This window comes from Musa acuminata, chromosome BXJ1-8 (genome assembly GCF_036884655.1).
Source record: "Musa acuminata AAA Group cultivar baxijiao chromosome BXJ1-8, Cavendish_Baxijiao_AAA, whole genome shotgun sequence".
In the NCBI taxonomy this organism is placed as follows: Eukaryota; Viridiplantae; Streptophyta; class Magnoliopsida; order Zingiberales; family Musaceae; genus Musa; species Musa acuminata.
In genome coordinates this window covers 9,909,785-10,049,976 of record NC_088334.1, presented here as the reverse complement: position 1 = coordinate 10,049,976, position 140,192 = coordinate 9,909,785, and the positions used below count along the sequence as shown (strand labels likewise).

Below are 140,192 nucleotides of genomic sequence, written 5' to 3'. Positions count from 1 at the left end.
GCTATGAGAATACAATTGTCGTGAAGGATATGCAATCATTTTGACCATGTCGACTTAAGAAAGTGATGATATATCATTATTTTCAAACTTGTGATGATGATGCCAAGAGATTGGGTTGTCGTCAACTTAAACGAACAAAGGTGTGAATGCCATTTGATTTTGTAATGAGATATAGCTAATACTATATGTCGTCCCCTAAACGTCCCCTAAACGACTCGCTTGACAATGACAGAGCTAAACTCATGAAAATTGTTAATCTCTACATTATTTATTGGTGTTTTTTTTTCTTTTTTCTGACGAGAGGGATTTGATTATTTATAGGTAAGAGAACATCATCTTATGATGTTTTAACTCTTATTCGAAAATACTCAATAGGCTTCTACAATGCAATGCTACCCATCTCGCCTAAAGCTAACGATGCATTCATGCAACCCACCACCCTCCTGTCTTGTAAGAAAGACAACAGTTAACTCCTTTGGGCACAATCAATCGTGTTCACCCCGATCGACATCCTGCCGAATTCTAACGAAATCTACAAGATTATAGATAACCCTCGATATGGTTCAGATCATAGATAACCCTTTCCTTGTGGCTCCATAGGTTTAGTTTAGTGATGATCATGGTGTTTGCCAACTGCCGAAGTCACCATAGAGATGGTGTCACGTCATTGGTCTTTTACTTATGTTGGGCTTTATATATATTGATTTTATTCTTTCGATTGAGGCATCAACGACATGAGACCACCAAATTCGATCTATAATTTAGTCGGAGAAAACATCTGTGTTAATGGTGGCGAGCGCAACTGATCATACATCATCGAGGCAAAGCATCACATTATTATATGGAAAGACTTATGTATATTATATATCAATGAAATATATGAACGTAGGAATGTTAGAAAGATGGTGTAGAAGCAAAGAATGATTGATTATCCTTGCAAAATGGTACATACCTAATGATATACTGGAAGTTGATAATGGTGGGAATGGTCGGATCAAGTCAGGTCATCATGTGTAATAGATGGTGATGAGAGATATGATGTCCGAATCAACTCGATTTAAGTTAAACCCAAGTGCATAAAAAGTCCTCTAATGTGACTGATGGGGTTGGAGGCTCGCTTGATGCTCGATTTGTATGAAGATCAAAATTGGATGGGTTTCACTACATGGCCTCTTTGATACTTAAGTTAATTTATAAATGAAAAGTAAAAATAATAATTTGTATTAGGCTAATGTCAACGTGGCTCAATTGTTAACTAGGGCCTTGTCCTTCTCGTGTTGACTATATTGTTATATGTCGAGTCATGATTAGGTAAATATTTTTTTCTATTATTTGTCTCTCCCTAAGATATACTTTGAAAGTTCTCTCGAAGAGGTTCGAAAGTGTGGCCATATGTTGGCTCAACATATGGGTAACTAGTGTATCGAGTGATCACTGTTGATGCTTGACCTGAAGAGAATACATCGGACAACCTTCGATGCTTTACCTGAGGATTACACATCAGATAACTTTTGAAGTTTTGCCTGAAGAAGGCACATCAAGCAACCTCCTATGTCTTGCCAGAGAAGGATACATCAAGCATATTTTGGTACTTAGCCTGAGAAGGACATATCAAGAATATTTTAATGCTTAGCCCAAGAATATTTTAATGCTTAGCTCGAGAATAACATATAGGGTGCATTTGGATACTTAGCTCGAGAAGAATAGATCAAACGCATTTGAATGCTTAGCCCAAGGAGGGTACATCAGGTTCACTTTGATGCTTAGCCTCAAAAGAATGTATCGACAATAGAGCAGATGATATCACCCAAACCACTTCGATAGGTTATATTGAGTAGACAAGAGATGACACTACTCGAACTATTAGTACTGTTAAGAAACTTAAGTTGGGAGGTAGAGTATCTTGGTTGATTAGTCTATCTATCCGCTTCGGATGATGAAGGGTGGATGTGCCTAACTAGTTGATCACTATCTTTTAGTACCTGAGTTTAAAAGCTTCTAGTGTAACTCCATCCAAGCTTCTACTAGTAATTCTTGGTGTCATCATCATTAGACTCTCATACCACGTCTTCAATTCCCCATTGATGATCTCTATGATGCTAACTACCTAGGGTAGGGGTGTCATGTAGGTCTCCATCTTGGTATTGCTAGTTACAAGTGTTATGCTAACCAATCATATGAGTGATGATATGTGTAATACATTGAATAATTTTTATTGTTATTATTATGATAGAATTTTCTCACTTTATATTGGATGATGAATATATTATGATATCCTTAAATTTGTGCAATGAGAATTGGATCATAATGAAATCATGATAATGAAACCAATTCATCTTTAAACATAAACCTTGAATATTTCCAGTCATAGGTTATTCAAGACGGACATTGAGATAATTGGATAGACCAATGTGTTATATACCCATTCATATAATGGAGATAGCTGATCTCATAGTTATTTATGTGGGGATACTAGGAATATAGTGTAGGTGCTTATTAGAGAATGAGTTCACTCAATGATCTACTTACGGAATATTGGATAGTTAATAATACTTCATCGTCAGATAGCGATTCCATAATCCTAATTGTGTATTTAGTCATTAGACTTAAGACATCAAGGATGCATTGTTTGAGTACTTCATTTTTTAATACCAAACCTATTGATCTGAAAGTTCCGGATCTAGTATAGACGGTCATTAGGAATGATAGCCAACCTTACGAAGGCAATTGGGTGTTAATAGAGAATCATCCACTCTTGGTATTATGAGAGAAATATCTCATATGTTCTCACTCTTATGGATATGGTCAGAAGTATAATAAATTATTCTTTTATACCTTAGTCAATGTGGGGTGAAGCTCTTGGGATAGTTATGTATATCTTAAATAAGATTTCTAGTAAATCAGTTCCATCGATTCCATTTGTATTATAGAATGATTAAAATTTTAATTTGAGAAATCTACATATTTAGGATTATCCTATAAAGATAAGTCTTCAATCTACATGAAAGAAAATTAGATCCAATAACTATTTTTATATATTTTATTAGTTATCTAAAAAAAATTAAAGAGTTATAAATTATATTGTCCTAATCATAGTACATGAATAGTATAATATAGTAATGTAAGGTTCTTAGAAAATGATAAAATTAGTACGAGTAAAAAAACTTTAAAGATGTTAATGTGACTGCTAATGATCTTATAAAACAATCATAACTTGTAGTTTTGAAAAGATTTCAAAGGGTAAGATATGTAATTTTTTATGATTATGTGATATATCTACATGAATCAAATTATGATATAAGAATAAAAAATGACCCTTTATCATTTTTATAAGTCATAGAAAATAATGATTCTGATGATATGATACAATAAAAGAATAGTTGAAATTGATGGACTAGAATGGTGTTTGGAAACTTATTAAATTATCTAATAAATATAAACTAGTAAGTTGCAAATGGGTCTTGAAAATAAAATGTGATGGGTCTTGAAAATAAAATGTAATGCAAGGGATAATATCGAATGATAAAGTTATATTTCTGACCAAAGGTTTTCCTCGTAAAGAAGTCATCGATTACATTAAGATATTTTCTTTAGTTTTTAAAAAGGACTCATTAAGGATCATTATAACATTAGTAGCTTATTATAATTGTAAGCTTCACTATATAATATGAAAATAATATTTCTTAATCGGGATCCAAATGAGAAAATCTACATTAAACAACTTAAAGGATTTGTAGAAAATGGAAAGAAAAAATTGGGTTTGTAAACTTAGAAAATATATTTATGATCTTAAATAAGCTTCCAAACAATAATATACAAAGTTTTATAATACTATTACTTTCTTCATATTTAAAAAAAAACTATTGATATATATATATATATATATATATATATATATATATATATATATATATATATATATATATGAAAGTCAATAGGAGTAAGTTTGTTATATCAGTCTTATATATAGATAATATTTTGCTTGGTAATAGTAATTTTGGTTTATTATATGAAACTAAGATGTTTCACACTAAAAATTTTTAATATCGTTGATATGAATGAGATAGCTTATATTATTACTATTAAGATATTCAAGTATAGATTTTAATGATTGCTAAGACTACATAAGAAAGGATATATTGATCAAATCTTTGAGATATTTGATATATAGTCAAAACCAGTGTAAAAAAATGACATAAAAATGAATCAAATGAAGGATATTTTTCTACACGTGTAGTTGGAAGTCGATTATATACTTAAGCTTATACAAAATCATATATCAGTTTTGCAGTAAGAATGATAGATAGATACCAAAACAACCCAAGAATGTAACATTAAAAAGATATAAAGAAAATAATGAGATATATATAGAGAACGAAAGACTATAATGCTCAATAAAAAAGATCAAATCAACTTGAAGTAATGGGATATTTAGATATTGATTTTATAAATTACCATGACAGTAGGAAGTCCACTTTATAATTCTTATTCATGTTAGTTGGAGGGATAATTTCTTGAAAAAAGTACAAAGCAATTGCTTGTTGCATCATTAATAATGAAAGCTGAATTTATAATATGCTTTGATATTATAAATCAAGCTTTATAATTTTAAAATTTTATCTTAAGACTCGGTATGGTTAACTCAATTATCAAGTCGTTAAAGTTATTTTGTGATAACATTGAAATAGTTTTCTTTTCTATAATGTTAAGTACTCTAGTAGTTTTGAGTATATTAAAATAAAGCATATAGTGATTAGAGAGAGAGTCCAGATATAATAATTATTAATTGAGAACCTAAACGTTACTTTGATGATTGTTGATCTATTTGCTAAAGTTTTACAATCTAAAATATTTAAAAAGAATATTCTTGTTGAATCTCATATTTTGATGATGAAACCAATTGATAATTGTGTTTATATTTTAATTTATATTTTAAGTGACGCAGGATGCTTCAATCAGGATGAGATAGTTAAAGCAGGAAAAATCATATTAGGCCGGAAGAACATGTTAGAAGATTGGACGTCGGGTCGGTGGATCGGTGGATCGGTCGACGTATCGATAGAAGGCTTTGAGCCGTGGATTCGAGCATCGAGCCAAGAAGAGCGGGTATTGCGCCAAGGATATTAGAGTTGCAGAGTCAACCGACCGATTGGGCAATAGGCCATAGGAGAGGACGATGCACCGAAGAATCAAACAAAGTGTCGAGGGACTAATGACATGCAAGACAACTTGATTAATGCTTAGTATTAATTGTCTAGATCGAAATTTGTTTTACATGTGCAGGATTAACTATGATGGCAGTAAGACATGCAACAGGAGTTGTGCCAGAGTCAAGACCATGATCACGTTGGGGGTTTGAGAGTTCGACGGAAGTCTGGACGGTCGTTAGAGGTTCTACGGGAACAAATCCGAGAAGTCCAAGAGCTTGCCAAAGAAGCTCGTCGGAACTCGCCAAGTGGATCGTTGCAAGTCCAGAAGTTTACCGGAAGTCGGTCGGAGCATCGCTGAGGGTTCATCGGATGTTCGCCGGAAGTTCACCGGAAGCTCGACGGAAGAAGCGATTGACACACCAGAGCAAGTTGTAGTATTAATGTCTTAAATATCGTAGTTAGCATGTAGATTAAGTTAGGAATGAGAGATGATCTCATTAATTTAATCTGGGGGTAATTGGGCCCTTGAAAGACCCAAATTGGGCCGAATGGATCAGCCCATTCGGACCCAAAATTCCTAGCCGACGGTGGCACCGCCTGAGCTCGGTCTCCAAGCAGTGTTTGGCGGTAGTACCCCCCAGTTCTGGCGATAGTACCGCCAAGACCTTGGAAATCCGGGAGATGACATTTTTGAGTTCCAAATTTGAACCGGTTGGGGCCTATATAAACCCCATCCTTTCTTATATGAAAGGGCACTGAAAGCTTGCATTTATTCTGAGAATTTAAGAGCTTAAAAGTGTTGTAAAAGGTTAGAAGTTCTTCTCCCTCTTTCCTTCTAAGTTTTGATCATTCAAGAGAGGAGTGAAAATCTATAAGGGTTGTCTCCTAAGCCCGTCAAAAGGAGTAAAGCTGTAAAAGGGTGGTTGGCCTTCGCCTATTGAAGGAAGGCCTCTAGTGGACGTAGGTGACCTCATCAAAGGAGGAAGCCAAAAGTGGATGTAGGTCAAGATTGACCGAACCACTCTAAATCTCGGTTTGCATTTACATTCTGCTATTTATCTTAACTGCAAACTGCCTACGTTGCTTTACATCATCTATACTTTTGTTTGCTCTCAAGTTAAAGTTCTTTCCGAAACGGTTTTCATACGAAAGTCTTTTTAACCGACGAAACTTTTCCGCTGCACTAATTCACACCCCCCCCCCCCCTCTCTCTTAGTGCTCTTGATCCAAACAATTGGTATCAGAGCCTCTTATTTCTCAGTTGGATTAACACCCAAGAGAAATAGCTCTTTTCGGCAACCAAGAGGGTCACTCTCTCATTTGTCCTCCCTTCTTCAATGGGATGGATTACACTTATTAGAAAACTCGAATGAGAGTTTTCTTGCTTTCATTGAATCTTAATTTATGGCACATAGTCGAAAACAGATTTGAAATGCCTTCTCTTCCAATGAACCATTGGAATGATTTGGAGAAGAAGATATTTTCTCTAAATACAAAGGCTATGAATACCTTGTTTTGCACCTTAGATAAAAATGAATTCAATCGGGTTTTTTTACGTGAAATGGCTTTTGACATATGGCACATTCTTGAAATCACACACGAAGGCACTTCTAGAGTTAAAGATTCGAAAATCAACTTTTTAATGCATGATTTTGAGCTTTTTCGAATGAAGCCAAATGAAACCATTGTTAACATGTACACCTGTTTTACGGATGTCGTCAATGGTTTAAGATCTCTTGGCAAATGTTTTTCGGATTTTGAACTCGTAAATAAGATTTTACGTTTTCTTAATAAAACTTATGACTCTAAAGTAAAGGTCATACAAGAGGTCAATGATATAAACCATTTTCCACTCGAAGAACTAATGAGGTCTTTAATGACCTACGAAATGAACAATGTGGCAAAAAGGGAACTCAAGAACAACCTTCCAAAGAACAAGAAGGATTTGGGATATAGAACATTTGAAGACCACTCAAGCATAAGCTCAAGTGATACTGAACATGAATAACTCACTAAGAAATTTAAAAAGTTAATGAAACAAAAATTAAAGAATAAAAAGAATGAAACTACTTGCTTTGAACGCAAGAAGAAAAACATAAATTGGGACGAATCGAGCTCCTCCGAAGATGAGGAGAAAATCAACAAAGGCGAGATGGCTAACTACGCCTTAACGGCATTCGACGATAAGGTAATCGAAATCCCCTTAATTTACTTTGAAATTACTTAATACTTTCCGTGATGCATTTTTTTTTAATTTAGTTTAGAATTAATTTTTCCTGAAAATTGCATGTTTAAAAATGAAAATACAAAAATTAGGATCATGCTAGTAATTTCGAAAATGATAATAAAAATTACATGTTTAATAATAAAATGATTTTGGTTGAAAATGCCTTATGCTCAATAAAACCATGATTGATGAATATAATTTATGTTTAATGATTTCTTTGGCTTGTATGCCTTATCATAATGAATGTTTGTATCATGCTTGATGATTTTTATGCATGAGGACTTGAAGTAATAATTTGAAATCTTATGTCATGGAATTGTGTTACACTTTTTGATCTTGATGATTTTTTATCTTTCCATTTTAAACGTTGATGCATGGTTTTAACATAAGAACAAATATTTGAGCATGCTAATATAAAATCTATTACACAAATTGAAACTAAAGAAATTTAGATATCTTTAAGAATCATTCAACATTATATTCAATGAAACCAAGCTTGATGTCTTAATGAAAACGTAATGATGATTTGAAAGCATGCTTAACGAGTTTATATTTCGAACATATGCATGATAGTTTTTGCGATCTTTGAAAGTTCTTTTTGTTTGGTGTTAATAAATGATGCATGGATTTGAAAGAAAAGAACATGCTTATATAAAATCAATCACTTAAAATATATCACATAAAAAGGAAAATATATTATTGGATTTAAAATCATGAATCTAGTTATGTTATGAATATTGTGAACCTTGAAATTGATTTTGATGGTTTGAATTTAATGGGTTTTATCGAAATCACGATCTTGATTTCTCGAGATTTATAACTTGAAATCTTTAATGAATCAAGATTTCTTACTCTTTATTCTCTTGCATTTTGAGAAAATTTTCAATATGAATCATAAGAGTTCTTATGCATGAATTAAAATCTTTTTCTCCCACGTTTCCTTTTACGATTTACTAAAGAGAATATCTTTTTCAAAATTCATGACTTAAAATTTTATTTGAATATCTTTTATTATTTGATCTCCTAAGATCTCTCTTTGAATATTTAAAGAGGAGAATTTTTTAGATGAATCATGATTTTGATGATTGAAGATTTGATATGCATGAATTGAGATCTTGCTCTCCTACTATTCATTTTGCTATTCACTAAAAAGAAGACTAATTCTAATAAATCATGATATGTTATTTGACATCTTTTAAGGTTTATGATTTGAATTTTATTATATAAAATTCCTTGTATTCATGAAGTAATATCTCATCACCAAGTTCTTCTTGATATTCTTCATGTGATGATATGAATGCATGCAATACTTATGCTTTTTATAATGATGTATGTGATGTATTGCATATACTGTATCATTAATGCTCTAAATGATAAATGTTTGGTATCATGATCAAAATGTTGATAAATACTTAAAAAGTTTAATATTTTTAGTATCATGTATGATATGCTCATAATGATGAATGATTTATTTTTCGGTATCCTACATGAAAAATGAAATGTAAGGTTTTGAAATTGTGCATGTTCTAATTTAAAAATATAATGATGCACAAATAAGAACAATTACTTACCTTTGTCATAATTTGAAAATTGATATAATGGGTCTTCCCTTCTTTTTGACAATGACAAAGGGGGAGCAAGAATTTCTAGTCTGCACATCACGAAAAGAGGCAAACTTGCTAGCTTGCTAATATAAAAAAGGAAGCAAGAAGTGCTATCTTGCAAATCTCAAGAGAAGCAATGTTTGCCAAGTTACACATTTCAAAAAGAGGCAAAATAGTCCATCTTGCACATCTCAAAAGTTATAAAATTTTGTTAACTTTTTTATGTGTAAAAGTTGATAGCTTGCATACTATAAATTTGTATACCAATAGTGCTATCTTGCCTATATCAAAATGCAAAATATACTAGAAAGTAAAAATTTGCTAGCTAGCACAATTCAAGAAGAAAGCAAAAATTGCACTTCTTAAAAGAGAAGAAATTGCTATCTTGAACATCATCAAGAATTACTTGCTTGAAATCTCAAGAAGATACAAAAATATGCTATCTTGCACATCGCAAAGAAAAGCAAATATGCCAACTTGCATATCTTTAAATTTGCTAGCTTGCATAATGTAGAACTCCCTATCTTGAACACTATAAAGAAGTGTTATCTTACCTATCTCAAGAAGCAAAAATGCTAAACTTGCACATCTAGCAAAACTTATATTTCAAGAAGCAAGAGTTGCTTTCTTGAATATCTCAAAATTGCTAGCTTGTATGTTTTAAAATATTGAAATTTTTTTTTTGTTAGCTTGTATTTTGATGATAGCAAACTTGTATGATAGTAAAAATGGATATTATGTTTTTCATGCAATGAGTTGAACCTATAACACAAACACTTGATTGTAGATGACAAAGGGGGAGAAGTATGTTGATGACATGCATGATTTGATTATGACATGTTGCTTGGATTTTTTAATCCAAGAGTTTCTATCAATAAACCATATTGATAGGGAGAGTTTGTTTAAACTCTGGGAGTTAAGTTTAACTCCGTCATCAATTGGTTGTCATCGTAAAAAAGGGAAAGATTATTGAATCTCGTATTTTGATGATGAAACTAATTGATAATTATGTTTATATTTTAATCTGTGTTTTAAGTGATGCATGATGCTTCAATCAGGATAAAATAATTAAAGTAGGAAAAATCATGTTGTGCCGGAGGAACATGTCAGAAGATTGGATGTCGAGCTGGTGGATTGGTCGACGTATCAATAGAAGGCTTCGGGCCATGGATTCGGGCATCGGGCCAAGAAAAGCGGGTATTGTGCCAAGGATATCGGAGTTGCAGAGTCAATTGGCCGATTAGGCAATAGACCGTAGGAGAGGACGATGAGTCGAAGAATCAGACGAAGCGTCGAGGGACCAATAACATGCTGGACAACTTGATTAATGCTTAGTATTAATTGTCTAAATCGAAGTTTGTTTTACATATGCAAGATTAACTATGATGGTAGTAAGACATATAGTAGGAGTTACGTCGGAGTCAAGACCATGATCACATTGGGGGTTCGAGAGTTCGACGGAAGTCCAGACGGTCGTCGGAGGTTCTACGGGAACAAATCCAAGAAGTCCATGAGATTTCCAGAGAAGCTCATCGGAACTCACTAAGTGGATTGTCGCAAGTCCAACAGTTTACCGGAAATCCGCCGGAGCATAGCTGAGGGTTTGTCGGAAGTTCGTCGGAATAAGCGATTGATGCACCGGAGCAAGTTGCAGTATTAATATCTTAAATATCGTAGTTAGCATATAGATTAAGTTAGGAATGGGAGGTGATCTCATTAACTTAATCAGGGGGTAATTGGGCCCTTGATAGATCAAAATTGGGCCGAATGGATCAGCCCATTCGGACCCAGAATTCTTGGCCGACGGTGGCACCATCTAGGAGCTCAATCTCCTAGGAATGTCAGGTAGTGGTACCGCCCCTGTCAGGCTATGGTACCGCCTGAGCTCGGTCTCCGAGCGAAGCCAGGCGATGGTACCACCCCTATCAGGCGATGGTACCGCTTGAGCTCGGTCTCCGAGCAGTATCAGGCGGTAGTACCACCCAATTCTGGTGGTAGTACCGCTAAGACCCCGAAAATCTGGGAGATGATATTTTTGAGCTCTAAATTCGAACTAGTTGGGGCCTATATAAACCCCACCCTTTCCTACATGAAAGGGCACCGAAAGCTTGCATTTATTCTGAGAATTTGAGAGCTTGAAAGTTTTGTAAAAGGCTATAAGTTCTTCTCCCTCTTTCCTTCTAAGGTTTGATCATTCAAGAGATGAGTGAAAATCTGTAAGGGTTATCTCCTAAGCCCGTTAAAAGGAGTAAAGCTGTAAAAGGGTGGTTGGCCTTCGCCTATTGAAGGAAGGCCTTTAGTGGACGTCGGTGATCTCGTCGGAGGAGGAAGCCAAAAGTGGATGTAGGTCAAGATTGATCGAACCACTCTAAATCTCGGTTTGCATTTACATTCTGCTCTTTATCTTAACTACAAACAGCCTCTGTTGCTTTACATCATCTATACTTCTGTTTGCTCTCAAGTTAAAGTTCTTTCCGAAATGATTTTCATACGAAAGTCTTTTTAACCGAAAAAAGTTTTTCGCTGCACTAATTCACCCCCCACCCCACCCCCCCCTCTTAGTGCTTTTGATCCCAACAATTCTTAGAATAAAGCTTATGAATAAGTTATAAATTATATGACGATACATATTTAAATGAATATTATTATTAATATTTTATTTTTAAATTAAAGTTATTTATTTTTACTATCCTGTTTATATTTATATTTATATTATAGTTGAATGTAATGACAATATTATCTTAACAATATAAATTATATGGGCCATTATAGACTATATTAGAAAAAATTATGAATGTTATGATAAGGGACGATGACATTAATGACATAAAAGGGACTTTGTATAGTTAGTTGGATTTAATGAAGCATTATTGTGTATATTAAACTTATTGACTTATTTTAAAATTAATAGCCATGTATAATATATTTTTTAAAATTTTTAAAATCTGATTAAGTAAAATTATTTTTAAAATAAACTTATTTTATTTATTTTAATTTTAAATTTCTTTTATATCCTACCAATTAATATGCTAAGTTGAAGAATGTTAGATTATGAGGTCCTATTTAATTAAGTAAGATGTATCATAAACCTGATTAGATTTTGATTATGGTTATTAAATAATAAAAAGAAAGTCCATGGTAAGATTCCTTAGGAGATTAAATTGATGGGAGAGATTCTCATACTTCTTTATTCTAGACCCCTTTGCTCTTATATATCGATAGACATGACCTCTCATGGATTATATACAAAACGAGATTTATTCTCAATCTCCATCAATCCTTATTATATTGTTTATAGTAGTTTTGTGAATGATAAAAAGTAGAAAGATGGTAAGTCTAGTTCTTTTTATAGATCGGTATCGTTATAATTTTTGAATCCGATGATGATACATTTGCATATCATGTAAATATTTTTTGAATGATATGTAAACCTAATCTCGATCTATTGTTATTTGATTTTTATTATGATATTAACTTTTTTTACATAATAATAACATGATTATAGTTTTTATACTTTAAAAAAATACATTATCGCTTAATTTGAGGTGAAGATGCCAAGAAATCCTCGTCGAGCAACGAGACTCCGTCGTTGCCCGATCTAGCCCATGTTGGACGATGGAAACCCATCATCGATCTATTGTAGGGTGTCAAGATGCCCATGTCTAAGTGGTGGAACAAGTTGAGGCATGAAACGTTGCAATTGCAAGCTTGTGGAGTACTCCTTGGCCATGCTTTGTCTCTCATCGATGGATGGCAGGTTATGTGGATTAGGCATCTCTCTACCTACGATATGGGTCAAACACCCCGAGTCCCCAACACCTTTGTGAATGGCTAGTTGGTGATGCGAGCCCAACACGTGGCTTGCGTATAAGTAGTTGATGATGTGGGTCAGACATAAGCACATAGTGCTTCACTTTCTAAAGCTCAATTGATGCAGATGGTCTTTGATGATGTTGTCGTGTTGTATCTCATCGAGATCTGGAATACCATGACTCGTAAGCTCTTGTGGTTGTATTGCAATGTTGAGATGCTGATGCTCTTTATCGGCATTATCATTCCAAATCACACCTGCATCTTTTTTATGCGTGTTGTTGTCTGTCCGGAGCATGTCGAAGTTTTGATGCATCTTGTTGACTCCATCGAGTTCATTTACTACAAGGCTGTCGAAGTGCCCATATCGAGTGACAAAGATTGGTTCAGTCAATTTGGCATGGTGTTGCCGAGATGCTCATGCTTATTTCGGGCGATAGAGGTTAGGTCTCAACTAATTTAGTATTGTGTCACATAGATGTCCACTTCGAGAGAAGGTTGGGTCTTGATCGATATGGCATACCGTTGGGAAGGTGCCACTTTCTTGAATGGTCAAGCTACTACTATATGTGAAAGATTTTTTAGATCTCTTGTTTGTTAAGGATTATCTGCGAGGGACACAATAGACACTTCAGATGCATCACATGTTAGATACACTTATGTTCACAAAGGATGTATTGGATGCTTTAGACGTTTAGAATGCTTTTGTTTGCAAATGACTCATCATACATTGGAGACACTGATGTTTATAAATGACATGTTGGAAGTCAATATACTTTCATCATCAAAAGATGCATCATGAGTTAGAGATGCTTATGCCCGTGAAGGATACTTAGATATTAGCATACTTTTATTTGTGAGTGATGCATCAAATACTTTTGTCCATGAAAGAGGCATCAAATGTTTTGGATGCTTTTGTTCGTAAAGGATAGATCATGTGTCGAAGATACTTATATCCACAAAGAACACATTGGATGTTGACATGTTTTCATTTTCAAAGAACATATCAGACACTTTGGATGTTTTTGTTCATGAAAAATGCATTACACGTGGAAGATTCTTATGTCCATAAAAGAAGTATTGAGCGTTGGGACAATGATATTCATGAATGACGCATCAAATGTTTTGAATGTTTTTGTTTACAAAAGATGCATCGTGTGTCGAAGATGTTTGTGTCCACAAAGGACACATCAAACATTGTGATGCTTTTGCTTATGAAAGATGCATCAAAGTATTGTGGGTCAGGGAGGAGTGTCGTCGCTAGAGCACTTATTGAGCAAATCGATGGGATGATGTTCTTGTGACACGAGCTCTTATTTAGCGCTTAAATGATGTCAGAGATGTCAACAATATCATGATCAATCCGGTTTCATTTAAGCCCAAATGTGTTAAAAATTCCTTGACGGTGATCTCAATGATGTGGTCAAAATATTACTTGATAGTCAACTTACATAAATATCAAAGTCATGTGAGTTATCCAACGTGGTTCCTCTAATACTCAAGTTAATTTTATAATAAAAAAATAAAAATTTTAAATAAATATTAATTGATCTCGTGGCTTAATAAAATATTTATAATGGATTTAATTAGAATGGATATTTTACTATATGAACAAAAATATATTTTTGATATTTAACTAGAAAGAATATTATGTGGCATGACCTCGATTTCGTGAGTCTATCATTTTTTTTAATCTGATGGCTGGCTAAGCATGTCCATGGATTCACGTGGGACTTCAAAGCCAGGAAAAGAAAGCAGACCCCCCTGGCTTTGAAAGAGACAAGACCTGAGGGAGTGACCCGACCGCCTTTCACGTCAGCCCCACAGCACGAAGAAGAAAGCGATTCGGTGCTCATTCCATAAGCTCACCGCTGTCCTCCGAGACCCCATAAACCTAATAATACGAAGACCGGCATGACTAGACCCGAAGATATGCGGCCTATTGGAGAGAGGAGGCGAGGACGAGAGGGTGAAGACAATTCATTGAGTCAATGATGAGCACGAAAGGGCTGTTGGGACAGCTCGGCTTGACATTAAGTAAAGTCGCGGAACAAGGACACCCACAGACAATGATGCAACGTTGAAGTCGTGGAGGGGATAAGCCAGCGCCAGCGCCAACGCTTCTCTTGCCTTGTGTGCCTCTCTATAAAGTGATAATAGCAACGTATTTATATAAGAATTGAGTGATTACGTCCAATTATGCAGCATGTCGGTGTCTGAACTACTTGAAGTAAGGTTACATCCAAGAAATTGGATAAATCGACACAAATTAACATATAAACGAAAAGAGTTGCAATATACATACACAGTTCCGTGTTTGGTCGGTCATAAATGTGTTTTTGTCAACACAAAGTCTTCGTCTTCTGGTTTTATAGTAGCTAAATATTTTTTTGTTCTCTAGTAAATATGACTTGTTTGTTCATCGTATGATTTTTTCTGATCGCGTTCATTGATGAGGCTAATTTCTCTCGCTAATTCTACACGTTTGTCAGTTCCATCAAGTCGATTTCTGAGGTATCTTTGTCTTGGCCACATTTACGCATAAAGTTGGACTCCATCACCGCGAGAAATCAGAAGAAACACTGACCACCATCACGATCATGATCGACCAGAGATTACACACGAAGGAGGACACCACCATCTCGTGATCTTGGATGTATGGAGATGGAGTCAGAGATGGATCGAGGACTTGAATCAAGGAACAGGAGCAGAGAGAAATAAGGATAAACAACAAGGTGCATGATCGAAGGAAGCAAAGTGCACGGACTTTTCGAAACAAGTACGTAGGAGCGCCGACGACTTCGACAGCCGCCTCAGTAGTCGGTGGTGGGGAGCTGCTCGTGGGAGTGGCTGATGAAGAAGAACTCGTAGACGATCCCGGCGAGGCCGCCGCCGATGAGTGGACCGAGCCAGTAGATCCACTGGTGGGTCCAGGACCAGCTGACGAGGGCCGGGCCGAAGGACACGGCGGGGTTCATGGAGGCGCCGCTGAAGGGCCCGCCCACGAGGATGTTGGCGCCCACGATGAAGCCGATGGCGATGGGGGCGATGGTGCCGAGGCTGCCCTTCTTGGGGTCCACGGCGGTGGCGTAGACGGTGTACACGAGGCCGAAGGTCATGACGATCTCCAGCACCAGCGCCTCCCACGCGCTCACCCCGGACAGCCCGAAGGTGCCGGTCTCGAGCCCGCCGGTGGAGAAGCGGAGCAGGAGGCAGGCCACGGTGGAGCCCAGCAGCTGCGCGATCCAGTAGAGGATGCCCCGCAGCAGCGTGATGTTCCCGCCCACGAACGCTCCGAAGGTCACCGCCGGGTTCACGTGCCCGCCGGAGATGTTAGCCCCCACCGACACCGCCACGAACAAGGCGAAGCCGTGCGCCAGCGCCGCCGCGATCAGTCCCGCGGGCGTCGCCGCCCCGTCGCTCGTCAACTTGTCTGCACCCACACGAACGATCATCAGGGGTCCGGCAAAGACCACGCAGGATAAGCGACAGAAAGACACAAAGAGAAGAACGTACTGTAGGCCATGCCGGAGCCTTGGCCGGCGAAGACGAAGATGAGGGTGCATATAAACTCAGCGAGCGCGGCCTTGAGTGCACTCGGGTGAGTTGCCTCCTCCGGACGTCCAATGGCGATCTGAGAGAACGGCATCGTTACTCCTCTGCTGTCTGAACCCTCTCAAAGGAGCACTTGTTCCGCTTCGATTATGGTGTGGAGAAGGATGAAAGCTTCCCGCCCTATATATACTGCCAAGAAGCGACAACGATGACCGGGATAGCCGGTAGCCGGTAAGCACATGCCCAACCAAAACCATTCATGACAATATTATATTAATTCATTCCTCTTTCGAGAGGCGCAATGGATAAGATCCACGTGATCCGGTCCACCCCAGTTTTGTATTCAGTACAGCTCAGATTCGTCCGCCGCGGAGCTACGCTAGCGCCACGTGTCGGGTCGGTCCGGACACCGGAGCCGTCCAACGTGGATTAGGAAAGGACCACACGCGCACTGATGTGACTGGTTCCCTCCGTCTCGGGGATCAGCTGTTCCGCGTGCCGGTGCTTTCACCCGCGGAGCAGCGAAACGTTGGGTGGAAAGAGTGTTTCCTGTTCGGTGATGTGTTCCGCTTCCGGGAAGAGTCGACGTCGATGACGGGATTAGAGCTAAGCATACGATCTTAAACTATGGGGATAACCTTATCCCCCAAATGAACGGTGGACCGTAGTGGAACTTAAATTTTCTTTTGGGGTCACCCTCTCTCGAAATAAATAATCCTATCAATTTTATTTGGGTATAAATTTTGTTTTCCTCAAGTAAGCTGTCCACTTCTAATGGTGGCACAAACAAGGAATAGACAGACGCCACAGGCGATTAATATAAACGACGTGACGTGGCCGCCAAATGCCTTACCAACTCTTTCATCATTTTTTTTAGATTTAAAGAAAGTTATATGAAAAGACGGAGTATGGATAAACGAGAAGTGACATCACTCTATTTAATGCTTTGAACCATTTGGATGAGGATGGCTGTCTCATAGAGGGAGGGATCTTTGCAATTAATTTCAGGAACTCATTTTGCAGCTTGAGATCGCTTTGGTGCTCTCACAAATGTCAATTTGTTACCGTTCAATTATTTAGACCGACACCTTTGTTCTCTTGTTGTCGTGTTGTATGTCTCGCATGCAACGTTTTGGCGAGCATGAAGTGAAATGGTACGTATGATTATGATTACCGAGTATTTTAGCTTTTTATGAGGATTTTATGTACTTTAATCATAATTAACACATGCGGCTAGCAATAATCCGGTTCACTATCAACGACCAAGTCAATTATCTATCTCCTTACATCAAGCTGCAGAAATTGATGGCATTTCCTCTCAAACAAATGTGAATGATTAGTGGCTGACACCATCCATTTTATGAAACGATGGAGTCAAATTCTAGAAGACAACCAATGTGCTCTCTCTGCAAATGGTACAACAAATATAAGTGTACCTGCCCTCATCATTCGGCAAGCAAACAAAAGTCCAGCCTTGACAACAACTCCCATGGCTAACTTGTGGGGAGCCCTATACATGGAAGGAATCATTTGTCCCAGAGAAGATGGCCGTGGACATGTGCCAAAGCACATGCCACCCTGTCTGTCCCATAGTGCGTGGATGCAGACGCTCTACCTGAGACGAGTTGTTTACCATGGTGGTTCTAATCCTCTCACTAGATAGATAGATGGATAGATAGATAGGGAGACAGAGGTGATGGTGATTCACGAGATATCCAAAGGTAATCGGAACAACCATGATGTGTGCGTCGGAGCGACTGATTCTTAAATGGCAGACCTGTCCTCACAATCGAGTCTCGTGCAATATTGTCTTGACGGATTACACATGCTGAGATCCGAGTGGGAGTCTATGGACTCACCAAAGCAGGCAAGTCACGTCCCAACATCTGCTTCACGGACGGGTCGCGGCGTTATGACAGCCGGTGATGCCAATCGATGGACTCCCGTCCTTCTCCTGCCAGCAGTAGCAGCGATGGACGAGTCATATTTGCTGCTTGGATAGGAAAGAGCACACGTGATGTGCGGCTCAGGCGCCGATCTAATAATCATCGGTCTCATCCGTCTCCCCGCGGCAGAGCTGGGGGACACGTGACCAGGCTGGCACGTTCACTGGTCAGCAGTGCTGGTCCCGTTGTGGGTCCCTTAGCCACATGGGGTTGCCAATTTATGTGCGCGACGACGGAGGCCTTCAAAGCTGGGAATGAATACAAACGCAGGCGTGTCCCCAAACAATGAAGCCTGTAATCGAATTTTGACTCCTTCCCTTTTGCTTCCGCCGCTGCCCATAAAGATGACTCATCTTAACTGTGATTGTCCTTTTTGTCTCAATAGTCCTTCTTTTTTTAGTAAATATCATACGAATATAATTAAAAATATATATTCACTCTAATTTATACTTTATACATGACAGTTCAATCAAAGTTTAACCCACTATAAAAAGCCTATCGGATTATAAAAATCAAGATTAGTGACTACTCACACCTTTGTTAACTACTAAGTGTCGAAAGAAATATCAAGAAATCATCTGACATAGATTTTCATAAAAATCAATCGCGAAACACACATCTAAGTCCACCTCAACTCCCGAACAAATGTTCAAGTCTCTTTTCCAACTATATCATACTTCTTACACACGTTGTCTTATTTTTTCTAATAAATATCACACGTATATAATTACATAGAAAATATTTGCTCTAATATGTTTTTGATATGTGACATTTCAATCAAAGTTTAATCCATTATAAAAAGTTTATTGGATCATAGAAATCGAGGTCAATAACTATTCATACCTTTATCAACTACTCTCTTGATCATCGAAAGAATCATATTAGAAATTCCATTTGATCTCGATCTTCAATCAATCGCAAAGTATACATCTGAGTTCACCTCGACTCCTGAGTGAGTGTTCAAGTTTCTCTTACGATCATATCAAACTTTTTGTACACATGGTCCGAATCAAATTGATATTTTACTCTAACATATATTATATATTTATTAAATTTATGATTCGATCTACAAACCCATCAATAGGAGGAGTGATGTGAATTTTAAGATTGTATTATAGGGGAGATATATCCCTCACCTATCACCACACTCGATGGGCAATGTTGTAAATATAGATTATATCACGTCTCCTCTGTTAAGCTTTTGGTTGTAATGGTATTGATAACAAATTTAATAATGACAAATATTTTGATTAGATTACCATAAATCTCAAAAAATTTGAAGTTTTCTGGAACACATGACCATGATAAATAATTTACATCTCATCACCATTAGTCATAGCTTAAGGCATTATGAGAGAGTCCAAAATTACTTGCAAGCTTTAATTGGAGAGCTAGGATTGTTGCCAACATCGGCTTGTACCCTAAAGCTCAAAAAGTTAGATAATGGGCCCTTTAGCAATTTATTATAAGCTCATATATTATTACGAAGGTATCAGGTAGCTTGATCGATAAAAACTTTGACGTACTAGCATAAAGTCATAAGTTCAAATCTCATTTTCATCACTGGGCAACATTTTGACGCAGACAAATGGGTATAAAAATGAATTTGCACCACAACATAATAAAGAACACTCATATATTCCAGAGAAAATCTAACCTTTATGTGAGTCATGTGAAATTATTATGGGAAGAGATGGAATGCCAGTTTCACCATCTTGTGCACATGGTGTACAACACCCTTCCACATGGAATAATGCACTACGGATACAGTCTCACAGCCTAAGCAACAGATACAACAAAAGGCATCATGTCTATCAAGATAGAGAAGCAGCTTATATTACGGCCCCGAACTGATCGCAAAAGAGCTACAACAAACTAATTCACCATAGAAATTAGTCGCCGGGAGAGCTTACTTGATACATCGACAGATAACCTTTTATTCCTCAGCATCTGATGACTGAAGGAAGACGTACAAACACAGAAGAATATGTACACCGATCTGCGGTGCCAACCTTTCCCTTGTTCCAAACCTTATCGTCCAGAGCAGAGGTGAGTTCATCTCTGAGATGTTCTCCGACCATGAATCACCATCATCGAGTTGACACCCTCAGACTGTTACACATGTGGACGGACCATCTCTTGTTTGTCTGGTATTGTAAGAGCTGCAGCCTGGACACTTGTGAGCCAGGACATGATATCGGACACTAGACTTCTTTCCACAGTCATTGCAGAGTATTGGGACCTAATTAAGAACCAATCTTGTCAAACCATAAACCTAAATGATATCATTGCTACACTAATATAGGGCTTACCATCTTGTTATGATATATTTCCGGCATTGGTATGGAAGCAACCTGAACATGTTTGAGCGACAGAATTTAGCATATGAAAAAAAAAATTAAAAGCAGCCAATAAATCAGCAATTGTTTTCAGAAAATTATAGGATACCTCTTGGTCAAGCTTCTTCCAGACACTGGACATATCACAAACTGATCTTGAGCAGACAGGGCAGGAGTACCTACAGCACAGCAGAGCATTCAAATCGATTATATGAAAGCTTCTATGTTTGCTGAAGCTAATGACCTTTTCTGATCACTTACTGGGAATGCTGCCTCATCTCCTTCACACACTCCAAATGTATCGTGTGACCGCAAGGCAGAACGCTGATATCCTTCGTCGAGTCAAACAGGTACTAGCCAAATGGAACAATGATATCAGATCACGAACAAATCAGTATTGCAGTTCAAATTTATTTGATTGATCAAACATGTCTACCTCGAAGCAAACTGGACAGTTGTGGTGCATTGCTCTTTCAACACACCGATGTGAATCCATCAGCGAGTTACTATAACAACAACCTGAAACATTCATCCCAGGTGTAAAAATAACTTCAATTTACTCGATCAAGAAATAGGCATCAGCAATACCAAACCACAGAGGAAAAAAAAAAAAGTGTACCACATCGATCACAGTGGAAAAAATTCTCCTCACCCCCGGTTCTGTACATTTAAACAAGTGAACAGATGTAAGAAAACCGAGTCTCATACTAAAACAAAGTAGGTGACATCAAACATCATTCAACAAATCTAACCTGCAGATGCCACATCCATCACAGTGATACTGCTTCTTAGAGACCTGGCACAAAAAGGGCAAATCTCTTAAGCAGCAAGAGAGACAAAATTTGCCGCAAAGTTAAGATGAGATAGAGAATATGCTGTCTACATTTATTTCCTACACAGACCGCACTACAATTTTCCCAAAGGCCATACTGAGACTCCAAGACTTACATTGTCATCAAAGAACTTGCACTTAGCACAGAAGTATTTTCCCATGCAACCCCCGCACTCTGTGCAATATTGTTGGACCTGATAGAGCTCCAATTCAGTAACTGATCACATCAGAATTATATTGAGAAATAAACTATGAGATTAAAGTGGTTCAGATTTTGAACTCACATCTTGCTCTGTGTTGCACAGAGAGCATATAACCTGAGAAATCCAGCAAACCCAAGAAAAATAACAATCAGTGATGAATATTAAGCAATGAGAAAATGATGAATATTAGGGAAAACAAAAAAGAAAAACTATTGTAAATAAAGTTGAGAGGGACATAAAAGGATGTGGGGAGTCTACAAAAGTATCAACCTTATCCACAAACAACCACAAGCCAACAATATCCACATTTCATCATCACAGGTAATCTCCAACATTCAAATTATTTCAGCATTAACTATTATAATTCTCATCTAAGCTAAACAAAGAGTAGAATTGAATCATAAAATCTACACAAAAAACCAAAACATCTGTGAAATGAAAACAAAAGCCAATTCCTCTCTCATCCACGAAGTAACATCACACAAACGAAAATTTTCAGAAAGGAAATGAGATATCAAAGAGGTGAAAAAAGAAGAGGATAACCAGAAACAAACTATCAACAGACCGATTAGAGTTCCAACCTTTTGTACTTGATGGCGAGGAATCTCATGCCGATCACGCAGGTCGACCTTAAGCAAATTCTGCACAAAAACCATCAAAACTGAGACTTTTATTTGGGTCGTTCCTAATAAAATCTCGTAATACCCCGAAAGAGCATCGGTCAGGAAATCAAGAAGGCTCACTTTGGCGTCATTGTGGCAATGCCGGCAATCAAACACCTCGCCGCAGCACGGCGCCCTAATCTTGCATCTCCTCCTGTAGTGCGAGCAGCTGTTCCACCAAACAATGACATTGCAGCCACAAATCAGAACCTGGCATTACCTGTTCAGAACCAAGAAGAGGGATCGGGACGAAAGAAACCCACCCGTACTGCCCGGCTCCCAATTCCATCTTTTCCGCGATTGCTCAAAGATTGCTATCCTTACTTGCGTCACAACCTGAAACAAACAAAAAGAGAAAGGACTCAGAAACGGAAGCAGAAGAAACGAGATTCGACCCACGAAACAGATCCGAGATCGCAAATTTCGTTTACAGCTCCCTCTTTTCGGTCACCTATTAATCCACGCCCATCAATTGACGATAGAGAGAAACGAGCAAGGGAGGTTCTATTATGATCATTTCGGGGGAAAGGAGAAGGTAAAGAAAGCAAAGACAGAATCGAGGTAGGGAACAATTACCAGTCCGGTGCAATGAAGCTATACTATCGGGGAGGAACTAAGAAAGGGAAGAGAACAGAGCTGTTGACATTGATTTCGGAGGTGGCACGATATATAAACGCTACATAGAAAAGATACATATCTGTGGGCGGGTGGGCGCGTGGGTCGTGGTGAGATTCGAGGAGCGAGAGGATAATGACGGGGGAGGCAGAGCCACGTTGGTTACGTGCAGGCGGATGTAGCGAAGGCGGCCGCCACCCCGTGTCCCGTAGCAGCAATCATGGCCTGGTTCGGACGAAAGGATTGAACCCCCAAAAGCATATCTAAAAGGATCAAACGAGTCGGTAATTATCTTTTATTAGAAATTATCTAAAATTTTTATTACATCAATAGACGTACAATAATACACGAATTAATTTAAATATCTTTAAAAAAATTATTTTAGAATATACGCGCAACAAAGTCAAATTAGGGGCTTTGAAAGGGGCAGGTGATGGGGTAGTGGGGACATAGAGAGAGAGAGAGAGATGGAAGATGCCTCCTCATCCCAAGTTGCGGGGGCCACCAACATTCCACAGATTAGTAACATCGTCAGCACCTTATTCCCAAACTCCCGATTGTGATCCGTCGAGGATGACGTCGGTCGAAGCGGTTGCTTCGCATAGATGCCTTGGACGGCTTCCGAGACTGAATGATCGCATGTCGACTTGATTTTTCTACTATTAACGTAGATCCGACCCGTTAAGTCGACGAGCCTGTGCGCAACAGGTGCTCGTGACTGACGGATGGATCTCCAGCACCCAAGTGTGCGTCACGATCAGTGCAATTTCGTCAGAAATCGTGTCCACCATCATCCTATCTTCGTGGGCCAAGTGAGGCCCAACTATCCGTCTTCTACGGATTGGGCCGCGAACAGCTTTGTTCTCGTGACCCCTAAACCGGTCGGCCGAAGTATGCCCAATCGCCCTCCTCGGCTAATTCTCACGCATCACAAAGCAACGTACTCACGAAGACGCTGTTCACTTATCGGCGAGTCCAAAGAATAAGCTTCCTCAAACGTTGGATGTACAAGTGACACAAAGATAGAGAGAGAGAGAGAGAGAGAGAGAGAGAGAGAGTAGGTACGAGGTCTTTGGCTTTGGAAGATGCGTTCAGACCCCACTTGTCCATTCTAATACATCACATGCCATCCGACACTAATGAACTCATCTTCAGATCCAAGTGGTAGAGAACAATTAAGTTCAACAAAGCTACCTGCTCCTCCTTACTTCCACTCCAAGACATCTATCCCAGTGATTTAGGATCTCACCACAAGTTATATTTCTGATGAACGAGTGAGATATATGTATGTATGGATTTTAAACACTGTGATGTCATAACATGCATGTCTTTGGCACAAAAACACCCACCGGCTTAATGTCCAAGACAGAGAGCAACAACTGTGGCCACTATACGCCTCTTCTGGCTCTCTTGGAAGGGAAGCATCGAGGTTGGATAATTAGGAGAGGGAAGAACGCATGTGATCATGCAAGAGAGGTGGTGATCGGTACCCATCAACTTAGGAACTGGTCTTATAATAAAGAGGGGAGAGGTGAGAGGTGTCATTGACTTCGCTGCTCAGGTTGATGCCAACAAAGAGGAACAACATCTTTACTAACGAAACCAGCAAACATCTCACCTATTTAGAATGCAATCTCTCTATGATATTACAATTATCAACCCAAACCTACATAGTTTCCAATAATAACATCGGGTTCAGGAAAATACATGGCACATCGATCATCCGAGCACGTCGATCGCACACCGCAAAGTGCAGCGGCATGACGCTACAAACTGGATCTCACCCCAGATATAATAGCATGCTTGCTCCCTTAATTACAGTAAGGTAGTAAGAGTTTAGTATCTTCCACATTGGGCGATGTCTGCCAACAACCAGTACAGGAGAGTCTCTGTCATTAAATATCGCTTAGGTGGGGATCGAGTGAGATCACTGGTTGCAAGTTGAGAGGAGAGGAGAGAGAGGGATCCATCAACTGATGTCTTTGCTGGCAAAATAATGTTACTGAAACTTTCATGCCTCACACAAAGAACAAAACATTAATCTGCTTAGCTTTGCTCATCACCTCCGCCTCACAGTAGGAACATGCATCACACATCTAACCAGCTATATAAATTATGTGTCCGTCATCGTTACCAACAAACCGTCCAGTTGTTTGAAGCCATGAATCCTGTGGCAAGCTATTCTAAAGTCATGGAGTCCTCCTTCCCGATCCAATCATGGAAGAGAGAGACGTGGGTGTGTGTGTGTGTGTTCGAGTGCAGTTGAGGGGCAAGTAATACTAACCAACACCTTATGGTGCTTTTCTTTATGCGTGGCTTCCATAAAGATAGTTTAAATCTCTGCTAGAAATCAAGAGTCAACTACTAATTCTAAGTGATATTTGAGACTGTGATATACTTTTGAGAGTGCTAATTGGTCCTTTAGTTGATCAACCACTGCAAGCAATCCAACAGCTGCAGGAACCACCTGCTACCAGTCCCCGTCATCGTTAGCTCTGTTGGCTTCGAGAGGCGTGCATCGCCCATTGTATTTGCTCTGTTTACCTCAGATATATTAGATGGCTGGAAACTAAAACAAGGTAAGCTTTTAGCTAAACAAGCCCAATTGGAACTCAGCTGCGAGCAAGCAAAGGGAGGAGGAGCGTAGTTTCCGTGTGAGCGTAGGTTCTTCACAGAGGGCATCGTCAGGTACTCCCCATCATCTCCTTTGTTGTTCTCGTTTCCTCCTCACGTTGTTACTGACCTCCACCCCATGACTTTTATGGTGCATGCCAACCTTTTGCGAGTCTCGATGTCACCCATCCTTGGGTCCTGTGACAGTTTGTGTGGCCAACTCCTTCCTCCACAAAACATAGCTAAGTGAGAAGGAGAGCAAACAAGCTCCAGGATTAGGCATTTTGGTTGGTGTTGTGCAGTCCGTCCCCTCTGTCCTTTGCTATTGTTCCTCTCTTCACTCCACACCTCTCCTGTGTCCACCTAATTTTCCCTATGTTTAGTGCTGAAGGCCATGTATGTGAGCAAGTGAGGCCAAGTCATGGTTATCCTCTCACAATAATAGCAAGGGGCGGCATTTGACTCCCATCTGTGGATGTATAAATATATACATAAAGACAGGTCTTGCAATAAGCCTTCTTATTGTTTTAGCACCTCCACTCACTCTCTCTAGTTTCCTCCACCTCTTCCTCTCGTTCTAAGGGAGATGGAAACTCCGGAGGAAGCCATGGCTTATTCCAACAGCAGCGACAGCGCATCCAATGATGAATTCGTTCATGCAGTAGTTAAAGGCAAGCGCACCAAGCGCCAGAGGACACAGCCGCCGCCTGTGCTGTCCATGGCTGTCGCCGACTCGCTATCGGCCTCCTCGGCCGAGGCCGCCTCCGGGACCGTCACCGAGGAGGAGGAGGACATGGCCAACTGCCTCATCCTTCTTGCCCAGGGCCGAACGTTGGACGCCGGGCCCAATCTAGAAGAGCAGAAGGGCGATGCCGGCGGTGTTGTCGCCGGCGGCAGCGGGTCCGAGAGGTTTACCAGCCGAAGACTCGCGGAGGGGGCCACGACGACCAACGGCAAGGCTGGAATTTACGTGTATGAGTGCAAGACATGCAATAAATGCTTCCCGTCGTTCCAGGCGCTCGGCGGACATCGGACCAGCCACAGGAAGACCAAGCTAGCCGCCGGGACGACCGCGGAGGAGAAGAAGCTGGCGGCCGGCGACGATATCCTTCAAATCAGTATGAATTCCTTCTCAAAGCCGATCGCGGGCAGTGGGCAGACGAACACGAAGCCGAAGGTCCACGAGTGCTCGATATGCGGATCAGAGTTCAGCTCCGGTCAGGCGCTCGGAGGCCACATGAGGCGGCACAAGCCGCTGGGCGCCGCAGACAGCCAAGAAGCCAAGAAGGACAAGAGCTTTCTTTCGTTGGATCTGAACCTCCCCGCTCCCGCAGACGACGGGCTCCAGAGGCCGCCTTCGCCGACGCTCTCATTGGCCAGCAAGCGCCCGCTCATCTTCCGGGCGTCGGCATCGGCCTTGGTGGTCGACTGCCATTACTAACGCCACCGCGTTGACCAACGAAAGGCAAAATATGTCCATTATCACAATTCTTTCTTTACTTTTGACTGATTACAATTTGGGTTGTTGTGGCTTCTGTGAACAATTCATCCTTGTTTCTTCACGACTTCATACCGATTAATGGTTCTCTGAATTCTTTTCTTTGATGTACATGGCACTAATTAAGAAGAGATATGCTTGACATCTGTGGATTGAGAGACGGATGACATTGCGGTGACGTAAAGGTGAACAGTCTCTTGTTTTCTTCTCTCCCTTTCGAAGAGTCGCTGAGTAGTTCACCCTACCTTGAGCTTGTCTCGTTTGTAAGACAATTAATCCCTGTCGAGAGATGCCGAGGGCAGACGTGAGTTAGATAACCAGTGAGGCCAGGCCAATGTGTCACACACTGCTTTCGTTCCAGGAAAGTCCAAGAACTGCACCCAGGAGCTGAGTTGATCAAGCCAGAAATGAATGAGATGTGTCTTCCAGGTTTAGATGGTGAGGGGGAGGAGGTGTTTGACAATGGAACATGCTCGGTTGGGCTGCTGCCGTTTATAATCCATCTACACCTATGATCGACAGCTATAATAGTGTGCACTGCCCTCTAGTTTATCTCAAAAGGTCCTTCGAGTGGTGGCACCAAAAGTGCAGCTAAGCAACCAGTTGTGGCGGCGTAAAGCTTTTGTGTGCTTCGCACTCTCACCAAAGGCGAACACTAATCTATTAGGTTTTCTTGGCAGATACGGAACAGCTGCGAGTGCAACCGTTGGAAATCGTTGGGCGCTATATGTTGCCCTTTGCGTTTACTTTTAGTGACGGCAATAAAGAAACGAAAATAAATATGCGTATGCTTAATAAACGCAAATAAATTTCTTGGATAGAATATCTCATATATTTATATAGGAAAACTTTGCATTCATAATAGCATAAAAGTCTGAATTCGCTTCTAATTCTACATCAAATAGACGATTAAAATTTATTCCAAAATTAAAAATCATAAATGCGTTAAGAGTAGACAAAGAGAACCCAGTTTTCATCCAACTCGAAACCCAAGAAAGATAAAACGTTTTGACTTTGACTTAACGGGGCCCACCCTAAAAAGAGTGGGATACCCTCCAAAAATTGGCGTATGCTGCTTAAGGTGGCGAGCACACGGTATTCTTTAGTAAAAGGCGAAAGAATAGTTCGCTTTGTGCTCACCACGCAGCTGCGTGAGTTGCGTCTGGAAGAAGCCCATGTTATAGACACACCATTGGCCCGTGCACCAGCTTGGTTAATCGATATGGGACTAAAGCTCCGAGCCGGCCTCACTTATCCCACTTCCCTCTTCTTCCCCAACCTACTAATCATTTGAGCATCGAATCACAATCTCATGCGTTGAGTATAAATTTCTGTATTCGTTCCGCTTTGTTGCTCTGTTATTTGCCGATGATGAGATTAAATCGTCAGGATTAGAAGTTCCCTTCGCCGTATGACTCTCAAAGTTTGCCCATTGTGTATTCGTACAACGTAGCAAGTCACTGTTGGTGGTTTTACCTAATTTCAATGTCATAACCCCATTCGATACGCTCTCTCCGACGCACATTGGATGGGGTTGGTGGCTGAATGGTTCACTGTCACGATTTGGTCTTGTTGGTGTTCAAAGAGTTCCGAAACGAACCAATTGGCCACTTAATCTGACTAAACATAAGAGAGTACAAAAAGATTGACATTGACTTATTGGGGCTCAAATCTTAACCGAAAAGGAACCCTTCAAAAATTAGCGTACACTGCTTTATGTGGCAAGCACACGGTATTCTTTAGTAAAAGGCGAAAGAATAGCTCACTCTGTGCTCACCACGAAGCTGCGTAACTGTTCCTGGCCTGAAGCCCATGTTTATATACAACCATTGAGCCTTCCACCTGCTTGCTTAAGCGATGTGGGACTACAGCCCAAAGCGGTCCCAACCGACTTATCTCATGCATTATTGCTCGAATATCAATTTCGCCTTTCCTGTTTGGTTTTCTTCTGTTCACTCCGCTTTATTGCTCCGTTATGCTTTTGTTGCCAATGAATCAATGCACGAAGTCATTGGAGATCTTTCTACTCCGAATACTCGTGTCACTCATGATCATACTGAATCGAAAGGATTACAGGTTTTTCTACAGTTTAGTGTCTACTTCTGCAACACAGCAAGTCACTGTTGGTGGTCATTTTTATAATAAGTTCTCTCCAATTCAGACTGGCTGCGGGTTGTCGTCAACTTAGACGAACAAAGGTGTGAATGTCATTTGATTTTGTAATGAGATATAGCTAATACTATATGTCGTCCCCTAAACGACTCGCTTCAGACAATGACAGAGCTAAACTCATGAAAATTGTTGATCTCTACATTATTTATTAGTGTTTTTTTTCTTTTTTCTGACGAGAGGGATTTGGTTATTTATAGGTATGAGAACATCATCTTATCATGATTTAACTCTTATTCGAAAATACTCAATAGGCTTCTACAATGCAATGCTACCCATCTCGCCTAAAGCTAACGATGCATTCATGCAACCCACCACCCTCCTGTCTTGTAAGAAAGACAACAGTTAACTCCTTTGGGCACAATCAATCATGTTCACGCCGATCGACATCCTGCTGAATTCTAACGAAATCTACAAGATTATAGATAACCCTCGATGTGGCTCAGATCATAGATAACACTTTCCTTGTGGCTCCATAGGTTTAGTTAAATGATCATGGTGTTTGCCAACTGCCGAAGTCATCGTAGAGATGGTGTCACGTCATTGGTCTTTTACTTATGTTGGGCTTTATAGATTTTATTCTTTCGATCGAGGCATTCAACGACATGAGACCGCCAAATTGGATCTATAATTTAGTCAGAGAAAACTTCTGTGTTAATGGTGGCGAGCGCAACTGATCATACATCATCGAGGCAAAGAATCACGTTATTATATGGAAAGACATATGTATATTATATATCAATGAAATATATGAACGTAGGAATGTTAGAAAGATGGTGTAGAAGCAAAGAATGATTGATTATCCTTGCAAAATGGTACGTACCTAATGATATATTGGAAGTTGAAAATGGTGGGAATGGTTGGATCAAGTCAGGTCATCATGTGTAATAGATGGTGATGAGAGATATGATGTCCTAATCAACCCGATTTGATTCAAACCCAAGTACATAAAAAGTACTCTAACTTGACTGATGGAGCTTGGAGGCTCGCTTATTATTTGTATGAAGACCAAAATTGGATGGGTTTCATGGCCTCTTTGATACTTAAGTTAATTTATAAATAAAAAATAAAAATAATAATTTGTATTAAGCTAATGTTCACGTGGCTCAATTGTTAACTAGGGCCTTGTCCTTCTCGTGTTAACTATATTGTTATATGTCGAGCCATGATTAGGTAAGTATTTTTTTCTATTATTTGTCTCTCCCTAAGACTTACTTTGAAAGTTCTCTCGAAGAGGTTCGGAAGTGTTGCCATATGTTGGCTCAACATATGGGTAACTAGTGTATCGAGTGACCAATGTTGATGCTTGACCTGAAGAGAATGCATCGAGCAACCTTCGATGCTTTACCTGAGAATGACACATCAGACAACTTTTGAAGCTTTGCCTGAAAAAGGCACATCAAGCAACCTCTTATGTCTTGCTAGAGAAGGATATATCAAGCATATTTTGGTGCTTAGCCTAAGAAGAGTATATCAAGAATATTTTAATGCTTAGCCCGAGAATAATATATCGGGTGCATTTGGATACTTAGCTCGAGAAGAATAGATCAAACGCATTTGAATGCTTAGCCTGAGGGTACATCAAGTTCACTTTGATGCTTAGCCTCAAAAGAATATACTGGGCAATAGAGGAGATGATATCACCCAAACCACTTTGATAGGTTATATTGAGTAGTCAAGAGATGACACTACTCGAACTATTAATACTATTAAGAAACTTATGTTGGGAGGTAGAGTATCTTGGTTGATTAGTCTATCTATTCGCTTCGGATGATGAAGGGTGGATGTGCCTTATTAGTTGATCACTATCTTTTAGTACCTGAGTTTAAAAGTTTCTAGTGTAACTCTATCCAAGTTTCTACTAGTAATTCTTGGTGTCATCATCATTAGACTCTCATACCACATCTTCAATTCCCCATTGACGATCTATGTGATGCCAACTACCTAGGGTAGGGGTGTCATGTAGGTCTCCATCTTGGTATTACTAGTTACAAGTGTCATGCTAGCCAATCATATGAGTGATGATACCTGTAATATACTGAATAATTTTTGTTGTTATTATTATTATAGAATTTTTTCACTTTATATTGGATGATGAATATATTATGATGTCCTTAGATCTGTGCAATGAGAATTGGATCATAATGAGATCATGATAATGAAACCAATTCGTCTTTAAACATAAACCTTAAATATTTCCGGTCATAAGTTACTCGAGAGGGATATCAAGATAACTAAATAGACCGATGTATTATATACCCATTCATATGATGGAGATAGTTGGTCTCATAGCTACTTGTATGGGGATACTAGGAATATAGTGCAGATGCTTATTAGAGAATTAGTTCACTAAATGATCTACTTACGGAATATTAGATAGTTAATAATACTTCATCGTCAGATATTGATTCTGTAATCCTAATTGTGTATTTAGTCCTTAGACTTCAGACGCCAAGGATGTGTTGTTTGAGTACTTCATTTTTTGATACCAAACCTATAGATCTGGAAGTTCCGGATCTAGTACAAACGGTCATTATGAATGATAGCCAACCTTACAAAGGTAATTGGGTGTCAATAGAGAATCATCAACTCTCGATATCATGAGAGAAATATCTCATATGTTCTCACTCTTATGGACATGGTCATAAGTATAATAAATTATTATTCTATACCTTAGTCAATATGGGGTGAAGCGCTTTGGATAGTTATGTATATCTTAAATAAGATTTCTAGTAAATCAATTCTATCGATTCTATTTATATTATAAAATGATTAAAAATTTAATTTGAGAAATCTACATATTTAGGATTATCCTACAAAGATAAATCTTCAATTCACATGAAAGAAAATTAAATCCAATAACTATTTTTATGTATTTTATTAGTTATCTAAAAAAAATTAAAGAGTTATAAATTATATTGTCCTAATCATAGTACATGAATAGTAGAATATAGTAATATAAAGATTCTTAGAAAATGATAAAATTAGTGCGAGTAAAAAATTTTTAAAAATTAATTTTGATATAGAGGATATACTTGATACTCCTTTATCATTTTTTATTCGAGATGTTATTGTTTCTCAAATCACTGAATGAAATATTGAGTGTGAATAATAAAATAATATTAATAAATTCACACATGATGTTGATGTCACTACTAATGATCTTATAAAACAATCACAACTTGTAGTTTTGAAAAGATTTCAAAGGGGAAGATATGTAATTTTTTATGATTATGTGATGTATCTACGTGAATCAAATTATGATATAGGAATAAAAAATGATTCTAATATAATGATTCTGAAAGATGATATGATACAATAAAAAAAGAGTTGAAATTGATGGGTGTTTGGAAACTTATTAAATTATCTAATAAATATAAACTAGTAAGTTGCAAATGGGTCTTGAAAATAAAATGTGATGGGTCTTGAAAATAAAATATGACTTAAGAGATAATATCGAATGATAAAGTTATATTTCTGACCAAAGGTTTTTAAGTCATCAATTACATTGAGATATTTTCTTTAGTTTTCAAAAAGGACTCATTAAGGATCGTTATAACATTAGTAGCTTATTATAATTATAAGTTTCACTATATAATATGAAAATAATATTTCTTAATCGGGATCCAAATGAGATAATCTAAATTAAACAACTTAAAGGATTCATAGAAAATGGAAAGAAAAATTAGGTTTGTAAATTTAGAAAATGTATTTATGATCTTAAATAAGCTTCCAAACAATAATATACAAAGTTTTATAATACTATTACTTTTTTCATATTTAAAAAATACTATTGATATATATATATATATATATGAAAGTCAATAGGAGTAAGTTTATTATATCAGTCTTATATGTAGATAATATTTTGCTTGGTAATAGGAATTTTAGTTTATTACATAAAAATAAGATGTTTCACATTAGAAATTTTTAATATCATTGATATGAATGAGATAGCTTATATTATTGCTATTAAGATATTCAAGTATAGATTTTAATGATTATATAAGAAAGGATATATTGATCAAATCTTTGATATATTTGATATACAATCAAAACCAATGTAAAAAAATTGACATAAAAATGAATCAAATGAAGGATATTTTTTTGCACATGCAGTTGGAAGTTGATTATATACTCAAGCTTGTATAAAATCATATATCAGTTTTGTAGTGAAAATGATGGGTAGATACCAAAACAACCTAAGACTATAACATTGAAAAGAAGAGTTGAAATTGATGGATTAGAATGGTGTTTGGAAACTTATTAAATTATCTAATAAATATAAACTAGTAAGTTACAAATGGGTCTTGAAAATAAAATGTGATGGGACTTGAAAATAAAATATGACTTAAAGGATAATATCGAATGATAAAGTTATATTTCTGACCAAAGGTTTTTCTCAAAAAGAAGTTATCGATTATATTGAGATATTTTCTTTAGTTTTTAAAAGAGACTTATTGAGGATCGTTATAACATTAGTAGCTTATTATAATTATAAGTTTCACTATATAATATGAAAATAATATTTCTTAATCGAGATCCAAATGAGAAAATCTATATTAAATAACTTAAAGGATTAGTAGAAAATGGAAAGAAAAATTGGGTTTGCAAACTTAGAAAATATATTTATGGTCTTAAATAAGCTTCCAAACAATAATATACAAAGTTTTATAACACTATTACTTTCTTCATATTTTAAAAAATACTATTGATATATATATATATATATATATATATATATATATATATATATATATATATATATATATATATATATATATGAAAGTCAATAGGAGTAAGTTTATTATATCAATCTTATATGTGGATAATATTTTGCTTGGTAATAGTAATTTTTAATATCGTTGATATGAATGAGATAGCTTATATTATTATTATTAAGATATTCAAGTATAGATTTTAATGATTATTAGGACTGTATAAGAAAAATATAAGATATTTGATATACAGTCAAAACTAGTGTACAAAAAATGACATGAAAATAAATCAAATGAAAGATATTTTTCTACATGTGCAGTTGAAAGTCGATTATATACTCAAGCTTGTACAAAATCATATATCAGTTTTGCAGTAAGAATGATTGGTAGATACCAAAACAATCCAAGAATGTAACATTGAAAAGATATGAAGAAAATGATGAAATATATATAGAGAACGAAAGACTATAATGCTTAATAAAGAAGATCAAATCAACTTAAAGTAATAGGATATTTAGATATTGATTTTATAAATTATCATGACAGTAGGAAGTCCACTTCATAATTTTTATTAATGTTAGTTGGAGGGGTAATTTTTTGAAAAAAATATAAAGTAATTCTTTATTGCATCATCAATAATGAAAGCTGAATTTATAATATGCTTTGATGTTATAAATCAAACTTTATAGTTTTAAAATTTTATCTTAAGACTCGGTGTGGTTGACTCAATTATTAGGTCGCTAAAGATATTTTATGATAACATTGTAATAGTTTTCTTTTCTATAATGTTAAGTACTATAGTAGTTCTGAGCATATCAAAATAAAATATTTGGTGATTAGAGAAAGAATCCAGATAAAATAATTATTAATTGAGAACCTAAACTCTACTTTGATGATTGTTGATACATTTGCTAAAGTTTTACAATCTAAAATATTTAAAAAGCATATTCTTAGAATAAAGCTTATGAATAAGTTATAAATTATATGACGATACATATTTAAATGAATATTATTATTAATATTTTATTTTTAAATTAAAGTTATTTATTTTTACTATCCTGTTTATATTTATATTTATGCATATTATAGTTGAATGTAATGACAAGATTGTCTTAACAATATAAATTATAGGGGTCATTATAAACTATATTAGAAAAAATTATCAATGTTGTGATACATAAAAGGGACTATGACATTAATGACATAAAAGGGACTTTGTATAGTTAGTTGGATTTAATGAAGCATTATTGTTTATACTGAACTTGTTGACTTGTTTTAAAATTAATAGCCATGTATAATATATTTTTTAAAATTTTTAAAATCTGACTAAGTAAAATTATTTTTAAAATAAACTTTTATTTTATTTATTTTAATTTTAAATTTTTTTTATATCTTACCAATTAATGTGCTAAGTTGTAGAATGTTAGATTATGAGGTACTATTTAATTAGGTTAGATATATCATAAATCTGATTAGATTATGATTATGATTATTAAATAATAAAAAGGAAGTCCATGATAGGATTCCTCATGAGATTAAATTGATGGAAGAGACTCTCATACTTCTTTATTCTAGATCCTTTGCTCTTATATATGGATAGACATGACCTCTTATAGATTACATACAATACGAGATTTATTCTCAATCTCCATCAATTCTTATTATATCGCTTATAGTGATTTTTTGAATGGTAAAAAGTAGGAAGATAGTAAGTCTAGTTCTTTTTGTAGATCGGTATCGTTATAACTTTTGAATCCGATGATGATGCATTTGCATATCATATAAATATTTTTTGAATGATATGTAAACCTAATCTCGATCTATTGTTATTTAATTTTTATTCTGATATTAATTTTTTTTACATAATAATAACATGGTTATAGTTTTTATACTTAAAAAAAACACATTATCGCTTAATTTGAGGTGAAGATGCCAAGAAATCCTCGTCGAGCAACGAGACTCCATCGTTGCCCGATCTAGCCCATGTTGGACGATGGAAACCCATCATCGATCTGTTGTAGGGTGTCAAGATGCCCATGTCTAAGTGGTGGAACAAGTTGAGGCATGAAACGTTGCAATTGCAAGCTTGTGGAGTACTCCTTGGCCATGCTTCGTCTCTCATCGATGGATGACAGGTTATGTGGATCAGACATCTCTCTACCTACGATATGGGTCAAACACCCCGAGTCCCCAACACCTTTGTGAATGGCTAGTTGGTGATGCGAGCCCAACACGTGGCTTGCGTATAAGTAGTTGATGATGTGGGTCAGACATAACCACATAGTGCTTCACTTTCTAAAGCTCAATTGATGCAGATGGTCTTTGATGATGTTGTCGTGTTGTATCTCATCGAGATCTGGAATACCATGACTCGTAAGCTCTTGTGGTTGTATTGCAACGTTGAGATGCTGATGCTCTTTATCGGCATTATCATTCCAAATCACCCCTACATCTTTTTTATGCGTGCTGTTGTCTATCCAGAACATGTCGAAGTGTTGATGCATCTTGTTGACTCCATCGAGTTCATTTACTACAAGGCTGTCGAAGTGCCCACATCGAGTGTCAAAGATTGGTTCAGTCAATTTGGCATGGTGTTGCCGAGATGCTCATGCTCATTTCGGGCGATAGAGGTTAGGTCTCAACTAATTTAGTATAGTGTCACATAGATGTCCACTTCGAGAGAAGGTTGAGTCTTGATCGATATGGCATACTGTTGGGAAGGTGCCACTTTCTTGAATGGTCAAGCTACTACTGTATGTGAAAGATTTTTTAGATCTCTTGTGTGTCAAGCATTTTCTGTGAGGGACACAATAGACACTTCAGATGTGTCACATGTTAGATATACTTATGTTTACAAAGGATGTATTAGATGTTAGGATGTTTTTTTGACCATGAAGGACACATTAGAAGTTTAGAATGCTTTTGTTTGCAAAGGACTCATCGTGCATGGGAGACACTGATGTTTATAAATGACATGTTGGAAGTCAATATACTTTCATCATCAAAAGATGCATCATGTGTTAGAGATGCTTATGCCCGCAAAGGATACTTAGATATTAGCATGCTTTTATTTGTAAGTGATGCATCAAATACTTTTGTCCATGAAAGAAGCATCAAATGTTTTGGATGCTTTTGTTCGTAAAGGATAGATCATGTGTCGAATATACTTATACCCACGAAGAACACATTGGATGTTGACATATTTTCATTTGCAAAGGACATATCAAACACTTTGGATATTTTTGTTCATGAAAAATATATTATGCTAAGGTGTATCAGGAACTGTCATCTCATGTTGGATCCCATATGACCTATAATAATCATTAAATAATCCTGTATACTCACCACCATTATATGATCTTATGTATTTCAATTGTCTTTCTGTCTCCCTTTCAACCCTAGCATAAGACTCTTTGAAGACATTAATAATTTGATCTTTGTTCTTCAAAGCATAGGCCTAAACTTTCCTGGAAAAATCATATATAAAAGTGACAAAATAAAGTGCACCACTTATACCAAGAACATCAACAGATCCACCAGGAGTTTTTGTCCTCCAAGGACAACATACATATGTATAAACATGGTCTAAGACATGCATTTTTCTAGACAAAGCAGAACTAGCAAATGAAACTCTATGTTGTTTACCTGTCAAACAATCAATACAAGGGTTCAGATGTATACCTCTGAAGTATGGTAATACCTCTCTCTTAGAAAGAGCTTTCAACCCCTTCTCGCTCATGTGTCCCAGTCGCCTATACCACAACTCCATGCTGAAGTCTTTTTCTATAGCATTTAACTGCTCACAATAAGCTTTAGCCTGCAACCTGTATAAAATAGGACATTTCTTTCCATTAACTATCACAAGAGAACCCTTACTGAGCTTCCATTGCCCTCTGTGAAATCTGCTATCATAGTCTTCATCATCTAGCTTTCCAACTGAAATTAAATTCAGCCTCAAGTCAACCACATGCCTCACATCCTTAAGTACCAACTTGCAGCCAAGGTTGGTCTTTAAATGGATATCACCCATGCCTATGATGTCTATTGTGTCATAGTTGCCCATCTTGACAACATCAAAATTTCCAGACCTGTATGTAGCAAAAAACTCTCTTCGTGGTGTAGCATGATAAGAAACACCTGTGTCAATCACCCACTCAAGATCCTGACACACACAAGAAAAAATATCATCAGAATGAGACAAAATCAAATAATCACCACCCTACACTATAGCTGTGATATTATCTTTTGACCCTATAGACTCTACTTATTTTCCCTTTTTCTTGCTCTTCTTAGGTTGCTTACATTGGTTCTTGAAATGTCCTTTCTCACCACAGTTATAGTAAACAATATCTTTTCTTGATCTTGACTTGCTCCTACTCATGCGTGAACTGCTTCTAGACTTTGACATTAATCTGTTCTCTGAGATAAGTGCCTGTGAATCATTCTGAGATGTTGCTGAACTCTTTCTTCTCAACTCCTCATTCAACAAACTGCTTGTTACTTGACTCATTGTAACAATACCATCTGGCGCAGAATTACTAAGGGAAACCACTAGTGTCTCCTATTTTTTTGGTAATAAACTAAGAAGTAACATCTGATCGATATGGCATACTGTTGGGAAGGTGCCACTTTCTTGAATGGTCAAGCTACTACTATATGTGAAAGATTTTTTAGATCTGTTGTGTCAAGGATTATCTGTGAGGGACACAACAGACACTTCAGATGCATCACATGTTAGATATATGCGTCACATGTTATATATACTTATCATATTAGATACACTTATGTTCACAAAGGATGCATTGGATGCTAGGATGCTTTTTTATCATGAAAGATATGTTAGACGCTTAGAATGCTTTTGTTTGCAAAGGACTCATCGTGCATCGGAGACACTGATGTTTAAAAACGACATGTTAGAAGTCAATATGCTTTTATCATCAAAAATCATATGTTAGAGATACTATGCCCGTGAAGGATACTTAGATATTAGCATACTTTTATTTGTGAGTGATTATGCTTCATAAACACAAATAAATTTCTTGGATAGAATATCTCATATATTTATATAGGAAAACTTTGCATTCATAATCGCATAAAAGTCAATTGAATTCGCTTCTAATTCTACATCAAATAGACGATTACAATTTATTCCAAAATTAAAAATCGTAAATGCGTTAAGAGTAGACAAAGAGAACCCAGTTTTCATCCAACTCGAAACCCAAGGAGGATAAAACGTTTTGACTTTGACTTAACAGGGCCCGCCCTAAAAAGAGTGGGATACCCTCCAAAAATTGGCGTATGCTGCTTAAGGTGGCGAGCACACGGTATTCTTTAGTAAAAGGCGAAAGAATAGTTCGCTTTGTGCTCACCACGCAGCTGCGTGAGTTGCGTCTGGAAGAAGCCCATGTTATAGACACACCAATGGCCCGTGCACCAGCTTGGTTAAGCGATATGGGACTAAAGCTCCGAGCCGGCCTCACTTTTCCCACTTCCCTCTTCTTCCCCAACCTACTAATCATTTGAGAATCGAATCACAATCTCATGCGTTGAGTATAAATTTCTGTATTCGTTCCGCTTTGTTGCTCTGTTATTTGCCGATGATGAGATTAAATCGTCAGGATTAGAAGTTCTCTTCGCCGTATGACTCTCAAAGTTTGCCCATTGTGTATTCGTACAACGTAGCAAGTCACTGTTGGTGGTTTTACCTAATTTCAATGTCATAACCCCATTCGATACGCTCTCTCGGACGCACATTGGATGGGGTTGGTGGCTGAATGGTTCACTGTCACGATTTGGTCTTGTTGGTGTTCAAAGTGTTTCGAAAGGAACCAATTAGCCACTTAATCTGACTAAACATAAGAAAGTACAAAAAGATTGACATTGACTTATTGGGGCTCGAATTTCAACTGAAAAGGACCCCTTCAAAAATTAGCGTACACTGCTTTATGTGGCGAGCACACGGTATTCTTTAGTAAAAGGCGAAAGAATAGTTCGCTTTGTTCTCACCACGCAGCTGCGTGATTGTTCCCGGCCTGAAGCCCATGTTTATATACAACCATTGAGCCTTCCACCTGCTTGCTTAAGCGATGTGGGACTACAGCCCCAAGCGGTCCCACTTTTCCTTCTCCCTCGTCTTCCTCAACCGATTATCTAATGCATTATTGCTCGAATATCAATTTCACCTTTCCTGTTTGGTTTTCTTCTGTTCACTCCGCTTTATTGCTCCGTTATGCTTTTGTTGCCAATGAATCAATGCACGAAGTCATTGGAGATCTTTCTACTCCGAATACTCGTGTCACTCATGATCATACTGAATCGAAAGGATTACAAGTTTTTCTACAGTTTAGTGTCTACTTCTCTCCAATTCAGAATTGCTGTGGGTTGGAGAGCGAAGGCTTCGAAGTCGCAAATTGGTCGTGGTTTCTGTCTATTAGAGTGCACGATCAAGAGGTAGAAAAGCACAAGGCTTGAGCTACAAATCTACAAGAAACAACAAAAACCTGTGAGAAGTATCATTCTGGATGCGATCCACTCCTGATCAGGTACCCGCGTATCTGCTATTAGATTGGAACTTCTGAACAATGACAGTGCTGTTAATGCATCAAAGCACTTGTAGTCACGTTCTTGGAGTAATCTGATCATGCAATGTGTTCTTGTCTTCTTTGAAAAGCACAGCCCAGAAAGTGTCACTTAACTCGTCACGAGCCCTACTGGCTGCTGCAGTAGCACCTCTCCACCACGCTTCATCGCTATGAAACTATGTCAGACGCACAGGCTTTTGCCCGCAGTGCGGTAAGCAGCGGCGGGAGCTGTTTCCGTCCCTCCTACGGCCGCGCTCGACGGTACACCGAGCGACTGAACCCAATCGCTCGCACACTGTTTGTTCGTCGATCACGGAGCCTTCCCTTCGTCATCATCAATCACAATTGAATCACTCCCTCCCATGTGCCTCCCTCTCATCATTATCCCATTACAGGAGTCAATCACTGGTCCTCTCGGGATTCACGCACGCCCCCATGCCAACGAAAAAGCTCATGAGAGCGACGGCACGTCCGTGCGCACCATAAAATGTACTCGAATCATGCGCGAGAATTTGTTCCCCAATTGATCCGAGTCATGTAGTCCGCATTCACCCACGCGAGACCATTATCGGGTACCGACATCCGCTTTTGATCCAAATTGGATCCTTATGTTTGAATCGTTTGCTCTCTCTCCTTTATGTCAAATCGAAGTGGTGGTTGCATTGACTCCGTCGGACGTCAAGTTTGGGATGACCTATTGAAGTAACGAGGGTCGCTTCGTGTCCCGATTCAAGTTCTGGCGTAGATCGTACCGTAAGTCGGCCAAACTTGCCAGGTGGGCCACGGTTGGACGGACAATACTTTAATATAAGATTCGACATGAGATCAACGGTTGTTTATCCGAATCTTAATGGATCATCCAACGTGTCGTCGTCGCTCGTTGGAGGTTGGACAACCGAATGGCTCCAACGAGCGTTGGGGCTCCCGAGGCCTTTTGCTTCGTCCCCCCCCGCTCCCCATGAGCAATCAATGCTCCGCTGCTCCAACGCAACCGCTTTCTTTCTCGTTCGCCCTCTCCGCGAACGCCACCAAGCTTGGCTGGGAACGCAGGGCAGGAGCAACGCCTCATCATCTCGCTTTATTGCTCGCCTTCACAGTCCCTATCCATACGCATTTCAAAATCCCACATTTATCGAGTCCCTTTCTCCACTACCGTTGAGAGTGATAGGAAGCAAGTGATGGAGGAGCGAGCGAGGAAGTACGGCGGCCTTGCCAGTCCGGAGAGCGCCCGCGATTGGGCGGAGCCGCCATCACCGCCGCCGCCGCCGCTGCCCCAGGGGAGGAAGATCCCCGTGGTGTATTACCTCTGTCGGAACCGCCACCTCGAGCACCCTCATTTCATCGAAGTCCCCCTCTCTTCCCCCGACGGGCTGTACCTGAGAGGTCGGCTGTACTAATCAAACCCAATCCAGTGGAAAAGTTTTGATTTATCGTGATCATCATTGCGCTGAATGGGGTTACATCCTGTCTTGTTCTGCAGATGTGATCGATCGGCTCAACGTGTTGAGAGGAAAGGGAATGCCCGCCATGTATTCGTGGTCTTGCAAGAGGTAGTTGGGTGGTAAAAATCGTTTCTTTTTTTGCTTCAGTTTATAATAATGTCTACGGGGATGATGATTCAGGAGCTACAAGAATGGATTCGTGTGGCATGACCTCGCCGAGGATGATCTCGTGCTCCCGGCTAATGGCAACGAGTACGTTCTCAAGGGCTCCGAGCTCTTAGATCAGTCTCCTTCAGGTACCTAAAAACGTAGTATCATTTTTCCCAACATGAAACTTGTTTCGGAATTGTACTTGTAATAGAAAGCCAAGGAAGTGTAATCACAAATGTTGTCTCGTATTTCTGCTCATCTAGATCGGATTCATCAAAACAATGGCAACAGCAGGTTGCTGAACTTGAAGCCCCAGCAGCAAGAGAACCCCGCGATTTCAAGAACTCAAGAAGCCACCGGTTCTTCCTCCTCTTCCCCTGCCTCGTCTGCAATCGAACAGCCAAAGCCACCGCCGTCACCGCCTTCCCCTCGCGACGATGAGCATTCCCCTTTGCTTCATTGTCCAGGTCTCGGACCCCCAAGGCCTCCAGCATGGGAGAAGAGTTTGGTGGGTCCAACAGAGTCCCGAGCTTATAAGTCCGTCAATGCTGCAGATGCTTCGACTCAGACGGATGACGATGGAGAGATGAATGCCCGTGGAGGTCGTGCCATCTTCACCCGAGGAATTTCAACTGATGACAGCTCGGTGGATCTTGAATTCGATAAGAGGCTGCGGAGCCATGACCAGCGATCCAAAGAGCGCTTAGAGACTGGTGGGGATGCAATTTCACCGGCACCAACTTCGTGGAGCAATTCATCCTCTAGTGGGAAGATGGAGACCTTGGAATCTTTAATTAGAGCTGATACTAGTAAGATAAAGAGCTTTCGGATGCATAAGGAGGAGGAGGAGGAAGAGGAGGCCCTCTTTCATGCAAAGCCAAAGTTAAGGCCAACAAATGTGTTGATGCAATTAATTACATGTGGATCAATCTCTGTGAAGGATCACCACAGCTTTGGTCTGGTGCCGACCTACAGGCCGAGACTCTCCCATGTAAATTTATCTTCGCCAATGTTTGGTGGATCCATGATGCTTGGAGAGATTGACTACCTGTCGGAGCATCCGAGGCTAATGGGATCGAGAGTAGAAAACAAGGAATATTTCAGTGGGAGCTTGATTGAGCTGAAGAAGCACAAGAATATAGTAAGAGAAATGATGCTGCCCACTCTAAAACGCTCTTCTTCATACAATGCGGATAGGTACTTCTGGGCTTTTTCTTGTGTCCAAATGCATATTTAAGTTTAACTGCCATATTTATTTATTTTTATTATTATAGGTATTATTCAAGGAGAAGTTTAATGTTACATCTTAGTCCACTCTGAATTAGATAACTAGAGAATCTTGGTCGATCTAAATCTTGGTCGATTTAGATGGTAGTATTGATTACTCCTTGAGCAAGTTTTAAACTGTTTTTTTTTTTCTGACATGAGCTGTGTTGGTTATCAAAATGAAGAAAGAAAAATTACTTACATCCATTTGAAATCATCTAATCTTTGTGTCCACAGTGGCAAATGTCAATTGTGTTATGAGATTGTTTTTTTTTTATAATGAACAACGCCCTTGGATTTTGATATTTGAAGCTTGTAGTGGGCAAGTGATAAGCTGAAAAGTGATGATCTTGATGATGTCCAAATCAGCTCGATTTGATTTTGGATCGCATGTGTAAGAAATATGATGTGATCAAAAGGGAGGCTCGGATACTCACTCGCAGGGCTAAGGTAGACTTTGGTGCGTGCTCCATAGCTAACTTGTACGAAGACCAAGGTCGTAGAGGTTTCTTAATTACTTCCCTTTGAAGTTCAAATCAATAACTAATGAGGGTGGGGTAAATTTAGCAAATAGTAACGAACTCGAATTCTATGGCCTGATAGACTTTTAATAGTATTACTTGGGGAATATTCTAAAGCATAGGTAGAATATTCCTTAATCATTTGTCTTTTGTCTTTCTCCTATTGATTAGGCTACCACATCTAGAGCTCATTATTGGTGTAAATATTTCTCATATCATTTGTACTTCGAGAACTCTCTTTAAGAGATCCCATATCATTTGTCTACCACATGTCAAACCCTTATAATTGTCTCTGATTGATCTAGTTGCATCGGACATCGGCCAACCTAGTCATGTTGAACATGATCGACCTAAACACCTCGAGCATCAGCCAACCTAGCCATCTCGGGCACTGGCCAACCTAGTTGCCTCAAGCGTTCGACCGAGTTGGCCACCTCGGGTGTTGACTAATCTAGCCATCTCGAGCATCAATCGACCAAGGCACCTATCAACCTGGTTGCCTTGGGCACTCGCCGAGTTATGCACCTTGATCATTTGGTCGAAATTGTCAGTGTTTTGGGCCATGTTGGTCATACTGTCATCATAGGGAGCACTTTGGACCATTTTGGTTTGTGTTATTATCATAGTGGAGCGCTTCGAGCCATTTCGGTTACATTGACATCATAGAGGAGTGCTTCAAGCCGTGTTGGTCACGTTGTCATTGTAGGGAGTACTTCAGGTCATTTTGGTTGCACTGTTATCATAGAGGAGCGCTTTGAATCGTGTTAGCCATGCTGTCATCGTATGGAGCATTTCATACTATTTTGGTTGCACTGTCATCACAGGAGAGTGCTTTAGATCGTGTCGATTGTGCTATTGTCATATAGTAGTGCTTTAGGCCATATCAGTTGTGCTGTCATCACAGGGAGCACTTTAGGCCATTTCGGTCGTGCTATCATCGTAGAGGAGCGCTTGGGCCATGTTGGCCACAGTGTAATCATAGAGAGTGCTTCGGGTCATTTCGACTAAGTTGTCATTTTAGGGAGTGCTTTGGGTTGTGTCAGTCATGTTGTTTTTGTATATGAGCACTTCAGGTCGTGTCAATCGTGTTGCTTTCATAGAGGAGCAATTTGGGTTGTGTTGATCATATTATTGTCATAGGAGCACTTCAGGCCATTTTAGTTGTGCTGTCATTGTAGGGGAGTGCTTCGGGTTGTGTTGATTGAGCTATCGTCATACAGAATGCTTCGAGCCATGTTATCATCATAAGTAGCACTTTGGGTCATTTCGGCCACGTTGTGGGTGAGGGGTGGGAGGACCCTTGTTAGAGCGACCATTGAGTGGGTTAACTAAATGATGTTCTTATGGCATGAGCCCTTCTTCTAACACCAAATTAATGGTAGTGATGTTGGTGATGTCCAAATTAGCCCGACTCGATTTCGGTCGCGTGCGCAAAAAGTCTAATGCAGTCAAAAGGGAGACTTGGACTCTGGCTCGGGGGCTAAGGTGGTCTCGGGTGTGTGCACACTCCTAATCTATATGAAGACCGGGGTTGGGTGGGTTTCTTGACTGTCCTTTCGATATTCAAGTTAGTAATCAATGAGGTGAAGTAAATTTAGTAAACAATTTCTATGGCCTGATCCGTTTTACCTGAAAAATATTCTGAGATATAAGCAAAATATTCCCTTAGTATTTGTCTCTTAATCTCCTCATGTTGACTAGGTTACCACATGTCAAGCACTTATTGGTGCGAGTATTTCCATTATCATCTAAATGTAGGGTATTTACTGCATACTATAAATTTTCTTGACTTGATGAACTAAAATCATTATAAGTTGAGTCCAAAGAAGCAAATGCTGTCAGTAATATGGCAGGATAAGCTGGGATTTGACAAGAAGTCATATTCTTATATGAATACGGTTGAAAATTTTTACTTGTGTATTTGATTCTTATTCTTACATTCTTATCCAAGTGTTTAGTCTCCGTAGTAGCTTGCACTGTGCTTCTTATTCTTTCGATGATGCTGCTAAATTAGCGCTTCATATATATAACTCGATAATTCAAAGGAATTGCAAGACACCAGACTCAGAGCAGGGCACAGCTAAGCTAATGAATTCATCACCCTCGAAGTGTCTCCCTCGTACGATTAACAAGCAGCCTAAAAGTGAAGCAAGTATGTCATCTATCTCAGATGGCTCGAGGAAATCTTCTGCTGGACTAGATTGCAGGGAAGTATCTCAAAGTGAAAACCAAAGGATCACCTTGTCAGTCAATGAATCATCCACTGGTGTAGAATCTACAAAAGAAAGAAAGGAGAAGGTGATCATGATCGAGGAAAGTTATGTTTCTCCTTGCCCTTAATCAACCATTATTGTGATCGAGTGCTGCTTCTTCACTTGATAGATTGTACTTGCTTCTTGCAGACTTACATCGGGAGCTCGTGTAACCATTCAGTCCAGAGCCCCATGTTATGATAGCGAGGAGGGTTCTGATTCTTGAGTAGAGCTTTACAAGTTCAGTCCATCTTTGTCGAACTGTTGAGTGGTGAGCATGAAAGGTTGATATGTGATTTGCAATGGTCTCATTCAGGTTATGTTATTATGTTTCGAATTCGATTCCGATTCCGCAAATCTAGCTTTTTCTGCAATGGTCTCACTTGTGAAACACCGGAGGTTGCATTTCATCTGCTCTGTGTCTTCAGCAAACTTTCACTTCCATCATTTGTCTAGGTTTTTTGTATGCCCATAGGAAGCTCTGGTTGCATGAGCATCATCAACAATCGAAAAAGCTAGATCTTTACTTCGGTCAACCGGCTTACAAATTGTTGCCGATGGAAATTGGCCACCAACTTCACTGATTACATGATAGCAGTATCAGAAAATTCTGTCGCCTTCCTCTGGAGTGCCATTTTGAAGAACTGTTGGTGAGCCCTGAACAAGCTCTCTATTGGCAAGCAATACGTGAACCTTGATAAAGGGAGAGGAGCAATAGAGAGAGTCAGGAGCTACTGAATCGGGAGAGAGTGTGGATCCTGAGAAGAATGATCGAGTGGTGTTGTGGGAGACTCGTTTGACGAGATCGACAATATACTCTAGTGATGTATAGTTGTCGGAGAAGGGCGCACAGCAGGAGACTCAAGATTTTGAAACGGAAAGATAGACTCCATAAAAAGAACATGATGTGATATAAAGACTTTTTAAGTTTGGAGTTCGTAACAATCAAAAGCGTTATGTTCAAGAGAATATCTAATAAAAATGTAAGGTTTAGATCATGATGTTAGCTTATGCGAGGCATAAGGACGTAGCCATGGATAACACAAACATTCAAATATTTTTAGTTTTTGAAGGTTTGAAGATTTGTGAAACAATTTTTCAAATGGTGACTGGTATTGAAGGACTGGAGTGAGTATACGATTGATGAGGTAGACGACAGTTTGAAAAGCCACAGACCAAAAGATGATTGGCATAGAAGCTTGATGGAGTGTGAGGTCGATTTCAACTATATATCGATGTTTGCGTTCAGCAAAACTAACTAGTTGAGGAGTATGTGAGGGCGGTTTAAGATGTTGTATACTACAAGCTAAAAGATAGGGTGTGAGGGATTGATTTTCACTGTCTCAATAAACTGTTTTGATTGTAGACTGAAAAAAGTTCTCGACTAATCGTCTAAAGTTGAAAAAAATTATTGAAAACAGTTCTTGACTAACCATCTAAAGTTGAAAAAAATTATTGAAACTTTAAATTTATGATGGAGAGGGTATAGCCATATATACTTTGATAAAGTAGTATACGAAAATGACATAAAATCTAAACTTATCAAAAGAAGTAATTAGGGCAAGACCATAAACATTAGTATAAATAATTTCAAAAGGTCTAGAGCATGATATGGAGGAGATTCCAAAAAAACTCTATGACTTTTATTGCTTAAACAAGTATCACAATCATATACAATGCTACTGTTTTAAATAGTAGGAAAAGAAAAATGGGAAAATAATTTTTACTGGATAGAGGATGAGGGATGATCAAGACGACGATGCCACACATCAATTGGAGCTGCAACGGAAGAGTATGCAATGGGCGGTCACTCGTAAATATTGTCCTTACTCTGGCCTCGGACCAAAGATGCCCCCGTGCTCAATTCCTTGACAAGAAATGAGTTAGGAAAGAATTCAATAGAGGTATTATTTTAGTTACAAAATTGAGAAACGAAAATGAGATTACGTTTGATGTCAGCACACAAAACATCGTGTAAATGTTGTGTTATGTGAACTAAGCGATGTGCAACCAGTATGGGTAATGAAAATTCCTTTACCATCACTAATGATGATATCTTCATTGTTGTCATAGTTGTTGTAGATGGACAAGTTTTGAAAATCAGAGGTGATGTGATGAGAGGCGTCAGAGTCTACAATCCAATTAGATTGGTGAGTAGTTGGAGTAGTCATGAGATTCGCCTGACGCCATCGTGAATGAGCAGGTCGAGACCGACAGACCTTCGCAGAATGTCCAACTTTGTCACACAGTTGGCAGATGACTCTTTGTTGGCTAGTGAGATTAGGACTCCAGGGCTGATGATTATGAAAGTTTCCATCTTGATAGTGATGATTGAAGTGTTGATGATGTGGATGAAGGGGGTTTGGTTTGTGACCCATAGAGTCAGGAGGCAACATAACCAAACCTTTGTGCTGCTGCTGCCAGTTCTTTGTACGAGAGTGATTTACTATAGTGGTTTGCAACTTGTACCATGCTTCTGCAGCAGTCGTACATGAAGATATCAGTGGAGCAACGGACCCAGCGACGGAAGCTTGAATAGCTTGAAGGATAAGGCGATCTTGACGTAACCATAATTTATGGTTTGGATTTGGTACTGGACTTGGTTCTCTTGGGATATTAACCATTGCAGATGGACATTATTGGAGAGAGCCATCAACGTAACCTAGGAGATCATATCCAAATAGAAGATTAGAAAGTTGTGCCCGCCAAGATGCATAGTTTCCGCTTTTGGATAATTTGAATGGAATGAGTGCTGCTACATTGATAGTGATAAGATCTGTAGATTGAAAAGTGCTATGGTTCCCTACAGGGATAACAACTGGGATATCAGAGGTAGACGATGAAGACATTTGAAGATACGTATACGAGCGAGTAGTCAGCTGTAGGTTCGCTGCATTTGGAGGCTAAGTTGCTACAATTTTGTAGATCAGGACTGCGATACGGTTTGCAATGCTGAAGAGAGATATAGCAATGCTCAAGAGAGCTGCAGCAATGCTGATCTCCAATGTTCTATGCTACCGAGATTGGGGCGGCTGATGAAGATAACAGCTTTGGTGTTGTTCACAGGCTGTCACTGTTAGAGAGAAAAACTCCGAGGTAGCAGTTCGAAGTCGCCGGATTGAGTAGATCTGGTACTATGCGGTGATGGCTGCAGATCTGGGAGCAATGTGAGAGATCGACAGCATCAAGATGTGTCCGATGGCCAACTGCAGAGTCAGGGAGAAGAACGGCTCCGTGGACGTCGCCCCACACACGTCCACCGCCTATCTCGATCCCTACTGCTGGGATACGAGGTTATCTGCTGAGGTAGAGAACGCTCGGAGCAGTGAGGAAGAAGAGGAAGCTATGGTGGCGCAAGAAGAGGAATCGATGAGTTGCCTTGTCCGGGAAGCAGTGGCGGTGGTGGAGCAGGGGAACCAGCGGTGGAAGCGTCGCTGCGGTGGAAGAAGACAGTGTGGCCAGCGCCTTTGTTTCCGAGGCGGACGACACGTACGACGCCCGCGAAGTCCGGCGTCGTGAGCAGCGAGTTGCCTTGCTGCGACAGCTGCTGTGACGATGAACTGCAGCGATGAACTGTCCTCCGTTGAGTCGGAACGTTAGCTCGGTGTGGGCGGCGTTGGCGGATAGCAGGCAGAGAGGATTTTCCTCAACTGCTCAGAGATTTCCTCGTGCAGTTGAGGAAATCTTATCTGCTATTTCCTCTCCTTGCACGAATACAGCTCTGAGCTTAATAATATTACAATATATTGAAGCTGTGATCCAACCATGGCCAATTCTGCACCCTGTCACTCACTGTTGGCCACCCAATCATGCCCTTTTGCGTGATCAATGACCATGTTTGGTTGCCTCCCAATTACTAATAAGCATTAAGGAGCCTGATACAGAACAGGAGTATGCATTCGTTGACTCGAAGTAGTCATATATGTGAGTGCAAAGGAGATAAACAACCAAATTGTTATCTGTGCGTGCGAGAACGGAAACAATCATTCATCATTCGATCAATACTTTATGCCTGCTCTGTTTTTGATTGCAATATAGGAAACCTTTTTGTCCCTAAGCCTCGTTCTCAGCAGACTCTACTCGCTAGGCTGGCGAGACTCGACATTGACCCATGGAATTTGGTGGGTCTTCTTCCTCCACCATCCGATGGACTCGAACCCGATCGAATGCTATTATTGGGTCAAGCGAGTTGGGAGTAGTTCATGCACCATGTCACGGACCACCACCAACCGCTACCGAGTTGCTTCAGCGGCAAGACTGGCGATGAAGCAGCATCACATCAGCCATGGTGGTCAAGGAAAGCACAAGTGATCCACCATGTGCCTTGCTGCTTTTGCTGGCTAATAATAACACCCTCTCTCCGGCTTGCAGCTCCAGTCCATGCTTCCTTTGCTTTAGCCCGGGATACTTGGACCAAGATCGGGTTTGTTCTCCCTACTCACACCTTCCCCCATGGCTTATAGCTATCGAAAAGGACCATCCTCTGTTTTCTTTTAGCTTATCCTATCTTCTTTTTGTATGCTTTTAAGTAGATGGATCGCTTGTTTAAGTCTCGGTCACGTGAGACTCTTTATATGCATGGATCCTCCTATTCCCACACCAGTATCCTGCGAGGAACCCCATTCTTTCAATATGCCTACTGAGGTCCCAATAGATTCGAGTAGGGAGTGTGTGGCCCGAGGCGGAAGGACCCTTAAAACAAGGGCGTCACCGGAAACCGCCGCTTAGCTTTATGTTGTATGGGCAAAGGAACTGTAGCTGAAGTTGACCCCCCTTTGCATTGCATCCACTAACCTCACTGCTTCTTGCGTTGCGGTATCGACGAGGTTAGGGCAGAGAGGGAGGATGGGAAACGGTGGAATCTACCACCATGTGGTTTAGGCCTTGGGATGTGGGTAAATGCACTGGTAACTTCGAACATGGGGTGTGAGCTCAACATGGATGACTATGGAGAGTTTGGACATCAGGTATTCTATTTTATCTCTCTTCTCTCGCATTGGCCCTTGTAATTGTGGGTAATATCAGTGTGTAGCACGTGCAGTGCATGTGAAGCCACAGACCAATCAGCCTGTTCTTATCAGTAGACAAACATAATAAAGACAGTGTGTAGTTACTATGAGTGTTTACTCTGTATGCATCGTAAGAAGGAAGTCAGAGTTCATGGAGTCCTAAGGCTATAGGCCAAACCTTATTCTGTACAATATGATCTATCTGTATGGGACACATCATGACCCACTTTGACCAGAAAAGGACACACCCACGCGAACATGACCGGCCTCTAAAAAGTATAGCGACACGCTTCACCGTCACAAGCACTGCATATTTATTAGGCTTTGGAGCTTCGAACGAGGGAGCTCAGAGACTATCCCAACAAGCCATCTAAGCCACAGCCACAAGAAAGGGAGAGTAGAGCTCAGCACTGTCTCGCTGTGGAAGAGACAATAGCAAAAACCGGAAGGAGCAAGATCGAAGAATCATATCAGTAACTCTCACAAGTTACGTTTTGTTCGTGTCGTTACTGTGTTTATCTTTCTTTATCTATCCCACACGAAACACTGCCGTTGAGATGCTCCGTGTCTTCCGAAACGACACTCGCCACCGGGGGGAGAGAGAGAGAGAGCATCCCGTTTCAACACACCGCGCGAATCCATATAACTTGTTTAGGGAGTGCAACAGTAGCCACCTGCACAACAGCTCCTCCCACCAAGGCACGTCGTCACTTTGCCGCTGCCCCGCGCGTCATGCGATCCGACGTCGCAAGCAACCCAGTGCGCCGGACTCGCGTCCCACCCTTCCGAATAATTGAACTCGGTGGATCGTACCCAAATGAAAAAGGCTTTGAGGTGCTCAGGGAATAGAGATTTAAAAGAGGGGAAGCGGAGGGAGGGAGAGCAAACAAAGAGGGGATACCCAATGCAAAACAAGAAGTGAGAGAGCACCGGGGGAGGAGAGCGAGTTGGGATTTGAAGCCGAGGAGGGGCTTTGATGATGCCGAGGTCGAGGTCGAGGTCGAGGCAGGCTGGCCACCCTCCATCATTCCCATGCCACAACTGCCTCCTCCTCCCTCTCTTCCGCTTCTGTTTCCTCCTGCCGCTGCTATTCTTACTGCCGTCTTTCTCCTCCTCTTCGCTAGCTTCTGCCAGCCAAGAAGTCACTGCGCTCTACCGGTGGATCAACTCCTCTTCCTCCTCCCCCTTATCCAGAGCGCTCTCTGACTGGAACCCGGCGCACGCGACGCCGTGCAAGTGGAGCCACATCACCTGCAACGCCGCCGGCTTCGTGTCCACCATCACCATCCAATCCGTTCCCCTGACCGTCCCCCTCCCCGTCGGGCTGTGCAGCGCCCTACCCTCCCTCACCACCCTCGTCGTCTCCGATGCCAACCTCACCGGTCCCATCCCGACCGACTTCGCCGCCTGCTCCCTCCTCACCCTCCTCGACCTCAGCTCCAACTCCCTCTCCGGTGCCATACCCCCCGCCCTCTCCCGCCTCCCATACCTCGCCTCCCTCATAATCAACTCAAACCAGCTCTCCGGCCCCATCCCGGAGGAGCTCAGCGCCGCCGCCAGCCTCCGCCACCTCATCATCTTCGACAACCGTCTCTCCGGCCCCATCCCGGACTCCCTCGGAGACCTCTCCCTCCTCGAGACCCTCCGTGCCGGCGGCAATCGCGACCTCTCCGGATCCATACCCGACTCCCTCTCCCGCTGCGCCAACCTATCTGTCCTCGGCCTTGCCGATACTAAGATATCCGGCCCCATTCCGGCGTCGCTTGGCCGGCTGTCCAATCTCCAAACGTTGTCCATCTACACCACCATGCTGTCCGGGTCGATCCCGCCGGAGCTCGGCAACTGCTCGTCGCTCGTCAACCTCTACCTCTACGAGAATTCGCTTTCCGGTCCGCTGCCACCGTCGCTCGGGCGGCTGCCGAAGCTCGAGAGGCTTCTCCTGTGGCAGAATGTGCTCTCCGGCCCCATCCCGGACGAGTTCGGTGGCCTTTCTTCCCTCCGATCCATGGACCTCTCCATCAACTCCATCTCCGGCGCCATCCCGCCATCTTTGGGCGCGCTCTCGAACCTCCAAGATCTCATGCTAAGTGACAACAACATCTCCGGATCCTTACCACCTTCTCTTGCCAACCTCACGTCGCTCTTCCAGCTCCAGATAGACACTAACCAGATCTCCGGCCTCATCCCCGCGGAGTTCGCGGCGCTCAAGTCGCTTGCCGTCCTCTTCGCGTGGCAGAACCTGCTCGAAGGCGCTATACCTCTCTCCCTCGCCTCGCTGTCGAACCTCCAGGCGCTCGACCTTTCCCACAACCACCTCACTGGCCCCATGCCCCCCGGCCTCTTCCTCCTTCCCAACCTCACCAAGCTCTTGCTGCTCTCCAACGACATCTCCGGCCCGATACCCGCCGAGATTGGCAAGTGCACTTCCCTCATTCGACTCCGCCTCGCCAACAACCGCATTGCCGGCCCCATCCCGGTCGAGATCGGCGGGCTTAAGAGCCTCGACTTCCTCGACCTCTCCGCCAACCGGCTCACCGGCCCTGTTCCTGTTTCCATCGGCAACTGCTCCCAGCTCCAAATGGTCAACCTCAGTAACAACACGCTCTCCGGTGCCGTACCCGATTCCTTATCTTGGATCACCAGACTGGAGGTACTCGATCTGTCGCTCAACCAGCTTACGGGGCCGATCCCCGGTAGCTTTGGCAAGTTGGCTTCCATAAACAAGCTGGTGCTTAGTGGGAATTCACTCACCGGCCCGATACCACCTTCGCTTGGCCGGTGCTCGAACCTCGAATTGCTTGACCTTAGTAGCAACCAACTCACTGGCGGGATCCCCGTTGACCTCTGCCTCATCGAGGGGCTCGACATTGCTCTAAATCTCAGCAGGAATGCACTCACCGGACCGATCCCGGAGAAGATCTCTATCCTCAGTAAACTATCGGTTCTCGACGTATCGTACAACCTGCTCGACGGTAGTCTCGCACCTCTTTCTGAACTAGAAAACCTGGTCACACTAAACGTCTCCAACAACAACTTCACCGGCTACCTCCCCGACACCAAGCTCTTTCGCCAGCTCTCGGCCTCCGATCTTGCCGGCAACCAGGGGCTCTGCACCCACGGTGGAGACGTGTGCTTCGTCACCTTGGACGCCAACGGGCGGCCAATCATGACGGCAGAGGCGGAGAGCAGAAGAGTGCACAGGTTGAAGTTAGCCATAGCACTGCTGATCACTTCGACGGTCGCGATGCTTCTCGGGTTGATCGCAACTATAAGGGCGAAAAGAATGGCAGCAGGGAATGGCAGCGAAGACGATGACTCCGAGATGGGCAGCGGGATGTCTTGGCCATGGCAGTTCACTCCCTTCCAGAAGCTGAGCTTTTCGGTGGACCAGGTTGTGCGTAGCCTGGTGGATGCCAACGTTATCGGGAAAGGCTGCTCCGGAGTGGTCTACCGCGTCCAAATGGATAACGGGGAAGCCATCGCCGTGAAGAAGCTATGGCCAACGAGTGCATCGGCCGGGAAAATGGCGGCCAAAGAGGACTGCAACAGCAGCAGAGTCAGAGACTCGTTCTCGGCTGAGGTGCGGACGCTCGGTTCCATCCGGCACAAGAACATCGTGAGGTTCCTCGGGTGCTGCTGGAACAAGAACACCCGGCTGCTGATGTACGATTACATGGCCAACGGCAGCCTGGGGGGGCTGCTCCACGAGCGCACCGGGTTCTCACTGGAGTGGGACTTGCGGTATCAGATCGTCCTGGGGGCCGCCGAGGGTCTTGCCTACCTCCACCATGATTGTGTTCCGCCGATAGTTCACAGAGATATCAAGGCCAACAACATTCTCATCGGCCTCGACTTCGAGGCCTACCTGGCCGACTTCGGGCTTGCGAAGCTCGTGGAGGACGGGGATCTTGCTCGGTCCTCGAACACCGTCGCGGGTTCCTACGGCTACATTGCTCCTGGTTGGTATCTGTTTCGAATTTTGCTGTCTCGTTGCTGCAGGGAATACCTACCAATGCCTGATTGCGGTGAATCGTTTGCAGAGTATGGATACATGATGAAGATCACGGAGAAGAGCGACGTATACAGCTACGGCGTGGTGATGCTGGAAGTGCTAACTGGGAAGCAGCCGATCGACCCCACGATCCCCGAGGGGCTGCATGTGGTGGACTGGGTGCAGCGGCAGAGGGGGAGCCTGGAGGTGCTCGATCCGAGCCTCAAAGGTCGGCCGGAGACGGACGTGCAGGAGATGCTGCAGGTGCTCGGCGTGGCACTCCTGTGCGTGAGCGCCACTCCGGACGAGCGGCCGACCATGAAGGACGTGGCCGCAATGCTCAAAGAGATCCGCCATGAAAGGGAGGAGTATGCGAAGGTGGATTTCCTCCTCAAGAAGGCAGAACCAAGTGCGGCAGTTGATGCTACGACGTCGGCGTCAAGCAGTGCGTTGGGTGTGCCAATAGGATCATAGTGCAAGTAACAAGTCCGGCTTATCTGCTTCCAGCATCCGCTCTTCCACCAAGTCCAAATCACCTTCGGCCTATCCTTCCTAACAACAATTTGTACCTCTTCGTTCTGCTCCTTTTTCTTTTTTACCTTTGTAATTTGCTCTACTTCTTTTGTTATGCTCTTCTACTAAGCATTGCCTTGCATCTGCAAGACACGATGTGAAGAAGAGCTCCTTGATTGAGCTACAGAGGTGACTACCAAACCAACAAAGAAGGGCTCGACGAATAAATATGATTATAAATTTTACTGTCATTTATTTACCGGTCTCTATCCTTCCCCTGAGTCCTTGTTTCACTTCAGAACGCAAAAGAAACAATGCAGTCTTCCAACACCATGCCGGCCGGAACAGCATTGTGGCGATGCTACCGCTGAAGCTCCCGGCCGTCGGCTGACAATTTACAGAATGCCATCAACATTAGCTAGCTATGATTCTGCTTTTAAGTAGAGAGCGGCTTAAATATGAATTATTCCTCTAGAAACATAAAAGGCCAGCCAAGGAAGTATACCCAAACAGCATATGCCACTCTGGGCGAGTTTCGTTGCTTATGAAAGCAGCCGACCAAGTGAAAATGTAAAATAATTTTGCAAGGCAACCAATTTAATGGACATGCTCGTTATATAATTTGGGCCTTGAAGCTACCCAGCACCAGCAGCATCAGCATCCACTGAGTCTATGACTAGTAGTTATCAGAACAATTAACCACAAGGTTCATGATTGGCTATCTATCCTTGTGATACAGTACTCAATAAAAAAAAACTGCAGCTCATCCAATGAAGAAAACTTGGACCATTGTCTTCATGTTTTTGTCCCTTCACGAGGTCTTTGTTAAGCTTCCCCTAAACAACTCTAGATGCTCTACAACAATACAATATTGTATAATTTATCACAAGACATATAGAGTTCTCATAAAACAAGCCTGAAATTAAGCACTGCCCTCAGACCACATCAATTAATATAAAGATCTTAGATCAGACGATACAACCTCATGGCTAAACCAACAATGCAAGAGAGAAAAAACAGGGCACACATAACAATATAATCACTACTTCAAAGTATGGAGACTTAAGTGGATGGAGCCAAAATGCTTAGTTTCTGGATTTTCTTAAATGTATGTCGGTTTCGATTAATGCTGCACTTTAGTTTAGCTTTCAATGACAGCAAAAGGACCCACATACAAAGGGTTTGTCCTAAGCATCAGATAACAATACCAATTGAAAGAACAGTTGTAGGACAGTGGGAAATAGCATGGTAAGCTTTACAAAATTATGACCTAATAACCACAACCACAATAGATAGTTTCATCACAGTAAATAACAGCATCACAACCCACGAGTCGGAGCCATATAGTATTCTAATCATCTCCTTGACTTTATTCCTCATAAACATAACAGAAGGGCACGCTCAAAGGACGGACTATACCTCCTATGTTTCGAGCACTTGGAATATGTCGGTTCGGGTAACCATTCCTGGTTTAAGAAAATTCAAATTACTTAATTAGAATCAGGTACGTCATTGAAAATCTCAAAGAAAATTACATGTTACTTCTCTTAATTTGAAGCTCTTACCTACAACTTTCTGTTCCTCATTTACGATCGGTATCCTGTGGATCTTCTTCTTAAGCATTAAAGCCGCAGCATCTGCACAATTATGAACGTAGGAAACATTTTGATCCAAATCTGACCATAGAAATGCATGCAAAGAACCATGCTTGGTAAAGAAGGTTACCCAAAACTGTCTTCTCAGGCGATAGCATGATTGCCGGAGAAGACATGACTTCACCAACTTTGGATTTCAACTGCTTAAACAATAATTGGAAGTTAGCACAAAATATAGCTGAGAAGAGTCTGAGGAGAATGAAAAAACAAAATCATGTTAATATCCTCACCACCAGTAAGCTATACATTCAAGTTGGCACCCGCTGTCACCCGCTCCGGTAATGAACAAGTATCAAATATGCTCACAACAAAATTTTATCCTAAAAATTGAGTATCCGATGACTATTTAGAACAAATAAATGCTTCTTCATACAGAGTCATATATGAATGATGACTGAACCAAGGTTACCAATGCTGCAGTTCTCTGGACAAACTTGTTCAAGCCATGTAATCCTAGAAACATTATTATCAACGTCCAGGGAAATATCTTCAGACAAGTGTGGAGATAAGATGTTGATGGCAAGAAAGTTATATGAACCATATAGAATAATTTTTTCCTTTCTTTCTGCTCAAAAAACATGACATCAATCCTACATTTTCAAGAAGAGAAGTTATGAGTTCCTCGTTGTAAGTCTCAGATGCTCAGTCTCAGTCTTAAATGCCTTCCCCAACCAAATGAAGTTCAATTAAGTACAAGAAATTAACTATGCTCGACAAACGTGATTGATCCTCAAATTTATGAGTTAAATGTTAGCTTCTTGGAATGCCTTGGTGTAAGGGATATGAACGTCAGACTGTCTTTCCATGGATGAGAAACGATCTCCAATGGTGACAATTGTTGACTCCTCCTAGGGTTAGCCAGAACATGATAGGATTGAGGCAGATCAATTTCACTCGATTAGCACAAAGCAAACCCTATTTTTGGACTATAGAAAGAAAAAAGGGCGGGATAAGAACAGGGAAGAAACAAACCCCATTGGATGCTCTGGCTTTGTCCTTTTTGGAGACGACACCGATGCACCTCAGGTCATCATCGACGACAGGAAGACCGGACACGACCTCGAACTTGTGGTTGATTTCTTCCAGCGTCTGCTCCGGCCTCGCCGTCCGGATCTCTGTCGACATCACCGTCCCCAATTTAGCCGACGGCTTCGTCTGCGTCGACACCAAAGGAAAACAAGTCGAAGGAAGTCATCGACATCAACCAAACGAAGAAACGAGGAGGAGAGAAGAAAGAAAAACAGAGACCTTATGGCTGATGATCTGGGTCTCCAGGTAGGCGCGGAGATCGTCGTAGTTGATGAGGGACATATTATCCGGCCACTCCCCGGAGATGATGCCCTCGGGATTCTCGCCGAGGTCCGGGCGGATGTCGTCCGCGAAGGATGCGGAGGCTGAGAGAAATCGATCGTTCCTGGATAGAACAGAGGAGGAGGAGGAGCGGAAAAGAGGCTTCCAAGAAGTACTTGTGGTTAAAGCGGAGGAGGAGAAGAGAGATCTGAGGGAGGGTTTGAGGGGGACGCGGAGGAAGAGGGTTCCCTGGGAAGGGATGCTGCAAGCCATGATCGACCTCCGAACTACCCAAGGGAAGAGGCAGGACGCTTCTACTAAGGGGACGTGATTTAGATCGATGCACCCGTGATCGCAGGAAAGCAACGGTTCAGGTGAACAGGTGGCGTGTGCGCTGGCCGGTCGAGATCGTCGGAAGCACTTCCGAGTAAGCAGCAGTGGCAACCGCGAACGACGACGAGCCTCGTCCGCCAATTACACGTCGCCATCGCGTGATGAGGAGATGGGCCGCAGTCTCCGTCCCTCACCTGCGCCCGTGGCCCGTTTATGTGGGCCAGAAAGGTGTTTGGGTTTGCATCGAGCTAAAGATTTAGATGAGTCAATACGTGTTAGTTTGGGTTAAGCAGATCGACCTAATTAATTCAATTGCCAAATGGATCATGTTGGATCGAACCGGTTGGACTAATCGAGCCAAATTAGCCGAAACCAAACCATAGGCTTTTGTCAGGTTCATACGTAGCATCATAATTTGGGTTAGCACTCAGAAGGATATGAAGTATGAAAGCCATGGATCAGCTGATGATCCATTGCACCCAGCAGCTGCTCTGACTCAAATTGTATTTCCAGCTCTGAAACTACCGGTGGAAGATGCTCATCATGTTAGTCATACGAACTGTGTTCTTGTGAGCAAATGGATCCGTATGGCTCGCCTTGCCCACAAGACTCGCGACACGATGTGAAAGATTGAACGCAGGAGGCAGTAGTAGAAGCACTCTCTAAGGAGTGACCTTCTCAAAAGCTCTACCTTTGACCCTGGGATAAGATCGACTGTGTGCACAAGATTACCAGCAAAAACGTGAGAACTTGTTCCATTTCCAGCAATCATGCTTTCCTTTTGGTCGTGGAAGATGGTTTCGTAAGGACAAACCTGAATCTTTGGCAGCTTTTTTTGATATCTTTTCTGCGTACATTTTTCTCAAAGGAAGAAAGATGGAAGAAAAGCTGGTCACCCTCCAAAAGTAGCTAATCCGATCATGTTACTGGTTATCTTCGAAGCATTCGTTACTCCAAATCTAACCAAAGCTCGTGCGCTTTTGTAATGTTTTCCGTATATGTTAGGTCGATCTAATCCTCTACGTGCCTAAATGGAGTGAGTGAACTCTCTCTGTTCTCAAATTAGGTGACTCTCTCCCACACACTTTCTTTTCTTTTAGGATCCCACTGATCTCTTGCTTGTTGGTGGACTCGTTCAGGCGTAAGCATCCTGTATGTCGCATTCCAATCTTCGTGTTTCATTCCCACATGAAGCTACGACTCATGACAACCAGTGTGAATCAACATTAAATTAAGAGAGAGAGAGAGAGAGAGAGAGAGAGAGAGAGAGAGAGCTAAACAGCGCTATGCAATTAAATGCAGACTTACACATTCTTCTTCTTCTTCTTCTTTTAAGAAAGTCTACAGTCCCATCGATCATACACAGTGCTGTCACTGATGCTGTAGCATACAGGAGAAGGAAGAGATGACAGGATAAGACGGACGGTTTGATGTCGCTAGCAGCACGGTTTAGGTAGCATGGCATCGGAAAGGTTTTCCGTACCATGTGGTGCTCAAAAACAGAGAAAGAGACTCGGCAGTGACCGTCAGATTCTCTGAACAAAGTCTACTAAATCTACAGACTTCCCATGAGCGAAAAGGAAAGGATGAAGAAAGGAGGAGGTCACCAGCTCTGGGGCGTCAATCCAGCCTTAATGCTCGCTACTTGCCATGTGAGCATGCATCCATCTAATTCTTTCTGTGGGCTCCAAGCTTTCGGTGGGCATCATTGCATAGACTAGAGTAGGCTTCACCGAACACCTTCTACTCCAATCTTCCCTCTTCAATTGGCTCCCCGGTAATCAAGCTCGGCCCCGTCATTAATGGCGGGAGTCGGTCAGAACTACAACTAAAACCTTTTGACTTGGGGTTGGAGCAATAACTCAATCTGAAACAAAGCTCGACGAACCAATTACTACTGCTTGTGCCATCTCTTCATCGATGTTTGGTGCGACGTTGATTTTTGTGTGCCATCGTGAACCGAAGCGATCATCACAGCACTGACAGTAGCTCCACCTGCTTATCGAACAAGCAAAGGTTCATCAACTTCCTTTTCATTGTCGCCATGCTCCCCTTTCATTTGCTCGTGTGTCCCCATAAAGGACTACTGGGGTTCCATCAGGATGCCGCAAGAACAAGTTACAGAACTTGACGTTCTCAGATCTCTCACCCATCAGAAGACATGGACGCAAGAATTATTTGAGGCGCCGATCCGAGTCATGGGTCTGTGCAGATTGTGTTGTTTCTTTCACGGATTCACATGCTTCCTGCGACTTACAGTCTTACAATGCACTCGAGAATGCTTGCGCCGAGTTGTCACAAACAAATCATTGCTCAATGACGTCGACACAAATTGAGGTACATGAGTCCTGGAACTATCGGGTAATAAGTAATAAAAACGATGTAGATCGAGCTGTTTTCGCTTTTTACTGTTGACGGAGTCTCGAGACAGACGTTGATATGTTCCGGGAAGAGAACGGTCGACATCGAATTGAATGACCGACACTCCACGTCTGAGACGCGACTCACAAGCAGATGGGATGGTGATCGAGTTGATCCAAGGCGACACCATGACGGTGGAGCGTTGCATGGTTCCGGCCACCGCACCTACGGGCAAAAAGCCCCTTTATTTCCCCCACTTTGGTTGATCATTTAAAAGTATAATTCGAGACGTTAAATAACGGAAGCGAGGAAAAGTATAACGGAGTCGGTCAGATTCGCACGTGACCAACCGACACCGCTCGCACATGTCGCGTGCGGACGCCACCCCGTCGGTGCCCTTCCTGACGATTCCGTTAGCGGCAGTTAGAATAGTTCGTGCTGGTAATTACCGAACCATTGTGACTGTGGTTAAGTTAGGAGTGGCGGTGATGGCAAGTAGCGGAACGCCCGACTTCTCTATAAGACGGCGGTTCCTCTGCTCTCTTAATAGTCTTCCTCTCTCTTCTCTTCCCTCGCCCGTCTTCTTTCCCCGACTAGATCTAGGAGATTCTAACAGAGGAATGGCGGTGGGATCAATGCGGTGTTCCCTATTGCTAGTTCTTGGGCATTTGGTGATCATTGCCGGAGGCATGGGGTGGTTCGGAGGCGACACCGTGTCCGCTTCGAGGTAGATTCCCTTCTTGTCTTCCTTCATTTGCTGGAAGAGCTTCTTGTTCCAAGTAATCTCACGATATTTGTGCTCTGAGAGGAATCAAATCGAGAAGTTCTGGTTTTGGCTTTATTAGAAGGTTTAATGATAGGATTTTAGGCGAAACGAAAGCAACGTACATGGAACAGAGGATTTCCCACGGCCCTTTCCAGCATGAATTCCACGTTCTTTACTTTCTCGAGGAAATTGGGAGGTGTTGCCACCAGTACAGGGCAAAAGAAAAGAAAGAGCAGAGAAGATACTTCACCTTCCAGAAAAGAGATTCTGATATAATGATCTAGAAGAGTAAAATCCCGTAGCGATTCATCTCCGATTAATCATGTCGCTATTAATTGTTGTAATGGGATCAGGCAAAGCTTCAAGATTCGCCTTTCTCCATTCATCCTCCACATTCTTTTCTGCAGTAACTAAGATCGACTGTAGCTAAATATAAAGCTTTAATGTACCACCTTTTCCTCTTCTAGAATTGGAGCAGCGGCGACGGCCGTGGCGAGAAAGAGCTCGAGAGCGAAGGCGGCTAACGAGTCATTCCTTGCGGCCAGGAGGTCAGTACTGGAATCAACATCACCTTCATCTTGTTTCAATTAAACTGGACCGTCGATGTCGCCGGAGAAGAGATCTGGACCGCCATTGTCGCTAGAGGTGGTGTCATTCGTAAAGCCAAAACCGTTTGAATCCCTTGATCAAATCCCCTGTTTTCGCTTTCTTTGGGAGGAAAGTTAGGACATCAATTTATCGAGAACAAAAAGTCGCAGCGAAGTCGAATCTACCCTCCTCCAAGATCTCGATCCACCACCAGAACTCAGAATTCTTTTGGTCCATTTCTTGGAATCCACAACGCAATTTCTATATCCGTCGTTCTCATTCTCGTTAGAATTCGGAACGACGGACACCATCCCGAGCGGTTTAATTCTTTGTTTTCTCCCAAATCGGACGCATTACTTTTGTCGATCGTATAGAAACATCAACTTAATCATTTGGATTCATTTTCTTGAACAGTACCGCTGGGCGAGAAGCGGGGGTGGGCGCCGTAGACGATCCAGAACTGGTCGCATCCGAAGTGGACATGTAAGTCCTCTCGTTTCCACCTTCCTTCGAATTCACTCTTTTTCCCAGTAATTTACAAGTTTAGCCATGATTATGATTAATCGGACTTTCTTTATTCCGTATTGAATCTCGAGCCGAAACTCTCTTGAAATTTAGGTCACATTTTTTCCACGTTAAGTAATCCACATTTATTATTATTATTATTATTATTATTATTATTATTATTATTATTATTTTTACTATTAAATAAAAAGATACAATAATTAAAATAAATAAATAAATAAATAAATCCAGGTTTTGGGGTTTGTACGGGCCATTAAATGGAAGGCTAATATGGACATCTGTTATGTCGACTACCAGATACTAGTCCCATTTCTAGTTCGCCAATCGCCAATCTAAGTGTTACCGCACCTCCCCAGTTGGTTAACCTCTTGCCCGTACCTCGACCATGTGGTGGTACCATGGATGGATCCCGTCACCCCCACACAACCTTGTCAGCGGAACATGGCCTGCTTCCCGCACTCTCCCCCGAGCGAGAAGTAATGTTGCAGTTAACCCCCCCTACGGCCTCCCATCCATCAACACCCCCTCTGTATTCACCATGGATGAACACTAGCATTAAGAAATCAAAATCATGATTTTGTTGGGACAGGATGATACGCAACAGCACGTCCCGTCGGGCCCTCGGATACTTGTCGTGCGGAACCGGGAACCCCATCGACGACTGCTGGCGCTGCGACCCCGAGTGGCACCGCCACCGCAAGCGGCTGGCCGACTGCGGTATCGGGTTCGGCCGCAACGCGATCGGCGGCCGCGACGGCCGCTTCTATGTGGTGACCGACCCCGGGGACGACGACCCCGTCAACCCACGCCACGGCACACTCCGCTACGCGGTTATCCAGGAGGAGCCCCTCTGGATCGTGTTCAAGCGCAGCATGGTCATCACCCTCAAGCAGGAGCTCATCATGAACAGCTTCAAGACCATCGACGGCCGCGGCGTCGACGTCCACATCGCTAACGGCGCCTGCATCACCATCCAGTTCGTCACCAACATCATCATCCACGGCCTTCACATCCACGACTGCAAGCCCACCGGGAACGCCATGGTCCGCAGCTCCCCCTCCCACTATGGTTGGAGGACGATGGCCGACGGGGACGCGGTGTCCATGTTTGGGGCGAGCCATGTCTGGGTCGACCACAACTCTCTGTCCAACTGCGCCGACGGCCTCGTCGATGCAATTATGGGATCCACCGCCATCACCATCTCCAACAATTACTTCACCCACCACAACGAGGTACCCTCCTCGATCCCTCCCTTTTGTATTCGCAAAATGCAAAGCTGCTCCGGGGGTGGTTCTAATTTCAGCCAACTCTGTTCGCCTGATGCAGGTGATGCTTTTGGGCCACAGTGACTCTTATGTCAGGGACAAGGCCATGCAAGTTACCATCGCCTACAACCACTTCGGCGAAGGTCTCATTCAAAGAATGCCAAGGTAAAACCTTCTTAGCCAAGACATACCTTTCAGCTTTACCCACAAGTCTGCAAGTTTTACTAGAGTTCCCAAGTTAATTACAGGTGCAGGCATGGCTACTTCCATGTGGTGAACAACGACTACACCCACTGGGAGATGTACGCCATCGGTGGAAGTGCCGACCCGACCATCAACAGCCAAGGCAATAGATACCTTGCCCCCGTCGACCAGTCTGCCAAGGAGGTAGACAACATCGATGTCTTACACTCCTCGAGTCGATCCGTATGTTACATGGGTTTCTTGCGTTGAACAGGTCACCAAGAGGGTGGACACGGATGAAAGTGAGTGGAAGGGTTGGAATTGGAGATCAGAGGGTGACCTGTTGCTGAACGGTGCCTACTTCACCCCCTCCGGAGCTGGAGCCTCTGCGAGTTATGCCAAGGCCTCCAGCCTGGGAGCCAAGTCCTCGTCCATGGTCGGCTCCATCACTTCTGATGCGGGCGCTCTAAACTGCCGCAGGGGCTCCCATTGCTGATGCAATACCTTTGATGATGATGATGATGATGATTTAAGGTTTCTATTTCAAAACAGAGGATAAAGAAACCCGTCATATTAGAGCTGCACCAAACCCTTCACCCATTCTCAACCTCCCCTGCTTCCGCTATAACATAGTCCGTGGATCAGGTGGCAGCGTTGCTGATTGTTTTGTTTTCTTCTTCCTTTCTTCCTTTTTTATTTGTTTTCCCCCACTGCAACTCCTTTGTCTCTATAGTGCATTTTACTTACTACGCAATATCATGCACTACTAATTTGTCATCTTTTAATATCTATGGTTAGCTCCGGTAGCTTGTTGTAATAGATACTAGAAATATTGATGATGTCTCGATCAATCTGATTGGTTCGAACTCGCGTTAGCAAAAAAATCAGTAGAATTGAAAAGATCTCACAGAAGAAGTGTTAATGAGCTACCATGGGTGATGAATGCATACTGAAGAGAATATTTATTATTGACATGCCACATGTTCATATGTACATTTTAATTTATAATTTCAGTAGAAGAAGTTGGGGATCGAAGATGGTTGAAAGAGCCAACTCGGTGCAGTCTGTACTCGACTCGAAACATGAGGAATGACGGCCTTAGTGTTCGACTTAAATCCACCCGATGCACAGAGCCAAGAGTTTACTCGGATCATCCTCTAGAATTACTCCACCAAGAACAAGAAATTAACCTACAAAAATGGAAGGTCTTTGTCTGCAGGACTGACTTCTTTCTCCTCTTTCATGTTTATCGCATTAGTTAAAAAGCTCGAAAGCTCGAGTCAACTCAACCACCACCTCCTATGGTTAAATTCTTTATTTGCTTGCAAATGTACGTCAAAGATCCTTTTTCTAACCGCATGTCGATAGAAACTTCATGCATTCCATTGCCAGTTAGATAACTGATGATACAACACAGGTGTAGCATGAAGATTAATGAGGAATTTTCTGTTTTTAGTGAGCATATATAATTTTATCCTTTTAGGTGAGCTCTAAAAGATATGTATGATAGGAGAGGATAATTTTAGTACTTATGAGGCATTAGTTTTCATTCTCAATACAAGAACTGAGGTTTTACAACTCTCATTTTACAGCCAAATTGTTAAGTCAAAATTTGATTATCTGAATTGAATACTGACTTGAAACCAATTGAGTTTTCTAAAATTATTAAGTTAGAATTTGATTGTAAGAATTGAATGCTGATTTAGAGCTAATCTAGTCTCAAATCAATTTTAGTTGATACTGTACTTGTCCGACTTCAATAATATCGAACACAGTAAAAATTATGTCGAAGGCATCCTCAAAAAAATCCCATCGATATTTAAGTTAATTTTTAAAATTAAATAGTTCAATTTATGCTTTGAGTCGTATTGGAAGTAATATAAAGGGATATACTCGGGGAACCATTTGATATGAGGCTCTTAATACTGTTACTCCCATGATTAACATTGATAATAGAGAGGGTTTCACACTTCTTCCGAGCTTAATCATGATTATGATACATTAAATTTGGTATATAATAATATTTAATTAATTTAGTTTAGTACTAAGATATCAATCATGTTCCGTCTCTATTACATTGGTCATGTACTTACCACATGATGTTAATGTATCGATCATATTACGTTAAGATATCATTCATAAGTATCTATATATCGATCATATGATATTGAGATATTAATCGACTTGATATTAAACATGTTAAAATATGGGTCATAAATTACTAAAATATCGACGGTATTTTTATCCCTACATCAAGTGCTTGTCTTAATCAGGAAATCCATGCGGCCTCGAGTGATGATCAGCTCGTAAATGGCCGGTTGATGTACACCGTTCATCTCGTCTTTCTTTAGTGCAGGGCTACGCGTGATTCGTAGTCCCCTGCACCTGCACGACAACTTTCCAAGGCGTTGACGCTGGAGTCAAAGTCTTTCCCTCTTCTTCTTCGTCTTCTTCTTCTACGTTCACGAGTTCCACGAGATTGCGAGCGAAGAACCATCAAGATTCCATGGAAATTTTGGTCGAGTTAAATTCTTTGTGGGAAGTGCCGATCTACATATATCATTGCTTGCCACAATTACCCGTCCGACTAATTTTACTTCGCCCGCGGAATGTGTTGAGCATGAATCTTCCTTCTCCTTCGGCACGAGAATAAAGGGCCAATAGTACTGAGATACAAGTGTGAATCCACAAGACTTCCTCTTTCCCTCTGTGGACCGTTTTCTTACTGCCGGTAGGTGTTGAAATGGATCTGAAACTTCCCCCTCATCGCCTCTGCAGCTCTGCGCTGCTCGTGCATTTAAGACAGGGTTCTCCACCTCCTCCAGCCGCACCCACAGCGGCCAGACACCACTGAGATCGGGGAGGAAGAGAGATCGAGGAAATGGAGAAGGCGATCGAGAGGCAGCGCGTCCTCCTCCACCACCTGCAACCCTCGCCCCCCCTCCGTTCTCCTATCCTCTCGGTATCCTCTCTTAACTTCTGATTTTGGCTAGCCTTCGGAAAGTTAGGGTTTCGTTGGTCTCGAGTTTTCTTGCAATGTTAGATCTTGGTTTCAGCGTAGAGTAGATTGGTTCGATACCTACGTCAGAGATTTCCCTTACTAATTCTTTCTTGCTTGTTTTCGTCATCTTCGCAGGCTGAGGTTTGCGCTGCCGGTGATAGCGCAAAATACCAGAGGAGTTCTTGCTTCGGTGACGATGTGGTTATCGTGGCGTAAGGCTTCCTACTCTCTGGATTTCGCTTTGGTTATGCCCTAAAAATCCCTCTTTTTCTCTGTTTTGCTCAAGGGGCAATGTGAATTTGTGTTGTCCTTGTTGGATAAAGAAGAATCTTTCATGGGTCATTCATCATAATACACGAGAAAGGTTAATTAGAAACTGCATCATGATTGACAAAAAGTCTCATCTTTTTTACTGATCACCTTTGCATATTTTCTTTTACCACCTAGTGTTTTGAACCCAATGTAGTCTGAAGATTCCTTTGTGTGTGTGAGCGCGCGCGCATGCTTCCCTTTAACGTCTTCTGAAACAAAGTTCAAGCATGGGCTTTAATGTGTGCCTTAAGATGCCCTGTTATTCTTCCAGTATGTTCATGCCTTTATGATGGTAACAACAACACAATTTAGTCAAGCTGACTTTTCATTAATGTTTACTCTTACAAAAGTTTTTTCTGTGACCTCAATTTCTGAGAGAGGTAACGTGTGTGAATCATAGTAAGAAATCCAATATTATTTTGATATGCAACAAGGTGAAGATATTTGACTCAAATAATTCTACTATACATCTGGGAAAATTTGGAAGCTAAATGTCCATAGCAGACTATTATAAATCACTGGCTCGGTGGTTCAATGTTGGCGTATCCCTATACCGATCAATTGATCCAGATCTGGGTTGATAGAATTTTCTATACCATGATGTGCAGCAAACATAATATCTGTATAGGGAGAGAAGACTCAACCTTGTTCTACATCATTTGGCTCTTCATCACAATTTTTTCAATTATCTTGCTTATTCCTTTTTTTTTGTATTTTTCATGCAAGATAGTGCTTGCCGAACTGCTATTTGCAAGTCCAAAAGAGGGGGCTTCAAGGATACACACCCGGAGGACCTGCTAGCACCTGTTCTTAAGGTCTGATGCATTGTTTTTTTCCCTGCCATGCTAATTGCTGATGTGAAATGACTTAGTTAAAATAGAAAATGCTTCATTTAGATGTCATTGAAAGCATTGCTTTTAGTTAGATATGAATTTTCTTGATGAGAGTTCCACATTTTGTACTCTAGGCATTGTTGGATAAGACTCAACTAAACCCAAGCGAAGTTGGTGATATTGTTGTTGGCACTGTACTGGCACCAGGATCTCAAAGGGCAATTGAGTGCAGGATGGCAGCATTTTATGCTGGATTTCCTGGTTGTTTGATTTCCATGGGCTTTACATTTGTCATGGCTTCACCAAATTTTCCTGTCTTACAATATTCTTTCCTGAAAAGCAGATACCGTCCCACTCAGAACTGTGAACAGGCAATGTTCGTCTGGCCTTCAGGCTGTTGCTGATGTTGCTGCTGCTATAAAAGCCGGTTTTTATGATATCGGTAAGTCTTCCTGTGGTTTTCACGATTCTGAAAATTTCTGGATGATCTTTTAGTTTTATTGACTCTTTATTACTTATGCAGGCATTGGTGCAGGGTTGGAATCAATGACCGTAAATTCAGTTGGTCTGAATGGGCCTGTTAACCCCAAAGTATAACTTGCACTAAATTGCAATTGCTTCTTGTATTTATGTTCTAGCAGCACTTCAAAAAAATAGACTTTGTGAAGATCCTTTTGCATCAAACATCTACTTCATATGCTTCAGGTGGAGATGTTTCCACAAGCCCGAGACTGCCTACTTCCAATGGGCATTACATCAGAGAATGTTGCAGACCGTTATGGCATAACAAGGCAGGAGCAAGATTATGCTGCTGTGAGTTTTGTGGCTATTGTTTTACTATCCATCTAAGAGATTCCATATGTCAAGTTTTGTTCTTATAATTTTGTTCTATGTTTAGGTTGAATCTCATAGGCGGGCAGCTGCAGCAACTGCTGCTGGGAAATTTAAAGAGGAAATCATTCCTGTAGTTACAAAGGTACCCAAAACCGAATATATTTCTGTTATAAGTAGTTTAACACCATATGGAAAAAAAAAGGAATAAGAAGTCGAGAATAAAAAAGATTTTGCAGGAAAAAGGGCCAATTATTCAAATGGATTTTGCTGAAACATAGGATGCCACGATAGCATTTGACCTTTAACATGAATAATAGGGAAAAATAATTGTACATGTTATAGAAACAATGAAGTACTGAATTTGTCACGTCTATTTCAGGTTCCATAACCATTTTCTCCTTATGTTATCACTAGTCTTAATTTTGATTCCACATTATTTCCTTCGGAAGATCGTAGACCCAAAAACTGGAGAGCACAAGCGAGTAACAATTTCTGTAGATGACGGAATTCGTCTGGATACATCGATGTCAGTCCTTGCAAAACTTAAACCAGCATTCAAGAAGGATGGAAGCACTACTGCTGGTATTATTAGCATATATTCCGTGTATACTGTTTCCTTAACCTACTCTTTCCCTGTGCATATTAAAATTGATGCATATGTGCAGGCAATGCTAGTCAAGTGAGTGATGGTGCCGGAGCAGTCCTTCTCATGAGAAGGGATGTAGCAATGCAAAAGGGGCTCCCAATACTGGGTGTATTTAGGTTTGTTCTTTGATACTGCATGCAGTGTCACCATGTGCTAAATTTTTTGTTTGTCCGAGTTATTAAATTGCCATAGAAAAATTTAGTCCCCGACCATATATAGTTCAATATATAGATGTTCTGTTTATGTGTGTGTGATCTAGTGAGGGTGTTGTCTAATATTGATTCTGTTTCTGTTTGATTCCATAATTTTCCATTACCAAATATTGATCATATAGCAACCTTATAAGGAACATAATGGTTGGCCTGTTTCAAATATTGTAACAGATCACATGGTACTTTAAGAATCAATTGTTTCCTTAGCATCAGTTGATTTCATGTAAAATCGAAATTTTCATTGTAAGTTAAATTCTTGTTGTATCTAGCTTATCATTTTGACATTTAACTCGGTACACTAATTCAAGTGATTCAACCTTTTAATAAGCGATGGAATTTGTGTAAGCAGGAGTTTTGCAGCAGTTGGAGTGGAACCTGGTGTAATGGGCATTGGTCCTGCTGTTGCAATTCCTGCTGCAGTGAGGGCTGCTGGCCTTCAGCCTGATGACATCGACATCTTTGAAATAAATGAGGTAATAGTCTAGGGCTTAAATCTAAACGCATTGTAAAAATTTACGAGGCAAAAAACTCTTTTTTTTTTTTTCTAGGCTTTTGCTTCTCAATTTGTGTATTGCTGCAAAAAACTGGAGTTGGATCCTGAGAAAGTAAATGTCAATGGAGGTGCTATTGCTCTCGGACATCCCTTGGGTGCTACAGGTACTTAATGCATATATGCCCACATCATTAGCGATGCTCTTAACTCCTTTTTCTTTCATGGAGATTGAACGCATCTTTTCTCTACTTTCTTGTCCCATGTTGAAGGTGCCCGATGTGTGAGCACACTTCTAAATGAGATGAAACGAAGAGGCAAGGATTGCCGGTTTGGAGTCATTTCAATGTGCATAGGTGAGGCTAACACATTGTACCTATGCCCCTAATCTCTTTGTGCTCCTAAAGCAATGTATCTAATTCCTTCATAAACCATGGCAGGTTCTGGTATGGGAGCTGCAGCTGTGTTTGAGCGTGGAGACGTCGTGGATCAGCTCACCAATGCCAGGCAGGTCGAGGCCAACAGTTTCTTGTCCAAGGATGCTATGTAGCCATTTATAAACAGTATCATTAGCAATCCTAGTTCTACATAAGTGCGTTCGGGTTGTACTTTAAATTTAGCTGCATATTTTTGTGATTAGGTCATCTATAGTTTACCTTATCACTTCACTTATTGCCTTTGGGAACAAGTGACGTTTGGATAAAGATGATTTGATGCAATGTTGCAGTATTGCATTTTTATAAATTTGATGTATCTGCCCTCTTGTGAGTAATGATACATGTGATAATATAATATTTATTATTATTATGTTATTTTTTTATTTTATATTGATTGATGAATATATATATTGTGATATCTTTGTATCTATACAATAAGAATTAGATTATCATAATATTATAATAATAAGATTAATTTATTTTTAAATACATATCATAAATATTCTTAATCATAAGTTACTTGACATCGAGATAATCGGACAGATCGATGTGTTATATACTTGTCCATATGTTAAAGGTAGTTAGTCTCATAGTTTTTCATGTGGGAACACTAGGGATATAAGACATGTGTTCATTAGAGAATAAGTTCATTAAATTATCCACTTTTGTGATGCTAGATGGTTAATGATATCTTATTATCAAACAACGATTCTGTAGTCTCAATTGTATATCTGGTCCTTAGACTTGAGATACCAAGAATGCTTTGTTTAAGTACTCCGTTCTTTGATATTGAACTTATAGGTCTAGAGGTTTCGGATCTAGTATAAATAGTTATTATGAATAACAGTTAACAACAATTGAGTGTCAATAGAGGATCATCCACTCTCAATATCATGAGAGAAATATCTCGTATATTCTCACTTAAGCAAATCCCTTGCTATGGTCAATCGAATCATGATGAATATAATAAGCATGAGACTTGGATTGAGAAATGAACTTTTTAGGAGAATCCGATTAAGAGTGAGACTCGAATATATTTCGTATGGGTTTGATAGCACCATATCTAGTATATGATCTATAAGATATTAGATAGATGAGAGACTATAGATATACGATAACTGAGGGTAGATAAGTCCAATGGATTAGATCTCTCTATGTCATCTAGGGACTATAACGTAGTGGCCTAATACATCCATAGTAAATGAGTTTAGTAAATTATTATGGGAATAATAATTCATTGATTTAGATGAAGTTCTAACAAGTATAACTAGAGGGTCACACACATATGGTGTACAACTCGATGTGTAAAGGATTAGATATGAGATATCCAATAAGTCATTATTTTATTGGATCTATTAGGTGAGACCCAATAGAGCTTAGAATTGTTATTAGATGAGGATCCAATATCCATTAAACTAGGATAATTTGATAGAGATCTAATACTCTATATATAGGAGTTGGGGCTTAAAGAGATTATAGGTTAGACCCCTATTATAGCCACCTCTTTCATCTCCTCCCTACCCCTTCCTCTAGGCAACTATCCCCTATTTAGTACGAGAGGATAGTAAGAGGGATCAATTCCTCTTTAGTTGTTGTGTTGTAGTGCTTCGCGAATGCGAGGAAAGAATGTTATGTGAGAGGAGGTACGTCATCGCTACATCTATTTTGTGGATCACTGCTAAAGAGGAGTTTGTGAGAGCTCCTTCATCCATAGATTGAAATCTATATATTTGAAGATATACAATCTCCCATATGTGAGAATATCTCAACTATTTTATGTAGTTACACGGTTTTATCGCTTTTGAGTTTTACGCTCTCGATATTTGTACGATGATTCGATAAAATTGATTTAGGAAATCAGTTTTTGTTTTTACTTTTCACTACGCATATGATGCTCGCTACGATTTCTCAACATTTTAGTCAACCATTATTTAGATGCTTGAAACCCCAAGAGGCTAAGAGGGTGCTCATCGAGGTACATGAGGTTATTTGCGGGGAACATATTGGTGAACGGACTCTCACATTCAAAGTACTTCGGCAAGGGTTCTACTAGCCAATACTATATAATGATGTAATTGCTTATGCCTAAAGATGCCCCAAGTGGTAGAGGTTTGCATAGATAAAACATCAACTAGCAGTTTCTTTAACATTGATCGATTACATATAATCCTTTGCCCAATGGGGAATGGACATCCTTGAGCCTTTTTTGCCAACCTTGAGCCAACGGAGGTTCCTTATTATTGAAGTTGACTATTTTACAAAATAGGTAGAGGTCGAGCCATTAGTGTGAATCATCAAGAAGCAAGTTGCAAGCTAAAGAAAGAAAGTTTCATTGTCTTAAAAAGGATTGTATCGACTACGTTGAGCTTTTACATCCCAAAATGAGACCCCGACTTACCAAGATAATAGACTAATCGAACAAACAATCTCAAAGATACCACAAATAGAAGAAATAAGTAGGGTAGACAAACTTGGCGACTTAGACCACCATATTATGAGGTAGTAGGCTAGGCATCGTGATGAGGTGGCAAGTTAGGACTATCGTTAAAAGACATTTCGAGCACTATCAGGATGTGCTGATCCTTAGGGTTATTTGTGAACAGATTCTCCTCGAGCTCCATTTCAAGATATCTCGTCTTGAAATAGGATAAGGCGATATGATACCCGTATTAATATGAGACTACCCTCAAGCTCCCCAAGCCCCTCTTGGACCAGGCAAAGGTCTTATAGTTGATAATCCTCTCTTCCCAATATCTTGATATCATATATTGCTCAGTCTCTAATGCCTCCTTTAGGCCCCAAACCTGGTCAGTGATGCTCATGACTTGCTCATGACCTATGACAATTTACTTGATGAGCTCCAAGTTATAGGCCCTCATCAAATCCAACTCTCAAGTAAGTCCCAACAACTTATTCTTCATGTTTCGATTGCTGCTCCAAACCCCTCTCAACTACTGTAATCAGTAAGGTATCGCTCAACCTTATTTAGCTTCCTCGCCAACTTGACTTCTCGAGTCTTTGTCTCGATAAGGAATGCAAGGTCTCCTCTCTTTTTCAGCCGTCCATTTTTTCTTCTTGAAGATTATCGATTATGAAGGATTACTGATAGAATTAGACGTCCTATACGCGATCAATGAGAGTCGTGACATAATGATGATGCTGCAAACCAAAGATAATGAGATAAACAATGAGAAAATAAATTACTAACCACAGCTTAATTTATCATTTATTTATTATGGTAATACATATCGATCAAGACCTCTCAAAAACAATGATAAATATGTTTTATGACCCCTAAGCATAATGACGCTCCGGTAATACTGTTTTGCAGTTGTGCTATCACCTCATATTATCTACCTCTTTTATAAATCATCTCATTTGACCAGTGGTGCATTCGGAGCCGGATTCGGTGGTCTTATTCATTGCTATGCGTTCTCAAGCGCATCAGTCATCTGACGAGGATCACCACCGATAGCAAGCAAGTCTTGTGATATCCATCTCTCTACTATGCTGATGGAACGATGTTATCCCAACCTATAAGCATTTCTTTCTGAGATCACCGGCCAGAAAGACATATGTATGCTGCTCGCTGCATGGTATCAGAGAGAGTGTGCTTCATCATGCTACATATAACAAACTACAATTCGTACGGAGAGCAGCATTATTAGTTGGTGGCGTGTCATTGTCTTCGGATATTCTCATAGATTCACCACGGGAGCCGAAAGGGATGCGAGCTCCAACTTATATAATTGGCACACACCACATTTGATCGTCTTGTGTAACCTTTTAGTTCTTTCTTCGATGATTCTGATGAGGATAGTAATTACGATAAGACTCAGCTGACGTCAGCCGATGCCTCATGCCTCGATCGACGTGACTGCACTCGGTCAATCGAACCGGAACACCAGTCGAGGCGCATTAACGCCTACTCAGGGGCGGTTCTTCACGCCACGCCAGCGCCCATGTTAGACGTTATCAGCCTGCCTCCTGCAGGCGGGCACATCAAACAGCAGTAAGCTTCCCTATAAATACCCTCTCATTCATTAGAAAGGGGGGGAGAGGACACTTCTTCACTAAAAAATCCTTCCACATCATCTAACTTGATCGTCGGAGGGGTCGGGCCGAGCTTCCGACCCGACCTGTGTGCAGGTACAAGGGCGAGGATGCATCTCCCCAGCGCCGCGGAAAAGCCTCACTCCCCACGCAACGTCCCGCCCGGACCATCATAACCGGCCACCCCAGCTGTCCCGAGGAACGCTGCGTAAGATCCCTGCGCATTTGGACCCGAACCAAGTCGCGTCAGCCTCGAGGCCACGGCATAAAGTTGTTTACACCAACATTTTGGCACTAGAAGGAGGGCCCGGAATGTCGGGTGATAACCCGAGCGGCTCAGATGAGCCCATGGCTGAGAGGTCACACCCGACCGAAGCCTCGGGGGAACATCCCTCGCACGGAGACCATCGTGACGAACACCTCGCCATGACCTCCGAACGATATTGGCGAATATTCAACGACCCGGGCTTATCGCCGCCCGACGGCGCCCCAGCCGAATCAACGCCCGTGTCACCCGAGGCCTTTCAGGACCTCGCCTGTCAAGTCCAAGCTCTGATGGAAATGGTGCAAACCATTATCCCGCTTGTTTCTCATCCGGCGCACCCGCCCATGATCGAACCACTACGACAACGCAAGGCGCCCGTTCGGGCCCACATGACACTACCGGAGCCCCCCATTTCTCCTCGGGTCCGACCGGCCCCACTCGGGGATCTAGTGATGGCAAACCCGAGCGGTCGCCCGAAACTCGAGGCACTCTCTTCGGACTCCCTACGGGCCCAGTTGCGCTTCGTCAGCCAGCGACTCGACGAAGTGCAGGAAGAGGTTCGCAGGTTCAAGGGAGAGCTTAGGGAGGACCCACACCAAGGGTCTCCCTTCTCACCAGAGATACGGGATCTGACAGTCCCCCCGGACTTCCAGCTCCCCTCTCTGGACGCTTACCATGGTTCCACTGACCTAGCGGACCATATAGCTGCTTTTCGTGCCCAAATGGCGCTATACGGAACCTTTGATGCCCTGATGTGCAGAGCGTTTCCTACCACTCTAAGAGGGCCAGCCCACGCGTGGTATGGCGGCTTGAAGACCGGAACGATCACTTCTTTCGGCCAGCTCGCCAATGACTTCGAGCTCCACTTCGTAGCCTATGCACGACCAAAGCCCTCTGCGGCACTGCTCCTCGGACTCAAACAAAGGGAGGATGAACCCCTCTCACATTTTGTGGATCGCTTTGCCACGCAAATTCGGGGCTTGCCGGACACTCACCCCTCTCTGTTAGTGCAGGCGTTTGTGACAGGCTTGCAACCTTCCAGATTCCTCTGGTCCCTCGCGAAGCGACCTCTCACTACGGTGCCAGAGATGCTCCAGCGGGCTAACCGGTACATCGCAGTCGAGGCCTGGGCGACCATGAGGAGAAGGGACGACCTCCGACCGCGGGCTCCATAAGAGAGGCCAAGCACCCGCGGTGGCTACCCGATGTAGTCCTCATGAAAAGAAATCTAAACCCTGCCTCAGTCTCTTCTGAGCGAAGGTTCAGTATCTACCTGACCCCCTCTCGGCTCGCGGTTGGCCCCAACTTAAACCCCTATGACTTTACATGGCTCGACCGTAGACTACTTAAGTCTACCTCAGCGCGGCCTACCCGCCTAAGCCGTGTCCCTCGGTCGCTGCCCGCCTATGTCGTTATACTCGACCGCATGGTGCCCGAAACCACGCCTGCGCGGTCTGCCCGCGTGCGTCGTGCTACTCGGCCGCATGACCCTCAAGACCACGCCTGCGCGGTCTGCCTGCCTGCGTCGTGATCCTCGGCCGCATGATGCCCGAGACCACACCTGCGCAGCCTGCCCGCCTGCGTCGTGCTCCTCGGCCCCATGCTCCCCGAGACACACCTGCGTGGCCAGCCCGCCTGCGTCGTGCTCCTTGGCTCCATGTTCCCGAGACACACCTGCGCGGCCAGCCCGCCTGCGTCGTGCTCCTCGGCTCCATGCTTTCCGAGATCATGCCTACGCGGCCAGCACGCCTGTGTCGAGCTCCTCGGCCATAGTCGGCCCGAGTCCACCTCAGCGCGGTCTGCCCGCCTGAGCCGTGTCTCTCGGCCGCAGCCTGCCTGCGCCGAGCTCCTCGGCCACAGACCGCCGAGTCTACCTCAGCGCGGCATGCCTGCCCGAGCCGTTTCCCTCGGCCGCAGCCTGCTTGCACCGAGCCCCTCGGCCACAGACCGTCGAGTCCACCTCAGCGCGGCATGCCCGCCTGAGCCGTGTCCCTCGGCCGCAGCCTGCCTGCGCTGAGCTCCTCGGCCACAGACCGCAGAGTCTACCTCAGCGCGGCCTGCCCGCCTGAGCCGTGTCCCTCGGCCGCAGCCTGCCTGCGCCGAGCCCCTCGGCCACAGACTGTCGAGTCCACCTCAGCGCGGCCTGCCCGCCTGAGCAGTGTCCCTCGACCGCAGCCTGCCTGCGCCGAGCTCCTCGGCCACAAACCGCCGAGTCCACCTCAGCGCGGCCTGCCCGCCTGAGCCGTGTCCCTCGATCGCAACCTGCCTGCGCCGAGCTTCTCGGCCATGCACTACCGAGCCCCCCTCAGAGCGGCCTGCCCGCCTGAGCTGTGTCCCTCGGCCGCAACCTACCTGCGCCAAGCTTCTCGGACATGCACTGCCGAGCCCCCTTCAAAGCGGCTTGCCCGTCTGAGCGGTGTCCCTCGGCCACAGCTTGCCTGCGCTGAGCCCCTTAGCCATATACTGCAGAGCCCCCTCAGAGCGGCCTGCCCGCCTGAGCGGTGTCCCTTGGCCGCAACTTGCATGCGCTGAGCCCCTCGACCATATACTACCGAGCCCCCCTTAGAGCGGCCTACCCGCCTGAGCGGTGTCCCTCGGCCGCAACCTGCCTGCGCCGAGCTTCTCGGCCATGCACTGCCGGGCCCCCCTTAGAGCGGCCTGCCCGCCTGAGCGGTGTCCCTCGGCCGCAACCTGCCTACGCTGAGCTTCTCGGCCATACACTGCTGAGCCCCCCTCAGAGCGGCCTACCCGCCTGAGCGGTGTCCCTCGACCGCAACCTGCCTGCGCCGAGCTTCTCGGCCATACACTGCCGAGCCCCCCTCAGAGCGGCCTGCCCGCATGAGCGATGTCCCTCGGCCGCAGCTTGCCTGCGCCGAGCCCCTCGGCCATATATTGCCGAGCCCCTCTCATAGCGGCCTGCCCGCCTAAGCGGTTTCCCTCCTCCGCAGCTTGCCTACGCCAAGCCCCTCGGCCATATACTACCGAGCCCCCCTCAGAGCGGCATACCTGCCTGAGCGGTTTCCCTCGGTCGCAGCTTGCCTGCGCCGAGCTTCTCGGCCATACACTGCCGAGTCCACCTCAGCGCGGCTTGCCCGCCTGAGTTATGTCTCTCGACCCGAGCCACTTCGCTTGGCCATGCACTGCCCGAGTCCACCTCAGCGTGGCCTACCCGCCTGAGTTGTGTCCCTCGGCCCCATGCTTTCACGGACACACTTGCGTGGCCTGCCCGCCTGCGTCGTGCTTCTCGGCCGAATGATGCCAGAGACCATACCTGCGCGGCCAGCCCGCATGCGTCGTGCTCCTCGGCCGCATGATGCCCGAGACCACACCTGCGCGGCCTGCCCGCCTACGTCGTGCTCCTCGACCCCATGCTCCCCGAGACACACCTGCGCGGCCAGCCCGCCTGCGTCGTGCTCGTTGGCTCCATGCTTTCCGAGATCATGCCTATGCGGCCAGCCCGCCTGCGCCGAGCTCCTCGGCCATAGTTGGCCCGAGTCCACCTCAGCGCGATCTGCCCGCCTGAGCCGTGTCCCTCGGCCGCAGCCTGCCTGAGCCGTGTCCCTTGGCCGCAGCCTGCCTGCGCCGAGCTCCTCGGCCATAGATCGCCGAGTCTACCTCAGCACGGCCTGCCCGCCTGAGCCGTGTCCCTCGGCCACAGACCGTCGAGTCCACCTCAACGCGGCCTGCCCGCCTAAGTCGTGTCCCTTGGCCGCAGCCTGATTGCGCCGAGCTCCTCGACCATAGACCGTCGAGTCTACCTCAGCGCGGCCTGCCCGCCTGAGCCGTGTCCCTCGAGCGCAGCCTGCCTGCGCTGAGCCCCTCGGCCATAGACCGCCGAGTCCACCTCAGCGCGGCATGCCCGCCTAAGCCGTGTCCCTCGGCCGTAGCCTGCCTGCGCCGAGCTCCTCGACCACAGGCTGCCGAGTCCACCTCAACATGGCCGGCCCGCCTGAGCCGTGTCCCTCGGCCGTAGCCTGCCTGCATCGAGCTCCTCGGCCACAATCTGCCTGCGCCGAGTTTCTCGGCCATGCACTGCCGAGCCCCCTTTAGAGCGGCCTACCCGCTTGAGCGGTGTCCCTCGGCCGCAACCTGCCTGTGCCGAGCTTCTCGGCCATGCATTGCCGAGCCCCCCTCATAGCGGCATGCCCGCCTGAGCGATGTCCCTCGGTCGCAGCTTGCCTGCGCCGAGCCCCTCGGCCATATACTGCCGAGCCCCTCTCATAGTGGCCTGCCCGCCTGAGCGGTGTCCCTCGGTCGCAGCTTGCCTGCTCCGAGCCCCTCAGCCATATACTACCGATCCCCCCTCAGAGCTGCCTACCCGCCTGAGCGGTGTCCCTCGACCGTAGCCTGCCTGCGCCGAGCTTCTCGGCCATACACTGCTAAGTCCACCTCAGCGCGGCCTGCCCGCCTGAGTTATGTCTCTCGACCTGAGCCACTTCCCTTGGCCATGCACTGCCCGAGTCCACCTCAGCGCGGCCTACCCGCCTGAGTTGTGTCCCTCGGCCCCATGCTTTCCGGGACACACCTGCGCGGCCTGCCCGCCTGCGTCGTGCTCCTCGACCGCATGATGCCCGAGACCACACCTGCGCGCCCAGCCCGCCTGCGTCGTGCTCTTCGGCCGCATGATGCCCGAGACCACACCTGCGTGGCCTGCCCGCCTGCGTCGTGCTCCTCAACCCCATGCTCCCCGAGATACACCTGCGCGGTCAGCCCGCCTGCGTCGTGCTCCTCGGCTCCATGCTCCCCGAGACACACCTGTGCGGCCAGCCCGCCTGCGTCGTGCTCCTCGGCTCCATGCCTCCCGAGACACACCTGCGTGGCCTGCCCGCCTGCGTCGTGCTCCTCGACCCCATGCTCCCCGAGACACACCTGCGCGGCTAGCCCGCCTGTGTCGTGCTCCTCGGCACCTCGGCACTTCGAACCCATGCTCCCCGAGACACGCCTACGCGATTAGCCCGCCTATGTCGTGCTCCTCGGCACCTCGGCCCTGGCCCCGAGACACACCTGCGCGGCCAACCCGCCTGCATCGTGCTCCGAGACACACCTGCGCGGCCAACCCGCCTGCATCGTGCTCCGAGACACACCTGCCGAGCTTCCGACCTGACCTGTGTGTAGGTACAAGGGCGAGGATGCATCTCCCCAGCACCGCGGAAAAGTCTCACTCCCCATGTAACGTCCCGCCCCGACCATCGTAACTGGCCACCCCAGCTGTCCCGAGGAACGCCGCGCAAAATCGTTGCGCATTCGGACCCGAACCAAGCCGCGTTGACCCCGAGGCCACGGCATAAAGTTGTTTACACCAACAACAGATTCCTTTGTCGGGAAGAAGTGGATACGTATGTTTTGCCAAGTTGTAGTTGGTGCCATGCTCTGCTGTATTACTTTTATAAGTATAAAATTATAATTATATTATTATCATATAATTATATATATATATATATATATATATATATATATATATATACGTCCAATCAACGTATTTTTATGAGGAAAATTGATGTTCTTCAATCGAAACTCTCTACTTGATGACAGGTGTGTATATGCAAAGGCAACGATCCACTAGATGACGGATGTGTACATGTGGCGAGGAACAGAAACGAGAAGGCTAGAGAGAAGAGCACTTGCAGTCCGGTCGATCACCATATCCCGATCGAAGAGCAAGCTCAAAACTGAGGGACGAACGGAACACTACTGCTGTTGCCAACGGAGATCATCGGACCTTACGAACGTGCCGTGGAATCCATACGGTACCCTCAACGGTAACCTCACCGTCGCCTCCAAGTCCATGCTCCGCCCGTTCACGATCAGAAGCTGCGACATGCCTCGACTCTCATCGTGCACGAATTCCACCACGAACCCCTCGTCTTCCTCCCCGCTTCCGTCGGCGCGGAGGGGAACAAACATCGGCTCGCCACCGAACCGGTCATCCCCGTAGTCAAACCGCCTGACCTCCCCGGTTTCCAGGTCCACCTTCGCCACCCCGCCGCACCTGGGCCACGGCTCCGCGATCGCCAGATACGCAAACCGAGTCTTCCTGCCGAGACGAGCCCGGTTAATCTGACCTGCCTCCAGGTTCAGCCCGGGTGCAATCTCCCTCCGGCTCGATTCCTCCGTCTCCAAGTCGAGCCGGATCTCCGATAGCACCGTCCGGATGGGCGCCGCCGCGTCCTCCACATCGGAGAATATGGCATCGGGCGGTGACATGCACGACCCGATGATCACCACCGTCCGCCCCTTCCCTTCGCGGCACGTCTCCTCCCACGCGTTCCACAGGTGGAAGCAGAAGCAGCCGGGCACGTCGATCCATCGGATCCTGGATTCGTCGGAGTCGTACCTAGGCAGCACCCCGAACCGGGGGGTCTTGCTGCGGTCGCACCGCACGGGCGAGCCGCCATGCAACATCCTTGAGAGCTCGAAGACCACTTGTTGGTCGGGGATGATGGCGTAGTTCTCGGTGATGGCAAAGTCGTGGATCATGGTGGGCTGGCGGAGGGTGATGGCGACGTCGGCTGACTTCTTCCCTGTCATCGGGTGCACGTAAAAGTACTTCAAGTAGGGCTTGCAGATCACGTCATAGCTCAGCGCGAACAGCTCGCCGCTCACCGGATCGATCTTCGGATGCGCTATCATCGAAGTAACCTGCTGCCCAGCGAAGCCATGCCGTCCCACCGTCTCGAGATCTCCGTCGGCGGTGACGCGCACGTGGTACGGGAGGTCATCTTCTGACATGGCCAAAAGACGGCCGCCGAAGTACACAAGTCCGGCATTCGCCACGCCCGTGCCATTCGCGGGATTTATGATCCCGGCCGCGGTTCGAAGGTAGAATAAAGCAAGTCGAGCGATTCCCGAGTGACCGTGAAGCTCGCCGATAGCCTTGGGGAACAGGGTCCGGCCGAGAGCTGCCTCCTGCAAGAGGCGGCTCGTGCGGGTGTACCGGCAAGAATAGGAAGCATCTGCAGGGCCAGAGAGCGAGACGGCATGGATCATGCCGTCGCCGTCAAAGAGGTGGTGCCCGCCAGCTGGTGGAAACATCGGGTTGGCACCATTGCGCACGTAAACGCCGAACAGCGCTGGCGGAATGCGACCGGTGACTTCCAGCCCGTGGACCGGCGGCGACTCAGGAACGGGCGTGAAGTTGCCAGAGATCTGCACGGCTGGGTCGACAGAGCGAGGGAGAGGACGTTTACCCTCCAACCCTGCAACGATACCGCTCTCCACGGCGTCGAGAATGGAAGCTAGCACTTTCTGTACAGGGTTCAGTGGAGGGGCACTACTAACTAGTGGCTGAGATAGCGGTGTGCGGAAACGAGGGATGAGGAGGTCCCTTCTAGAGGGAGAAACGAGGGGTTTCTGAGGAGGAGCACTCTCGGTGTGCGGAAAGTGGAGCGAGGGACTGACGCGAAGGGAGGCCTGAGCCATAGCTACTGCTTCTGTGCGGATGAACCCTAGGGGTTAGGGCTTTAAAACCTCTCCAGGTTTATGGTTCTTGCGATGACGACATAGCAGATGGGGTGGATACTACGGGATGCCGTACATAAAAATGGCCAACGAAAATCGAGGATGTGGTGGGGTCAAGAGCCGAGTGACTCACACAACTGCCTCCGTTTGGGGGGTTTCGGTGTATTGCATTATTCCGAACGTGGCAACACAGTTCGCCTTTCGAGCATGCATAAACGGACCTCCGACTTGCATGATATACATAGACGAACACGTGGAACGACCACGATCGGTTACAGTTGGTCCGAAGGAAAGGCTGCCATGAGACGGGGCTACCACCTGCAGGTTGAGCCAGGCGGGACGAACTGCTCGGGCTATCGAAGTGCACGTGCCATCCGAGTCGGTACTACGGTTTAAAAGGAGGAAGCGCGGATCAGCTGCATCCCCGGAGCAGCGTACTCAACCTCGGAGTCCCAGATCGACTGTGCACATGCCACGTTAGGCATCTGTCGCGGCGGGCCCGCGTCGCCCGCGAGCGGCAGATTGCCACGTGGATTTCTTAGTTCGCACACCGTTGGACGAGAGGAGCATCTAACCCGCGCTCGTACACAGGTTTCACGTCGGCGGCGTTGGGGAGTGGGTCCCGTCAGCGCATCCACCCAGCGGAGTCTTCGGTCGCCTTTCGACAATAAAGGCCCGGAGTCTTCGGTCGTCGGTGGTTTGACCGCCCTGACGTAGGCGCACGTCGATTGGCCTCTATTCGGGACCCACACCACTCTAGTCGACGTGGCCGTATAAAAGACAAAGATGCAACAAAGCGGTAGAACAGTGAAAAGGTTGTTAGTAAGATTCTTTTGTGACTGGTGACGGAGACTGCATCCACTCATACGGTCAATACTGCCCATTCTTCGCGCTCGTTCGTTGCATCCACCTCACATGTACTACTGTCTTCCTCCCCCCGGTCTAATCTTGTCGTCGACTGCAAATTTCCAGGGCGATTCGGCAAGATGACAATTCTAATGGTACACGTCCGGAGGAAACATGGTAAGCTTGCGGATAAGAACTAATCATTTTTTACAGGAACCTAATCGACAGAAGGGGTGGATAGATCGAAGCTGTTCATTAAACGGATAGATCATAACTGGAGCCAAATCGGGTTCGTCGCATTCCATTGTTCCGAAACAAAAACCAGCAGTATGTGAGGAATGCTTCAAGAACAGCAGCACACCAGTAAGCCCGAAACGTCCAAGTAATCCATTGTAAATGAGGTCACTCGCAGTAGCAGTGAGATTGACAGTAAGGAATGCTTTGAAAACAGCACAATGAGTGCAAGCAATCCAGAGCAAGTGATGACACTCATAGTAGCAGTGAGATAAGTATGGGCTTTCGTCCTCCTTGCGTCCGCTTGGTGGTGCAGCGTTCTCGAAACGGCACACGACAGTTCACCTTCCACCATCGGATGTGGTATCGACTAACTACCCAAGTTGATGATCGAGTATTTGACCAAATGTTTTAGGGGATAAGCATTCGGATCTACAGATTTGAAACCATTTTAAGCTCCTTTTAAAAGAGCCGACGCGGTGGAACAGCAATCTACATGCAAGCCAGCTGAAATCCATCGATCACCGATGGTTTCGCGCGGTGGTCCCACGAAATCTGGACTTCCCATTGGTCCGCTAAGTGCGCTGAACGCCGGACAAAGTTTGCATGCAATGCGTCGAACACGTGCAACCACAAGCGTCGATCACGGTGTTGGCCGAGGCAGTGGGTCACACGCTACGAAGCTACGTGGGTAGATCCGAGAAGGGCGGGACCCGTCGAGTACGCGGCGACGCGGAGTCCACGTGGGGTGGAGGGAGTATTGGCCCGCGGAGACGGGCTCTGCTGCACCCCTCTCCACGCGACGCATCCAACTGCTGGAGCCAAACACCTCTGTCCTCATCGGGACCCATCTTATTCCACTAATAGTCGACGCAAAAAGTCGATTGTTCTGAACGACACCAAACAGCGGATCAGGGATGGCGAGTGAGTCCACGTGACCGGGGGCCGAGAGCGCGTGCCTGCGTTGCACCACAGCGTGGTTTCTGAGTTGGATTATCCCACCACGAGTACAGCATCGACTCTAGATATGATCCAAACTTCATAAATCTAATTTGGTAAGATTTAATATCTTTTTTTATATAAATTATTAATTTTATGAAGATATTTTAGGAATAATGCAACTTAAAGTTTTTCTTGGGAATTTCAGGTGTTTATAGGAAAATATATTTTTAATACATAATTTTTATAATAATGTTATATATAATATGGTTTATATAAATTTCAAAGATACATTTTGATTGTTTGGGCCTAAGAAAACGTATGTTACTGAATATATGATCTACCAAAATCGTGACTTAGATCGCCACATTATACGAAGTGCTAAAACCCTAAAAGGCCCAAAACGAGCATCGTTGTGTGGATGCATAGACTTCATGGTCTTGAGGAATTAATTGGGACTTGATCGGGTTCTTCATTAATTGAATCATGGCAAATGTATTAGAAATCTTGAATCTGAAGTATTAATTCGACGATCAAAGCTAGTGCATTAACCTAATCAAAGAGTTGAGGTTCTCAAAGTTTTTGGATCCCCATCCTCATCCATCCGGATGGTAGAATGTGAGTAAAATCTAGATCAATCAGATTTGGTGTAAGAATGTTTGCCCGGTGGCTAAGGGATATTCGGATGCTTGTTTGATGATCGATCTATATAAAAATCAAGATTGAGAGGATTTTTCATCATGATCATTATGACGCTCAAGTCAATGACCGAATAAAATTATTTTATAGGGAATTAATCAAAAGACATATAAAAAAATATGTTAGAAATTAGGTACTAGAGTTGCTATTATTCTTGAGATTAGTAGTGCTATGGAGCAAGCGACCCGACAAAGTAAGCAACCAATGAGACATGACAGCCTTATGAGAGTAAGAATCGGTGACGATAGAAATTGATAGAAGGGAAGAGAAAACAAGGGTTAGGGTTATTATATATTGGCAATCTTGTGATTTAGAGAATATCGTAGGGTACCTTGAAAATAAAAAAAATTCATTAACATTATGTAAATACTAAAATACTAATATTATCCTAAGATAATATCAATATTTAAGTATTTATAATGTAGCATCCAAGTCAAATAATTTTATTTTAAATCTTATTAAACATCAATTTATATTTGAAATATGGATCGCGCCTCATAGCACATTTCAGATGTAGTAAAGACTCGATCACCAAAATAACAATCATGATTGGGAATCTCAAAGAGATGAGGGGTATTCTTTGATCATCTAATTAAATGTACCGGAATGAGCAACAATGAAGTCCAAAATAATAGGATCCGTTTGAAAACAAAGACTAAACTATTAGCTTAGCACAAACCCAATCACGAAGTATGAGATTTTGATACCACACTACCAGCTTAGCACAAACCTCCAAGCACATTACATTTGGTTTCCTAGGGAATCATGTCACAGGATAGGTGAATCAAATCCTTTTACGTGTCATTCCCCAAATCCATGCAACTATTCCAAGACAGTGCAACGTAGCATCAACACCATGCCCTCGAAACATTAGGGCACACATAACAATGGAGGACTGCTGCCCTAAACATCTGTCCTCCTCATGCGTGGAGCAAGATGCTCCACGAGAGGAAGAGGAAGCTCTGGTGAAACCCCACGAAGCCTTGTAGAAACCGGTGCAAGCAGCTTTCCAATGTGCTTTACTCTTAAGCGTATCAGTATCATATACTCACTTACCATGTGATGATGCACTTTGGAAACTGGTTTTAGACTAATCGAAAGCACCGCAAGAAAGGGAACTCAGTAGAGCGTAAGCCATGAAGTCATCCTCATTCATATGTCAGTATGTCACTATAATTTTTATCATCTCGATCTATATATTAAGAAGACGAAGTACGTTAACTTTATCGAGCATGATTAGTGGCCATCTAATTTAACTCGATCATCATTTATATTGGATTATTTATAATCACATGGACCCATCAAACTTCGTGTGGGAGCAACTAATCCATTTAGAATCGATCAGAAAAGGTTCTCGATGAGTTAGCATAACCTAACCTCTCACAGAGATCTTGTGCACGGGTCCTCTCTAATCATCAACGACGATCAAGAACTATATCTCAGCACCATTGTAATCTCCTTTGTTCTACTACTAGGCCTCTTTTGAAGAGGGAGAAACTATTTTTGCTACTACATTGCGATGATCAAAGAAGATGATCGAGATTGGATGCTAAATCTTGTATGCTGTCCTTGCTACAAGCATACATCACATTCCTAGGAAGCCACAAAAATGAGTCGCGTGCGTATGTTTTGCCGGAAAAGTTGTGTCATCGAGCTTTGGTGAGCTGATAAACGCTTAAACAAAGGCATTAAGATACGTGGCCATGGCGCTCTTCCTCCATTTGTCTAGCGCAGAACTAATGCACATCGACGAACGGTGGTGGTGACCAATATTCTCATGCTCATTTCGAGGCAGATGGAGTGAGAACTTAGTTAAGGGCGGCGAGTTCTTCGTCTCCTCATGACATGCCTGAAAAGAAGAGCTGCTCACGAAACCTCGAGGTTTCGTGCACATGCCTTCACCATTAATGAAAGAATTCCTACTCCATCATTCCCAACCGAAGCTGGCAGGCACTACGCGAGCGATCCAAATTGCTTTGTGAATCGGCCACCGCTTAAATTAACTTTGGAATAGAGAGAGGTTTTCTTTTATTTTCTTCGAAGAAAATTGTGGATAATTGCGCATCCAACCGGAGTTAATATTGTGTGTGGTGAGGAAGCGCCGACTACATCCAGGGCGGATGACCAATGAGGCCGTGTGGGTCCCGTCCGCCGTCAGATTTCCCCAGTGGGATCCACACCGCATCCCCGGATCTAATTGATATGGTTCGGGCGTTGACCGCCCGGGGGAGGAAGCGTAGACTGTAGCAGATCATTGCATCAGAGCCATTCGCGTCGAGATGATGACGACGACGACGACGATGAGGGACAAAGCTGTACCATTATCCTCGCTATCGGGCAATAATAATGATCTCGACCACCGCTTGACTAAACGACGCCAAGAAGCAATTTTGGCCAACAAGCAAGGCATGAAAAGTGTATTTGTGGCTCTCGGGCGGAACACTGCGGATGAGGCGAAGAACACTGTCGATCGACATTAATGCAGCATGAAATCACAACGATAACCCCTATCGATCTCACCAATGATGGATCAGACAGCTACTGCTTCCCAATGAGTGCTCGAAATGGATCCTCCGTCAAGACTCGAGTGTGGTGCTGTACAGTGGATAAACATTAAAAAAGGAGGAAGGGGGGTGGGGGGGTCGATCCCACCATTTCTGTACACCGACAAATCACTTCATTCGATTCTCATTAACAGAATAGAAGAAAGAAAACTTGCATCTTGCTGGGAACCTCGTCTTGGATATTGAAGAGATCAGCATGCTGCAGGGTCATCATTTGAGAACCTCCCCTATTTAAACCCCTCGCCATCATCCCACCCTTCCCCACTTCAGCACGTCTCCATTGCCTCATTCTCTTCTAATTCCCACTCACTATCACCTTCGCTATCCGAAATCCCATTGGTACTCCGACGACTATTCCAATCACAACTTCCAAACCTTCTCCAGCTCTGTCCTGTTTCCTGTAAACAGCCAAGAATGGCCGGCATGACCGATCGAGTACAGTGCTTTCCCCCAAGATGTGTGTGGGTGAACGGTCCGATCATCGTCGGAGCTGGCCCGTCCGGCTTAGCCGTCGCAGCGTGCCTGAAGGAGCACGGCGTGCCCTTCGTCGTCCTCGAGCGGTCCGACTGCATTGCCTCCCTCTGGCAAAAGCGTACCTACGACCGCTTGAAGCTCCACCTCCCCAAGCAGTTCTGCCAGCTTCCCAAGTTCCCCTTCCCCGATGATTTCCCCGAGTATCCTACCAAGAAGCAGTTCATAGATTACTTGGAGTCGTACGCTCAGCACTTCCAGATCCGCCCGCGGTTCAACCAGTCCGTGCAGTCGGCGAGGTTCGATGAAACGTGCGGATTGTGGATGGTGAGGACTGTAGGGTCCGGCACCGCGGCAGCAAGCCGGAGCCACGAGGTAGAGTACATTAGCAGGTGGCTGGTGGTGGCGACCGGAGAGAATGCAGAGAAGGTAGTCCCCGAGCTGGTGGGCCTGGGGGAGTTCGGCGGCGACGTGATGCATGTCTGCGACTACAAGTCTGGCGAGGCCTACCGCGGGAAGCGCGCGTTGGTGGTCGGCTGTGGCAACTCCGGCATGGAGATCTGCCTCGATCTCTGCGACTACGGTGCCTTCCCGGCTATGGTGGTCCGCGATTCGGTAAGTGGCCATTGTCGTACGACCCCAAACATATACCTAGCGTGGATCGAGCTTGTTCATGAAACGTGATTACAGGTTCATGTTCTGCCGCGGGAGGTTCTCGGGAAATCGACATTCGAGTTGGCCGCTCTCCTGATGAATTGGCTGCCGCTGTGGCTGGTGGACAAGACTTTGCTGGTGTTGGCGCGGCTTGTGCTGGGCAACGTAGAGAAGTACGGCCTGAGGAGGCCTTCAACCGGTCCTGTGGAGCTCAAGAACACAGAGGGGAGGACCCCTGTTCTGGACGTAGGAGCTCTTGGTAAGATAAGATCCGGTGACATCAAAGTGGTCCCCGGAATCAGGAGGTTCTCCCCGGGAAAAGTCGAGCTTGTCGACGGCCGAATCCTCCACATTGACTCCGTCATCTTGGCGACGGGATACCGCAGCAACGTCCCTCAGTGGCTTCAGGTACTAGCAAAGATTCTCTTCTCTTTCAATTCGACAGTGAGTGCACGAACATGACGACACACCTCGATGTCAGCTTGAGAAGAAGAATGGGAGATTGACCTGCATTTCTTTGTTTGGGTTTGCAGGGATGTGATTTCTTCTCCAAAGATGGGTTTCCCAAGACGCCATTCCCAAACGGGTGGAAAGGACAGTGTGGACTCTACACTGTCGGTTTCACGAGGAGAGGCCTCTCTGGCGTTTCCTCGGATGCAGTGAGGATAGCCGACGACATCGGCAGTATGTGGAAAGAGGAACTGAAGTTGGCGAGGAGACCCATCGCCTGCCATGGGAGATGCATCTCGCAGATCTAATATGTGACTCGGATTGTAGACCAGTGTAAAATAGATCGGCAAGAGTGCACAGAGCTCATGTTTTGGATTAGAAACGAGCCTAATGAACAGAGAACAGTTGATGATGATCATGAGGCTTTTCTCACGTTGACACCATTGCATATCACTAAACCTCCCTCTCTCTTCTCCCTCAAACTCAAGGACAAACAAGACCAGCTGTGTGTAATCTTTACAGAACAGTAATGGCTAGATGCTTGTGCATGTAAGCTTGGCTTGAAGGATGATAACATGATATATGAGGACGACATCCTATAAATTCTTGTGTAGTTGGAGATATTATCATACGAATGAATCATTCTATTAAATGCAATCCGAATGTCTCCATCCATATATTTGTCTTCTCTTGTTTTTTCTTCTATAGTTCTCTTCTTCCTTCTTTCCTTTGAATGTGTTTACGCTATTGGAGATTTGACTGAATGGCCAAACATTCAAGGCTTAGGAAGAGATCCTTTATAAACTCAGCATCTACTTCAATGCTACAGCTAAGGTAGAGGTCCACTGTGATTAGACTCATCCGAGAACCACTTGGCCTTCCTTTGAACTATGTATATATTAAGCTGAAATCATAAGATTTCCTTTGGTCAAAAAGACAACATAGTGTTTTTTAAGATAAATTAACTGAGATGATAATCATATTTTGCTAAGGATTAACAAGCTCAAGTCATATATATATACATATATATATAGTTTCACCCGTAATCTAGATGTTTAACCTTTTGGATTTAATTGGTCTTATCTTTTTTATATATTAACTCTAATGAATTTGATTTAGGCTCATCGTTCTTAATTATCGATATAATATCTGAACTAGGTGGATAAAAAGAAATGAGCTAGTTAAATTATGATTTTACTAAACGAAGTTGAATCATACCGTAACGAATAGATAAAAAGGAGTGAAACATCTCGTAATATTAGAAAGATATAGACTAAGTTTGAATCTTTAAAAATAATGAAAGAGATGAGCTCAGAGGATGTGCTCATTTTGCTAGGGATTGAAATAGAATATTAAGTATAAATTTTTAGGTTGAATTATTGTTTGATTTGATATATATTAACTATGTTTTTATCACTACTAGATTTCTGATCATATCAAATACCAATCTACAAGTTTTTTCATGTATATATTGCAAAGTTTGGAAATATTATATATGGCTAATACCAATATATCCCATAAAAAAAATATTATTTACTATTTAAAATCAACAAAAACACCTAAGAAATATAAAAAACATCCGAAACAGACTTGAATTTTTTTGGCCATCATATTGAAGTTTCTATAGGATATTATAATATCAAGTACAATTTCAAGTTCTCTACTATGATAGTCAAACAACGTTCAACTAACAGCGATTTAGAATTGGGAATAGAATTATATCAAACATGTATAAAAATCACTTACGTTTGAGGGAGATAAATGCAATTTTGCCTGAATTAATAAGGTGATTGTTCAAATAAAAATAGAAGCACAAGAAACGCTCCGTTTGGGCCTATGTTGGACCGATTTGTTCCTTGTTATCGCTTTACTAGCCTTTTTCCTCCAAATATATGTTATATTTGAAGAAGTTGTTATAAAAGCTTAATGATTTTTCAATCGTGTGTTCAAATCATGCATATATATGTATATATCGAGAATTAGAATAGGTAAAGAATGTAAAATTATCATATCATATTTATCTTATTATGATATTCAATATTATCTTTTGATTCTGCTAATTAAGCTTTCCAATAACAAGCCGACGAGAGGAGCAAAGCTGACGACTCGCACAAGAGTTGCCATTTATTATGAGCTGAGCCTGCCCTTACGAGCTACTGCAGAAGACACTCACGTTTCCTTCTCACTGTCGTGCATCTGACGCACTCCGAAGTCGTTGATGGTCATGTGAGCCTTTGTGGCTTGGGTGACCGGCGGCCAGCAGCGGTACTGGGGATACTGCTTGCCGGCCTTGCAGCACTCGGCGCCGTTCTTTTGGTAGCATTTGCCATGACTTCTCGATCCAAATGAACAAAGGTTTCACTTAAAATTCGAAGTCATCGTGGAACAAATATGCAGTCGAAGCTAACATCAATTCTCAGCGGGGAATCACCTTTCAAAGTCAATGGTGGGTTGCCTTGCCATGACTTCTGAGCTCAAATGAACAAGGTTTTGACTTAGAATTCTAAGTCACTGTAGAAAAATTATGTAGTAGCTGCTAACACCAATTCTGAAGGCGGGGGGGAATGAGATGTCGAAGTCGATGATGGGTTTCTTTGCCATGACAAGTTTTTGACTTAGAATTCTAAGTCACTGTGGAAAAAAAAAAAAACATGTAGTAGCTGCTAATACCAATTCTAAGGGGGCAATGAGATGTCAAAGTGGGTCAATTTTCATGACTTTTCTGCTCAAACGTAAAAAGATTTTTTGGCTGAGAATTGCAAGTCGTTGTCGAAAAAATATATAGTAGTTGCTATACAGGGATCAACTATATATAAATATATATATATATATAATCATAGTTATTGATGTTAGACCCTATTTTATTTTTATTTTTTTAATTTTACTTTACGTCTTATACAGGGATCAACTATACAGGGATCACGTCAGGAAACTCACTCGATATTGGTTTTAATATATATCGACTCTCGGAAGACTACTCTAAAGGTAATTTGAACTATAATAGGATCATATCAAATTAGTTATGTTTATCTTATTCTCACAAGAAATTACTTGAATAAGAGAGGAAATAAATGTCCTACTAGCAAGAACATAGTAGGATGGATATATCATCGAAATAGATTAAGTTGCTCGAGCCAACACTGTGTACATGTCTTCCACATCGCTCCTGCGATGTACCGCCGAGTGCCAGAAGACTACTACTGTTCAAGGTTGAATGATTGGGGAGATGTGGGGACGACGACGCATCTGTTTGCGTGAAGTGCGCCCACTCGCTGCCCATGGAGAGAACAACGATGGCTCCATAAATGTAGCAGGAAGCACTGTACTCGACGACAATGGCTGCGATAGAGATAGATGCTCATCGGATCTTTGCAAGTTGTGGAGGCGATGCTACGTAGAGGTTGCATACGTCTACTGTTCTCCTCCTGTTTCGTCCACTAAGAATGCATGCAATAAAAATTTAGATGGATTTACTGTTGTCTTTCGACTAGTGATGTGACTGGGGCAGATAGATTATAATGAAGAAAAAGAATGATTGGTGTGGGGAGGAGTCTCCAGATCCAACTGCTGAGAAGAGGAGTGAGTGTTGGCATGCCATCTCATGTACTTGCAATTGGAACAGCAGTTCAAGAAAAGAAAGAAGAGGAAGAAAACACTAAGCTTTTTTGTGCCTTCTGGCCGTTTTAACTCTGATCACAACTCACAGCTGAAACAAGCTGGATGATAGTGATCGCCAATCATAGGCGACTGGGCTTCAACAATGAGTCAGAATTGCTTTAGGCTTCTGCTTCTCGCAATGGCTTTTGAACACAGCTTTCACTGCCTGCACAAAGTGAAAGTAAGGAGAATGGAGAAGAAGAAGAAGAAGAAGAAGAAGAAGAAGAAGAAGAAGATGCCGTCTCCATCAAGTCTAATCCTTTATATATAGTCTCCCTCCAATAAGATTCACCTTTAGAAGAAATATTTACAAGCATCAGTACTACATGCATGTACCTCATATAATTTCTTGTTCAGAATCCAAAGCGTTGTTTACTAGAAGAAATACCATCACAAGTGATAGATTGGTAGGTTTTATATCTTTGTTATCAAAAGAGTAAAGAGTAATGCCCACAGTAGCTGGAAATTCTCAATGCTGCATATCAATAGACTGTAGCAACTGAAGAATGGTGTAGGTAGCTATTCACCCCTCACTAGGAGAATCAAAATAAACTATATAGTGTGGCATATGCTATGCACATGAGCAAGAGGTGTACTCTCTCTCTCTCTCTCTCTCTCTCTCAAAAAGACAGAAACATTGTTTGATGAGCAATTAAAATTATTGATGATGACAAAAATCTAATACAAGTCAGTACATAAGTAAGATAAACTGTGAAATTGATGTTAAAATATGGTATTAGTGGTGTAAGAAGAGTATAAGAAGATCTAAGAAACAGATCCATATAATGGATCTTGAATAGTTAAAATATTATGATTTATCATTGTTATTGTTGTAATCACATTAGGATGTAATTATTGGGTTACAGTCAAATTTGCTTCTTTTATGGTGTAAAATAATGACAAAAGAAACAGCAGCACTAATTACAAACTTATTTTTTTTTTATGATTCAATTGTATAGAATAAAATAAATAACCAATCACAAGACTTGCTTGGATAGCTGTGCCTGCACCATAATCCATGCTACCTTTAGCATAAACTACTGTGTGATCCTTTGCACTCTCTCACCTCATCTTAGAGATCCAAATCGTTGGATCTACTTGGCTCCTCTAAAATATGAGCACTGTCCATGATATTTAATCTCAAGGTACATGAATAGTGCCAATCTGTGACTCCTCCCCGAGGTTAGCTGGTGGATGCACCAACCCCATTGCCTCACCTTTCACCACCCAACTCCACTGGAAGCAAGAGGAAGCCATGGTGATGCTGATGCTGATGCCTTGGATTCATTTTCTTTCTTATCCTGACTTGATGGGTGAAGAGGGAAGAACAGACAAATCAGATTTGTTCTTTGTTCTTCCACTTAAAGCTCAGTAGATCCCTTAGAATCAATGGATAGCTAAAGATGGAAGAACAATTAAATCAGATTATTTCCGCCTCCAAATTTACTGATTTCCTAAATGAGAGATTTTCTTTTTTCTCCTTGAGGGATATTAGGGAGTTCAATGTGTGGTAATAAAAACCAGAAAAATTATGAGCTACTCTGTCACTAATCACACAAACTAAATAAACAAGAGAAAATGATTCACTAAAATAAATGAACAAATGAGCACAAAGTTGACATTTTTTTTTGTCTTTCTCCCTAAAATCAACGAAAGCGTGGAGGAGAGTACTCTAATGGAGGAAAGAGTTCGCTAAGGGGGAAGGATTTTGCTTTAACGAGAGGGTGGGCGGTGGCGCCCTGGTGTTGCTCCGCAGCTCCCGGGCAGCTTTCTGGCGGCGCAACTCCAGGATCCGGCGGTGGGAGTTGGAGTGGATGGCGGCGGAAAACGTGGGGCTGCTCGCCGGCCGGTACTCCGGCACGAGGCGACCGGACTTGTACCTGACGCCGCACGCGTTGCACAGCGTCTTCGGCCCCTCCGGCCCCGCCCGCCACTGCGGCGTCTCTTCCGCCCCGCAGTGCCCGCAGCAGCGCCTCTCCACCGCCGTCGCTCTCCTCGCTGCGGTTATGCAGGCCGGCTCCGGGGAGAGGCCGGCCAGCACCCTCCGCCGCCGCCTCCGTCCCTTGCTCCTCGGTCTGACCGGCGCGGAGAAGGAAGCCGCGGCCGACAGGACCGAAACAGGGCTCGGCCGCTCCCCCACCGCGCCCGCAGCGGCGCCGCTGCTGCTGCTGCTGCGCGACTGGGACGGCATGGGTATCTCGAACGACGTCTCCAGCGCCGGGAACGCGTCCTTGTTCGCGAGCCACTCGAGCTCCTCTTCCTCCTCCTCTCCTCCGCCTTCCCCTTCCGCCGGCAGCCCCTACAAAATCCCCCCCACCCCCACCCCGAGCCCCACAAACCACAAGAAAAATCAGATTTTGTTCATTCCCCGAAGACAAAAATCGGATTTTGACGAGGATGGAGCAGAACCGGGAGGCCATCGACGGACGGCTCGAAGAAGTCGTGGAGGAGGAGCGCCTGGTGCTGCAACTCCCCCGCTCCGGCGGCAGGCACGGACGTCGCGGCGGCGAGGGACGGGTGGTACGCGTTGGAGGTGAAGTCGAGGAGGAGTAGCTCGTCGGCGAAGCAGGCCTCCCCAGCGGCCGCCGCCGCCGCCTCTTCCAATGTCTCCACCATCGCTTTCTCCGAGAGCGCCAGACCAGTTGTCTTCGTTTGCTACCACTCAGCAACAGCGGAGACAAACGAGAGGATAAAGCGGAGGACGATTTATTCTAATTTTCCTCTCTTATTATTTTCGGGTTTGCTTTAACCCTTCTTCACCTCCCTTCCTTTCCCTTCTCTGCTTTCTCTCGCCCTTCTCACCAACCCCCCACCCCCCCAATCATTCTTCGGCTCCGTTTTGGGCCACTTCGTAGTTTTCGCCTCTAATTGTTTTACCATAGTAAACGTTCCCAAGGCACCCTATTATCGGTTACAATCGACGCCCGCTCTCAACACTACAAACTGTTACATCTAATCCGAATCCGATATATCATACCATATGCGTTCGATAGGTTGCCGAAATCATTATAAGATTATGCGAGGCAAGAAATAGTGAATATTTACTCTTATAAATCTGCTACATTGTATACATCTGTATTCACCATATTTAAATTGAAATGATGAGAATGTAAATAATAATATTAAAAAAATATATAGGAAAATGGATCTTGACAGACATCTGTATCAACCACGCAGATGCATAGACTGGATCGACAATAAGTCTTCTGTCAATGGATGTACGAACGGTGAGGACACATTGAAGTCTTTCTTTATTCTGAACATTACAGACACAAACTTAATGTTCTTATTACAAAATAATAAACCTCTCATATTATTGATCATATAAGTGATTCCTTTTTAAAGCAAAGGAGGAATCGTATTGCACTACTGAATAATATGTCATATACGACTATGTTGTTGAGTTTTTTTAGTATGGTAGAGAAGATGTGATCTTCGAGTTAGTGTGTGATTAACGGTTCAAAATCTTTGGAGACCAAAACCCGATGGATCTAAGCGTTGAACATAAAGGTTTAACGCAAATGTAAAGAGACATACCACTATCATGAGATGTTAATTTGACTCTTCCGAAGCTTTGTTTTGTGGCCGACTGCAATCTCTGTGTTTCCGCTTGCTGCGACCGACCCATTTGGTCGGCCAATTATTATTTACCTCATTAGTATTATAATTTTTATACTTAAAAAATTTATATAAAATTTTATAATTTTAAAAATAAAATAAATAATCGTGTTTGTCTTAACACCGTCGGTTACATTGACGAAAAATACAACACGTTATATTTGATGTAAAAATAATGAACAAAATTATTTTTATTTTTTTTATAAAATCATTGGAAAGAAAATGATGTTGAATTATTTGTTTACTCGTTATTTTCACGTTAATCTAATACATAGTGTCACGTGTTATGTTTTGTGTCAATACAACTGATAATATTAGAACCAATGGAGTTATTTATTTTATTTTTAAAATTATATAGAATTTAATATCATTGTTTAAGTAGAAAAATCACGATGATAATAGAGCCCAAATGCATAGGGTAATAAATAATTTACCTATAAACTTAAATTTGATTAGCTACTTAGCTATTAAGATCCGATTGATTGCTTTGTATGCACCAATTTGCTCCAAAGATACTCATATCTGATTTAGAAGAGTTTATTAGAAGATTGGAGCATTTGAATTCTTATAAACTTTATTTTACCTAAATCCATTGTTTATTTGGTTTATTAAACCCACCTTCTATGGATGCATATTTTTTTTACTGGAAATCAATCGAAATCCGAGTAAAGTAAATTTGACCTCGTGTATCCAAAACCTGATTTATATGCATCTAATAAACTCAAGTTCCTTGTTAGCAAATAAAATTTTATATTATTTCGAAAAAAATATAACTCTAATTACTATCGACTAAGAGTATTATAGGGTTAGTTTTGCAGGAGCTCTATAATATCCTAAATTGCAAAGGGTCAACCTTGTTAGTGAACCTTTACGCCGTGATCGAGGTATCAGTATGGCTCGGTTAGATCCCGGATGTGCAAGGTCGCCCACGCGGATGCTCAGGTCGTGAGGGTGAGTGTCGGGTTGAGTCGGGTTTGAGCCTCGTCCCCCGAGCGCGGTCTTCTCTCTTGGCGAGTGGCCTGCTTCTCCGTCATTGAGCTCCTACACATAGGTCGAGGTCGGGAGGGAGATTTCCTGACTCGACCCTCCGAAGCTTAAGTTAACTTTTGGTGGAATGAGAGAGAGTTCAATGTTCGAAGTGCCTCTTCCCCCTGAGTAAGGAGGGTCAGCTTTTATACCTCCGAGGATGAGTTGGTCGTATAGGGTCAATTCACTAAGGTCGGCTCCTCGAGCGGTGGTCGACTTAAGCTTCTATACGAGCATCGACCGACCTGAAGGGATCAGCACCATGCGACGCCACCACGAGCTTTCCTAGATGACTGTACCATGATGATGTCGTTTGTACGGAGGGGGTGAGAAGCGGTTGGGGTGGGTGGTGTAGGGCATGGCTTAGTGCCTTTTCTTGGCTGGGTTGGTTGTCATGCTAGGAGTGGTGGTTCGGTCATCGGTTGATCGTGAGCTTCTATTCGGGAGATGGACTGGTCGAGCAACACTACTCGGGCGTTGGACTTGCCAAGATGCAACTCGGACATTGGACTGGCCACGAGGCATGGCTCGAGCATTTGACTAGTAGCGAAGCGTGGCTCGTGCGTTGGATTTGGTCGAGATGCAACTCGGGCATTAGACTGGCTGCGAGGCGTGGCTTAGGCATTAGACTGGCCGAGATGTGACTCGTGCATTATACTATCCACGAGGCGTGGCTCGGGCATTGGATTGGTCAAGATGCATCTCGGGCATTAAACTGGTCGCGAGGTGTGGCTCGGGCATTGGACTGGCTAAGATGCAACTCGGGCATTAGACTGGCCGCGAGGCGTGGCTTGGGTGTTGGATTGGCCGAGATGCGACTCGGGCATTAGATTGGCCGCGAGGCATGGCTCGGGCGTTGGACTGGCCGAGATGCATCTCGGGCATTTAGACTGGCCGCGAGGCATGGCTCGGGCATTGGATTGGTCGAGATGTGACTCGGGCATTAGACTGGCCGCGAGGCATGACTCGAGAGTTGGACTGGCCGAGATGCGACTCGGGCCTTAGACTGGCCGCGAGGTGTGGCTCGGGTGTTGGATTGGTTGAGATGCACAATTGAGACACTATTTACCCGAGGTGCACCAATGAGGCATTGTTTGAGTGAGGTGCACCATTAAGGCACTGTTTGACCGAGGTGCACGACTCGGGCACTGTTTGGCCGAGGTGCACAACTCGGGCACTTTTAGGCCGAGGTGCACCAATAAGGTACTATTTGGTTGAGGTATACAACTCGGACACTGTTTGGCCGAGGTGCATCATTGAGGTATTGTTTGGCCGAGGTGCACCATTGAGGCACTGTTTGGCCGAGGTGCACTAATGAGGTACTATTTGGTCGAGGTGCACCATTAAGATACTGTTCGGTCGAGGTGCACAACTCGGGCACTGTTTGATCGAGGTGCACAACTCGGGTACTATTTGGTCGAGGTGCACCATTGAGGCACTGTTTGGCTGAGGTACACAACTTGGGCACTGTTTGACCGAGGTGCACAACTCGGACACTGTTTGGCTAAGGTGCACCATTGAGGCATTGTTTGGCCGAGGTGCACCATTGAGGCACTATTTGGCTGAGGTGCACAACTCGAGCACTGTTTGGCCGAGGTGCACAACTCGGGTACTTTTGAGCCGAGGTGCACCACTGAGGCATCCAAAGTGTCGTATAGAGTCATCTGGGCCTGAAATGCAGCGACATGCTTTGCTAGGTTGAAGCTACCTTCGTAAGGCTTGAGCACAGGAAGGCAGAAGTTTTGTAGGGTCAGCTTTTCCTGAATCTCTTGCATAAATTAGGTTCATGTTGGGGGAGCCTCATCGAGCTCTAACTTGGATTTGTGAAACTCCTTTTAGACCTTATCAAGATGTCGATTGACCGAGTGTAGCTGAGCCTAGAAAGAGTTTGCCGAATTAGATGATAGTGTGTCAGGCTCGGGGGTGCTCGAGTAGGATCATCGAAGGTCTTGAGCGTTGTGCTCGGGTGGTGGCCTTGGATTCCTCGATAGCTCTTCGGGCGATGGGGTAACGTTTGTCATGGCAGGTTGTTGAGGGGCCATCGGTGGCATGGGGACAAGAGCTGACGGATCTCGTTGCGACGATTGAGGTAACGTTGACTACCGGGCAAGCTAAGGAACAAGGGGGATGATGGTCTGCATCATTTTTGCCTGGGCTTGAACTTGATGCATGATGCTAAGGAACGCCTCGGTAGAGACAAGAAGTTGTCCCATGGTGGCCCTGGGGGGTGACAACTTGGGGTCGATGAACAGTCGCCAATAGCGGCTCGGGGTTACAATAGGGGCATTTTCTTCTAGGCTCGGAGGAGGTGGGAGTCGTCCTCCGAATCCGAAGGTTGAGTGCGTTGGGAATGACTCCTCTCCAATGCGTTCGGTTGGATTGCTTGGCTGGGGATGATCTTATGGTATCGGGGCCCTTCTTCTAGTGCCAAAATGTTAGTGAACCATTACGCCATAGCCGAGGTGTCAGCACAGATCGGTTCGGTCTCGAATGCGCAAGGTTGCCCATGCGAATGCTCGGATGGTGAGGACGAGTGTCGAGTTGGGTCGGGTTTGAGCCTCGTCCCCTAAGCGCGGTCTTCTCTCTTGGTGAGTGACCTGCTTCTCCATCGTTGAGCTCCTACACACAGGTCGAGGTCGGGAGGGGGATTTTCCGACTCGACCCCTCCGAAGCTTAAGTTAGCTTTTGGTGGAATGAGAGAGAGTTCAGTGTTCGAAGTGCCTCTCCCCCCTGGTTAAGGAGGGTTAGCTTTTATACATGCAGGGATGAGTTGGTCGTACGAGATCAATTTACTGTGGTCGGCTCCTCGGGCAGCGGCCGACTTAAGCTTTTATTCATGCGCAGACTGACCTGCACGGATCAGCGCTGCGCAGTGCTGCCTCGACCTTTTCGAGATGACTGTACCGTGATGATGTCGTTCGTACGGAGGGGGCGGCAAGCGACTGCCCGCCACGTGTGTGTTGTGCGCCACATCGTACTTGAGGTTCCACATCTACATTATCGTGTCTGCTTACCTGATTCCACGTGGGTGATGCCAAAATATGCCTTATCAAACCTCTCCAAAATTTCATACGAAAGTGAGGTAATAAACAATCGAACATTGGGAAAACTACCACCGTGACTTTGTCAAAACTCGAAACGTAACGCAGGATCATGTAAGCATAATTCAACATAATTTTTTATTAGCTAATCGAATCGGACATATTTTACTCGTTTTAAATGATCGTGCAATAATGAAAAGATTGGGACTTAAGTCTACTCCTCCATCATGCACAAAGTCCCCACGCTCAAATGTCCATACGACACCGACGATAAGACCATGTGACGATCCAATCCTACCCGTCCATCTTCTACCATTAAGCTAGTTGGAAGCCCATGATGCCCGATCCCGCACAAACACAACTTCCGGCAATGCGACAACAACAAGTCAAGTAATTATAATTGCCATCTCACGACATGTACAGCCATCTCTTGGAAGTTCATAAATATCACTTTAATGAGTTCATTTATTGTTCATGTCAAATATTTTTGGGCTCTGATGGCATACTATTTAAAGCAAAGCCATCGAGTATTCTGTACAAATACTATGAGGAGCTGAAGGTTATTATCTACTCTTCCACCAACACCAGTGTCTATCTTAAAACCCTTGAATTTGAAGGATAAGTTATAAACTGATTGAAAATTACACAGACTAAAAAACATTATTTTAACTACAAATATAATTTCTTTACATATCTCAATAATATCAAAAGATCGAGTAAAGCTTAAATAATTAAGACTTTACAGCTTTATTATTATTGTCGTAGTACAAAATCATCCATTTCACTTGGATTCACATGCCAAGCTTGATCCCTTAACCTAGCATAAAAAAAACATAATATAATCAAAATTAATATTTTATTTCTTCTAAATTATCAATCATGTTTGAGGAATAAAAATTATCCAAATGCATAAGCTCATACACCAAAAAGAGCTGAATGAAGAAACCCGTAAACTCTCACGGTCAATTTTATCGAAACATAAGCATCGGAATTACGTAGCCGAACAAAACACTTCATCGTGAACGTACCGATAGAGATCCTAAACAAGTGTGGCTGGCTTTAAGATTGACATTAAAATGGTTGTCCCCATTTGATAGCCCAAAATGTTCCCTCTTCTTTGATTGCTTCAATCTACGCCCTCCTAGTCACAGAAGGAAAGGCTGCTCCTTACGATACAGCAGGATGCCTTGCAAGAAAATTTGGCATCTGCTCATCCACCGGTGGCCAAGATGCTTCTTACCATCTCCCTGCCTATTCAAAAGTAGATTCCAAATAAAGGAAAAGCAAGCACACAATCAATGTTGATTACCATATCATGAATAACATATTATGTAAGCAATTAAAAAGCATCTATTAAAGTTCTGTGGTGGCCATCACGCACTTTAAGACCACCAAACAGTGCGGACTACTACTACTACATAAAATAACACACGGTAACCATGACAAATTGATGAAAGCTGAGAGAGATCAATCATTCAATCAAGCACCATGAATGAAGAAAATGAAAAAAATGTCCCTTACTAATATGCATGCATCATCCACAAGAAGGCAAAAAATAAAACTTACAGAGCTTGGTCATGTTGGTTGCTTCAAAAGTCTTGGAGCAAGTGACATTGTGTGTCAAATTCTTGAATGGATTGGCGACTCATATCCTGCATGAACAAGCCCGTACAAGCATTTTGTAGTTCCAAAAACATGCATTATTCTACTTCATGCATCCCCCTCAGAACCATAGCAACTGGTGCTCACATCAACAATAACTACAGGAACCTAAACATCTTGAAACATGTATAACATAGAACCAAACACAAAAGGATTTTCAAAGCTACTGGCTGCATATGTAGTATATAGCACCTTACCGTACTGACAGACGTCTTATATTATTAGGTTCTGTATTCAAAATTCAACTATTGTTAGGAAAGATATATACAAATAGGAAATTGATAAATGGAAAGCACATCTTACCTAATGCAAACATCACAAGAGATCAAACCCCTCCTATGGTTCATCTGTAACAGAATACAAAGCCAAGAAGAATAATGTCATACTCCACGATATGATGATCCATACTCCATAATATCAAATAATCAATCCATTTTATAAAATAATGTCATGCTGATGTGTCACAAACGTACCTTGCACTTTAGGGAAATAATCTCGTTCCAATGATGAGAATAATAATAAGATGACTACCATCTAGATGCCAAAATTCCTCATACACCAGATACTGGTGTCAACTCTAGGAAGCACATTTATATAAAATCACAACAAAAAATTGAAGTTGCTCAAAGGTTAGGTTTGAAGGACATTTCAGAGATCATACCACTATCATGTGTATGCAGTTGATCAGCATCAAATTGGCAACATTCATCTGTTTCGTGTCCTTTCTTTATGTCAGGAAATTATACACTCAGTAAGACACTAGGTAATCACATTGCCATGGCCCATGATAGTCTATTTTTCTCGCAGAAGGATTTTCATTAATTAACAAGATAAAATAATTACATTATATATTTCTCATCTGGTCTGAGTAAATCAGAACAACACAATTACATAAAATTTCTTATTCTAATCTTTGTGAAATATGTAATGGAAGAGTTACAGATTTGCTTACAGACAATGTGCTAAAATAAAAAACTATAAAAATTTAATATGTAGGGAAGACAATATCTGCTACCTACCTTTGAAGTTCTAATTATTGTTGTAGACACATTCTCACAATTTGCAGAAAAACTCAACTGATATACACTCAACAATGATGATCAAGGCTCACTCATCCACATATCTGTAATTTGATGATTTACTTGCATTCAAGTAGCTTCAGATTGTACCAATGTGATTATAAATCATCATAATCAATTAGCCCTGCCTTCTCATCACTCCAGAATACAAGTCAAGCCTGACTCCTTTGTTCATTCTTCCAAGATTTCTTAGCAGCTTCAGCAGATATAGTGCCAGACTCTCCATTACCATCCTTCGGCTTAGAAAAGAAAGGATCCCACTCATGTGGCCCAACTGTTTGCTGGCCATCCTCTAACAAAGCATATTTCCAGCTGTTCTCTTCGATGAAGTCCTTATCTTCACGGCCTTCAATTACATCCCTTCTTAGTTTTGTAACTTTGTTGATGACTGCCTGAACTGCCACATCAAACGCATCCTTAAGAGTCTCCAGTTTAGACCTAGGGTCTGCATATATTAGCTTTGGTATAAGGCTTATGACTCTCTCTCTCATTATTTCCACAACATCTGGAGGAATTTGCTTTAACCTCTCCTCAATGCTGACATTCTGCTTTCGAATATCATCCTCCGGGATAAACACCGAATATGTCGAGTAGTTCCTCGGGAGATGCCATGTGTACTGTATATAAGCAGAACCAGGATGGAAGAAAACAGGTATGCAACCAGCCAACATGGAGTCAAAAGCTGATCTCCTTGTATATGAATCTCCCTGAGGTTGTAAGCAAAACAAGGAACTCTGGAACATCTGCATTATGCTGCTTGGGGAGTGACACTTGCTCTCTCCAAAATCACACTCCAACAACTTACATACCTTGGACTTTTTGCACTGATCTATTATCTGCCCTCTGATTGATATTGGATTATCAGGCCGTGGCGCACCTGCAAATGAGAATAGATACTTCCGCTCCAACTTCCTCATCCGGTCCTGCCAAAGGAAAACATCACCATCCTTTGCTGGATGAAAGTAAGTAGGATATGGTACCCCAAAATCATTAGCATTCCATGGGCTTGCCTCCACAACCAGCATGGACATATTTCTTGCAGCTGGCAAGAACAGAAGCTTATTCCCCCAATCCGTTTCAGAATCTGTCAATCTCCTGAAATCCCAAGTGATCCTCCCAGCCACCAAGAAATGGTCCCTTCCCCCCATCACGTTCCACTCAGGCCTCTTCATGAGCCAATCAACCAAATCGAGAGATGCAGCATCCCTGACTGAGATATTGTATCCCCAAAGATATCGAGCTATGTCAAAACCAGCATAGAAGGGCACGAAAATAGCTGCGGCAATGGATGAATCCTTGGTCAGGCACTCGTACTGCTTCATCCGGTTGTTGAAGATCACATCCACCGCGAATTGATTGGTGGCATACCATCCGGTGTTTGAGAAGACCCCTTCAGCATTCTCAAGCGGAGGCCCCAGACCAGCATTGCTTGTGAATTTGCACATGTTGGTCCAAAGGCTCAAGTTCTTGCAATCTCGGAGCATGTCGGCATTGAACCGCGAGGGGAGGTCATGGACGTAGATGTACCTCCCACCGCACGGATCGCTCTTATTCTCGATGGTCCGGAGGGCCCGGGTGAAGGGGAATGCCTCTGGTGCTTGACGAGTATCCGATGGCTTTGATCTCGGCGGTGCCTTCATTTTGGGCAGTTCAAACGCTTCATATGCTTCCGAAATCCGCTGGGGTTGGGCCGAAACGGAGAAGGGAACGGGTTGCTCCGGTTTGCCGATAGGGTTGCTGCTGAGAACAGTGAAATGGAAGTAGAAGATCATGATCCAGAACATGGCCGATAGGGTGGCCAAGAAGCAGAGCCGAGATGGTGGAGGCTTGCCGTTGGCCTTCTCCATCTCCTCGTGATGGTTGGACTCTAACGACCGCCGTCTCATCAAATTCCAGCCCAAATTCAGCTTAATTGATCGATCTCTATCGAATAAACTCTCATCAAATTGAGAAGTGCAGACCCAGTTATCTGTGCCCTCCCCCAAATCCAAAATGCGAGAAGAGGAACTATCACCCACCAGTCTCTAGAGCCGTCAACAACAAATCTCCGCTAAAAAAACTCAAAATTTGCGCATTGGGTAAAGCACATATCGATTTCAGAACACTAAAATTACAAAACCTAGATCGGGATTGTCATGAAATTTGAGTCCCATGTGACGCTCCCAAATCCCAATAGGAAGGGAAAAAAGAAAACAACCGCTCAATTTAATTTACACCAACAAGCATTGAGAGAGAGCTGGAGAACACAGATTTCGATGGAGGTATGGAAGAGCATCTTGTAATCGAAGAGGAGGAAATGAGGAGAGATAGGGTGCGGGGAACTCACAGAGATATATATGCCGCGACGAGAGGGAAGGAGAGGGCTTTATTCTTGCCCACCCACAACCGGAATCTCGGGAAGGCGACAACCGGAGTTGGCCTCACGAAGTCGCCCGTGGAAAAGGGCCGGCATCGGCGCATTCTAGAACGCTGCGCCGGTCCGTCTCAGTCGGTGGCCGGTTGCTCCCCAGCCACGTCGGACGCACCGAGCTACGTGTCGGTTTCCCCTCGCCACGTTTCCAGCACAATTTCCGACTCACGGGCCCGGACGTATGGAAATTTTACGCCGTTACGCCATCGACTCCGTGACCGAAGCGGGACACGTGGCGAGGAACCACCCGATGGCTGACGTATCGCGCTTACCGAAGCATCACCGCTGCCGACCTTCCACACGGCATGGATGCTTTATGCGCCGGGGGAACTTTTGGCTGGGGTACTAGCCGTACGATTGGACGACATGGTGGGCCAATTGCTGAGTCCAAATCACGAGGTCGGTGGGTCCGTCAGGTAGTTCGTCGCGGGTACCGAAACCACTGCCCGTCTTGAAACCACAATATTCGAACTACCCGTTCTCGGCACCCGTTTAACGTACCAACGACCGAGTGTGTGGAGACCACAAAGGCCACCGACGAGTGAGACGGTAAGTTAGGGACGCGTTCTCTACATCAGAAAATGTTGCCGTGGTACCTTCTGGAATAGGACGGTGGCATCCAGCTATCTCGTTAAGGTTACCACGTCGGTGACCTACTAATCAGAAAGACGTCGACAAGTCAAAGTCAAAGCTCATAAAACGACAAAAGATATTACATTGTTCTCCGCCAATTAGTTGTTGGCGTCGCCGTGACCGAAGCCGCGGGAACAAAGACCATGTTTCTGTCATGCTTACCGCGTACCTGCCGGTGGGTGGACACCATCGATGGAGACCGGTGGACGTGGCCGTGCATTGGTGAGATCAACGTGGCTTGATCACTGGAACACGTTGAATTATTGCATCAATAGCATGTCTATATGTTATTTAGAAAATAGATAGTTAGAAGCTCATTCTTATTGATTTATACATCTGCAGCGTCAAGAAGCTTCAGGCAATGTTAATATTAGCAAATACGTTGATCGATGTGCATGTAATTTGCATTGTAGTACCAAAGACATTTCTACAACCAAATGATAGATGTGGAAGGTGAGCAACTTACCATATCACGAGCGCGAGGGTAAGTGTTCATAGTGATCCAATATTCCTAGTTTAAGTCGACACGGTGGGATTAGCTTTCTCTGTTCATAGTAACCTAATCTAACTTGATCTGATTAAGTTTAACTTGTTCAAAGAGAGAGCCACCACAACCATCAAATTACACTTGGAATGACTTTGTAGTTGAAGTCTAAACTCAGTATGACAACTCATGATGCCACTGTATTAATTTCCTGGTAAAATACTGCAGAGCACACAATTCATACATTTCATGAATATAATGGCTAAATGGAGTTCCACTCAAAATCAAGACACCATCAGAAAAACAATGAAATTTCTCTGAATGTAAACCAAGAGGTAAGTTTCGTTGTCGAGTTCATTTGCTCGAATAACAAACAAGTCGAAGTGCCGAAAACTGTATTCGATAGATACAAGTTTAATGGCACATCAAAGTTCTCTGCAAGATCATAAGCAACAAGCAAAAGGTACAAAACTTGTTCAAACAACACTAGAAGAAATAATTTCTGGTTTACAAACTAAATCACCTTGAAGTATCATGGTTTCGAAAAAAAGAAAAGACGAAACTAGGTACAGACTAAATAAACTTAATTACAATGTTTACGCTGAAGTATCATCAAAGAAGTATACGTTTGGCTTTAGCTTTAGCAGCTCTTTTCATCCGTTTGGCTTCCAAAATCACGCTAACTGGCAAACAAGACGATCTGGATCATACTAAGTTTCACCTTCGGATTTTGTGAGTAAAAATTTTGAGATGTAATGAGTAGTTATTGCATACAAGATGGGAACTGAGGAGGGCTATTTAAAAAGTATATATCAGAGTGAACATATAATTTTGATGAATGTAAAATATAAATACACTATGACTGGTCTTTCTTCACAGAGTGATCAGAATCTGTGGAGGATGGAAGGCCCCTAGCTTTCTCTTTAGACTCCATTAACATCAGTACAACTTCTCGCATAGATGGCCTATTCAATGGTGATGAACTTGTACATAATAAAGCAATTTTCAAAACCATGATCATGTGGCTGATAGCATTCTTGTCTTCCAAGTTCAAATGACTGTCAAATATTCCAGAAGTCAAAGAATTATCCTTAATATATGCTCTTACCCATGTAACAAGGTCACCTCCTTGGTCAAGTGGTTGCACTGGTGTTCTTCCAGTCAGCAATTCCAGTAGGACAACTCCATAGCTATATATATCACATTTTTCTGTAACCTTCATAGTATATGCATATTCTGGCAGAAAAAGGTTGATATATAGGATATAATTAAATATGCTAATAAGGCAAATATAGTCAAAGTGATTTCAATTAGATGCGGAAGAGATTTTAAGTTGCAACAATCCACTAAAAGAATTCAAAACTACATATGGTGATAGAGAAACATGGTAAAGAAGAAAAATTACCAGCACACATCACCGGGAAAGCTAGAAATACAGCAGTTTGACCTTATCAAGATTATTAAACTCGATTTAACTAATCATGCAACAAAACACCTGAACTATCTAACAAGATATTCCTTTAAAACCTGGAAAATCATTATAAGCAAACCATTAATGGTAAACTCATCATCATGACTAGAACAATGAACTTTCTTCATCTAGTTCATTTTTCGCAAACATATAAATTGTAGTTCTTGCAAAATCAGTACCTCAAACGTGCATGATTACACAGTATAATAAGAAACTAAAGCATGCGGCTCAACAATTTTCTTCTGGAGACACTGTTAAACATAATTTTTGTTTTGCCATCAAGTGTTTGATTTGCACTTTTAAAATGTTTCTTTATAGTCTCACAAATTTTGGATGCAATGTGCATAAGACAACCAGAGAGATATATCACTTGTGTGGGGGACTTGGTTCCACATTACTATGACAACAAGTCTTGCACTTGCTTATTAGTAGTCTTTTTCGCTACCTCGAATAAGTTCTCAAGTATTTTGTCATATATGTCTTGCCGCTTCACATCATGTAACGCCACATCCATATCCATGGAATGTTGGCATGGTGGGGCTCCACAATTTACAGACGCTCATTATCTTAATGGCTTTACTGAGATGGGGCCGCTTCCTTTTATTGTGGCTGTGAGCCTGTCTCTTAAAATGCTCTCTCTCAAAAACTAACAAAGAGCACTTCTTCATCCTGTGACATTGTTTTTCTTTTCTGGGTGATTGCTACACAAACATGGAAGGTTTGAGTAGCTCCTTTTACATGCAAAAATTAATCCTAAAACTTGTGCAGTTCATGGGGCAAATACAATACAATATTTGAGTACCTCCTGCATGCATATGTAGGGAGAGAACCATCAAATACCCGTGCAATTCAGAGGGGTCTATTTCTCTCTATGTTAGCATGCTCCAATCGACCAAATGCTTCTTTCTCGCAAGGATTATCATTTGATGGCATAGGGGTATGCCATCATTACCTTGCTAGCATGGCATGAAATCAGTTGTGCAGAATAGCACACTGCCACGTGACCAACTTGTGCCACCATGGCGCATCCCAATACCTTTCTGATTATTCACACTGAAAACATATCCACAATCCTTATTCACAAAGTCAGTATATCTATCACGATAAATAGGTTGGATCAACCCATTTTTTTGCAATGGGTTGAACAAAGAACCAATTTTCACGAGTTCCCGAAATTTACCACTTCAACAAAATTATACAGCAGGATGTGACAAGAATATTTAGATGATCATTTTTGTTATCATTTGACAATTGGTAGGATCTCTGAAATTTTAACTTTTAAGAGAAACAGACTAATAGAACAGCAGCAACATTCAAGCGTATAATCACCATCAAACACAATGCAACTATTACACAGCTAGTTCCTCAGGATATCAATATGGGATTAGCAAAATGCAAATGCAATCAAATGCAGGGAAACAGCTTTCTTTGAAAAGGCAAATAAAAGCAATAAACCACAAGCAGAAAAGGACAGGAATAGCCCGAGCTGTAATATTAGAAGTCTTACCAGGTGCTATATACCCATATGACCCAGCAATTGCAGACATTGATTTTAACTGTGGCACGTCAATCAACTTCGCTAATCCAAAATCTCCAACATGAGCTTCAAAATTTTCATCAAGCAAAATGTTGCTGGACTTTATATCTCGGTGAATGATGTGGGGCTTGCAATCGTGGTGTAAGTATGAAAGCCCCTCAGCAGTCCCAACGGCAATCATAAAACGAGTATCCCAGTCAAGTGGAAAAGAAGATTCTCCATGAAGAAGATCAGCCAGGCTTCCACTTGACATGTACTCATAGAGAAGAAATTTGGAACCATTGTGATAGGTGAAACCATATAGCTTTACAATATTTCGATGTCGAATCTTTCCAAGAGTAGAAATCTCTGCACGGAAGCTGTTCTCAATGTTACTTCCTTCTCTACTAGATGCTAATTTCTTTACGGCAACTGTCCGTCCAGACTGGGTAATAGCTCTGTAAACTGTGCCACAAGCACCCCTTCCAATAACAAAACTCTCATCAAAATTATCTGTAGCAGCAACCAGATCATGGAATGTGAATCCTTCTCTTGGGGAGATATGTGTGCCTGATGCTGAACAATATAGTTGTTTCTCTTTCAATGGAGCCATTGTCTCGACTGGCCGTCTCATAAAATATAAAACAACAGCGATCAGAACAAGTGAAATGCTTCCAACAGCAGCAGCAATAATGACAATGATCCTACTGAAGGGGGTGCTTTTTTCTCTCAATGATGGTGATGTAGAAGAAGATGGCGATACACCACATTCGCCAAGTGGTCCACCGCATAGCCCTTTATTTCCAATAAAGCTGCTTTGGGCCATACTTTGAATCAATGGAATGGGAGGAAGAGATCCAGTTAGATCATTATAAGAGACATTCAGTCCACGTAAACTAGATAAATTTGCAAATGTGGCTGGGATTACACCAGTTAAGTAGTTATTATTTAACAAAAGGAATTCTAGCAGCGCAAGATTGCCAATCTCTGGTGGAATATTTCCAGAAAAATTATTATAGCTGAGATTCATTGCAATTTGTAAACTTGAAAGCCCACCCAATTCATTTGGTATCGTGCCAAAAAATTGATTACCACCCATCTGCAGTTCTGTCAAATGAGAGAGCTTTCCTATGATGGAAGGTATGGTTCCAGAAAACATATTATCAGAAAGTATAAGCAGTTCCAGCTGCAGAAGTTTTCCAATTTCATTAGGCAATTTTCCTTCAAAGTGATTATGGCTGAGATCAAGTCGTTGAAGCATCGTACAGTTAAATATTTCTGGAGGCATTCTTCCTCCAAATTCATTGGAGGAGATGTTAAAGACGACAAGCTGTGACAGATTTCCAATTTCACCTGGCAACTCATGTCTGAAGAAGTTGTTTGCCAGGTCCAGTCTCTGCAGAGCTTTGCACTGTCCTATCTCCGGAGGGATAGGACAACTGAACCTGTTCTCATCTAACTCAATGGTGGTAAGGTTTTCCAGTCCACAGAGATCAGAGGGGAAGCCTCCTGTGAGGCTATTCCCACCTAGACGAAGCTGCACCAAGGATTTGCAATTTGTAACCCCAGGGGGGATGCTACCACTTAGTTTATTGGACCAGAGATTCAACAAAATAAGATTTGAATGTCGGCATAGATGACTTGGGATTTGACCAGTGAGGTTATTGTTTGAGAAATCAACCACCCAAAGTGGACTATACAATCCAAGCTTCTGAGGAATGTTACCAAAGAGCATGTTGTTGAAGAGTTGCAACTGGATCAGATCAGGCAGATATTGCAATCCGGGAGGAATGGATCCAGTGAGATAATTGATTGAGAGGTCGAGCTTACTTAAGTTCTTCAGCACACACAGCTCGGGGGGTATGATGCCTGCAAGCTGGTTCTCAAAGAGGTAGAGCAGGCGCAAGCCATTTATGTTACTCAACTCTGCTGGTATTTTCCCCGTCAACATATTCTCCGAGAAATCTATTTCTGTTGCCAGAGTAAGATTCCCAATTTCTTTAGGTATTGTCCCATTGAAACTATTCCTGTAAAGATATAGCTTCTCTAGATTCTTCAGGTTTCCGAGCTCAACAGTTATATCACCCACTAGATAATTCTGGTAAAGTGCAAGTGTCACAAGGTCTGTACAGTTTCCGAGCTCTTTAGGAATAACTCCAGATAATTGATTGTCCCAAAGGATCAGTTCAGCTAGGTACCTTAGTTTCCCTATTTCTTTAGGAATCGCTCCTCCTAGCTGATTTTGGGCAAGACCAAGCAATTCGAGGTTGTGGCATTCACTGATCTCCACCGGAATGCTTCCAGAGATCAGATTCTGCCCTACTCGAAAGATGGCCAAGTTCTTGAGCTTGCCTATGGTACGAGGCAATGGACCAATAAGGTCGTTGGTGTATGCCACAAATTCCATGAGCGATGAGAGATTTCCGATCTCCTCAGGAAACGAACCAGAAAGTTTGTTATTGCACAAATTGCACTTGAACAAAGAGACAAGGTTCCCCAGTTGTGGTGGGATGCTGCCCTCAAAGTTGTTATTGTTCAGGTACAGCATCTCTAACTTGGAGCAATTTCCAATCTCCCCGGGGATCGTCCCAGAGAACTGATTGAAGGAAAGGTCAAGATAAGTCAAGTGAATCAATCCCCCAATGCTTGGAGAAACAGACCCAGAAAGATTCATGGAGTTCAGATCAAGTGAGAAAACCACTGGATCATAGTCAGAAGTGCAATTAACACCATTCCACTGGCAGGGCGTAAGATCATCAGGGCTCCAGTTATCAAGGTTGTGGAGAACGTCTCTTATTTCACTCTTAAGTTGCAAGAGGTACTTGCCTTCCATGTTTATCCCATCAGAACTAGATACAAATAGAGCAGCAAACAAAGCTATGAACTTGAGATCAATGGAAGCAGATACTCTTCCAGGTCCCAAGATCTCCAATAATTTAGCCATCGGTAGTAATAAGACCAAGGCGTAATGCACATACAATATATACAAGAGAAGAGTTAGATCACCAAGAACATAACCAACCACTTCGTCAGCTAAACACCCTCATTCTCCTGAATTGAAGGGAACAAAAATCAAAGACCACCCTAACAGTTAAAAAGCAGTTACATACACAAAGAGGCAGAAGATACGAACAGGATTAAGGAATCTTGGTATCAGAAAAGTGGCATACCTCTGTCATCCCGAAGCCTCCAAAAGTTCATGGACAACCAAATGAATCCTTGAGTTCTTCTTGGATGTGACAAACTGAATCTTTTATCTTAGAAGAAAGTTCATGAGCATAAATAATTCCTTGGGGCATATAGGAAAACCAAGACTTCACATTATTACCTTCTCCCCATTTATTGAACCCAAAAAGCAGCCAAATCCAGAGTCCCAGAACCTAACTTTGAAAACCCTTTCTGTTCATCACTCTACACTTCCTAACATGTCCAACATATTCTCACAAACCAAACCAGAAAGAAAAGTAAAAAGGAATCCAAAGACGACCACAGAGATCCACGAAACGAAGCCTCCCAGCCACAAGTTTCAAGCAAACGTCACCTTTTCACCAAATTCTACTAAAAGATGCATACTAACCAGTCTCACAAGCCTACAATATCAAAACCTACATCTTTCTTCTCCCAAAAAGAGCCCTCCGCATCAAGAACTCACCTTTCTGCTTACGGAACGCACAACAATACAATTCTACCAAAACCCTTCGAATAAATCAAATTGCTTGAAGAAGATACACCCACCAGCAATCAAATAAGTCAGAAATCAAGAACCCGAGAAACTCCAGCGACACAGGTATGGCCAATTAAAAACCTCAACTTTCAAGAATCCCCCCCCCGAGGAAAGTGCTCTCTCGCCTTCGCCGGCCCACCAACGAACACAACCTATCTCGTTTTTAGCTCCTCTGTTATCCGGGTTTCTGCCCATGCGTCCCGTGGATCTGCTCCTCGTTCGGCCTCATCAACACCTCGCAACAATTCCAGAAACGAGCAATCTGAGAGAGATCAGAACAGGATCTCCTAAATGGAGTGCAGAGAGAAGCAATGGCAGGCAAGAAAGCGTTCAAGTCTCATCTTTCCATCTCTTCCACTCTTCCCCTTCTTAATCTAATGTAGTTACCAAACGACTCGGTTTTCTCTCTGATGTGTCAGCGACTACAACAACGCTATTGGGCTATCAGACAGTAGTAGAACAGCATTGCGGGCTTTGAAGATCCTCCAAGAGAGGATGTGATCCAATCTAGATTTCTTGATGTGCATGCATGTAATGAAGGAATTATATCAAACATTTGATTTAATTTTTTGTCCATGGCTTTATGTTTGGTGCTGGAAATGGAGTCAGGGATCTAATTAAAGGGTCAATGCCCGGTAGCTTTTAATTAGGCAGGATTCTAGATAGATCTGATACCTATCCAATGTGATCATAAGTTGGATCATCTGGGATCAGATTAGATTAGATCGGATGGTAGCTAAAAAGGACCTTTTTAGTTTTCTGATTTTTAAACTTCAAAAATATAAAAATGAAATATTTAATTTCATCTATCCGTCGCTGGCTTTTACCGACTAAAGATATAACAAGTAACAATACTTATGAAATTATGGATTTTATCAATAATAAAATAATTATTTTAGATATTAATTAAAAGATGAAAAAAGGGCATTGGTGCCATTGGTTTCTTCCCTAATCTCTTAGGATTTAGGGCAAAACCCTTCTTCAACATAATAATATTAAGTTTGTCCTAAACCCTAAGGGATCAATTTGGGAAAGAAACTAATAGCATGATCGTCTATGCCAATAACCTCTTTCTTCTACTTTTTAATTAATATTTAAAAATAATTATTTTATTATTAATAAAAATTGATAATTTATCAATATATATTTTTAAAGTTTAGAAATCGAAATACTAAAAAGATCTAACTATAAAAGATAATTTATAATTAGCTCACCATCCATGGTGAATTTATGTATACGAAGATATAAATAGTCAACCTAAAGATTCATCAAAAGATTGTGATCATGATTCTATCTTTTAGATGCTCAATGATGTCAAATCTTCAAAAAAAAAATTTAAAAATTAAAACATCGTAAAATATGCAAAAGAACAATATTGATTGTCATAGAGTATAATTTGATTTGATAGATAATATAAATATATTTTAAAAAAATATTTTTTAATATTTTCATCTAACAACTTTTATGCCTAGGTAAATTATTTTCATGATCAATTATAGGTAATTATCTTTCTAGATAATATTTTTATTTCATCTTTATAATAAAATATATATTTTTAATATATTTAATAGTGATAAGAACTTTTAGTCCCATCGAATGCAAGAATCGATGTCTTGTGAGCATCAGCAACATTCTCTACCATAAAAATGGCTCATTCCAAAAGGGTATGATCGTACTAATTTTAAATGGATAAAAATGACTCTGTTGATTTTGATACCCATCAAACTAACAAATTAATCTCTTAATCATCATCTTAATTAGAATGCATCATTCTCATTATAAACATTTGGTTACATCTTGATATAAAGCATTATTTTCATCATACGCAAGATGAACAGAAAACATTTGGTTAATGGAGAAGGCGATAAGAACAAATGATTTGCTGTCGGGGCCATAAATGGAGTTTGATAGCTACAACACCTGCACGCGCCCAACAATGGAGGGAGGGTAAAGATGTATAGCATCAACGAGCTACCCACCAAAACCCTCAGCCTTTGGTTGCTCTCCTTCCCTTTGGCCACCATCCACCCATCCTCCTCATTTCTTTTCTCAGGGAGAGTAGCCTTCCATCTTGATCTGTGCGAGCGACATTGGATAGTAGGAGTTTGGTGGGGATGCAAGTGGCAAAGGCTTGTGGTCTTTATAGATCATGATAAGGACAACAACATTAGAAGAAGAAGAAGAACACACAGGCATGCCTATTTGCCACTAGCTGTCTCTTTATCCACTGCTTTGTTATGTCAATCATGTCACTTCACTGCAACAATGGTGACGGTAGATGTGATACCACTCTTCGAAAGAAGGTTATATAGCAGAATATTTTAGGTTAGTACAACATGCTACCTTAAGCTCAAGTGTTTGTAGTTGACACCTCAAAAGTCTTCTCAGTAGTTTCAGTTCATCAGAAATATCAGCAAATTAATGGCTATTTTTGCACCCTTGTTTAATCACATTTGACCAAGTCTGAAGTGTTCTTCATCCAGCTTGCAATTATATATACTAACCAGGCTGTAGTCTTTGAATTCTTGCTCTCAAGATTACTCGTGAAAGTATATTATTGAAGCATCAACTCTCACCACCCAACCATTTGATGTGACACACTGCATCACCAACTAGTTTCTATGAACTTGTCTATGTTGCGTTTAACATCTGCCACCATGATTCATGCTATGGGAAAATTGAAGCACGAAGACACCGACACAGATTGGCGTGTCAACATGAATGCAGACGTGCTTGCCTCACTGTTTGGTATGTGAGACGCCGTAAGTTTGAAGGCTGTTCAAACAATTGACAGAGATGATGACCTCAACTAAATGAAGAATAGCCATGACTTGATTAGTGATGTAGGAACTCCCCATGTGATGCACAAACCAAAGTGTTTAACCAGGTCAAGGATCTTACGCTCTGTCTCCTCTTGAACTTGCCACCACTTAATGTTGGCGATCTCAAAGCATCTACTGGTCAAACTTAGGGTTGGTGACCTAAAGTTTCAAAGCTCTTTCCTATTGATCATGAGTTAGGCCGGAGTACCAATTGGGAGTAGGAAAGATATATGTATGTCTTTTAGAATCATATAAAAGTTGTGATTCATGAACGACTACTCCTGGCTCTATCTTAATGGTGTTATATCATCTCACATTTCCCTCATTAGCTCAATGATGTTGAGTTATGGTCACATTGTCTCCTTCCTAATCATAACTAGAATACTGTGAGACATACAGATTGAAGATGAACACTTTTAGTTACAGCCCTTTCTTTTAGAATTTGGAAGACTTTTTTAGAGTCAACTGTTTGGAACAAGAACTTTTAGTTCTCACTTTTAGAGCTGTTATGCAATAATGTTTGCTAGTGAAGTTTATGCTGTAGTTAAAGAATATTTTCAGCTGATTTATCACACTAAAGTGTAAAAACCTTTTCCTTTTCCTATTTTGTGAGTTTAATTTTTTTGTCAAGTGATCTATTGCAATGGTTTAATATAATTAAATAACTTAACTACAATTCCTGCAGCTTTCAACTTTATTTTTGTGATAGTTTGCTGTTTAACAGTTCTTATGGATGGAAGAAATAAGCTGCAGTGTTAGAAATCATTAGTATTCTATTCTTTTAGCTCTGCTCATCATCCCTTGTCTTGTTTTAGAGATTGGGCAGAACATATTGCAAAGCTTTGCAGTGTATAAAACCTATTGGATAAAACATTCCTCTTCTTCTTCTTCTTCTTCTTCTTTCTCTCTCCTTGAAGCCCATCAAACTCAATTAAAGTGTCTGAATTCAACCTCACAATATCTCATCGAAGTTTATTGGGCAAGCAAATGTAGCTTTCCACCGAAAGGTAGATTAATTTCGTCTCACGCTTTATAATTATGGTGCAGAACACCACACACATCTGCACCACTTAGATCCATAATTTAATGAAGTCGGTGAGGAACCACAAACACGCATCCATGACAGATCAATACCACTACCATGTGAACATTAACAAGATGCCAGGTTCAGATTGGCATCTTACAGTCGGACCTGCACATTAATTTAGAACAATTATAATCAAACTTAACCAGAACTTATCCCAAGAATGTCCAGGAGATTTCACTGTTCATTGTTTTAGTCAACCTGACATCAACTGGAGTTGGTCAGATTGGTAGAAAAAGAATGTATTAAGTATACAAACTCTCTACTTGACAGCCACTTACCATTGTATGCTTTTTGTTCTCCGAGAAGAGATCACATGGCCTCGTCCAGGCTACTGTGAAACCATTCCCTCTTGCCGCTGTTTCAGATCAGGTGGATTTCCTCTTGACCTTCAGCAGCAATGCACATTAAATCCACCGACTGATGATGCCAGTTCAATTCTTCATATAAGTTACAGAGATGAAGCATGCAATAAACATAGGAGATCCATGTAATATAAGCAAATGCCACATATCAGATAGTTTACGTACATCATCACTAGTGGAAGCATAGAAATCTAAACATTGTAGCAGCCTCTTCCACAGCAAAAACAACAAATCCAAGTAACAGAAGCTGAGGGACAAAAGGGGTCAGCAGATACATGCAGTAGGAAGGTCAGCCAAAGCCTCTACAACCAAATCCTTCAGGACCTCCCCACTGATTTCTCCAGTGATCTCCTCTACTTCTATCCTGATCGATTCAACCCACTTGTTTCCTTCCACCTCCCTCCTCAATGCTCTATCCACCCCCAGGCTATTGTTGTCGGTCTCAGCAAACACCGATATCCCGTTGCCGGAATACCAATCCCTCATTAGACTCCACACAGCCTCTGACAATGTAGAACTTGCACCAGCATTTATCCGTGATCCACAGGATGCCCCATTCCATAGGTAGAGACTCGTTAAAGTGGTCCGACTGACTTCTTCAAGGGCTGAGTTGACACAGTCAAATAGGAGCCTCAGGGTCGAACTTTTCTCCGTGCATTTTGGTTCCTCTTCTTTCCAACCCAAGAACTTGTCGAGTAGCATCGGATCCAATGGGCTATCAAGAGAGTGCCATCCAGTGAATATCATATCAGAATTCTCTAAGCCAGCAAAATATAGCAAATTCTGAACAAATACAAAGTAGTCTTGGTCGGTGTGATCTGCCTTGGACGAAGCTTTATAGAGATTTGAGGGCCTCGGGGACAATGTTCCCAAATGGGCATCATCCCACGACAAAGAACGTGCGACTGACTCTATAGGTGAAGCCCTGGAAAGTACTGAATGGGAGATAAAAGAAACAATCAGCAAATAGAAATCTCTAGTGTTTTCATGGATGCCAGAGAAAACTTACATTGTTGTCCAGCATTAGCTTCAGATAGCTGGCACAAATTTTCATTCATATTATCTTCAAATGTTGCATCCAAAATCGAAGTAGGGCTGGGTTGGTCCAGGTTGTTAATGAAATTTTGACATGGACTGAGTTTCTCCTTTTCTCTAGACTTGTCACATGTTCCGGGTTCCTCAAGTGATGGCATGACCTGCAGTGTATAAGATTTTAATCACTGAATAAATTCAAGTGTGAAATATAACATTGAAATATATGTGAGTGAAGTAGAAGATGGAAGTGATCATACCAATAAGAACAGCAAGCACCAGTCAATATCTACATATAGGGCAAATTCAAACAGATTGAGAAAACTAATAAGAAAAGATTGGGAGAGAACCAACCTTTTCGGCGACATTTGTGGCTGATATTGGAGAAGGTACATCGGCAGATTGTTCCTCATCCTTTACTTGACTGTCCACTGACAAACTGTTGTCAGCTGATTTTTGTATCTCATCACTTCTACTTACTACCTCACGGGAGTCCACCAGGGTTGAAGAAACAGGTCCTTCTCTATTAGTTTTCTTGCTCCTCGAGAAAAAAAAGCTCGACACTTTTCCTCTGAAAGATGATTTCCCATGTTTGGTCTTCGACACCTCTGACACAGTGGATCTACTAATCTGAGACTCCGAACCTTTAAATTTCAGGCTAATGACCTCATAAGCTGTGGATGACACTGGGACAGACTTTGACCTTGATAAATTCCCAGGGGAAAGGTCTCCTGAATCTTTCGTCCTACCCACTGATGAGCAAAATGCTGGTGACCTCAGTTCATCTTCTCCATCAGATGGTTTATTGCTTGAGACAGTAAACCCATCAACAAATTCTTCTCTCTTTACCTCAGGAATGGCAAGCATTTCACCTAAAGTGCTTGAGCTCCTAGGCAACTGTAATTGTTCTTCACTTATCCCATTTGATGTCACTAAAGCCCATCGTTCAGAAAGCCGTTTCTTTGCCTCTCTAATCACTGATGACTCAGGTGAATATGAGACCCGGCTAAAAGACGAGGCTGAGTAAGGACTGCCAAGACTGCCAAATTTATCCCAGGAATGGCGTGATGTTGGAGTCACTATCCCAGAATCACTAAAGCCACCATCTTCTACATTGTAATCAGTTTCTGATTGATTGAATGAACTCGCATCTCCACCATACCCATTAGAGTACATGGAAGATAGCAACGATTCATCCCTCCTATGGCCAGTTAGACTTTTTTGCATCTGCTCAGCTCTTTCCTTGTCCAAGGACCTTGATTCAAAGGCTTCACTAACTCCTAGGTGACCATAAACTTCAGTCCGTGCTAGATACTCAGGTGACATGGTTGAAGTTGGTAGTTTGGTAGGATTTCCTGTGCTAGGCTTCAGGACCACTATCCTGGTTGGCCGAAAGAAGCTTTCGGAATTTAAATGATTGAAATTAGGCTCCCAATGGTGATTGTTTGTTTCCAATCCACTCTCATCAATCTCTGAATTTTCGTGTTTCTTCACTACCTTTTCAAACTTTGTTTCAACCTTTTTTGATGGCTTCAATACGGTAATGCGCTTTGTCTGAGGTGGTGGAGGAATAGAGTGAAGATCGCTTGTTTGCTTTGAGAGTAGGGAATTTGGCTCCTCAAGAAATTTGAGAAATAAATCTCTATTTGAACTCAGAATCTCAAGGGCATCCTGAAATTCCTTGGTGTGAAGAAGATTTTCATGAGCGGCCAGACGCTTTGCTTCCATGAATTTTTGACGGACAAGGGCCATTCTTAGCTCGGTCTGATTCTCACCACATCTTCCATTCCTGCTCCAAGATGGTTGCTGCCACACTTTGCGTACATCTCTGTGTTCCATCTTCTCATAGTCATGTCTATGGTGCTGATATGGAACCGCCTTGTTGAAAACATCTTGCCGTTGACGGTGATCTCTATTAACACCTGCTGTGGCTCTTTGAGGGTATCCCTCTAGCAACTTTCTTTGACTAGACATTGGAAATGGATGACCTGTAAGATCATCATCAAGGCCCATAAGTCGAGCAACGACACTAGGTGGTTTCCGTATAGACTCTGTTTCTTTTGACATCTCCTGAGCTATTAGCATCTTCATTGGTGTTCCACTAGCTTTCTTGCTTGATAAATTCTGCTTCAGGTCATTGGCTATCTGAAAACAAATATGAAAATTAGTACACAAGATCATCCAAAGGAGTCACGCTTCATGATTGATAACAAAGTATCAGGTGCTTACTTGTTTGTCATCTGCTTTAGTTCCACTTGGTGTGGTGGCTTTTCTAGCATCATGTTTGTTTCTATTAACTGGAAAACCTGCTCAACAACAAGCACAACTGAACACAAGCAGATAAATGCTTTCACAAAATAAGCATTTTGACATTTATTTAAAGCAAACAACGTCGGTTAGACTAATTTAGAGAAACCAACAAATGGACCATCTGCATATTCCTTCGAGTGGTTGTTATTGGAACTGACATTATCATGAAAAGAATGATACAAACGTACTAGGTTAAGAAGAAAGCATGATAGCAATGTTGGCTTGAAGTACTAATTTGAGTGGCAGAAGAACGGAATGTTAACGGAACTAGAACGGACAGATCTTCACTACAAAAACAACGCATCAACTTGAAAAAAGCTAAAATTCCAGAAGACAACCAATTAGCCATCCACAATCGGCAAACTATGCTTCATGACTCTAGCTTCCAAGAAGTCTAAAACACTAACAAAGTAATCACTTACAATGAAGACTAACTTAAAAAGTGAAAACTCTACCATAAATGATCCAAAGAGCTCAAACTAACAATAAATCTGGAAAAAGAATATTCATGATGGACTCATCAGAGTAAATGAACAGAAAGCCTAAAGATGTACCATCTCTGTGAGCTCTTTCTGTCAGCATCTTGTTCCCAGCCACACCGGCACTAAAGTCAAATATGTTGATCATCCTTCCTATACATCCGGGAAATGGCTTTTTCAGATCCTGTGCTTTCCTATTATGAAACCCACTCACCTAAATGCCTGGAAGCATGCAATGGAGAAAGGGGAGGCATGAATCAGGAAAGGTTTCCGGTCACGACCTATTTCTCAAGCAAAATACCTTGAAATCACTCACCAGGGTTAACAAGCAGAACATCTCCACAGGTACAAAGAAACTGAGTTACACTTTAGGCTTGCAGCTACAAGAAAACAAAGAAATATATTTAGGAAATGCTGATAACAGCGCAAATGTACAGCATGTGTTTTCCGAGCTTTCGTTCTTAAAGTTACTGCAGCGAATAGGACTCTTCACGTTAGATTTACTCGACAGATGGTGAGAACCCGGTATTCTAGCCTCGACCTCCGCTCGTTCAAATTGTACAAAAAAGACGGCTTTCCAAGTTTCTCTGTCAGGGAGACGACGAAAAGGTGAAAAAAGAAAAAAAGCTGACAAATGACGATAGAAAGATGCGATTTTGAACTTCTATCAGACAGAAGGGCAGACTGTAGCACATGAAACAGAGCCAGGACTTCGATGGGTCTGGGCTAAAGCAAGCAAGAAAGTCAATGACAAGGGGGAAAAGAGTCCCCATACATAGAAAAGAACAGAAACAGGGAGGGGGAAAGCATAGAGACATAGCATTTATAGGAATTTCCGGGAAAAAAGGCACGATCAAAGAGAATAACACAATTTCCTAAGGAATCTCTGCAAGAAAAAAAAAGCTGCAATTTTTCCTGGAATATGACGAATGTTAACAGGAAAGAAGGGGGGAAAAGCTCAACTTTTTCCCATAAAAGCTCTTGAAATGAACACCAACACCAACACCACCATCAGCACACCAACAACAATCTATAATGTCCAATTAAAACCACCTAAAATATAACACCATAACCCTCAAACCCAAGCCAAGATTTCAGACATCCTCACGAGGAGGAGCAGATAAATCAAAAGCAGATTGATCTAATCCGAAACCTCGGTCTACGGGACAACTGAAGCAGGGATGCCCAAAGCCCTGTATTGAAGCGAAAGAGAAAGGAAAGAACCTAGCACTACACCCAACCCAACAAAGCTGCATCCAAGCATCGAAAGCGATCGACCGAGCTCCGGGAGGAGAGATCGGGCGACAGACGACAGTTCGAAGCGAAGGGCAAGAACAAAGCAGCTGAGGACAAAGCATTGGAATCTAAAGGGCCAGAAAAAACGTGATCGCTTTACTGCATCCAATCGATCGATCCCCCCAATCCCCCCACCTTTTATTTCCACCAAAAACGCAGCGCCGCCGCTCCGACATCGGAATCAGACATCTCCGGCCGCCGCTCCGGTGTGTCCGCAGATCTCACCGGCCGTGGTTACGGTGGTAACCGAGAGGGATGAGGAAGGGGCAAAAAGGCTTCAACTTTCGTTGGGGCAGTTCGGGAACCAACTGTTGGCGGAAGTGCGAAGGTGGGTGGATATATCCGATTTGCCTCGGTTTACAGATATTATATAAATCATATTTACGATACTTAAATTTGAGTGGTTGATGAAATACTATACTCATTTATCATAAAGAAAGGTTTAAAATATATATATATATATATATATATATATATTATATATAGTTGATAAAAACTTTAATTAATGCCATATTTGAGTTCACGTATGAAATCAAAATATTTTGATTGTTTATTATAAGGTTCTAGGCATAAATTTTGATTAAAAAAATCATATTTATGAACCATTAACATAACTATTGTTTTTATTTAAAAAAAATAAAAAAAATTAAAAAATAATAATTTTAATTTATCATAATAAATCAAACATCTAAATTAGATAATGTGTAACTGATAAATGTTATGTTCGAGTTCACATATATGAGTATCATATACGTTTGATGTAATAATTTTTTTTTTAATTATCTTATGTTTTTAATTACTTCCTTGATAAGTAAAAAATCTTTATTAACACATATATATATATATACTTTTTTTTATTGAATTTATGTTCATAAAAGACCTTAATATATTTAAATTATGAGATTAATTTGAGACTATAATCTATCATTTACTGTAGCAAATTTCTTCCACGGTCATCTTCAAAATCTATTTATTTATGACTAGTTTTAAGGAGTTCATAATTAATGTTTATACGTACCTGTATTTTCTTAAAGAGGATGATCGTATGCCTTGTTAATATATGTATTTGAAATATATATTACTTTTGCTTCTTATTTATAGACTTGAATATAAAACATATTAATTTAAAAAGGTATCTACATGCGATATTTTTAAGTGACATTCACATCAAATAAAATTTAAATATTATTATATTAACAATCAATTAATAAAAATTAATTTTAAATTCTATGATGATGAGGGAGCATTATTATACTATCATTAGATATCTTTGAGATTAAAAAAAATTATACGATAATTTTAAGATAAATAATATTTTTATAAAATTAAGTGTTTGATAATTAAAAATATATATTTTTATGAATAGGTATCATATATATTCGATAATTTAATAATAGTCAGAAATGAAATAAGTAATATTAGTAGCAAGGTTCATCTTATTAGTGTGTCAACCAACTATAAGTACATATCGAGACGTACCGTATGCTATTACGATGGGCAAACTGATGATATTATAAAATTATTAAAAATAGTTCCAAATTTGTTTGTAAATAAAAAATAGATTATGATTTTTAAGTTAAAAATAAATATAAATTTAGTATAATTTTAATAAAAAAATTTAAAATAAAGAAATATCATTTTGAAGAATAGCTTTGTGGTATATTTTGAATTATCCTTTTGTTAATATTAAATTATTTTATAAAAAAAAATAATTTGAATTGTTAGTTATTTGTTAAACTATTTAAATTTTAAGATTAAAATGAATCAAGTAATTAATCAATGGATATATCTAGTTCTATCATCAAAAAGAATGACAGGACTCCACGGGTAATAAATTATAGTCAATTTAATATGTTTTGTCAAATCTAGTTCTGAAATTTATTTCATGATATAGTATACTAATACATTATATATCATTGATGTGCAATGATGATTACAGTCTGACCATCGTGAACTATATATATCGGAAGTAACTCCTAAGACAAGGATGATTCCGGTATATATTGGTGTGAAATATGACAAATATCAAAAGTTTTATTTTTATAATTAATTTATTACTCTATATTATAAGATTGATCATTCTATTATTGCTTAGAAAAGAATAATAAATTATTATTATTATTATATTATTATTATTATTGATTGTAAGATTCTTAATAATACAAAAACTATAAATACGAGCTCTGTCAACATCATGTAGTCGTATATGTTCAAAATTATTTAATATATATTTTTTTCTTTCATTATTAGTGTTATAATGAAAAAAATAAAAGAATATCTAAATTTTTTTTGATAAAAATTATTAATAAAATATATCTAGATGTATAATTTTTTATGGATCTTAAAGATGATAAAAATTCATATAGTCAATCTTAAATAAATAACGTTTTCATGATTTATTATTATTATTATTATAGTATTCTGAATAGTTAAATTTAGATGGTGAGTGGGATCACGTGAACATAAAGAAAGAAGTTCTTTAATATCACAAAAGAAACATGGTGTTCTTATGTAAGAAAAGAAAAGAAAAGAAAAGAAATAGGAAGGTGGTTCCCATCAAGTGTCTTAAGCCATAAGTTCCACACCACCAACGTCTCATCCACCGGTCGTTCCTTCAATCATTCACACACACTGTGCCGCCCATCACACTTGATTAAATATCAACCCCGCTACATAGCAATTCAACTGCTCCTACTAAAATTTAAGACATTATTATTCATTCCGTATTCGTTCAACTCAACTCTTATTATTAACTCATGCTTATTTCCAAATCATACGTAAACTAAATCAGGAGACGATCGCAGAAGCTTCCCTCCCTCAACATCTGACGCTATACAAATTATTAACACCCTGATACATGACATCATGGACAGACCACCACAACTACACAGGCGAAATATCTTTTCAACCTTGTTCCATCTCTCCATGTACACAGTTCATACTCATTAAGTTTAGGCCTCCAACAGTTCAACCAAACTTATCATGCTCTTAAATAATGATACTTTTAATCGGAATTATGCATGCAGACTGTTCCAACTCGTGGACCAAGCGATACTAACTGCGTCGACAAGAGCAAAGACCTCCTCGCCGACTTCTTCTGATCTCTATTAATCCATCCATCACTGGTTCGATGCAACAAAGATCTCATTAATATACGAAGGCACAGCTTTCTCCAGGCTACTATAGACAAAACTGTGCGTTCGTGTTTTGCCGTGTACGCTACCCCCTTTTTGCCACCACCTTCCTCTCCAACCTTTGCCGTCTCTGTGCCTCGTCGCCACTGGCAGAACAGGAAACCACGGCCTCCGAGATCTTCTCTCTCCCTCCTTCCTTCGCACCCCTAACCTGTCGTACCAACGCCCCGCAACATGGGGCATCGCATTAGCTCATCCCCCATGTGCGGGTGGGCCGGCCTTTCTTCCTTTTCCTCGCCACAATCATTCCTCGCGTAGACTCCAACTCCGGGCTGCCCTTTCGTGCATGCGTTTTGGTTGAAGGGTTGCGTCATGAAAGCTCCTCCTGTTTGGTTGACGAACGAGGCTGCAGGCGGTCGGGTCCTTCATCGAAGCCGACAGTCATAATAAACAGCACAAGCATCGTTTCCTTCTTCCTATGGGGATGATGATCTCCCATGGACCCGATAGATGACTTGTGTAAACTTTTCTGAAACCCATCTCGCTTGATATCAACAGAGTCCATCGTAACAAAGACAGTGATAACGCAGCTTTCTTACAAGATCTGACCCAGACAGTGCACCGTCGTTTCACTGTAGATGACATGAATGATAACATAAAAGAAGTCAACCATATTGCCTGTTCGTTCTCAACATTCACTAAATGGAAGTTGGAAGACTCGTGATTGAAGGCATACTCGGCCACGAGACTCGTTAAGTACAACAGGCCACATTTGCAACTAAGATCACCGTATCAGGAAGAAGTGAATTAATTCAGATATTTATTCGAGAAAGAAACATAAAAATTATAATTATATTATTATTATATAAAATTTTATTATTAAAATTAAAATTAAATAAATCAAGATCGAAATTATGTATCATTCGATATCATTTAGAAAAACACACAATCATTAGATTCAAAATCAAGATCACCGTTCTCAACATTCACATAATATCGATCATTCATAGTACTATTATATGTGATGGAATAGAAATATAAAGATATTAAGAATAGATTTATAATCTTAATTTCTAATATTTTATCTTTAAGAGGTTTTATGTTTTTATAAACAAGAATAAATGATGTAGGATTATAATTACAAGAGTCATTTCTATCAAGTTCATCTCCAATCCTATCATAAATGAACTTTTAATCATTGCCCAATAATTTTAATCAAAATCTAATCAGATCTATAATACATTACTTAATTGGATAGGAAAACATAATTTAATATTCTTCTCCCATTAATTGGTAAGATATATAAGAAATTTAAAATAAAAATAAATAAAATAAAATTTTACTTAATTAGATTCAAAAATACTTAAAAATATTTTGTACATGACCATAATTTTTTAGATAATTCAATAAATTCAATAAGTATAATAATACTATATTAAGTCTAACTACTAATGTAAATCATAACTATTACATGTTATCAATTTCATACTTCCTTCTATATACCATAATACTAATAGTCTTTTCTAATGTGGCTCCATAATGATCTATATAATTTATCTTATCAAGATAATTCTATTATCGTATTCAACTATAATATGCATTGATATAAATATAAATAAAATAATAAAAATAAATAACCTTTGTTAAATAAGAGAAATATCAATAATAGTATTTATCTAAATATATATTATCATATCTTTTATTGCTTGCTTACAAATCACATTCTAAGAGCATGTTCATTAGATACTTAATGTTTTGATAAAGTATCTAACATGAATACCAAGCATGCCACAAATTCAACTTTTAGTTTTGATAATGCAATAAATGATTGCTTTATATTTTTCCAAGAAATTATCGCTAATATGAATATTGAAGTAGACTTCCTACTATTAAGGTAATTTATAAAATTAGCATATGAATATCCTATTACTTCAAGCTGACTTAATCTCTTAGATGTGAGCACATAGTCTTTCATCCCCTATCGATATTTCATCAGTTTTTTTTATATTTTTTAATATTCTATTTCTAAGTTGCTTTGACACATACTCAGCATTCAAACTACAAAACTAATATTTAGTCTCGCATAAGTTTGAGCATATATTATACTTTTAAATACACATGTAAGAAATATCTTTCATTTGATTTCTTTCTATGTCATTCTTAGGACACTTGCTTTAATTGAATCTTTCACCTAGGTGTATCAACAAAATTGAATACTAAATATTTCCAAGATCAATATATTCTTTTTTAGAGAAGCATAGTAATCTTTGAGATTTATTTTTGAATATCTCAATATCAATTACAAAAGCTATCTTTGAAAATTCTTCTTGTTTGATAAAATTGTTATTGGAAAGATGTTAACTTGAAAAATACAAAACCGTAGTAAGATTAAGAAATCAATTTGAAATATAAAGAAAAAGTACGAAGGAAATATAAATCTAGTTTTATAGTAGTTCGATCATCGTGACCTACGTCTACTCCTGATTCCTCTTCCGTCGAGACCACCGGCATCCACTAATGGTCTTCCTTCAATAGGTGAAGACCAACTACCCTTATAACACTATTTTCCTTTTGATAGGCTCAGGAAAGAACCTTTACAACCCCACTCACTCCTCTCTTAAATAGAAATCAACACTTAAGACTAGAGGAGGGTAACTGTCACAAGATTACAATAAAATTTTCCCTTGTTTTTGTTTTCAATTATTGTGTAATCTGAGCAGGGATGAGAGGAGTATTTATAGGGCCCAAATAGATTCAGACTTAGAGCCTAAAAGTATCTCATCTCGGTTTTTGGGGTACTTGCGGTACCATCGCCTGTGCTAGGTGGTGCCACCACTTACAGCACTAACATTGGGCGGTACCATCGCTTGGAGATTGTGTCTAGGCAGTAACACCGCCCAGACTAATAGTACCATCGCCTAACACAGTCTTGAAAATTATATCTCGGAGATTGAGCCTCTAGCGGTACCTTCGCTTGGACTGACGATGTCATCGCTTGACCCAACTTTTGGGTCAGTGAATGGGCCTCCCACTTGGCCTAAAATAACCCCACTTTAGGCCCAATTGCCCCTAATTGAGTTGGCCTAATTACATTCTAAGCCAACCCAATTACGACATAAACTAACTCGATCTAGACAAATTATTACAAAGCATGAATCATATATTATCCGGCATATCATTGGTTCTTCCGGCGCTTCTGTTAGAACCCTTGCAGATTCTAAACTTAGGGTTGATCTCTTTAGGGGATCGGCCTCCTTGGAACTCTATAGGGGTTCCTTCCTCCAAGTTGCTGCTCAAAGGCTGCAGAAAAGATTCATCTATTGCTTATGAAAAGAGAAGGAATACATGGCTATTTATAGGGCTTCTAAACCCTAACTCCTAATAGGACTCCTACTTAAGACTCTTACTTCTAACCAACTCCTAATAAGATTCCTACTCAAGACTCCTATTCCCTTACAACTCCTAATTCTTCTCTAAGAAAAAACCTCCTACATGAATGCCCCTCTCAATTAGGACTCTCCTAGCTAGAGTCCTAACAGAATGTCTCTTTCAATTAGGACTCTCCTAGCTAGAGTCCTAACATTTTTACATGAATGTCCCTCTCAATTAGGACTCTCCAAGCTAGAGTCCTAACAGACCCGCCCTCTTCAAATCAGCCTTGTCCTCGAGGCTGATGATTCGTGAATTCTGGGAATTTGATCTTCAAGTCGTCATAGTTCTCCCAAGTGGCATCTTCTATTGGTAGGTTCGGCCACTGTATTAGCACTTCATTAGTGGGTCGTCGTCGTCGAGTCACGATCCGTCGATCAATAATGGCACTTGGCTGGGTCTGGAGTTCTCTTTGGGTAGTCATATTTGGTGGGTGACTTTGGGTTGTCTCCAAGCACCTGTTTAAAACTTCCGGCTGGTTGTTGGTTTATGGGTGATATGTCGTACTCCTTTTCAATTTAGTACCCTGCATATGGAATAACTTTGTCCAAAATCTACTCTTGAAGATGCAAGTAGAATTTGTCACAAGCACAATGCGTCCCTTATAGTGTAATTCTTTTGAGTTCTAATTGTAATGAGCCATAGGGCTTGGTGCTTCCTCCAATTTTTTTATAATCTTACTAGTATCTGAATCTTCCTATCATTCCATCTTAATATCCTCAAGGAAGTCACTGGTCGGAAGTGAAATGGCCGAAACTTCAACTTGCTCGGGTAGTTGCGAAAGCGCATATGCAAGAACATTCTTTTTCCCCTTTTTGTAAGTTATTTCAAAATCAAATCCAAAAAGTTTTGTTACCCATTTTTGCTGCTTAGGGGATGATATCTTTCGCTCCAAAAAGTACTTGAGGCTTTTATGGTCGGTTTTATTTTGAAATCGTCGGTTTTATTTCAATTGCGAGCATCTCCTTATCATATGTTGACTTATTTTGATGGGAGGGAGATAATGCCTTGCTAGTGTATGCGAGTGGTCGACCATCTTGCATGAGAATGACTCCAATTCTGACTCCAGATGCGTCGGCCTCAATAATGAAGGGTCGGTTAAAATCTAGTAGTGTTAGCACCGGCGTCGTCGTCATGGCTGCCTTAAGTTTATCGAAGGCAGCGGAGGCTCTGTCCGACCATTGGAAGACATCTTTTTTCAGTAAGGAAGTAAGTGGTGCATTGATCTCACCATAGTTTTTCACGAACTTGCAGTAGTAGCCTATTAAACCCAGAAAGTCATGTAGTAATTTTACGTTCCTCGGTGTAGGCCAGTTTTGCATTGCTTCAATTTTGAAGGGGTCCACTATCACACCTTCCTCTGATATGGTATGCCTAAGATATTCCACCTTCTGTTGAAGAAAGCAAAAATTCATAATGGTTGTCGTGTGTTCAAAAGGTGGTTTTCGGTATGTCTTCTTCGCACACTCATATTTGATGATACCCGGATCAAAGGTCCAGCTTTGTAAAGATTTGTGCTCCCTTTCATCTAGTAATTCATCTGCTATTGGAATAAGGTATTTGTCCTTAATGGTTATGCCATTGAGAGCTCAGTAATCAACGCATATTCGCCATGTTCCGTCCTTCTTGCGTACAAGTAGCACCGGTGAAGAATAGAGGTTGTAACTTGGCCGAATAACTCCTGTTTTGAGCATTTCTTTTACAATACTTTCTATTTCATCCTTCCGAAGATATAGATATTGATATGGCCGAGTATTTGCTGGAGGTTTGCCTGAAAGAATCATTATATAATGATCATGCCGACGGGTAAGAGGTAGGTTGTACGGTTCATCAAATATATCTGAAAATTCAGCAAGCAAAGGAAGTAGGTTTGGATCTTCAAATTGTATTGGCTCTCCCTTAGTTTGTTGCTCAAGTTGTATAAAAAATCTGCTGCATGCTTTATGCAAAACCTTCTCTATTTGCTGTGTGCAAATCGTCGTTATGTCGCCCCCACGTTTCCCGTTCAGTATCACCTGTTTCTCCTTATTGTAAAATTTCATAATTAGTTGCATAAAATTCCAAGAAATATCACCTAATGTCGTCAACCATTTAATTATGAACATGGCCTTATGATCATCAGGAGGGAGAAGGAAGAAATCTGCAATTATCTCTTGGTCCTGCAGCAATAGTTTCTCCTGCGGGCGCCTGCTATCATAATTCAAAATCTGTCCGTCGATGACCTTAACGTCAAACCTGCTGCAATTATCAATAAGTAAGGCCATCTGGATAGTAACCTTACTATTTATAAAGTTATTAGAACTGCCCGTGTCGATGAGAACAGTGATCGGTTGTTGTTTGAGAAGGCCTCCAACTTTCATCGTTTCCGGGTTTGAGTAGCCGGCTAGTGCATGTACCGTAACTTCAATCGGTTGTGGCTCTTCTTCTGCATCTTCTTGTTCATGTTCAAGGCTCTCTTCTGGATGTTCAATGACCTCTTCTTCTATTAGTTCAATCATAAGAAGTCTCCCTTTACTACAGCGATACTCACGGCTCTACGGTTCGCCACAATGCCAACATAACCCCTTCGCATATCGCTCCCGAAGCTCTTCTCTTGTTAACCTCTTTGGTGTAAGGACTTGGTCAATAGTAGGGGGGGCTGAGGGCTTCAATATTACTGGTTGAGGAGCGACCCTAGTCCTCTGAGCTTCATGGTTCAATTGCTCCTCTTGATGTCGTGCGAAAGAGATGGCTGCCATAAGCGTATACGGTTGTCGCGCTTTAACTTCTCTTTGGATCTCCGGCTTCAAGCTCTCAATGAAGGTCCTCAATAGTTGTTTTTGAGACCAATCATGAGTTTGATTAGATAATCTTTCAAACCTGGTTTGGTACTCCTGAATGGTGGAAGTTTGTCGGATCTCTGCTAGTTGTCCATCAATATTCTCGTAATCGGTTGGTCTAAAGCGGATCAGCAGTCTTTATTTGAATTGTTGCCATGAAAGGACTCCATAAGTATATTCAAACCAGTCAAACCACTGTATAGCATCCCCTTCAAGATGTATAGCTGCAATTTTCACCATAGATGCATCCACGGTTTTGTGGTACTGAAAATATCGCTCCGCGCGCGAGATCCAACCAATCGGGTCTCCTTCTTCCCATCTAGGGAAGTCCACTCTCATGCATGGATAGTTGGGTTCAGTCATAGAGCCTCCCCTCTATTGGAACTCATCTCTTCGAGCCTGGTGCGATTGGGCAAAGCTCTCTCCGTGATATGATTTTTTCGGGCTTAGTGGTCGGCCCAATCTGAGTTCGGTAAAGAGCGTCCGAATCTTATCCTCCATTCGCGCCTCCAAGGCTTCGAATTTAGCATTGATTGCCTCCTTAGATACCATAGTATATGCCTCCAAATCTATGATATTAAGATCTCTCTTTTGTTGTCAGGTTAAAGGCATGTATAGTTGAGAGAAGTGATGGTCGAAAGGATTGATGGATCGATGGATGTAGGCTACGAATTAGGCTTGTTTTGTGGCTGTTTTGGGTGTAGTTTGAGAGTGTGGTTTAGTGGAGTTTTAGGGCTATGGATGAATGTTTTGGATCTGTGGTAGATGGTAGCAAAGGTTTGATAGAAATCAATGGAAGTTGCAGCAAGTATGTGCTATCTTGTAAGAGTAGAATTGTCATCGAAGAAACAACGGTTTCTCGACGTAATTTCCACCAAAAACTTGAGATAATTGAGGAGGGAATTGATAGCAAAATCATAGTTTATATGACAGTAAGGATATCTAATTTAATTAAGAAAATTTTGGCAGTATAACAGCAAGGAAATTGGTGCAAGTTGAGATTGCAGAATTCTCATCGAAAAATTTCAACGGGTTACGACGAAAATTTGCAGCAACATAAAATCGTTTTTAGAGATGAATTTCTTAATAGATCAATCTTAAATAGAAACCAAGATGATATATGAAGTGTATAAGAAATTTCATTCAAAAAAGATTGCAAATAGATGGGTTAAGGCAACAATATGCGGCTGAAATTTTCTGCAGCACAGATTTTTAGGTATAGCAGATTGGACGTAAAAGATCAGTGGTTTATATTGAGAATTTTTTGATGAAACCAAAGGGAAATCTACTGTTAGGAAGTGTCAAAACTATCATAAAAATTTCGTAGAGATTTGGATAAAAACAATGTAGTATCAAGATCAAACAAAAAGTGCTATGCGGTTGAAATTTTACAATGCAGATTTTCAAGTATAGCAGATTTGACATAAAAGATCAATGGTTTATATTGAGAATATTTTGAAAAGACCAAAGAGAAATCTGCTGTTAGGAAGTGTCAAAGATGTCATAAAAATTTCATAGAAATTTGGATAGAAAAAGCATAGTAGCAAGATCAAACAGATGGTACTATACGCCTAGAATTCTGCAATGTATCTTTCGTCGTAGAGATGAAAACTTTGTGACGAAAGGTTTATGCAGCAATATAGGAACAATTTTTTTTTTTGAATTTTCGAATAAGGATAACTAAATTGCAGCAATAGTAAGGTAGGAAACCAGAACCTGTTGCAATTCACGGGGAGATCAAAGGATGATCCGCGGTGGTGGAGATGATGGCGGAATTCGGCGACGACCTTTTAAGCAATTGTGAGAATTGCTTTGAGCGGTTGTGGAGGGCTGATGGGTGGCAGTGGAAGGGCAGTGAGATGCCAAGAACGTTGCTTTGATACCAGGTGTTAGAACCCTTACAGATTCTAAACTTGGGGTTGATCTCTTTAGGGGATCGGCCTCCTTAGAACTCTATAGGGATTCCTCCCTCCAAGTTGCTGCTCAAAGGCTGTAGAAAAGATTCATCTATTGCTTATGAAAAGAGAAGGAATACATGGCTATTTATAGGGCTTCTAAACCCTAACTCCTAATAGGACTCCTACTTAAGACTCTTACTTCTAACCAACTCCTAATAAAACTCCTACTTAAGACTCCTATTCCCTTACAACTCCTAATTCTTCTCTAAGAAAAAACCTCCTACATGAATGCCCCTCTCAATTAGGACTCTCCTAGCTAGAGTCCTAACAGAATGTCTCTCTCAATTAGGACTCTCCTAGCTAGAGTCCTAACATTTTTACATGAATGTCCCTCTCAATTAGGACTCTCCAAGCTAGAGTCCTAACAGCTTCGTCCAATCTTTTGACATTTTGCCCAATCGGCATGTTGACACCCATAACTTTCGATCTCCTTGGCGTAATGTCCAATCATTTGGCCCGATGCACGAACTCATGGCACAAAGCCTTCTACCGATACGTCGACTGATCCTTCGGCCCAACGTCCAATCTCCTGACATGTTCAACTCTAGCCCAACATCATATTCTTCATACTTTAATCAATTTGCCTCTCTTGATTGAAGCTAGTCTTACGTCACTCAAAACGTAGATTAGATCATAACATTATCAATTGGTTTCATCATTAAAATATGGGATTCAATAATCTCTCTCTTTTTTATGATAATAACCAATTGATGATGGAGTTAACCTTAACTCCCTTTATCAATATATCGTATTGATAGAAACTTTGAATTTAGAGAATTATAAGTATTTTACCATTGCATGCAATATAAATATTGAAGGAACCAATCATATCATTGCATGCAACATAAAATCATGCATAATCAAAACATATGAGTACATCATCCTATGCATGATTATCATCATAACTTATACATCATCATCATATCTTCTCCTCATTTGTCATCAATAAAAAGGAGAAGTGCAACTATCAATTTTGAGATATGCAAGCTAGTAATTTAGCAAAATTTTTATCACTTTACAACATGCAAGCTAGCAAATTTTAGAGATATGCATGTTTAGCAATATTTGCTTTTCTTTTGCAATATGCAAGTTAGTAATTTTTGTTATTCTTGAAATGTACAAGCTAGTAATTTTTCTCCCCCTTTGTCATTGCAAAAAAAAAAGAGAAAAGAATACAATGTTATAATTCTTTTCCCTTTACATCAATTTCCAAATCATGACAAAGATAAAGTATCAATCTTATTTCAATATGACATATTAAAATAAGGTATCATTTTAGAAAATGATAGTTGTTGACTTTCACATAATTTCATCAAAAAAATCATAAGTATTGTATACATCATTTCAAATCATAAATATTTCAAATCATGTTGGTATCAAAATGTCAAATTACATTATATCATGCCATGCATGATCATAATTTCTCATTTATATACATCAACATAATATCATGAGTATTTCATGCATAATTTCATATCGAAGAATACCAAGAAAATTTAATTGGATGATGAGATATACACTTCATGAATACAAGGGAGTCATGAACCAAATTTTAAATTATGCATATCAAAAAATCAAGAGAAAAATTATGATTCTTTTTGGATGACTCAAATAATGAAAAAAAGAATCATAGTAAATGATCTTGATTCATAAAAAATCTCATGTTATAATTCAAAAAATTCATAAGAAAAATCATGATTCATTTAAATAATTCTCCTTTTTAGTAAATAGCAAAAAGAACCATGAGAGTTCAAAAATAAGATCTTATTCATAGAAAGATCTCAAGTATTAAATATCGAGAAATTAAGATCATGATTTGGATAAAAAAATAAATCTCAATCTATAAAATTTTCTTGTAAAAAATGCCAAGCCATCATCATTATCACTTTGGGCATGATACCAAATCGATAAATTTTTAAATCATCATTACTTGGGTATGCATGATACCAAAACATGGTTTTAAGTCTTCAACGTATAACATGCACAATTCCAAATCATTACAAACTATTATCAAGGTCATAGTTTGTTTGCATAAGTCTCTTCTTTAGTAAATGGTAAGAAGGAATCATCAAAGATAAAAAATATTTTGATTCTCATAAAAGATAGTTCAAATAGAGAAATCAAAAGAAAGTTCATGATTTGGTTGGAAAATTTTCATTCAAATTCAATTTGTCAACTCCAAATTTATCATCAAAATTACTTTTCTTAATTCAAGAGATAACATAAAATAGATTAATCAATAAGAATTACTTATTAAAAATTAAAAAGCGTTAGAGATATTTTTAAGAAATATGCATTCTCCCCTTTTTGTTTCAATTTAAGTTATTTGATTTCATATAAGCATGCCTTTTTTTTTTTTACACCAAATCAAAATATGCATCATTGTTTAAAATCGAAAGAGAAAATTTCATCATAGAAATCATCAAGATCAATAAACCGTAAATCACAAAAATCATTATGACTTCAAATCATCATGCATGATTTCATTAAATCATCAAGCATGATTTCATTAAACATAAAGTATTTTCAATCAAAATTATTTTATTTTATTTTTGTAGTAATACATTTTTAATCAAAATGATTAAGTGAATCTAACTCTCCATACTTAGTCTTCCATACAAAAGCCATGTATCATCATTTATAATCGAAAAGCAATATAGAAATTATCAAGATATACATTATTGCTTCTTAAAACATACATAGAATTAATCTTATTTGGTATACAAGCATTATATTTAATTTTAATATTTTTATTCCTTTATCATAAAACATGTAATTGTCATGATAAAATATATATATATTTAAAACTAATTCATCAAAGCATTACAGCACTAAGTAATTTCATGGTAAAGTAAATACATTTCAGGTGGGTTACATACCTCATTGTGAAAGGCCACCTCATCTTTATTGGTTTGCTCATCATCTTCGGATGCGCTTGATTTATCCTTGAGTGCTTCCTTCTTCTTTGACAACTTATTCTTTAGTTTTATATACTCATCTTTAGAGTGACTTGACTTTTTACGTTCATAGCAAGTAGTTGTATTCTTTTTAAATTTATTTCTATTCTTTGATTCTTGTTTCATGAACTTTTTAAGCTTTATTGTTAAGAGTTCAAAGTCATCATCACTTGAACTTTCGCTCGAGTGGTCTTCTTGAGTTCTAAGTGTCAAATTTTTTCTATTCTTTGAAAGGTTATTTTCATGTTCATCAAGTTTATTATATGTATTGCACGTCATTTCATTAGTCATCAAAGATCCAATAAGTTCTTCAATCGAAAAATGGTTTTAGTATTTTGATTCTTGAATAGCCATTACTTTAGGATCCCAACTTTTAGGAAGAGATCACAAACTTTTGTTCACAAGTTCAAGGTTAGAAAAACCTTTACCAAATGCTTTTAAACTATTGAAGACATCTGTAAAACAAGTGTACATGTCAACAACAGTTTCACTTGCTTCATTTGAAACATCTCAAAATCATGCATCAAAAGATTTATTTTAGAATCTTTAACCCTACTTGTGCCTTCATGTGTGACTTCAAGAGTATGTCAAATCTCATAAGTCATTTCGTAAATAGAAACTCGATTGAATTCATTTTTATCCAAAGCATAAAACAAAGTACTCAAAGAGAAAGTCTTCTTCTCCAAATCATTCCATTCGTTCATTGGAAGAGAAACTTTTGAAATTCATTTTCAATGATATTATATAACTCGAAATTCATAGAAAGCAAGAAAACTCTCATTCGAGTTTTCCAGTATGTGTAGCCATCCCATTGAACATAGGAGGACGAATGATAGAATGACTCTTTTGAAATCCGATAAAAGCCATTTCTCTTGGGTATTAAACCAAACGAGAAAAACGTGGCTCTGATACCAATTGTTAGGATCAATATGACACTAAGAGGAGTGGAGGTGGGTGAATTAGTACTTTCGTAAAACGTCAGCGATTCAAAAATTCTTCTTATTTGATAAAATCATCATTAGAAAGATGTTAACTTGAAAGAGTACGAAAGCGTAGTGAGGTTTGGTCGTCGTGAATATAAAGAAAAAGCATGAAGGAAACGAAAACCAAGTTTTATAGTGGTTCGGTCGTCGTGACCTATGTCCACTCTCGATTCCTCTTTCGTCGAGGTCATCGGCATCCACTAACGGTCTTCCTTCAATGGACGAAGACCAACTATCCTTACAACTATATTCTCTTTTTAACAAGCTCAGGAGAGAAACTTTACACCCCCACTCACTCATCTCTTAAATAGAAATCAACATTTAAACCAGAGGAGGGGAACTCTCATAAGATTACAATAGAATTTTCCCTTGTTTTTGTTTTTAGTTCTTATGTAATATAAGTAGGGATGATAGGGGTATTTATAGGCCCTAAATAGATTCAAACTTTGAGCTTAAAGGTGCCTCATCCTCAATTTTCGAGCTACTAGTGGTACCATAACTCACAACACTAACACTGGATGGTACCACCGCTTGACACTAGGCAGTACCATTGTCCAATTTGGCGGTACCGGAGACTGAGCCTCTGGCAGTACCATTGCTTGGACCGATGGTGTCATCGTCTGACCCAACTTTTATGTCACTGAATGAGCCTTCCACTTGGCCCAAAATAGCCTCACTTTAGGCCCAATTGACCCTTAATTGAGTTGGCCTAATTACATTCTAAGCCAACCCAATTATGATCTAAACTAACTCGATCTAGATAAATTATTACAAAGAACAAATCATCTATTATCCAACATGTCATCGGTTCTTTCGATATATCGTCTGATACTTTGACGCATCGTCCTATCTTTCAGTGTTTTGCCCAATCAGTATGTTGACACCCACAACTTCTGATCTCCTTAGCGCAATGTCCGATCCTTCAGCCTGATACCTCAACTCACGGCACGAAGCCTTTTACCGACACATCAACCGATCCTCCGGCCCGACGTCCAATCTCCTAACATGTTCAACTCCGGCCCAACATCCTATTCTTTCTGCTTTAATCAATTTGCCTCTCCTGATCGAAGTTAGTCTTGTGTCACTCAAAACACAGATTAGATCATAACATTATTAATTGGTTTCATCATCAAAATCCGAGATTCAACAGATCGTATATCTTGAAATTTTCAT

General features: G+C 41.8%; 14 protein-coding genes and 4 non-coding genes across 29 annotated transcripts; 6 read left to right on the top strand and 12 right to left on the bottom strand.

Annotated features, from left to right (window-relative positions):
* Positions 1–15,361: 15,361 nt before the first annotated feature.
* On the bottom strand, positions 15,362–16,513 carry LOC135587473 (probable aquaporin TIP1-1). The gene is made up of 2 exons (XM_065078953.1): positions 16,308–16,513; positions 15,362–16,224 (listed from the first exon to the last, which is right to left on the bottom strand). Exons 1-2 carry the CDS (start codon positions 16,438–16,440, stop codon positions 15,605–15,607), a joined length of 753 nt encoding a protein of 250 aa, XP_064935025.1. The 5' UTR covers positions 16,441–16,513; the 3' UTR covers positions 15,362–15,604.
* Positions 16,514–20,100: 3,587 nt separating this feature from the next.
* On the bottom strand, positions 20,101–23,033 carry LOC135587472 (E3 ubiquitin-protein ligase RZFP34-like). 2 transcript variants are annotated; one of them, XM_065078951.1, is made up of 13 exons: positions 22,905–23,033; positions 22,592–22,664; positions 22,410–22,497; positions 22,248–22,307; positions 21,748–21,780; positions 21,580–21,657; positions 21,384–21,427; positions 21,251–21,291; positions 21,068–21,150; positions 20,893–20,984; positions 20,741–20,810; positions 20,605–20,646; positions 20,101–20,534 (listed from the first exon to the last, which is right to left on the bottom strand). In XM_065078951.1, the coding sequence occupies exons 2-13, from the start codon at positions 22,615–22,617 to the stop codon at positions 20,400–20,402; spliced, it is 792 nt and encodes a 263-aa protein (XP_064935023.1). In that variant the 5' UTR covers positions 22,618–22,664; positions 22,905–23,033; the 3' UTR covers positions 20,101–20,399. The 2 variants fall into 2 exon arrangements, with proteins under 2 accessions (XP_064935023.1, XP_064935024.1); XM_065078952.1 differs by lacking the exon at positions 22,905–23,033 and adding an exon at positions 22,780–22,891.
* Positions 23,034–25,543: 2,510 nt separating this feature from the next.
* On the top strand, positions 25,544–27,126 carry LOC135588979 (zinc finger protein ZAT5-like). The gene is made up of 2 exons (XM_065081308.1): positions 25,544–25,631; positions 26,139–27,126. The coding sequence occupies exon 2, from the start codon at positions 26,143–26,145 to the stop codon at positions 26,995–26,997; it is 855 nt and encodes a 284-aa protein (XP_064937380.1). The 5' UTR covers positions 25,544–25,631; positions 26,139–26,142; the 3' UTR covers positions 26,998–27,126.
* A 956-nt stretch (positions 27,127–28,082) lies between these two features.
* On the bottom strand, positions 28,083–28,203 carry LOC135591870 (U5 spliceosomal RNA). The gene has a single exon (XR_010478638.1). It is a non-coding gene; the product is annotated as a U5 spliceosomal RNA (small nuclear RNA).
* A 521-nt stretch (positions 28,204–28,724) lies between these two features.
* Positions 28,725–28,840, bottom strand: LOC135591876 (U5 spliceosomal RNA). Its single transcript, XR_010478643.1, has one exon. It is a non-coding gene; the product is annotated as a U5 spliceosomal RNA (small nuclear RNA).
* Positions 28,841–39,198: 10,358 nt separating this feature from the next.
* Positions 39,199–39,319, bottom strand: LOC135591871 (U5 spliceosomal RNA). The gene has a single exon (XR_010478639.1). It is a non-coding gene; the product is annotated as a U5 spliceosomal RNA (small nuclear RNA).
* Positions 39,320–39,839: 520 nt separating this feature from the next.
* On the bottom strand, positions 39,840–39,956 carry LOC135591875 (U5 spliceosomal RNA). Its single transcript, XR_010478642.1, has one exon. It is a non-coding gene; the product is annotated as a U5 spliceosomal RNA (small nuclear RNA).
* Positions 39,957–41,431: 1,475 nt separating this feature from the next.
* Positions 41,432–46,611, top strand: LOC135587471 (protein SOSEKI 3-like). Its single transcript, XM_065078950.1, has 5 exons — positions 41,432–41,905; positions 42,003–42,072; positions 42,145–42,260; positions 42,378–43,311; positions 45,947–46,611. The coding sequence occupies exons 1-5, from the start codon at positions 41,701–41,703 to the stop codon at positions 46,239–46,241; spliced, it is 1,620 nt and encodes a 539-aa protein (XP_064935022.1). The 5' UTR covers positions 41,432–41,700; the 3' UTR covers positions 46,242–46,611.
* Positions 46,612–51,521: 4,910 nt separating this feature from the next.
* On the top strand, positions 51,522–55,917 carry LOC135587470 (LRR receptor-like serine/threonine-protein kinase RGI1). Its single transcript, XM_065078949.1, has 2 exons — positions 51,522–55,121; positions 55,203–55,917. Exons 1-2 carry the CDS (start codon positions 52,139–52,141, stop codon positions 55,625–55,627), a joined length of 3,408 nt encoding a protein of 1,135 aa, XP_064935021.1. The 5' UTR covers positions 51,522–52,138; the 3' UTR covers positions 55,628–55,917.
* A 960-nt stretch (positions 55,918–56,877) lies between these two features.
* On the bottom strand, positions 56,878–59,076 carry LOC135587469 (uncharacterized). The gene is made up of 5 exons (XM_065078948.1): positions 58,570–59,076; positions 58,294–58,476; positions 57,392–57,461; positions 57,232–57,303; positions 56,878–57,132 (listed from the first exon to the last, which is right to left on the bottom strand). The coding sequence occupies exons 1-5, from the start codon at positions 58,882–58,884 to the stop codon at positions 57,089–57,091; spliced, it is 684 nt and encodes a 227-aa protein (XP_064935020.1). The 5' UTR covers positions 58,885–59,076; the 3' UTR covers positions 56,878–57,088.
* A 2,778-nt stretch (positions 59,077–61,854) lies between these two features.
* On the top strand, positions 61,855–65,451 carry LOC135587468 (probable pectate lyase 8). 2 transcript variants are annotated; one of them, XM_065078946.1, is made up of 7 exons: positions 61,856–62,032; positions 62,539–62,619; positions 63,074–63,142; positions 63,774–64,416; positions 64,511–64,614; positions 64,698–64,836; positions 64,907–65,451. In XM_065078946.1, the coding sequence occupies exons 1-7, from the start codon at positions 61,926–61,928 to the stop codon at positions 65,126–65,128; spliced, it is 1,365 nt and encodes a 454-aa protein (XP_064935018.1). In that variant the 5' UTR covers positions 61,856–61,925; the 3' UTR covers positions 65,129–65,451. The 2 variants fall into 2 exon arrangements, with proteins under 2 accessions (XP_064935019.1, XP_064935018.1); XM_065078947.1 differs by lacking the exon at positions 62,539–62,619 and having other exon boundaries at positions 61,855–62,032.
* Positions 65,452–67,000: 1,549 nt separating this feature from the next.
* Positions 67,001–71,704, top strand: LOC103993138 (3-ketoacyl-CoA thiolase 2, peroxisomal). 2 transcript variants are annotated; one of them, XM_065078945.1, is made up of 15 exons: positions 67,188–67,309; positions 67,411–67,594; positions 67,769–67,845; positions 68,676–68,760; positions 68,913–69,039; positions 69,122–69,220; positions 69,302–69,369; positions 69,484–69,591; positions 69,677–69,754; positions 70,062–70,194; positions 70,278–70,374; positions 70,820–70,943; positions 71,019–71,127; positions 71,233–71,316; positions 71,401–71,704. In XM_065078945.1, exons 2-15 carry the CDS (start codon positions 67,514–67,516, stop codon positions 71,508–71,510), a joined length of 1,380 nt encoding a protein of 459 aa, XP_064935017.1. In that variant the 5' UTR covers positions 67,188–67,309; positions 67,411–67,513; the 3' UTR covers positions 71,511–71,704. The 2 variants fall into 2 exon arrangements, with proteins under 2 accessions (XP_009411367.2, XP_064935017.1); XM_009413092.3 differs by having other exon boundaries at positions 67,001–67,594.
* A 9,602-nt stretch (positions 71,705–81,306) lies between these two features.
* LOC103994222 (9-cis-epoxycarotenoid dioxygenase NCED3, chloroplastic-like) lies at positions 81,307–82,948 on the bottom strand. The gene has a single exon (XM_009414556.3). It carries the CDS (start codon positions 82,745–82,747, stop codon positions 81,404–81,406), a length of 1,344 nt encoding a protein of 447 aa, XP_009412831.2. The 5' UTR covers positions 82,748–82,948; the 3' UTR covers positions 81,307–81,403.
* Positions 82,949–88,731: 5,783 nt separating this feature from the next.
* Positions 88,732–90,442, top strand: LOC135588978 (probable indole-3-pyruvate monooxygenase YUCCA5). The gene is made up of 3 exons (XM_065081307.1): positions 88,732–89,541; positions 89,617–89,988; positions 90,114–90,442. Exons 1-3 carry the CDS (start codon positions 88,870–88,872, stop codon positions 90,336–90,338), a joined length of 1,269 nt encoding a protein of 422 aa, XP_064937379.1. The 5' UTR covers positions 88,732–88,869; the 3' UTR covers positions 90,339–90,442.
* A 4,810-nt stretch (positions 90,443–95,252) lies between these two features.
* On the bottom strand, positions 95,253–96,477 carry LOC103993140 (GATA transcription factor 1). Its single transcript, XM_009413094.3, has 2 exons — positions 96,097–96,477; positions 95,253–95,986 (listed from the first exon to the last, which is right to left on the bottom strand). The coding sequence occupies exons 1-2, from the start codon at positions 96,301–96,303 to the stop codon at positions 95,360–95,362; spliced, it is 834 nt and encodes a 277-aa protein (XP_009411369.2). The 5' UTR covers positions 96,304–96,477; the 3' UTR covers positions 95,253–95,359.
* Positions 96,478–102,020: 5,543 nt separating this feature from the next.
* Positions 102,021–106,579, bottom strand: LOC135587467 (xyloglucan galactosyltransferase KATAMARI1 homolog). 3 transcript variants are annotated; one of them, XM_065078943.1, is made up of 3 exons: positions 104,054–106,579; positions 102,939–103,381; positions 102,021–102,623 (listed from the first exon to the last, which is right to left on the bottom strand). In XM_065078943.1, exon 1 carries the CDS (start codon positions 105,997–105,999, stop codon positions 104,266–104,268), a length of 1,734 nt encoding a protein of 577 aa, XP_064935015.1. In that variant the 5' UTR covers positions 106,000–106,579; the 3' UTR covers positions 102,021–102,623; positions 102,939–103,381; positions 104,054–104,265. The 3 variants fall into 3 exon arrangements, with proteins under 3 accessions (XP_064935015.1, XP_064935016.1, XP_064935014.1); XM_065078944.1 differs by having other exon boundaries at positions 102,021–103,262; positions 103,338–103,381; XM_065078942.1 differs by having other exon boundaries at positions 102,021–103,381.
* Positions 106,580–108,053: 1,474 nt separating this feature from the next.
* On the bottom strand, positions 108,054–114,732 carry LOC135587466 (probable leucine-rich repeat receptor-like protein kinase At5g63930). Of its 2 annotated transcripts, none has more exons than XM_065078941.1 (3): positions 113,798–114,732; positions 110,619–113,711; positions 108,054–108,876 (listed from the first exon to the last, which is right to left on the bottom strand). In XM_065078941.1, exons 2-3 carry the CDS (start codon positions 113,569–113,571, stop codon positions 108,497–108,499), a joined length of 3,333 nt encoding a protein of 1,110 aa, XP_064935013.1. In that variant the 5' UTR covers positions 113,572–113,711; positions 113,798–114,732; the 3' UTR covers positions 108,054–108,496. The 2 variants fall into 2 exon arrangements, with proteins under 2 accessions (XP_064935013.1, XP_064935012.1); XM_065078940.1 differs by having other exon boundaries at positions 110,619–113,678.
* A 3,541-nt stretch (positions 114,733–118,273) lies between these two features.
* Positions 118,274–124,067, bottom strand: LOC103993144 (uncharacterized). Of its 6 annotated transcripts, XR_010475886.1 has the most exons (9): positions 123,875–124,067; positions 122,760–122,823; positions 122,519–122,665; positions 121,884–121,960; positions 120,009–121,799; positions 119,632–119,818; positions 118,788–119,557; positions 118,539–118,646; positions 118,274–118,458 (listed from the first exon to the last, which is right to left on the bottom strand). XR_010475886.1 is itself a non-coding variant. In XM_065078938.1 (8 exons), exons 4-8 carry the CDS (start codon positions 122,589–122,591, stop codon positions 118,887–118,889), a joined length of 2,799 nt encoding a protein of 932 aa, XP_064935010.1. In that variant the 5' UTR covers positions 122,592–122,665; positions 122,760–122,823; positions 122,948–123,030; positions 123,875–124,067; the 3' UTR covers positions 118,725–118,886. The 6 variants fall into 6 exon arrangements, 3 of the variants coding, with proteins under 3 accessions (XP_064935010.1, XP_018686077.2, XP_064935011.1); XR_010475884.1 differs by having other exon boundaries at positions 118,274–118,677; XR_010475885.1 differs by having other exon boundaries at positions 118,274–118,646.
* Positions 124,068–140,192: the final 16,125 nt, after the last annotated feature.

Excerpts from the sequence above, each read along its gene's own strand:
- LOC135587473 (XM_065078953.1), bottom strand. The coding sequence starts at position 16,440 with ATGCCGTTCTCTCAGATCGCCATTGGACGTCCGGAGGAGGCAACTCAC. Across the intron at positions 16,225-16,307 it reads AGGCTCCGGCATGGCCTACA|ACAAGTTGACGAGCGACGGG; the intron begins GTACGTTCTTCT and ends GTGTGGGTGCAG.
- LOC135587472 (XM_065078951.1), bottom strand. The coding sequence starts at position 22,617 with ATGGAATTGGGAGCCGGGCAGTACGG. Across the intron at positions 22,308-22,409 it reads ATTGCCACAATGACGCCAAA|AATTTGCTTAAGGTCGACCT; the intron begins GTGAGCCTTCTT and ends GTTTTTGTGCAG. Across the intron at positions 20,811-20,892 it reads GAGATGAGGCAGCATTCCCA|GTACTCCTGCCCTGTCTGCT; the intron begins GTAAGTGATCAG and ends GCTGTGCTGTAG.
- LOC135588979 (XM_065081308.1), top strand. The coding sequence starts at position 26,143 with ATGGAAACTCCGGAGGAAGCCATGGCTTATTCCAACAGCAGCGACAGC.
- LOC135587471 (XM_065078950.1), top strand. The coding sequence starts at position 41,701 with ATGGAGGAGCGAGCGAGGAAGTACGGCGGCCTTGCCAGTCCGGAGAGC. Across the intron at positions 42,073-42,144 it reads TATTCGTGGTCTTGCAAGAG|GAGCTACAAGAATGGATTCG; the intron begins GTAGTTGGGTGG and ends ATGATGATTCAG. Across the intron at positions 42,261-42,377 it reads CTTAGATCAGTCTCCTTCAG|ATCGGATTCATCAAAACAAT; the intron begins GTACCTAAAAAC and ends CTGCTCATCTAG.
- LOC135587470 (XM_065078949.1), top strand. The coding sequence starts at position 52,139 with ATGATGCCGAGGTCGAGGTCGAGGTCGAGGCAGGCTGGCCACCCTCCA. Across the intron at positions 55,122-55,202 it reads CTACGGCTACATTGCTCCTG|AGTATGGATACATGATGAAG; the intron begins GTTGGTATCTGT and ends AATCGTTTGCAG.
- LOC135587469 (XM_065078948.1), bottom strand. The coding sequence starts at position 58,884 with ATGGCTTGCAGCATCCCTTCCCAGGGAACCCTCTTCCTCCGCGTCCCC. Across the intron at positions 57,304-57,391 it reads GCCTGAGAAGACAGTTTTGG|ATGCTGCGGCTTTAATGCTT; the intron begins GTAACCTTCTTT and ends ATAATTGTGCAG. Across the intron at positions 57,133-57,231 it reads TGAGGAACAGAAAGTTGTAG|GAATGGTTACCCGAACCGAC; the intron begins GTAAGAGCTTCA and ends TTCTTAAACCAG.
- LOC135587468 (XM_065078946.1), top strand. The coding sequence starts at position 61,926 with ATGGCGGTGGGATCAATGCGGTGTTCCCTATTGCTAGTTCTTGGGCAT. Across the intron at positions 64,417-64,510 it reads ACTTCACCCACCACAACGAG|GTGATGCTTTTGGGCCACAG; the intron begins GTACCCTCCTCG and ends CGCCTGATGCAG. Across the intron at positions 64,837-64,906 it reads TCGACCAGTCTGCCAAGGAG|GTCACCAAGAGGGTGGACAC; the intron begins GTAGACAACATC and ends TGCGTTGAACAG.
- LOC103993138 (XM_009413092.3), top strand. The coding sequence starts at position 67,514 with ATGGAGAAGGCGATCGAGAGGCAGCGCGTCCTCCTCCACCACCTGCAA. Across the intron at positions 69,040-69,121 it reads ATTTTATGCTGGATTTCCTG|ATACCGTCCCACTCAGAACT; the intron begins GTTGTTTGATTT and ends CCTGAAAAGCAG. Across the intron at positions 69,755-70,061 it reads TCATTCCTGTAGTTACAAAG|ATCGTAGACCCAAAAACTGG; the intron begins GTACCCAAAACC and ends TTCCTTCGGAAG.
- LOC103994222 (XM_009414556.3), bottom strand. The coding sequence starts at position 82,747 with ATGTTTCCACCAGCTGGCGGGCACCACCTCTTTGACGGCGACGGCATG.
- LOC135588978 (XM_065081307.1), top strand. The coding sequence starts at position 88,870 with ATGGCCGGCATGACCGATCGAGTACAGTGCTTTCCCCCAAGATGTGTG. Across the intron at positions 89,542-89,616 it reads CTATGGTGGTCCGCGATTCG|GTTCATGTTCTGCCGCGGGA; the intron begins GTAAGTGGCCAT and ends ACGTGATTACAG. Across the intron at positions 89,989-90,113 it reads ACGTCCCTCAGTGGCTTCAG|GGATGTGATTTCTTCTCCAA; the intron begins GTACTAGCAAAG and ends TTGGGTTTGCAG.
- LOC103993140 (XM_009413094.3), bottom strand. The coding sequence starts at position 96,303 with ATGGTGGAGACATTGGAAGAGGCGGCGGCGGCGGCCGCTGGGGAGGCC. Across the intron at positions 95,987-96,096 it reads CGTCCGTCGATGGCCTCCCG|GGGCTGCCGGCGGAAGGGGA; the intron begins GTTCTGCTCCAT and ends GGGATTTTGTAG.
- LOC135587467 (XM_065078942.1), bottom strand. The coding sequence starts at position 105,999 with ATGAGACGGCGGTCGTTAGAGTCCAACCATCACGAGGAGATGGAGAAG.
- LOC135587466 (XM_065078941.1), bottom strand. The coding sequence starts at position 113,571 with ATGGCTAAATTATTGGAGATCTTGGGACCTGGAAGAGTATCTGCTTCC. Across the intron at positions 108,877-110,618 it reads ATATGGGTATATAGCACCTG|AATATGCATATACTATGAAG; the intron begins GTAAGACTTCTA and ends TTTTTCTGCCAG.
- LOC103993144 (XM_065078938.1), bottom strand. The coding sequence starts at position 122,591 with ATGATCAACATATTTGACTTTAGTGCCGGTGTGGCTGGGAACAAGATG. Across the intron at positions 121,961-122,518 it reads AGAAAGAGCTCACAGAGATG|GTTTTCCAGTTAATAGAAAC; the intron begins GTACATCTTTAG and ends GTTGTTGAGCAG. Across the intron at positions 119,558-119,631 it reads AGCTAATGCTGGACAACAAT|TACTTTCCAGGGCTTCACCT; the intron begins GTAAGTTTTCTC and ends TCTCCCATTCAG.